The 144,179-nt window shown below is 34.6% G+C and overlaps 5 protein-coding genes and 2 long non-coding RNA genes across 9 annotated transcripts; 3 read left to right on the top strand and 4 right to left on the bottom strand.

Annotated features, from left to right (window-relative positions):
* Positions 1–27,715: 27,715 nt before the first annotated feature.
* LOC111502322 (uncharacterized) lies at positions 27,716–65,893 on the bottom strand. Its single transcript, XM_074178932.1, has 7 exons — positions 63,960–65,893; positions 55,302–55,540; positions 48,410–48,780; positions 39,043–39,389; positions 33,018–33,096; positions 31,833–32,271; positions 27,716–29,992 (listed from the first exon to the last, which is right to left on the bottom strand). The coding sequence occupies exons 1-7, from the start codon at positions 64,239–64,241 to the stop codon at positions 29,257–29,259; spliced, it is 2,493 nt and encodes an 830-aa protein (XP_074035033.1). The 5' UTR covers positions 64,242–65,893; the 3' UTR covers positions 27,716–29,256.
* LOC141483903 (uncharacterized) lies at positions 65,893–66,617 on the top strand. The gene is made up of 2 exons (XR_012466359.1): positions 65,893–66,308; positions 66,402–66,617. It is a non-coding gene; the product is annotated as an uncharacterized lncRNA (long non-coding RNA).
* A 3,962-nt stretch (positions 66,618–70,579) lies between these two features.
* Positions 70,580–97,167, top strand: LOC111516395 (uncharacterized). The gene is made up of 3 exons (XR_012466379.1): positions 70,580–71,090; positions 83,190–83,336; positions 94,596–97,167. It is a non-coding gene; the product is annotated as an uncharacterized lncRNA (long non-coding RNA).
* An 8,834-nt stretch (positions 97,168–106,001) lies between these two features.
* LOC141483883 (uncharacterized) lies at positions 106,002–108,691 on the bottom strand. The gene is made up of 2 exons (XM_074178873.1): positions 108,441–108,691; positions 106,002–108,223 (listed from the first exon to the last, which is right to left on the bottom strand). The coding sequence occupies exon 2, from the start codon at positions 108,214–108,216 to the stop codon at positions 106,060–106,062; it is 2,157 nt and encodes a 718-aa protein (XP_074034974.1). The 5' UTR covers positions 108,217–108,223; positions 108,441–108,691; the 3' UTR covers positions 106,002–106,059.
* A 16,035-nt stretch (positions 108,692–124,726) lies between these two features.
* On the bottom strand, positions 124,727–125,492 carry LOC141483896 (uncharacterized). Its single transcript, XM_074178918.1, has 2 exons — positions 125,374–125,492; positions 124,727–125,067 (listed from the first exon to the last, which is right to left on the bottom strand). The coding sequence occupies exons 1-2, from the start codon at positions 125,468–125,470 to the stop codon at positions 124,727–124,729; spliced, it is 438 nt and encodes a 145-aa protein (XP_074035019.1). The 5' UTR covers positions 125,471–125,492.
* A 127-nt stretch (positions 125,493–125,619) lies between these two features.
* Positions 125,620–126,923, bottom strand: LOC141483894 (myb/SANT-like DNA-binding domain-containing protein 3). The gene is made up of 3 exons (XM_074178904.1): positions 126,318–126,923; positions 125,819–126,242; positions 125,620–125,696 (listed from the first exon to the last, which is right to left on the bottom strand). The coding sequence occupies exons 2-3, from the start codon at positions 126,234–126,236 to the stop codon at positions 125,635–125,637; spliced, it is 480 nt and encodes a 159-aa protein (XP_074035005.1). The 5' UTR covers positions 126,237–126,242; positions 126,318–126,923; the 3' UTR covers positions 125,620–125,634.
* Positions 126,924–135,956: 9,033 nt separating this feature from the next.
* On the top strand, positions 135,957–139,486 carry LOC141483887 (uncharacterized). Of its 3 annotated transcripts, none has more exons than XM_074178895.1 (4): positions 135,957–137,606; positions 137,696–137,923; positions 138,002–138,172; positions 138,223–139,486. In XM_074178895.1, the coding sequence occupies exons 3-4, from the start codon at positions 138,137–138,139 to the stop codon at positions 139,282–139,284; spliced, it is 1,098 nt and encodes a 365-aa protein (XP_074034996.1). In that variant the 5' UTR covers positions 135,957–137,606; positions 137,696–137,923; positions 138,002–138,136; the 3' UTR covers positions 139,285–139,486. The 3 variants fall into 3 exon arrangements, with proteins under 3 accessions (XP_074034996.1, XP_074034994.1, XP_074034989.1); XM_074178893.1 differs by having other exon boundaries at positions 137,693–137,923; XM_074178888.1 differs by having other exon boundaries at positions 135,957–137,923.
* Positions 139,487–144,179: the final 4,693 nt, after the last annotated feature.

The raw sequence follows: 144,179 nt of genomic DNA, 5'->3' as shown, positions 1-144,179 counted from the left end.
TTTCAGAGCTATCATTATACTTTCAATCAGAAATAGGTTAACACTATAGTCAAAACTTATGTGAAAGTATCATCATCCAACTCTGTAGTACTCATCATTATATTCAATGATTGAGAAATTACCAACTTCGAATTTTCAGTCAAAGTAGTACTCATCATATGTATAGATATTCAATGATTGACAAATTACCAACTTCGACTTTTCAGTCAAAGTAGTACTCATCATATGCACAGATATTCAATGATAAACAAAATCCTAACTTCGACTTTTTAGTCAAAGTAGTCATTTATCACATAATCTGTGAATTCTACTACTACCGTTTGTGTGAATAATGTAGCCCTGAAAAGGGCTGTTGTTTTTTTTTGACCAGTAGCTCCACGGTTATTGTGCCACAGGTTGGACATTATTACATATAATACATGTAGATACTCGGGTGAAGTGGCCTCTCGCAAGCTTCACACCAATTCTGTCCCATTTCCATAATTGAGACAGTGTTGTGGGTGTTGACATGGGCATACCACCCTCCATTATTGTTTCTATGCGAATAAAACCGAAAGCAGCACCAACATAGTTTTTTGTTCTCTCCATCTATTGTGCTGATCAATACGTATGCATCCATTGCACAATACAAATCCAAGGGATCTTCCAGTGTCTCACTGACATTGAGCGTTCGCATACCGATCCTCAAAGCACCATCGCCTTCAGTTGTGTCAGCTTCTATCCCTTCATCATCTCCTTCTTCATCCATGACCCTCTCCAACTTCATCACGTCATCATCTTCGTCGCTTTGGTTGGCCTCGTTTTCAACTTCGTCTATCTCATCTTCATCGACTCCAACATCTTCTGCTTCAACTATCACTTCCTCTAGCGGAACATTGACATCCTCATCATCTGATTCGTCTATCCAATTGTTTTCATCAACAGCAGATATTCTATTTAATGTAGCATTTATTTTTGCAGAATTCCTCTTGTTGTTGTTTGCTCACAGTTGTAGAGAGTGAATGAATGAACTTCAGGATCGCAAGTCGACTTATACGATTGAATAGGAAACGGAAGTGGTACGACTCCCACCTATCACTTGACTCGTTTTAAGTGGGAGAGAAGGATATGGCATCTCTAGTCGATGAAAGAGTGGGCTAGTTGACGAAAGAGCGCATGCGCTAGTTTATTTTCTTCTATAAAAGGTGAAGTATCAGTAACATCATTACCTTTCCTATCCACATTCTATTGCTTTCACATATCATTCCTCCAAACCTAAATAATCATTATCATGAGCTCCATGCCACTATTGATTGCTGAAGATGGTTCACCACTTGTTGATATCGATCACACTGATTTTGAAAATATTCCAGTATTACATTTACAGTCTCAAGACTCGACAAGTGATTTTGATATTAGCGACTTCGTTAACTTCGCAGATGTGCCGGAACCAATTCAACAAATTATCGTTGAAACTGCAATCATTTCACAATCATCATCATCCGAACACCCTTCATCTACCCCCCCTCTTGGTGTTGATAAAAAATCCAGAACTATCAAAAGGAAGGTTAATAATGCATCTTCATCGATTGTCACTGAGTTGAAAGGAAAAAAAACAATCGAAAAGTGGTTTGCGGGAGAAAAAGCCCACAACGAAAAGTGACAGATCGAAGAGGAAGACAAAATGTGAACCCAAAGAAATGAAGGGTGATTTGATGACTGAATCGCTATCTTCTTTCACTCCAATACTTCGGTTTGGAGATATGAAAAATAAAGCGAAATGCCGTCTTGTAAAGGCACAAATAACTATTGCTGAACATGAAAAGAGTGAGCAAGCTATTAGTGTCAATAAGGACACTCTTCAAGCATTAGATGCTAAGATTGCATTAGCGAAAATTGAATTAGCTAACATGAGCAAAGAAGCAGATGAACTACGTTCAAAAATCATGATAGATGACAAATTCAATCAACGTTCGAGAATGCAAGCACAGGCAGAGCTTGAGGAGTCGACTCGACTTTATGAGACGGCATAAAAAAGTTGGAGAAAGCGAAAAAAGTTGGAGAAAGCATTTCAAAGTGACGGCGATTAGTTTTGGGAATGGTATTGTGTTCTCAATATTGTGAGTTGAAAAAAATTTTAAGCGGGAATGGAGTATACAATTAATTTGGTTTGGTATACACAGAACATTGCGAATGGTTGGGGCAATGTTTACCGCTGCAATATTTTTTCAATTCACTTACATAAAATTAAAATGAAAACAATAATGAACTTTGACATTACTTTATTCATAAATACATTATTACATACATTTAAAGCATATTTGATTCATCATTCCAAGAATTCTGTTCACTAGGAAGTCCTAACCACTTTACATATACTTTATTTTTCCTTTTCTTCAGCACTTTCTCGATCAGATATACGTCAGGATTTTCGGTTCGCAATAACTCTTCTTCGTAAAAACATCCTCTAATAGGTTGTTCATTCATATCTTCAAGATTATAGGTTGTGGGGAAGGTTTTATTGATTTTAACAATCTTGAAGAGTTCCGTGGTAAAGTTCGCAGTGTAAGACTTTTCAAAAATACTTTTGTATTTGCTTATTCGTACAATATCTTTCAATCGGAATTTGGGTTTACTTTGTTTTCCTCCAACTCCATTGATACCTTTGAATATCAATCTTGTTGATGGATCAACATTAATGGGTGCCATACCTATTGTACGATGAACCTTATTGTTACATCTACTAGTTATAGTTGGAAGAATATTAAGCCATTTGTGGTGACCTCTCATCGAAAATTCCTTGTAGAGCCACCCCTTATTGTACGAATCACTCTTTCTGCTATAGCTGCCTTCTTTGTGTTAAATGTTGAATAATGATTGATATTATATTCTCGCATGAGAGATGAGAAGCTTTTATTGAAACATTCTTTTCCTTGATCGCTTTGTATGTGTTTGGGGGAGTATTTGGCTACTTTCAGTACATATTTCATTGCATTAGTTACTGTACTACCTGTTTTATCTTTAACTGCTACAGTCCACAGATATTTGGAGTAACAATCTATCACTACAAGTATACAGGGTGTCCCTGGACTTCCTCTTTCCCTCTCGGGAATGTATAGATGGGGTCAAAATATCACCAGTACTTCATATAACTTTTTTTCCTAAAAGTCTTCGTAACCAAGTTACGGGCCTCGAAGTTACAAAATGAAAAATGTTTTTCTTTGATAACTTTTCAAGTGAATATTCAAAATCATCCAAATTTTGGTAATTGACTACACAAATGAATTCCGTCGATGAGCTTTCATGCAGGAGTCAGTTGTTTTGCTACAAAGTCAGGAACGGACTACCCCCGATGGTCCACACCCCAAAACTTTGAAATGACAGATATTTTTTAATATTTTTCAACAAAATAAGGTTACTTGGACAATTTTATGAATAAAAGTACTCGTGTGGAAAGTCGATCGGAGCAACGAGTCTTGATAAAAATGTAGTTCTACTCGACGACATCAAACCCGCTCGTCCACCATTATTTGAAATGAATAATTATCAAAGCAGAAATAATAATGATAACGTTAATTCAACAACATTTATAACAGGAATAATACAAAGTATGCTAAAATGGAGTCGTAAACAAAAAGTACAGTACCTATATGGATGTTTAAGTCGCAATTGTGATAGCAGATATTTTTTCAAAAAAAATATCAAGTTCTGTAGATTCGTGGTGTTTTTAAACTAACAAGCTACTCTACTATGAAATATCGAATTCATTCCATATTTTGTATGTACATAATACGTGTGGAATAATCACGTTTCGTGTTGATCAGTTATCTGAATCTCATGAAACTCAACATTCGAATGTTTCAAATTCTTCTTCACAGCTAAACTGTTGAGGAGTTTCACTGATAATTATAATTTTATGGTAGAAATTCTTTAACACGAATCTAAATTTAGCTGAAAAAACGCACATCGGAAAAAATATTTACTATACTAATAAAAAGCAAACGAATGAACTACAAAAACGGCTGCACATGATCAGGTGAAAAATATCCAGGGAATAATTATGTTCCATTTCTTTCACAGATGTTGACAAAAAAACCTTTTAGAAAGTTTTGATAAAAAATGAGAAACTGGAATGCGATTTTGTTTTGTTGAGTGGTGCGTTGTCATATGACTATCATTGTATTGTCAATATTCTATAGGATATTTTGAATTTTTCTGATATGGTCGAACAGTTTACATTCAATGAATATGCAGATATGCATGTATTTTATGGACAAGCATTTTGTAATGCTGCAGAAGCTGGTCGTCTGTATTCCGAGCATTTTCCCAATCGAACGGTACCGTCAAGAGAAACATTCGAGCGTGTCGATCGCAGCTTGAGGGAGACAGGTATGTAATAATTGATAATTAATTTGAGCACGTTGTTTTATTTCGATATTATTGTAGGTACAGTTTTGCCAAAACGAGGTGGTGAGGGCGCTCCTAGGACTGTACGTACCGTTGTATTGGAGGAAAATATTTTGGAAGCCGTCGCTGATAATCCTTCAATGAGCATCAGAAATCTATCAGAAAAGTTCCATACATCCAAGTCCACTATTCATAGAATAATTAGGGAACAACTGCTCCACCCATTTCACATCCAGAAGGTACATGCCATGACACCTCAAGATTTTCCAGCACGACTGGAATATGCCAATTGGTTCATGGATAGGCAAAGAGAGGATATAACTTTTATTAATCGAGTTTTATTCACTGATGAAGCAGGTTTCAGTAGAGATGGAGTTATCAACTCTCATAATCTCCATTTATGGGCCGAAGAAAATCCCCATGGGATAGTGCAAACCAAACACCAACGGAAATTCAACGTGAATGTTTGGGCTGGTATCATAGGAAACCATCTTATAGGACCATTCGTTCTACAGGACCGATTGAATGGAGAACGTTATTTGGAGTTCATGCAGAACGATTTGAATGGACTTTTGGAACATGTTCCATTGCAAACCCGAAGAGATATGTGGTTTATGCATGATGGCGCTCCTCCTCATTTTAGTTTGATTGTGCGTGACCATCTGAACCATGGCCATCGCGGTCTCCGGATTTAAATCCATTGGATTTCTTTCTGAGGGGGCATCTAAAAAGCCTTGTTTACGTTACACCTATTCACACAAGAGATGCATTGTTGAATAGAATAACATTACATTGTGAAGCCATACGAAACGACCCTGGAATGCTATTTCAAGTACAGAGAGGGTGTCTTCGCAGACTAAGGAAATGTATAGAGAGAGAAGGTGGTCATATCGAGCAGTTTCTGTAGCGGATTTTTCATTTCTGTTTGCTCTTGAGGCTCTTGAGTTTCGTTAGTTAAACGTGTTTGCATTATAAAAATTCGTTATGAACATTTTACCTATCATTTCCATTTTCCTTAAAAACTAATATTTTCGAATAATGGTAGACATCTCAGGATAAATGTTGTTGAATTAACGTTATCATTATTATTTCTGCTTTGATAATTATTCATTTCAAATAATGGTGGACGAGCCGGTTTGATGTCGTCGAGTGAAACTACATTTTTATCAAGACTCGTTGCTCCGATCGACTTTCCACACGAGTAATTTTATTCATAAAATTGTCCAAGTAACCTTAATTTGTTGAAAAATATTGAAAAATATCTGTCATTTCAAAGTTTTGGGGTGTGGACCATCGGGGGTAGTCCGTTCCTGACTTTGTAGCAAAACAACTGACTCCTGCATGAAAGCTCATCGAAGGAATTCATTTGTTTAGTCAATTACCAAAATTTGCATGATTTTGAATATTCACTTGAAAAGTTATCAAAGAAAAACATTTTTCATTTTGTAACTTCGAGGGCCCGTTACTTGGTAACGAAGGATTTTAGGAAAAAAAGTTATATGAAGTACTGGTGATATTTTGACCCCATCTACACATTCCCGAGAGGAAAAGAGGAAGTCCAGGGACACCCTGTATATCGGTATCCTTTATTACTTTTTGCATAAGGTTGCAGTTCAGCTAAATCTATTTGCCATAGATCTGCAAAACCTTTGATGGTGGTTATTCTTCTACGAAAATTACGTCTTGCAGGTTTATGTAATTCATTAACAACTTGTCGCTTGACATCATTTATTTCATTAGTCATTCTATTTCAATATGATTAAAGAGAAAAGGTGATAATATTACTGCATTGAATGATGATGTGACAGTGATCATTACATGTGAATATGTTAATATATTATACCTTCTTCACGTAATTCTTCAATTATTGAAATTATTTCATTGTCATGTCCTGTATGACCAGCTGACTTTGAAGCTACCAATAGTCGTAGGCGAGAAACTAACTCTTTCGGTGAATTCCAGTACACATAATTCACAGGTTTAGAATTATGTGTTTTCTCCATTTTGATTCGTTTGAGTGCTCCACCAATTCTACTTCTTATTAGATATTGTGGCGAGTCTAATAGAGGTTTGATTACTTCACGAAATTTTTTAGAATTTGTGTTTTTATAACCATTCTTCAAATTATATTGTTTACATGGAGCATTCGTTATTTTCAATATTTTGGAATATACTTGACGAATTTCTTCATTATCAACATCTTATGGATTCTTCAAAAAGATCATATCATACAAGTCTGGACTACCTGCACATTCATATTTTTTCACTTTATTAGCATTCCAAAATGAAATGTTTCCATCTTTGAATCGTACCTCTAGACTTCCCATTTTTAGCTTTTGTGTAATAGGATCCATACGTACACCAAATGTTCCATCATATGCTGAATTTCTAGATTTTACATTATTCAAATGTTTCACCAAAACATCTTCACGACTTTCATTCATATTAGGTGAAGAGTCAGGATCCGTGGAATCGATATGGGACGATGATGGTGTTTCGAATAGAGTTGTTCTCATATCGTCTTGAAGTGTGCTCGTGTCACTATTCACAGATGATACATTACCAAAAGATTGTTTTTTCCCTATGGGAGTACTCATGGGAATAATTGAAGTAGATTGAACATTTACATTGTTTGACGATAACACTGATGATTTCGAAGTAGCTTTTGATGATAAAACATTCAAAGGTTTCGTTATGGGCTCATACAATTTTCAATATTATCATTCTTGATAGAATTGAATTTTTGTCTGACAGCTTCTGTTGTCTCAACTAGTTGACGTTTCAAATTCATTTCATTGTTTTCATTTTCAGAATCATTTTTTGTATTCATATTGTCTTTTTAAATTATAACTTAATTCGCTGATAAAGTGACCTCTACAATATTCAGTGATCGAATAAATATGAATAACAAGATCATGGGTATATAAAACTATCGAATCCTTTGCGATATCTACCTTCATCTATTTTTCTATCCTTATCAATGACTAGAAATCCATATTGGTCCTCCCAGCATTTAACACACATCAATTGGAATTGTTTGAATGTTACATCGGGTGATACATGATCTGAATAAATGTGATGTAAATTTGTCTCATCTTGTTTGAACATTATGATGAAATTTGTATTGTCACGCACTAACTGTTTAGGCACCTGTGAATATGTCTGTGCGAGATAAAAACAATCAACATCCTTATGACGTCCCATACAGAAATATGATCTAATAATATCCTGCTTTTCACATATCACATCATCGAAAATGAAAACAGAATTAGGCTTAGCATCGGAGGGTTCCACAATTTCTGCATTATTACTGAATGTATAAAAGCCTAATCCATTTATAGGTTCCAACACATTTCGCAAGTACTGATATTTAGGTTGATTGAGTGATGTCGAATAGAGATACACATTTCTAAATCTCAGTCCTTGTGGATGTGTTAATAGCGATATCATTGAATTCGTCTTTCCACAATTTGAAGGTCCTATAATGAGTCCTCGAACTATGATGGAAGTAGTGGACCATGTCTGAATACTCTTTGTCCATTCAATCCACACCCAAATTTCCCATCTAGATTATCTACAGCAAACTTTACTTTCTGTTTTACAATGCGCATCGTGCCGTGGTTGGATACTATATAAATGTTATTAGCTTAATCATTTCAATGTGTACCATCAAACGATACGGACGTATTGAAAGTGATCGTGAAATTAAAATAGGTTGTGGTTTTGTTAATGATTTGATAAACAAACTTCCGTTCGAATTACATCTACCCGGAGGTTATCAATACTGTGGACCGGGTACAAAATTGAAACAACGTTTAGCTCGCAACGATCCTGGAATCAATAAATTATATATTGAATGCAAAAAACACGATATTCAATATTCTAAGCATCCATCCGATCTTGCAGCTAGACATTTAGCCGACAAAGAACTTGAATACAGCGCTTGGGATAGGGTTAAATCGAAAGACGCGAGTATTGGGGAAACAGCAGCTGCATTACTTGTCACCAACATTATGAAAACAAAAAGACATATGGGCATGGGTTGTAGCAGCACCAATAAGAAAAAAAGTAAGAAGAAATAAACGAAGAAAAATAAAATAAAAAAAGTTGCATTTGGTGCTGGGATAGTTCATAAAGTGCGAAATGTATTGAAGAAAGCTGGCGGAAATCAATTTGTGACGAATAATAACAAAAAAGCTATCACTGTAACATTGCAGGCGGCACGTAAATATATTAGTTATAATTGTACCTTTGGCTTTAACATTGCTAATAAAATATAATTGTAACTCAACTTTGAGTTTTTCGGAAAAGTTTTATTTTTAAAAATCAATTTCGGAAGCTCCCAAACTTAATTGGCGCAGTCGTGGTAGGATAGTAGTGGCCCGTAGTGATCTAAAAATCGACACTAATCCATTGCTATATCCTCGAACCGGAAGATTTCGAACAAAATCGTCGAAGTTATTTCCAATTATTTTTAAGAACTGAACAAACATCGAACATTCAAGTGAAAAAATTTGAACATAGTGATAAGAATACTCTGGATTATCAGTGCCAAGCAATTTATTGGATTATCAGTGCCAATCACTTTATTGGATTATCAGTGGACTATCAGTGACAATCAACCTGCTGAAATACCAGGAACACTCAATTAATTTCATCTCCAGTAGCAGTAGTTAAGTGGAAGCGATTCTGGGTCAGTCTCCCACTGACAATTTTTGGGTTACCACTTCAGGACCATTTGGACCAATGAGGATACTACAAAAATTATTGTAAGTGATTGCTCATTTATCCCAATTTAATCCTTAACAGTGATACCCCTTATATTCCCTTTATATGTCTGAAATTGATTATCTCACAAATTTGATTTCGAATATCAATCTTCATAACGAATTATCTGAAAACAATACCCAAGAACAACCCGACGAAATGACCGCTTTTCAAACAAGTTATTTGGATGCCATCCCAAGATTTGAAGGTGAATCAGCAGAGCTAGCAGATTTTATTGAAGCATGTGACCTCATAGTGAACCAGTTTTCCAAAAGAGAGGACCCAGCAGCCTTCATCAATAAGTTTTTGATAACCTGCATAAAAAACAAACGTACAGGGAGAGCAAAAACTATAACCGGAGCAAGGGAAATAACGTCTTGGGCAGACCTTCGCAACTTACTTCAACGAAATTTTGCCGATCAAAGAGAAGAAAATTCACTGCTTCGAGACCTTATGCTTTTGAGACAAGGAAATAGCGAGTCACCACAACAATATGGTTCTCGATGTCAAGATATAAGAAGCCTTCTTCTTTCAAACCTTGCCTGCAACGAACCTGATGCACAAGTTCGAGTTGTCAAAACCAGATTATATGATAGTCTCACATTGAAAGCTTTTCTCACAGGATTGAAGGAACCATTAGGATCAATCATTCGTTCAAGAGGCCCCCAAAATATTGAAACAGCTTTATCTCAAGTTTTAAGGGAAGAAAATATTTCATATGCGCGAAACAAAACCAATACTTTGATACAAGTGCATAACCAAAGGAGAGATACTCACACATTACCGTTCACTAGCTCACAACCAAGAAATCCAGTAATTCGTCCAACTCCAGGATTTTCGCAAAACCGCCAGATTATTGGTCAGAGACCAATTGGATCTTTCATACCACAAAATCAAGTGACATTCCAAAGACCACCCTTCAGGCAACCACCTGCCTGGAATTCATCTACAATGCAGAGTAGCCAACAAAGCAGACCTACCCAGAGGAACGTTTTTCAACCAAATCCATTCCGTCAAGCATCCAGACCAACCCCAATGGATACGTCATCAGGAAATTTTTCAAAAAATACACAGCCTAAACCTAAACCAACATTCGTGTCTGAAGAATTATATTTCTCAGAAGAGACAGACTATGCCAATGAAAATATGGATTATGGATACAATCAGTACCACTCACTCGATCAACAAGAAGAAGAAAACTATCAGTTGTACGAAAATTTCACAGAAACACAGGAACAACTAATTCCTGGACATGAACCGGAAGAATGCCAAAATTTTCGTATTACCCAACAGGACAAATCAATGACTTAGTTGAGATTAACGCTACATCTATTTCCAAACTACCGTACATTATTTTTCCTGAAACTAATTCAAAATTCATGATAGACACTGGTTCAACAAAAACTCTCATTAGTACAAATTCGGCTTACACATATTACCCACAGCATATTCAAGAGGATCATTTCCAGATACAATCAGCTCACAATATTTCCACGCACAACTATAGCATAACTATACCTCTATCAAAAATTTTCAAAAGACCCGATCTTTGCCAAAAGTTCTTCATTTTCGATTTCAATCCTAAATACGATGGACTCATTGGAATCGACTTGCTACGAAACATTGGAGCATCAATTAACTTAGACAGTAACGAGCTGCTAACAAAAGAAACAACCATTCCACTACATTTCGAAGGAGAAGAGAACCAAAGAAAACACAAAAAGTCGAAAACATCAATTTTTCATATGGAACTTTTTCCCCGAACTGAACATATTGTGAAGATACCGGTCAACAAACCACTAAAAGAAGGGATTTTAAGCTACAACAAATTTCAAGATTTGGAAATGCCAGCAGCATACGTTGCAGTTGATGACGGAAAGGCTTTAACAACAATAATAAACCCAACAAATGAGAAATTGATAATAGATCTATTTGAACCAATTAACATCGAGCCTATCGACATTTACGAAGTGACCAATTTTGAAGACTCAAATTTCACAGGAAATGAAGAATCTTATGAAGAACTACGAAATATAAATTTAAAAAATTTACGGCTAGATCACATGAATAAAGAAGAAGAGAGAAGGGAAATTCGAAAACTTTGTTCCGAATTCAAAGATATTTTTCACTGTGAGCAGATCCCTCTAACGTTCAATAATAAAATAAAGCATACCATCAAGCTAACAGAAGACACTCCTATATTCACCAAATCATACAGATATCCTCAAGTTCACCAGCAGGAAGTTCGCAACCAAATAAAATCAATGCTACAGCAAGGAATCATACAGCCGTCTACATCACCTTGGAGTTCACCATTGTGGATCGTACCGAAAAAACCGGACGCGACAGGAAAGAAGAAGTGGAGGCTTGTAATTGACTATAGGAAACTCAATCAAAAGACAGTGGATGATAAATATCCACTACCTAATATCACCGATATCTTGGACAAGCTAGGCCGAAGTCAATATTTTACCACTTTGGATCTCGCCTCAGGGTTCCACCAAGTTCAGATGGATCAACGAGATATCGAAAAAACAGCCTTCACCACGGAGAATGGTCACTACGAGTACAAGAGGATGCCATTTGGGTTCCAAAATGCTCCAGCGACGTTTCAACGCGTCATGGATAACATCCTTAGAGGTATACAAAACGAGAAATGTCTTGTGTATCTAGACGACATCATAATTTTCTCCACATCCTTGCAGGAACATCTGGAATACCTCAGAGAAGTTTTTGAACGACTGAGGACATCCAACTTCAAAATCCAGTTGGACAAAAGTGAATTTCTGCGAAAAGAAGTAGCTTACCTCGGACATATAATAACTCCAGATGGAGTGAAACCAAATCCAGACAAAGTTAGTGCCATTCAAAAATTTCCGATACCAAAAAATCAGAAGGAAATTAAAGCATTCCTTGGACTACTAGGGTATTACAGAAGATTCATAAAGGACTTTGCCAAGCTGACCAAACCCTTGACCAAATGCTTAAAGAAGAATGCCAAAGTCGTGCATTCAGCCGACTTTATAGAAAGTTTTGAAAATTCCAAGAAAATTCTTATTAATGACCCTATACTGAAATATCCAGACTTTAGTAAGCCCTTCATTTTGACCACCGATGCGAGTAATTTCGCACTAGGAGCTATACTATCCCAAGGACAAATCGGAGAGGACAAGCCAATCGCCTATGCGTCAAGAACCTTGAACGACACAGAACAAAAGTACTCGACAACAGAAAAAGAACTCTTGGCGATCGTTTGGGCGACGAAGTATTTTCGCCCGTACCTCTACGGAAGGAAGTTCACTATCTATACGGATCACCGACCACTACAGTGGCTCTTTTCGTTGAAAGAGCCTAACTCAACAGAGGAGATGGATGTCGAGTTTACGACTCCAACTGATCTCCCTGTAAATTTAATCCAGGAGCGAGTCTACATAGGAGATGGATGTCGAGTTTACGACTGCAACTGACCTCCCTGTAAAATTAATCCAGGACCGATTCTACAGTGGAGATGGATGTCGAGTTCACGACTACAACGGATTTCTCTGTGAATCTAGTTCAGGAGCGAGTCCACAGAGGAGATGGATGTCGAGTTCACGACTCCAACTGACCTCCCTGTAAATTGAATCCAGGAGCGAGTCTACAGAGGAGAGGGTTGTCGAGTTTACGACTCCAAGGATCTCTCTGTAAATCTAGTTCAGGAGCGAGTCTACAGAGGAGATGGATGTCGAGTTTACGACTCCAACTGAACTCCCTGTAAATTTAATCCAGGAGCCAGTCTACGGAGGAGATGGATGTCGAGGTTACTACTCCAACGGGCCTTCCTGTAAATTTAGTTCAGGAGCTAGTCTCCAGAGGAGATGGATGTCGAGTTTACGACTTCAACGGACCTCACTATAAATTTAGTTCAGTACAGAGAAGATCGATGTCGAGTTTATGACTCCAATTGACCTCCTAATAAATTCAGTCCAGGAGCAAGAGCTGCGGCGTATGCAGAATCTGTCGCAGGTGGGGGAACTAACCCTCCATAAGCAGGTTAGCAAACATTTGCGCTAGAGTGAGGTCTTACTAAAACCAGAAGCGAAAAAGCCCTGCACGGCTAAATCTAAGGCATCGTCAAAAAACCCTCATATGGGAAGGTTGTCGTGGGTATCAAGGTGGGAATCTTGCAATTTGACCATCCGACTACCTCATTAACAGAGCATATACTTTGTGCCTGCCTCGCTGGGAACCGAATCAGGTCTTTAGAGTTCGGCAGAGCCGTACTCTTACCACTAACCTGAAAGACCACTCACCATACAAAAATCGGCTTCGTTAAGAAGCTGGGTTTGTTTGGCCGAGTGTAAACAGGTGTGAGACACAATAAACCCTTGCGGGTTACGCTGGAGGGTCGAATAGACCCACCCACTTTGGACCTAACCTAACCTAACCTCCGGATGAAACATAAATATGTTTCACCAGCTTCTTACCTGGTGCATGTCAATTGACTTTCATAAGCAAACTTTTGATCAACATTGTTACAATTTTCGTAGGAATAAAATTTTCATGAAAATAAAATATATACAACCCATGTTGTATATATTTTATGATTGTTACGTTGTTCAACGGGGGTGGAAGAGAAATTTGGTTTTGGAATGAAAGTTCAGCCCCCCTTCGGTATATTCCAAAAACGTGTTGGTAACAAAAATTTTCTTTTCGGTCAATGAAAAGTTTACTCAAATGACCACTCGGCTAGCTCAGCAATTTGGGGGTGAGTATGGAGAATAAATCCACCAAAAGGTACTGTTCTTGGTATTTTACAAAAATTTTATTGAATCTTTAACAGGTTTCAAATAACATACAATGACAAATATCAAGAGAGAATATGCAGTGTTTGTATCAACCCAAAGTGGTTTTGAGGGGTATTTTCCTAAGCAGATTAATTTTTATATATATATATATATATATATATATATATATATATAAATATATATATATATATATATAATATATATATATAAATATATATATATATATATATATATATATATATATATATATATATATATATATGTTAACTCGAAGATTCTCACGGATAAAGTATGATGAGCTGTTTTCTCGGGTTTCGCTCCGTGTTCTGTGTATTTTCTCCCCATAAGGATTATTTTCACAACGTTTCGGCAAAGTCTCATTTGCCATCTTCTGGTGATGTCTGTTTTTTTCAACTAGAACTAGTCTATATATATATATATATATATATATATACAGAGTGACCCATTTGAAAGCGGGCCACCTCTCTAAAACTGTTATTTATTATCCGATTCAGAAGTTTTTTTTTTCAATAGATAGAGCGTCAATAGTTCTATTAGAGTGCTGTGAAGTCGAAATATAAATAAAATTTTCAAGGCCTACTTCGAATTTTTTTCAAGGTCAAAAATCCAAAAAACATACTAGCGATTTTTTTATATAAAATTTGACGACGCCACTGGATTTGTGATGCTTTCAAATGGTTGTGACTGAAATTTCAAGATGAAATATGTTTTTTTAACAGAAATATAGCATAAGTAAAATTTTTATCACTTTATCTAAATATTTCGAATTGTCGTCATATTAAATCACAATATTATTAATAATATCGTTTAAAATGCTCTTTCACGTCGTTAGCAGTCGAGCTTGTAAACAGCAGTTATTCAAAATGGTGTCAAATTATGTTTCTTTCAAACAGAACTCCATAAAGTATAGAAGATAGTTATGTCCATCAAAACACTGCAGTTTTTTTGTCATCAGAGAAATGAAATATACATCTTTACATCAAATAGTAATCAATATTCAATAATCAATAATAACCAATACTGATGAAATAAATGAACTACAACAAAAAAATGGATTGAGATGAGAGTGCCCAGACATTAATTTCCGTACTTTGTAACTAATTTCCGATTTAATTCGATACGTTTATTCTACCATTTTCTAATGCTAACTAATCATAAGATTCGATCAAAATTCGATCATTGGTTTGGGGTAACATTTATGCAAGCCTGGTCTTATTCTTTCACGCAGTTCCTCTTTGGTGGTTGTCAGTTATTCCGAATATCTACATATCTTGGTTTCATTCAAACATGTTTGGGATGCCACATTTCGAAAATATTATTTTTATTAGAAGGCTTTGAAAGTTAAGTTGCCGTGGAGATGACAAGTCATTAAAATAAAAGACGAAAAGACACAAATTTGTCAGTATTAATAGTGAAGTTTATAACTCTTCAAGTACCTACACTAATAAAGAAGTATGGCAGATAATTTGACTTTGCAGGAGAAAATTGAAATAGTAAAACTTCGTGGTAACAACGACAGATCCGAAAGGGAAGTATGTAGAATTTTCAATAACATGCATCCGGAGCGTCGAAATATTAGCAGAGCTACAGTTGTAAGAGTAAACAAAATTTTCAATCAGTATGGAGCTGTTAGTAAACATATCCTGAAGAATATTAATACTGTACAAAGGCAGAGACGAAATAATTCTGAACGAATTCGAAATTATTTTAATAATAATCCGAAAACAAGTGTGAGAATTGCAAGTTTGGACATCAACTTACCGCGTGAAACAATAAGGAGAAATCTTAGGAAATATAATAATATGAAGCCCTTTAAACCAAAGTTTCTTCACACCTTAGAAGAAGGCGATAATGAAAAGAGGATGGAGTATAGTTTATGGGCTCAAGGAGAATATCTAAATAACAGGAATTTTCTGAAAAAAATTTTGTTCAGTGACGAGGCAACATTCACAACCAATGGAACAGTTAATTCTCAAAATTCAAGGTACTGGACGGAAGAAAATCCACATTGGATAATAAATTGCAGAAGACAGTACTCCCAAAAAATAAATGTTTGGTGCGGAATATTACATACCAGAATAATTGGCCCCTTTTTTTTTGAAAACAATTTGAATGGTCAAATTTTTTTGAATTTTTTGAAAAACGAGTTTTCCAACGCTATGGATGAACTTCCACTAGCAGAAGAGGCCCATATTCTATTTCAATTAGATGGCTGTTCCATCCACAATAGCAGGATTGTTAGAGATTGGCTGGAAGAAAATTTTCCTAATCGGTGGATAGGGCGAAATAGTTCACTGATTGAGTTTCCCCCCAGATCCCCGGACTTGACTCCACTTGATTTTTTTTTATGGGGCACCGTTAAGGAAAAAGTATACAAAACTCGCCCAACGAGCAAAGAGGAACTGCGTGAAAGAATAAGACAGGCTTGCAGAGATATCACCCCAAATCAATTATTGAATGTTTTGGTTAACATTAGAAAACGATATGATAAATGTATCGAATTGAATGGAGATTTGGTGGAACAGTCCAAAATTTAATGTGTGGGCATTGTCATGTTAATACATTCTTTTGTAGTGGTTCATTTATGGTTTTAATATTGATAATTATATTATGATATAAAGATGTGTATTTCTATTCTTTGACAACAAACTGCAGTGTGCTAATAAAGATAACTATATCGCACATAAAGTTGTTATGTTCTGAAGAAGTATTTCAAACCATATTATTTACAAAATTGTTATTTAATATACAACTATTTGAATTATTTTGACAGTGATTGGTATATTTTACTTATGCCATATTTCTGTTAAAAAACATTATTTTATCTTGAAATTTCAGTCACAACCATTTGAAAGCATCACAAATCCAGTGGCGTCGTCAAATTTCATATAAAAAAATCGCTAGTATGTTTTTTGGATTTTTGACCTTGAAAAAAATTCGAAGTAGGCCTTGAAAATTTTATTTATATTTCGACTTCACAGCACTCTAATAGAACTATTGACGCTCTATCTATTGAAAAAAAAACTTCTGAATCGGATAATAAATAACAGTTTTAGAGAGGTGGCCCGCTTTCAAATGGGTCACTCTGTATATATATATATATATATATATATATATATATATATATATATATATATATATATATATATATATATATATGTCCAACTTAAATGCAATATCCAACAATGGCGGCTGGTGGTCTGAAGCGGCCGTTTCGACAAGCTAGGACAAAACACCAAATCCGACCTTTTGTCGGAATCCCGTACCAGCAAACTCCTTGTACTCGTACTCGGGACTATCGAATCTTTCCCTTACGAAACCCAATATACTTTGGAATGCTACAATTTCTCCAAATTGTTAACAAAAATTAGGAAAGACCTCTTGTTTCTTCCTCGTCTCCCCCAACCCCCCCTCATGACCTATTTCCGCCTTTCGAATTCCTATTTATTGAAATTCCTCACATAACACTCTTTCTTGCCGTTAGACTTCCTATAATTGATCAAGGTGATTGTTTGAATGTTCATAACGGTCTCCATTTACGTAACACAGCTGCAGCTATTTTATAATTCACCTGAATCAAATTTTACCGCCAGGAAGTAAACCTGACTAGTTCAGTAGTCGATCTTTCTCGACCGGCTTGCGAACTACGACGGCAGCAAATGACACCTATGACAAAGTCAACATCTAGGTTTTGTTTACTTTTCCAAATGCGCCAATTGAATATCAAAACAGGAATGCCAAGTAAGTATTGACAAATGTAACATATTGGCCTTCCCTCTACACTCATTATTTTCATCTCCTTATATAAATGAATGGAGATATTTTGACTTTTTTTTTTCCTTTTCTGGAGTACCAAGTTTGTTTATAATGATAAATTCCTATAAAATGTTCCTTATCAAAGGTAGACAACCAACCTTACTTGGCAGTTGTAGTGTGGGCTGCCTATCTGAATTGATATTAGTGTATTCACATAGAATAAAATAGCCTAATGTTACTTGGCGGGAAACCGGCACGTAACATGATGTATCTTTCTATAAGTAAAATAAGTTTTGAAATTCTTTGAATACTTATTGACTTTACTATCTATGAATAAATAAACCCGTTCTCTTTAGAATATCAGTAAAGATAGAACACATCTTTTCTTTTGTATACGTAGATACTTGAGTTTCATCTTCATATACATGTTATATCTTGTTTTTCACAATTCACTTTTTAAAAATTGGTTTATTTCTTTATAAACACTTTATTACAATATTTGAATATAACGTGAAAAACTTGGAACATTAACTTGATATGTAATTGATATGAACTATCATTAATGAACTGTACTAGAGAATGGTTACTTGGTTAATGAACATCTGATAATAAAATTTACACATTCTCTGAAGTGATTAATTTTGATCCGTGATAGGGCATCGGTATTTTTGTATATTTTGCCAGGTTCATACTCTATTTCGTAGTCGTACTCTTCTAATTTGAGTCTCCAGCGTGCCAGCCTACTACCTAGGTCTTTTATTGAAAAAAGCCAAGTGAGAGGTCTATGGTCAGTGATGAGTTTGAACTTTCTTCCGAACAGGTATGGTCGAAAGTGTTTCACAGCCCATACAATCGCTAAAAGTTCTCTGTCAATCGTAGAGTACTTTGATTCAGCGTTGCATAGTGTTCTGGAGGCGTATGCTATGGGAAGGTCTTTTCCTATCGGTCCTTGTGAAAGAACAGCTCCTATTGCAAATGCGCTAGCATCTGTCGTCAAGAGGAAAGGTTCTTCGAAGTTGGGATAAATCAAAATTGGCCTAGAAGTAAGGGGTAATTTTGATTCGTTGAATGATTTCAAACATTCTGAGTCGAATTTAAATGGGGTATCTTTTTGTAATAATTTTGTGAGTGGTTTGAAAATTTTGGCAAAATTTGGTATGAAGCGTCGATAATAACCAGCTAAACCTAAAAAGGATTTGATTTCTTTTGGGTTTTTTGGTTGGGGGAATTCTTGGATGCATTCAACTTTGGAGGGGTTTGGTTTAACGCCGTTTTTCGTGATTACGTGTCCAAGATAAGCGACTTCTTTCCTTAAAAATTCGCATTTGTCAGGCTGAATTTTCAAGTTGGCTTTCCTTAGTCTTTTGAACACTTCCGTCAGTCTTGAAATATGTTCGTGGATCGTTGGTGAGTATATAATGATATCATCCATATATACAAGACAGCGCTCGTTTTGGATGCCAAGGAGGATGTTATCCATCACTCTTTGGAATGTGGATGGTGCGTTCTCAATCCAAAAGGCAGACGGGCAAATTCATAGTGACTGTTCTCAACAGAGAAGGCTGTTTTTGGAACGTCTTTTGGGTCGATTTCGATCTGGTGAAATCCTGACGCAAGATCGAGGGTGGTAAAATACTGACATTTCCCAAACTGATCTAGCAGGTCGGAAATGTTGGGTAACGGATATTTATCGGCTACTGACAGTTCGTTCAGTTTTCGATAGGCAATCACAACACGCCATTTGGGTTTTCCTGAAGCATCTAGCTTTTTCGGTACTACCCAAAGAGGGGATGACCATGGGGATGTCGAATGTTGAATAATACCTTGATTAAGCATTTTGGAAATTTGGGTTTTGACTTCTTCTTTGTGAATATGAGGGTATCTGTAAGATTTTGTAAACACGGGTCTCGCATTGTTAGTTTCGATTGTGTGATTAATTTCATTTGTGAAGGTGAGATTGTCGCCTTCAAGATGAAATATGTCAGAAAATTCAAGGCATAATTCGATTATCATTTGTTCTTCTTCATGGTTTAAATGGTCAAGTCTGAGTTGGTTTTTTATCTCTTGAATTCTGTCAACTTGTTCTAAATCATCGTGAGAGGTGTTAAAGTTCAAAATTGTTTCAAAGTCTGTTATTGGTTCGAAAATAAGGTCTGAAAAATCGATTGTTTTGGGGATTGCGTTGGCATTTATGATGGATGTCAAAAATTCACCATTTTTGTCAATTTTTACTAGGACGTTTGGTATTCTGACTTTCTCTTTTTCTTGCGCTAACAGTATAGCGTCGGTATTTTTAAAGTTACTTTTGAGTTTGAATATTCTTTCTGTTCTGGGTTCAATTGAAATTTGGTTTGGTTTCGAATTTTCAGTTACTTCATTATCTATAACTTTGAACAAAGGAACTGTTTTGAAATTTGTAATTAATTGTTTGTTTTTGAGATCAATAATACAATTATAATGTTCCAGAAAATCGGATCCTAACAAACCATCGAATTCAATATCAAGGTTGTGAACATAGACTTTGTGGGGATCTTTATCTTTGAAATTGATCAGAGTCGATTCAGTGATTAAAACTTTTTGGTCCGTGATTCCCTGGACTATTACATTTTCTGGGAATCGGTGAAGGTATTTTTCACAAGTTTTTGGTTTGAATATCGAAATTCCTGCACCAGTATCTATTAAAATGTTGAAGGTATTTGAAAGGTCTTTGATATAGTATAAGTTTTTTGAATTCATGGAGTGAAGTGAACTTACATGAAGCGTTGTTCCGGGAAGTTCAGATCGGGGTGATAATCTTCTAGGTTCATCGATTGGATTTGGGTTTGAATGTCCGATGTTATGTCTCGGGATTGACTGAAATCTGGAGGGTGATGTTGTGTTGGAAGTGAAAGAAAATCCTGGTATTCTGAGATATTTGGATTGTTTATATATTGGTCGTGTCGGTCATTTTTTTCATATTGATCGTATTGGTTGTATTGATCATATTCTTGCGGGCATTGACCATTATCAGTATAATAGTCATTTTCTTGGCTACTAGCTGTATAGTAGTTCTCATACTTTGTGTTATAATCTTGGAGAGGTTGGGATTCTTCATATTTAACGCAATGTGTTCTTTGTTGATTTGAGTTGGGGTTGCGTTGAATTACTGAGGGACGATTCTGGTTTTGGTTTTGGAAATTTGGTCTAGGTGGGGTATTTTGGAATTGCGGTCTTTGTTGATTGTTTTGAAATTGTGGTCTTTGTTGATTGTTTTGAAATTGTGGTCTTTGTTGATTGGTTTGAAAATTCGTTTGAGGACGGTTTTGTTGGGGAAAATTTGGTTTCGGAAAGTTCGTATTTTGGAAGGAATTTGTGTTATTTGGTGGTGGTTGTTGTCTTTGGCGGCATTCGTTCGACAAATGACCAAAGCGTCCACAAAAGTTACACGTTCTTGAAGACTGAGGTTGTTGGGGTCTTTTGGAAATTTTGTTTTTTGGTTGGTTATGTTTGTCATGCTTTTGGTTTTCGAAATACGAAAGTTGGAGTTCTCTCCTGATTCGCATATGTGCTTCGAGCATGTCTCTGGGGTTTCCAGCGCGTATGATTTGTCCTAGTCTGGGTTCAAGTCCGGTAAGTAGTGTATTCAGTGTCATGGTTTCGATGAGTCTCGGCAGTGAGAGTAGATTTTTCAATGAAAGCGTGCATTTTGGCATTATGTACTTGTAATCTGTTGAAAAATATCAACGCGGTTTCATTTGGTAGCTGTTTTAGTCTTTGCAGGTCTTGGATTAAGGAGGTGAGATCTCGGGTATCACCAAAGTTTAAATTCAGTAGGTGTCTGATCTCTTGATATGTTTCGGGGTTTCGAGAGCTTATCAGTTGGGCAGCTCTTCCGCGAAGTTTGTTTTCAACGTGTATCGTCAAAAGATTTCTTTGATCGCGAGTTGACATTTGGTATGCACAATCGCAAGCATTTGTAAAGGTTGTTAGAAATATTTGGTCTCCTTCAAACTCAGGGACGATCGAAAATATTTCCGACAATTTATATGGTTCAATTTCGGGAATAGGTTCAGGGATTGGTTCAGGGGCATTTTCGTTGTCAGGCATATCGCTCAATTAATCGATTCACTGGACTATAATAAATCAATAATAGCAATACTTAATACCTTTAAGATAATCGAACAGTACGATTATTTTGATGATAATTGATCTGTACAATTATCAACAATTGGTTTTACAATAAGCCAATAATCAATCTGTATGATTATTGCAATGAAATAAAATTCAATACAATAAACGAGATGAATCTTTGTTGACTTACAGTATTTGTTTCATGGGTGATTCGTCTTGTTCTCGAAGTTTTCCACCAGGGGCTTCACTAGGTGTTCCTTCCGTGGTTTTCTTCAAGTGATGACTCCTCGGGTTCTCTTGGTTCTGCTTTTCCTTGAAGGGCTCGGTTCTTTGTTTCCTCGAAGGATTGGAATCCACCGCTGCCAGTTAAAATTTTCTTGTTCTAGCAACGTTTAGGAATCCGCACGACTGCGCCAATTTGTTATATCTTGTTTTTCACAATTCACTTTTTAAAAATTGGTTTATTTCTTTATAAACACTTTATTACAATATTTGAATATAATGTGAAAAACTTGGAACATTAACTGGATAAGTAATTGATATGAACTATCATTAATGAACTGTACTAGAGAATGGTTACTTGGTTAATGAACATCTTTCTGACCTCGCAGGGTCTATTTATATGTTTGGTATGAAAAACAATATTTGAACAGTGTCAGCAATTGCTTTGTCTGGAGCACAAGTGTTCATCTTGCTGATACTGCACAATTAGCACTTTTAGCAGGAAGCTGTTATCGCTTTGTATAGATAGATAGATAGATCTTTATTTAAATAGGATATCCTAATAATATACAAATCAACTAGAATGGTAGAAATGAAAAAAAAAGGTATGTGTTACATCTAGAAATGACTTAAATGTATGACAAACATAAGTTCAATAAAATATTTTTGAAGACATTACTACAAAAACAGCAACATTATACATTCGAAAAATTTCAATGCAACATGTAGAAAGATAAATTACATAATTATTTGAAATATATAACGAACATTAGATGAATGGAATTATACAAATTACAGCTACAGGTAACAAAGACATAATACATATCATATTTGTTCATTTAAAACAAATTTCTTCAGTTCATTTTTGAACATGTTCAGAGATGGGCTATTTTTAATTGCATTAGGTAATTTGTTGAACCGATCAAAACCCTTGAAAAACAATGAGTTCATAGTATTTTTGTTTTTTGTTCTGTTAATATATAAGTTATTATTATTTCGAGTGAAGTGGTGGTGAATATCGTGATGAAATACAATATACTGATTAAAATAAGATGGTCCTAAATTGTTCAATATTTTGTATACGAAGATCATTGTGAAGTATAGCAGTCTTTGGGAAATGGATTGCCAATTTAAAACATTGAGCATAATAGTGATAGGAGTATCTCTACGGCACTTCAAAATGATTCTCATACCACGATTCTGAAGTTTTTGGAGTTGAGACAATTTATTCTGATTGAATAGATATAGGATAGAGGAACAATAGTCGAAGTGTGGCTGAACAATTGACTTGTAAACTGTGATACTTGACTCCGTTGAAAGATTATTGGCAATTCTAGAAAAAAAGAATAATTTCTTTGAAATTTTTTTATGAATATACTCAAAATGTTCATCTAACGATAGAGTGTTATCTATCTGGAATCCCAGATATTTAGTTGAATTCACTATTTCAATTTTGTCATCATCAATGTTGAGATTAATAGTTTTAGAGTCTATTTGGCTGTATTTAAACTTGGTGGTGATTATCATCGCTTTAGTTTTCATCACATTCAGCTTGAGTTTATTAATTTTTAAATACTTGCTGACACTTGCTAGAGTATTATTCATTTTTTGTATAGCCATCGTAAGGTTCACATCGCTACATGCCAATAGAGTATCATCAGCAAAAAAGTTCATAAATTCACAGTCGACAAACAATGGCATGTCGTTTAAATATAGTATGAATAGAAGGGGTCCCAGAACACTACCCTGGGGAACTCCAACGTAATTGTCAATTTCACAAGAGAACATGTCTTTAACTCTTACCCGTTGTTTTCTGTTGGTCAAGTAATTTGATAACCAATTATACACTTTGCCCTCAATTCCATATATATTCAATTTGGCTAGTAGTATAGACCTATCAATGGTCTCAAATGCTCTTTTGAGGTCAAGGAACACGACTACAACAAACTTATTATTATCCAGCTCAGATTTGAATTTGTTTAAAGATAGTTGCACTGATGACTCACACGAATGCAATTTGCGAAAACCCGATTGATTGTTGATTAAAATGTCGTTTTTTTCCACATATTCTATTAGTTGGTTATATACTGCTGTTTCAAGTACCTTCTCAATCGGAGGTAAAGTGTTGATTGGCCTGAATTCTTTACATTTAATAGTTTGAGGAATTTTGGGTATAGGAACAATAGTACTACTTTTCAATCTTTCTGGTATTACGCCAGTTTCAAGAGAGGTGTTGTAATTTAATACGTGTGAGACGCTAATTCGCATATAACATACATTACATCAATACTCGTAACAGAAATAAATTTCACACGTTTTTCGCTACCAGCGGCATTAAAAATAAGTTTTTCAGTGTCAATAAAAAACTGGAATATTCACTTCATGAATCTTCCACAGGTTTTTCAAATACTTGAATCCGTATAATAATTGAAATAATATATATTCCTGCAGAAAAGTTTTCATTAAATTAGTCGGTAACTTTGAGAAAAGTAAGTACATTTTTAATCAGGTAGATGAGCGTGAGGCTTGTAGCAGATTTCAGATGAACGAATATATCTTGTCATCTATAGGTTGAGTAACCAATAATTGAATATAGATTCATACTTGAACTCTTCATCTATCACATTAAGTGAAAAAGTAACTGAAGTATGGGTTTCAGAAACACTATCCCTAGCAGCCTCATGAAAACCAGGCCACCAAACAAGAACTGCGATTCCAACAATTGCATTAACCGGATACCTTGTGAGTGCGGAAAATCCTATATCGGTGAAACCAACGGGCCATTGAATGTTCGCATTGCCGAGCACACGAAACATACACAGCGAGGGGAAACCAGCAAATCAGGAATAGCAGAGCATGTTTGAATCCATCAACATAACATCGAATGGTCCCAAGCTGAGATCATACACGAAGAGGAACATTGGTTTAGGAGGAAATTCAAAGAAGTCGCATACATGTTATCCAACAATGTAATCAGTCAAGCTAGTGTAGAGGTACACAACATATGGAAACCCATAATCAAGCGAAACATGGCCAACTCCCGCCAAACGGTCATTTCCCACTGAACCAGTGAAGCGGAAAAAGGAAAGCAGAGATAAGTGGAAGTACTGAAATGATCTATAAATAGTCAGATCACGGAGGAATCGGTACAGTCATCACCCGAAGACAATTGTGGATACTAACAATCGAAATGTCGTGAATTAACTTGGCCTGGAATCTCTTAACTTTTTAATTTAATTTTATTTATTTTCTGTTCAATTTGCTCAATTTTACTTGTATTTTATTTCACTGTTATTTCACTTCACGTTTTTTGCTTAATATAATTGTTTTTTTAGCTATTCATTTTTATTCTTCTTCTTTAATTTTTAATTCTCCTTTTTTAGTTATTTCAGGGATTTCAAATTATTTTATACAATATCAAACAATGGAAGTCAGAACTAATGGTTCATCACCTGATGAACCATCAGGATGAATAGACCTCTGCATCCTGACTGGCGTCAGGATGCAGTTCCAAACCACGACGGCCTTCAAACCCGAACGAAGATCGTAACACTGATAATGTTGGCCGCGAAAGCCTTAACCAATTTATCAGAATATGTTGAAAAAATATGTGATGAAAATGGTCAATAAACGTGTTGCGCTTTTGTAAACTATATAATGAAAATATCACAATAAAATGCTATTTGAATACATGTTCATAGAATTTTCAGGGCCACCCTTCAATTTAAATTGAATTTGACTCGTATTTCCGAAAGTTTTTTTAATTTGATTGCTCGAATGGAAGCAATACTCATTATTTATTTGGAACAATTTCTGTGACTTTTCATTCACGTTAATATACCTAAAATACCGATGACCGAATCTTTGATAGCACAATATAATATTTCCAGTAATATTTTTCCACGTTGTACAACTACGAAATGTTTGAGAAAAATTATCTTTCATTTCTCGTCCCCCAGTCATGAACTTTCTCGGGTGTCATCAAACAAAAAATACTAAATTCAGACCATTCAAAAGTAGGAGGAAAGTATGAATCGACGTTATTGAAAAAATATCTGGTGATGACTATATTGTTGAAGGATTCTTCTCTCCTACTTACGAAAATTCTTAGAGGTAAATGTAGAATGTCATTCTGAAAATTCTTTAAAACGTAACAATAGCAGAAGTGTATGATGAAGTGTATGTCGAAGAGTTCTCAGTTCCAAAGATACATTTCTGCTGTGTCTTTCATTTTGATGAAAATTCATTCAGAAACTTCTTTCAAAGGATGAAGTCAATATTTACTTTTTATATTAACCAGCGATTCTTTTTTTCCATAGTTCTCAATGGTCGTGCGATGTATTCTTTTTACTCACTGATGAATACCGCGTTACCAAAAAGTTATTTTTCTTCAACTCCTAGGAAAAAACCACTAAATATGGATCGTTAGGACTCTAAAATATTCTATTTTGTGCATCTAGACCTAGATGCATAAAATATCCTGTTGTGATCACCTGCACCTCTTCTCCGTGTAAGATATTTTGTTGAACACATCTACGGCACTCTTGATAAAGATCAAATGAAGAAATCCTATAATTTTTAGCCTCCCATTCAGAGACGTGCTAAGTACACTTAGTTCACAAAATGTATTGGTAGTTCTAAAATATGTTCTTACATTAAACACAATTTCGGTCAAATTATCATTCGATTATGATTTTTTTTTTCAAATATCTCTAGAGCAACACAAAGTCTTCCATCAGTTTTTCAGTGGATGAGTGAAAAATCAGCTTTTTTGACACTTTGTATGGTAGGTATGAGTCGGCATTCTTGCTAATCATATTGTTGGACCATTATTCTTCATTCAAGGTAATCTCAATGGAGACACATACTTAAATCTATTACAAGACTGTGTAGATCCTATGATTACACAAATTTTAGAAAATGATGACGATTTAGCGGAAAATGAAATAACATTCCAGCAGAATGGTGCATCCCCACATTTCGATTTTCGGGTGAGACAGTTTTTGGGTGACCGTTTTCCAATGCGCTGGATTGGCAGAAGGGAGTGGCCAGCTAGATCACCTGATCTCACATCCATAGACTTCCTTCTGTAGGGACACCTGAAGTCAAAAATGCACTCTACTAAGGCTACAAATCTAAAAGAACTGCGACAGAAAATAGATCGGGAACGCCGATTTCTGACTCCGGACATTTTCAATCATGTAAGGAACGCTTTCGAAGATAGTCTGTATTATTGTATGCAACTAGATGAAGGTCATTTTGAACACTTCATCCGTTGATTGTGTTGCCATTGATATTACTTTTGTTGATTTCCTCAATAAAATGACCGACAGCGAATTTTCTGTTTTTTCTTAAATAAAACATTTAATTTGCCAATAACGAATGAACCAATTTCAAAAAAAATTACAGAAGTAGTAGAGGGACAAAAAACTTTCAAATTATGTATCACACGACCCCCCATGTCATCGAAAAAAATAAGGGGGGTAGTTGCTGACCGCAGGGGGGTAAAGTTTCGGGTATGATTTCCATATCAGAATTAGTCCCCCTAGAAATGAAAAGTGACGTGTTCTTTGAAATTTTTGAATACACGTCCGTTTTTGACTTACAGGAGGGGCCAAGTTTTCGTTGGAATGCCCTGTATATGAGTACAATATACTCGTGCATAATAATAATAATAATATTTATTTTGAGTCGCTAAGAAAATTTACATTTTATGGACCAGTCAGTTAATAAAATACAAACCACATACAATAATACAAACTACAATTGAATATAACAATTTCAAGTTACAAGAAAATACATTTATCAGTTGCTATTTTAGTAAAATCGTCAACACTATAAAGACAATGCTCAGTCAGTATGTTTTTCAATTTGTACTTAAATATTTTAAACGATAAGTTGCGAAAATGGATGGGTAGGGCATTGAAAAGGTAAGTGTCCACTTTTTGCGTCTTTTGCAACCTCAATTGTGGTTTTATCAGATTGTTCTGATAAAACCATGGGCGTGAATATCAGAATGAGCTGAATACTCTAATATGTTTCCTGACATATAGTAATTTTTCATATACAATGACGGCATATAAAGTCATGATCTTCAGAGCTGGGAATATTACTTTACAGCTCGAGTCCCAATTTGCTTTGACAATTTTTCGTACAGCAGATTTTTGTAAGATAAATACTTTCATTAAATGTGATTGAGCTGAGTTTCCCCAGGCTAATATACCATAGCGAAGAAGAGAATGAAACAGAGAAAAGTAGGTGGTAAGAGCAGCATCTTGATTGACTACTTCTCGAATTTTTTATTTATATCATCAAAACTCGCTTGTGAAAACATTATTTTATTCATCAATTGAAACATATACTAACAGGTTGGTGAAAAAAATAAAGTAATATACAAAAAACAATATATTCTCAGTGGATGAAAGATATCAACTAACTTTCAGCAGAATATGGAATGAATAAATTGAATGAGTTATTGAAAATAAGAAAGAATGGAAGAATGAATAAGTATATGATGAAATTGGCCTATACTTGATGAAAATCCATAACTAACGTATTCATAAAACATTTTATTGTGTCTTTATAAGTGTAAATACACACTTGAAGAAGCCATTGTATGGCGAAACACAGAAACACGTATTGCGTTTTTGTAAAAACTATTTAGTGAAAATCTCACAATGAAGTGTTTTTTGAATACGTTAAGAAATAATTAAATACCTAAATATATAATCTTGACTATCTGTATAAGCTTCGTAGTCCAAATCCTTAGAAGCAACAGAAATACATCAATGAAGTTAATAATTTGGTAGTAAATAAAATAACATTTACTTGATAATGTATTCATTTTCAATTTTACAGAATTCAACAATCTATTTTCAACAATCTAACATCAGAAAGTCAAGTATGGATATGAATACTTGATTATGACTGAGGTTATATTAAGAAGATATTATTCTTGAATATACATTAGATACATTTTGGCAAAATAGCCAAGGTTTGTTGTTACAATGATCTCGGTTTATCTTTTACTATAAGCTATAATTGAAGGTACACCTTACAAGATGAGATAATATGGACACGTTGTAGAGAAAAGAAGCGCATATATTCGTTGTAAACTTTATGTTCACTTTAAGATACACATTAGGAATAGTTGATCAATAGTAATACATACTTCGATTCAGCCATAGAGACGGAAAACTCTTCCCGCTTAGCAGGAACAGGAAGGATTTTTTTTCTGCAGATATTTTCCCAACAAATCGGAAATATCCTTCGAGAGCACTTTCGTGTGCTTCAGTTCGAATAACTCTCGGAACATTTCCAATCTCACATCGTCATCGGCATCAAAAGTCAAGGCGAATCTAACGGCATTCACCCTGAGCAGATGTAGCCCTGTCTCTAGAGACCACTGATAGATGTCGCTCACATTGTGTGGCTTCATCACGTTACAACTGATCCATTCACAGAGGCAGATGTACAGCTCCGTCAGCAGAAAGCGATCCGACAGTTGGAGAATGTCCAATAGGTCTTCGGCTTTGTGTTCTTCGAATTTTGGGTGTTCAAGCAAGTTTAGGAGTCTTTTGAATGTTTCAGGGTCGACATCGGGGAGTTTCACTTCATCCTCGACGCTTTCTCTGAAGCGCCAACTGAACAGGGTGAGAAAATACTCTGATTTTTTCATTAGGAGTTCATGGCTGGCATGAATCACCGAGCCGTCGTCCAGTCTGAAGGTGACCAATCTCGATTCTTTTGTGTCCTGCATTGCTGAAAACTTGTCATTCAGCATATATGCCTTCTGTATCTTGAGTTTTGGAATACGAATTATCTTCCTGGCTAGGAAGCAAATCGATGAGACAGCTGCCTTCCTATATTCGTTATCTTGCTCTATGAGTTCAAGAATGATGAGTCTTCCACATGTGACCATTAAATGAAAAAGGCCTTCCTCTCTGTAAAATTAGAGTCTGAATTAATTTATTTGGTCGACTATAGTAATCGAAAAAAAAAATCAGAATTCTATCAGTATAGAGATCAAGTAATCCAACAATATTGGAAAATATACAAAAACACATACATTACTACTATCAAGGCGAAAGAAGCATAAAACGCTTAGTTTGAAAATCTGATTCGAAATGTTCTGCTTTCTTGAAAAATGTCATTCTAGTATACTTTCCATAGTTTCTCTGAAATAATTCATGGAAGTTTTCAATATTTCGTTTAGGCTCATGCGCGAAATATTTGTTCAGAATTCGATGTCAGTCAAGATTTTCTCAAATGAATCTTTTCTACAATTGTAATGAAATAGTCATTAAGACTATCAGTAATGAACCGGCTTTACTAAATTCCATACATATTTTCTAATCAAGAATCTAGAAAGACTTCGAAGACTTTTCACAGAACATCATCACATCGTCTTTTTTGTCCAAAAAGCGATGAAACATTTATGTTACTGATATTTCTGCCTGAAACGGAAAACAAACAGTTGTATGAACCGCAGTATAACTGGATATTTATACTTGTGATGCACTGTTTGGAACCTTTGGTGTAGTAATGAATATTACTGGAGTTTTTCCCAACACCTAACCGTTATTTTAACACCTGGACACGTGTTTCGGTCACCAAGTGATCATCTCCAAGAGGAATATCAACTAATCATTCTTAAAATGCTATCCTTATTTATAACATACATAGATACAGCTATCTATCTGTTCTAGATACCTGCGCCTTGAGTGTCTTAAATTAATTTTACAGTGCGTCCTTATGTAATAGTCAAGTAAATCTAATAATTGAAACATTTTAAGCTATATAAATTAATTTCAACCCAGCACAAACGTGATGGGTTGAATTTTCTAGTGCATCGTCTTTTGACTTTTCCTCTGACAGATGAGAGGTTCACAAAAGAAAAACGTACAATAAAGGAAATAGCAGCTAACGGTTTTTCGAGGAGTATTTTAGGTGACATAATGAGGAAGAAAAAGTTTGGTTGAGAATGAACGAAATCTCGACTTTTAGAAAGGACAAAAACCAAGATAAATATATCTCAGTTACATACTACCAATACACGAAGAACTTTGAAAATATTTTCAAGACATCAAAACACAACAACAGGCATCAATAGTATACTATATAGCTTGTTAAAATAATATTTATTTATTAGATTTACCTGACTATTACAAAAGGACACATTGTAAAATTAATTTAAACCAAGTAGATAGGGCCATATTGTGAAATTAACTTTATATATATTATAATATTTCAATCATTAGATTCACTTAACTATTACATAAGGACATATTGTAAAATTACTTGTGATGAACTGTTGGTGTAGTAATGGATATTACTGGAGTTTTTCCCTAACACCAAACCGTTATTTTAACACCTCGACATGTCAGTGTCATTGCTTTTCGAGTTTGAAAGCTGTGGAAAACTTTACGAAGCCTAAAAGGTAGTCATCAAACAGCAAGCCATGATAGTTAAACCTCTGAAGAAGCTAGCCACTCGCGTCAGGGAAACGTCAGGAAGATATTCCAAAAATTCACGGCCTCAGCCGTGAAAATCTTAACCATTTTGTCAAAAACACCTCGACATGTGTTTCGATCACCAAGTGATCATCTTCAAGACGAAGATCAAACTCTTGAAGATGATCACTTGGTGATCGAAACACGTGTCGAGGTGTTAAAATAACGGTTTGGTGTTGGGAAAAAAATTCAGTAATATTTATTGGATGTTTATAGTTATCCCTACAATCATAAAATATTTTTTTCCGGAATGAATGGCAAAAATACTTACTTCACTATATACGGCATGACCAAAGCCACCTGGTTTCTCAAATTTTTGTCTCCCTTAATCAAAGCGTGCTCGAAACTTCCATGGGCTGGCTCTGTATTTATCACGTGAAAGAAACACTGTAGGAGTTTTTCAGCCCAATTTTCATAAAAGTAGGGCAGGCATTTGTTCGTGGTTAGTGCTACATATCTCGATAGTTCATAAATTTGCCCAATTATATTGGCCTGGATCAAAGGAGCAAGGTAGGCGGGACATTTGAGAATTTCGTTCAAAAGATTGACGATCTTCATCTGGTAGCGATGCCCGTATGGAAGATACAGTATACATTGCATCATAACGAGGACCAATTCTTTCGAGCCGAGCTGTGGATTGGCGGGATTGATTCTTTGGTAGGAGTAGATGATTTCTGTTGTAGCTGCGATGAGATTTTCCCTCAGACTTGCTACCCCGTTACAAAAACACTTTGTAATTAAAGTCTTATTTGAAAATAATCAAACTTTCCACAGTTGAAGTCAACTGTGAAAGAAAATCAATGCGGAAATCGAGTTGGAATGAATTTTGTAAAATCTTGACATAATAATGATAATAAACAAAGAAAATGACCTGTTGGAAGTTATGTACACGGTATATTTATAAAACAATATATAAACGGCAAATTCAAACAATTTAAAATGATTTTTTGTTGTGATATAATGATGGCAGAATGTCATGTAAGGTCTCACTTCTTTCAGTTTGAATGTTGTATACATTATTAAGCTGAAACGGTTTAAATATTCCTAATCACGTATGAAAACTTCAGAATTTAATTTTTTTAGACTTCATATTCTTTGAAAACAATCATAATTGCTCACAAGACAAAACACTTTTTATTAGTTCTTAAATCGGAATTTAATTTCCATGTTAGCACTTCATCTCCTCAAAAAGTCAACTTGGTTGGTGCATCTAAAAGAGAACTGCGGTTCTGGTGTTTGAAAAACAGTGTTTGTCTCGGATTTATTTTAGGTCACATCTTCCAGCTATATCATTCAAAATTTTTCCCTTAACTAATAGGTCTATAGGATATTTTTTGGGATATTTTTTGTAGATTGTAGATGAGTCGACTGAAACATTATTATCACCTCTCATTACACACTACTCTTTTGAAATAGTCAAATGATTATTATAAAAATGTTACGTGAATTAACTCACCTACGACACATCCAGGTTCGTGTCCTTCTTCAGGAACCTTGTTAGTCTCGTTATCCTGATTTCTCGCAGATTCATCGAACTAGAAAAACAATAAATGATAATGATGTTGCAAAAATGAATACATAATACTGAAGGATTGAAGAACAATATATAGCGTGTATGGCTGGCAGCGAGTAAACACGTTTTGCGCTCCTAGTTTAAAGTGATCAAAAGTTTTCTTAATTTCAATTGTATCGTCGTGTTCTACTGGCAAACCGATCATTGCAAAAAATAGGGTGATAACACGTGAAATGACTGATGAAGTCAGGAATACTGTTAGTACCAGTATGGATTCAATTCTTTAAGAATATTCAATGAGGCAAATCGTAGAACCGACAGCGTAGCCGAGTCAGTGGCCGAGTCAGAACAAAATGTCAAAGTGATCAATGGGAATTAGTTCAATGATTAAGAATGCAAAAAAAAAAGATTTCTCTACTAAAGTACGAGAACGAACATACCTATTGTAGTAATTAAGCACGATGAAACCGATCTACAAGCTGTGGATTTAAATTTGAGGCTATTCGACATTGAAGAAAAGGCAAATGAAAATCCATCTGAAATGATTGCGAAACTTTTGAATTCAAATCTGGGTATTCGGAATTGTTGGAGCAAATATACAATCATGCTCTAGAATGCAAGTTTGATATGACATATAAGATATAGTGAAAAAGAGATGTTCAAAGGATCTGGAGTTGTCATGAAAGAAGATTCAACTGAAACCAGGATGAAACTCATGAAGGCCGTCATGGAAAAGACTTCACTGAAAGATGTGAAGGGTATCATAAAAGGAATATATTTTTAAAAAATCTTCCAAAGAAACGAATTTCAAAATGAGTAACTGTATACGTGGATGTGTAGATCATGCAAAGAAGTAACTTTTAGATACCAACTGGAAGAAGAATCCCACCTGAAATAGCTACTTTCATATAAACATTGAATTACACGAAAGAAAAATTCTTTCGAAACAAATACCTTTATATGAACACTTAATTATACAGAAGACACTATTCTCTACTCAGTTTGTATTCCAAACATTCTGTGGCGCCAAATTCAGTATGAATCAAAATTTCAAACCCAATTAAAAAAACTGCAAGTCCAAAGAAGTTTCGAAATACGAACTACCTCTATCTATCAATGGTATTGCACCATCTAAATTCGCGACCTAGTCCACAAATGCAACACAATATTTCTAAGAATGTACAATTATTTAAAGTATCAAACTTCTAAAACTAATAGGAAATCGAAAAATATGTTCGAATAAATTTCAGAGTGCCGAAATATTTGTTAGTATCAACAATTGTTAAAGTGTCAAAACTGAGGAAAACAATACAAATCGAAAAATATCTCCAAGTCCTAAGAAATTTCAAAGTGCTGAAATATTTCAAAGTATCCACAAACGTTAAAGTGTCAAAATTCCCGAAAATAATACAAATCGATAAATATTTCCAAGTCCGAAGAAATTTGAAAGTGCCAAAATATTTCAAAGTATCGACAATTGTTAAAGTATCAAAATTCGGGAAAATAATTTTATTTTGATAGGGGCTGGCTTATTCTACCCTTGAAGGCGACAGGGCACCAGCATGGGCCGTCCTAGCTTTATAACAGTGGAAGAGGCAGGGTTCATATGAAAGTTCATAATTAATAGAGCGCCGCGAGGTTTACCTTACCATACAGTGCCTGTTTGTAATGATCCACTCGCGAAACCTAGAAATAGTGAAACACAATGATGTCGAATAACTAGAAATTCAAAGGGTAGATATGTCTACTGAAATCAAAATATATACAAGCCACCAACACTGTTTATTTGCACGATATAGCATATAGTACGACAATCCTGCATACGTAACTATGGTAATATATAAGCAATCAGGAACATTCGGGGTGGAATAAATGGCGATATTAGAATGACAAATGCGACGAAGTTACAGTCAGGAGGAGGTTACCATGGTTTGGCCATATCACTTTTACAGGATCCACATATTTTAAAACAAGCATTAAATTGCGTGGTCAGGGCGAGACTTCAATAGAACAGTGTCCGACAGACCCCCAAAAAAGACCCCAACTCATATATATAGTAAGGATGAGTAAATAAACTATTGATGTAGTTCAAGGAACGAGTCCCTTGTATGACAATTCTTTGAATGTACAATTTGTAAATACGTTAAATGGCGGTTGGCATTCCCTGTGAATCCTATCTCTGCTTCAATGGACGGGCCGAAGTGACTTTACTGGGCCACAAAGTCCATATTTTGTGCCCTGCACTACAACCCATCAAGAAGGGCAGAATTTTCTCTCCTCACGGCTTCAAATAAATCCGCTGAGGTGAATCAAATGGTCAATACAATTATCCAAGCGTGATATGCAAAATGATCCCAGATAAAGTGGACGGGCAGTCCCATTAACCAACAATTGTCGTAACTGAAACTATACGACTCAAATGCCGAAAACTTGCCCAAAATTATACAGGCTAAGTGAAATCCTGGAAACCAATTCCAGAAGGTATAATACAAAATTAACATCAGCACTTTAACACCTGTTGCATACCAACATCCCGTTTTTCCGTCGAGGGAGGCCAAACTTTTTGTTTTCACTCTCGAAGTGTCCCCCTATCAGTCCATTCTAGTTTGGCGTACTTGCCCACCACCTTATTAATTCAACCATGCCCACGCCATCCAACAGTGACTAGATTACTCACCTATGTAGCGAAAATAGTATACTAGCAACGTAGCCCTTTATTCAGGCAGAAACTAAAAGGTGTTCTACACTAGACTAATTTACGGTCATGAAGACCATTGCAGATTGTAAATATGAAATGGGTGATTCTTCTCAATGCGAAAAATAAACGTAACAATTCGTTATGTAATGAAATCAGATGTTATTCACAGTTCTACACTAAATGAATGGTAAAAAATTGCACTAACATGGAACACTGCCATCCTCACATGTAGACATCGATGTTTCGCCGTAAGACAACTTGCCTTAGTACCAATCTGGATAAAATTATTGAAAAAAAACACACAGTTCATTCATTTATCACGATTTTTTATGTCACGGAATGAGTTTGATTCACTTATGTCATCGATGACATTCATTCACCTATGAATGAATTGTGTGTTTTTCTTATAATGTTATCCAGATTGGTACTGAAGAGCCTTAAGGCAAGTGTCTTACGGTGAAACATCGGTGACTACTAGTGAGGATGGAAGTGTTCCATGTAAGTGCATTTTTTACCATTCATTTAGTGTAGAACTCCGGTGAATGATATCTGATTTTATTTCATAACGAATGTTTGGAATACCAAGTGAGTAGAGAAAAGTATCTTCTATATAATTCAGTGTTAATATAAAAATATTTGTTTCGAAATAATTTTTCTTTTATGTAATTCAATGTTTATATGAAAGTAGCTGTTTCAGGGCGGCTTTTTCTTCCAGTTTGTGTTTGAAAGTTACTTCTTTGTATAATCTACACATCCATGTATAGAGTTACTTATTTCAAAATTGATTACTTTCTTCCTTTCTTTGAAAGATTCCCATTGATTTATATGTGTTATGAAAAATAACAAAAGGAGCGCCATCAAATGCAAACATGAATTATTTTCAGGTCATTCAATTTTTGAAGTGATACCTTCTTATGGAAGGGTGAACCGCTTGGAAACGTAAGACGTAACGGCGCCGGTCTGTCTGGTTTCCTTTTCTCTCGCACATACGGCCTTGACAGGCAGGCTCTTTCCCTCTCTCGTTGGACACACACTTCTGTATTTTTTTTGCATGACTCAGTGTTAAGGGAGCGATATACATATGAATACCTGACTGGAAAAACGTTGCATGTAGCGGAAGTTCAATTTTACAGGAGAGAGAAATTATGTTGAAAAAATAATTCAGAAGGGCAGCTGGCAAACTGAACTGAACTACTAAATAAAACTCAGTTGCAAAAGCATACAGAAATAGGTAGGATTACAAAATGGTTAATCTTAGCGACTGGAGAAATGTAGGTACAGTAAAATGAATTAACGGGGTCTCTCAGTAAAAAAATCAAAAATCAAAACTGTGCTATTCTTTGCCAAGCTTTCGCTTCTAATGGGAAGTTTCTCCAGGGCATATAATTTATTGAGTTGTGAATTTTTTCGCCATTGAATATAATTACAAATCATACTTATAGTAAAAATGAGTGAAAAACAATAAATGGAACATATAAATTGATGAATAAAGTTAAACATATATGGGATTATTTTGGGTTTGACAAATATCAATTGGTATGAAGATTTCATAATCTTTGACTCTAAAGAAAGAGTCATTGAATGATACAATTTTCATTATTATTATGTTTCTGATGTATTTCCAGTAAGTTACTGTAGGCGGGTTGGCTATCCTTGTTCATCTTTCACTGCCTGAACCACTGTGCATGCTGTTTTCGGCGAGTGCATTGGCTTGGGATGTGGGGGTTGAGCAAACAGGCCATCGGATGCCTGCTTCCACGCAGCCCCGCTGGATACGGGAATGCCAGAATCACTTGTGGTTCTGTTATTACCTAACTGAATGGCATCCCAACGATGGCTTAATCCTAAGGTGCGTGTATCCGTGCCGAGAAGATGAATGACACTGAGCCTATCAGCTGTCTCTACGGAACCTTCGAGATACCGGGCGCCCTCTCGTCGTAGCATCGCCTTGTTACGGTAATGCGGAGCTCTGCCGTGATTGACCTTCTTTCTCTAGTTACTCGTGAGACTTTTATGGACACAGTAAACTTAAAAATTCTTTCTTACGCTGAGTCTCTAGAGGAGATAGATGTCGAGCTTACGACTCCAACTGACCTCCCTGTGAATTTAGTTCAGGGGCGAGTCTACAGAGGAGATGGATGTCGAGTTTACGACTCCAACTGACCTCCCTGTGAATTTAGTTCAGGAGCGAGACTACAGAGGAGATGGATGTCGAGTTTACGACTCCAATTGACCTCCCTGTAAATTTAGTTTAGGATCCAGAGCTTCTCAACTCTCCAACTCCTGATCCAACAACTGAAGCTCAAAAAAAGTTTGGTGGTGCAGCCAGGAAACGATTGAGTCGTCTCCTCAAGAGTGGAGTACCTTATAAAACCGCCTTGCACCAAATTCTTGAGCGGCGTACGCAGAATCTGTCTCAGGTGGGGAACAAACCCCCCATGATCAGGTTAGCAAAAGTTCTCGCTCAAGTTATAATTCCCCAAAACCAGAGGTGAAAAAGCCCTGCACGGCTGAATCTGAGGCATCGTCAGGTGTAGCTGACGTGCAAAAACCCTCATATGGGAAGGTTGTCGTGGGTATCAAGGTGGGAATATTGCAACTTGACTATCCGACTACCTCATTACTTTGAAGTCAGTTTTCTTATTCATACAATGAGAAGACTTATTAATTTCAACCATTTCAAGAAAAAGGCGATTGGGAATATTTTTTTCTGTATGTAAAACTTTGATATTAGAGTAATTTGGTTTATGTCCTATGTATATAGAATGTTGTGCTAATGCGTATGATGTTGTTCCAATATAATCCAAGTTACAATTGTTATAAATCACATTAGACATTTTTGTAGTATCCGTTTCATCTTTCAATTTGAATTCAAATTCTTTATACTTTCTGTGTTACTGACAGTAGTAAAAATAATTTTGTCAAGTAATTACTCTGGAAAAGAATTTTGTATCAGTATAATTTTCAATAAATGGAATTTTTTTCTTACAGTGAGGGATGAACTAGTTTTTTTGATTCCATTTTTTAGACAGAGAATTAGATTATTTTCATCGATTTTTAATAAAACGAATTATAACTAATATATCTCCCTGAACTTATTGATTCAATATACCAATCTATTATTAATGAATTGTCATCGCTGCGGGTTATTTTTGTATCCAAAAAAGTTATATTATTATTTTCCAGTTCTAAAGTGAATTGTAATTTGGGGTTATAACTGTTTACTTTTTACAGTATTCCTTGTGATTTTATTGATTTGTGAAAACTTACCGTTATTGTGTCACGGCCTAGACGATTGAGTAGTAAAAAAGCATCCATAAGTTTAAACTTCAGCTCATTCGGTATTCCCAGGGCACGATGCAGACTATTCGTCAGTGATGGAATAATATTGCAGTCTAATTGATCTTTCATGAACTCGACATCATAATGGCAATCGGCGAAAGTTCTGACAATGAGGAGAAGGCATTTCATTTCCCTCTTGGAAGTATAGCTAAATGTTTCTATGACTTTGAGCAACACCTTGATGCACTGCCTGTATTGTTCCAAATTATGTTTCAGAGAGCGAGACACAATGGCACAGATACTCTCGATGTAAATTTCACATTCACATGTTAATTCTGTAACAAGAAAATCATTAGAGGAACACCAGTATATTAAGTTGAGGTTCTGCAAAATATTAATTTCAGGAAACCATTGTCGGTACATATAACAAAAGTGGAACTGATCGCTATTTGAACTCAAATGAGAATTATAACCGGGGATCGTTATTTAAGCGATGAATTTAAGAAATGTATTGAGTTTACGTGTGCTTACCTAAAAAAACCGCTCGACCTAATTTGGTGAATTTTTCACTATTGTATTGTGCTGTATATTGGTCACTCAACAGAGTTTTATATTCATTTCAATCAGTTCATGAATAAAAAGGTTATGTCGATTTGAAGAATTAGGAGAACTTCGCGCCTGATAATTGTTGAGAAAGAAACTATGAAAATACTGTTTTTCTACTCCTTTCATGTAACACGAATCATTACGTGTTTGACAGCAGGTAGATAATGGCTTATTTAAAATACACGTGTATTCTAAAAAATTACAAGATATGTAACATTTACTCTGATAAATATGATGTCATGAATACATTCATCCTGTAGAATCGAAATGAAAATCATATTTTCAGTAAATTCATTGTTCAACAGTTTGTGGGTTGGTGTTGGTAATGAATCTAGTTATATCTATGAATCAACAACCACTTGTTTCAATTATTAAGCTGTCATTCAGTATCTCGTAAAAGTTCAAAATGAGTTATAACGATAGCAATATTGCGAGGAATGATTTGCTGCCAGCAAAAGCAAAAGAAAAATACGAATTAATTTCTAAAATTTTATGAGTTGGCGAAATAAGAAAGAGATAACTTCGTTGTCCGAAAACGTTCTTCCCGTTCACTTCGAAGATTTAGCAAAAATTTGAAACAATCGTCATTATGGGCAATTTACTCCATGCTGAGAAGTATCCTTAATAGCAAGAAAAATGTGGACATCAGCGAATATTCCAAATTTCGTGCCTTTCTGAAAAGCAAATCTTATGGTTATAAACCGAAGAAATCGTCGACGTTTACCACTGAACAAATAAATCAATTCATTAAGGATGAAGCTCCAGACAGCAAATATTTGTTAACACAACTCAGCTTTTTCCTTCTATTCATTTTTTATAAACTTTTTGCAACATTTTTTGAAATACTAAGACACAACGTAAAGGTTAAAACTGAATTATTCAATCTCGCCAGCCAACAGCCAATCATATTTCATTTGCCAGACACCTCTAAAGCAAAGCCTACTCCCGTTAATTCCATGAACTATAACAGTCAATCAAAAGGATTTGAAAATATTTTACAGACCAAAAAATACTTGTTCGTACTTGTATTTGATATTATTATATTATTTAAAAATCTTCAAAAAGTGAACTATGCTTCCACTGAATATGCCAAACATAACCATATGTTTGAGCCATATTAACTGAAACCATTATAGTATGCAAAACTAGTTTTTCATAAATCATAGATAGGCAAATGAATGACAACTTTTCGCAGCTAAAAAATATGGGGAAACCTGAAAACTAGAATCCACGCGATCGAAGCCGAGCACAACAGCTGTATACATATACAGGGTGTTCCTTAAACACATGCTAATATTTAAGGAGGTAATTCTTAGACCCATTTAAAGAAAAAAACTTTCTATGGACGTATGTCCTAAACGCCTTAACTTTTGAGATACAGGGTGGCAAAGTTTTCAAAAATAATCAGTTTTTCAATAATAACTGAGATAATTTTGTAGACATCTTTGGCATATTTGGTACATATGTTCCATGCCTCAAGGCGCATTTTCTGATGTACACAAATTTGTATTTTTTCAAACAGTGGCATCCCTACGGGTTTCGCATTGAATATTTTTGGGGAAAAAGTACTACGCCAATGCTTTCTTTTCAAAATAAAATCATTTTTGAAATCCTTATTTATTTTTGAGAAAATTTGATCTCCTGGTATTTCTTTGTCCGACGCATGATTTTCACTCAAAAAAATAAAAATCGACAGAAAGCAAATTAAGAAATTAGATCAATTCTAAAATTAATGAGAATCTGAAAATTGCTTCATAACGCATTACCAATTCCCTAATAATATTTGTAAACATAATCTGCAAAAAAATAAATTTTTCACAAAATCGAGTTTTATTTTATTTTGTGACAGTAAGTCTAAACGATTAGCACAAATTTGTTAATTAGTAATAATACCAAAACTGATTATAGAAATTGTTGAAAGTGGCCACCTGCACTTAGTATGCATGCTTCCGCCCTTCTACGCATGGAATTACGCACCCGTTCAAATATTCCCGGCGTATTCCGTATAGTTTCACACGAGGCAACTATTTGCTCTCTTAAATCTTCTAAAGTATTAACGGGAGTTTTATACACAAGAGTTTTAAGGTGACCCCATAAAAAAAATCTAAACTGTTGAGATCGGGAGATCTTGCTGGCCATTGCTGAGGTCCTCCGCGACCTATCCAACGATTAGGATAAACTGTATTTAAATGGTTTCGGACAATTACACTGAAATAAGCAGGGGCGCCATCGTGCATGTACCATATTCGATTCCTTAACGCAAGTGGCACATCTTCCAATAACCCAGGTAAGTCTTCTTCGAGAAAGTGTAAATAAGAACGACCATCAAGGCGTCCTGGTAGAAAAAATGGGCCTATTAGATGATCACCTATAATTCCTGCCCATACATTAACCGAAAATTGGTGTTGGAAATGGGTTTCGGTTATTGCATGGGGATTTTCTTCAGCCCACACATGATTGTTATGGAAATTTTGAATGGCATTCCGAAAAATTTGTTTTGTCTGTGAACAAAATTTGTGTCTCAAACTGCGGATTTAGTGCAATACTTTGTAGATACCACTGACTGAAGTTCACACGCTGTGGAAAATCTCTGGGGAGTAATGCCTGCACTCTTGAAATATGGTATGGGTATAACAAAAAATCAACCAAAATACGCTAAACAATTTGATGACAAATATCCAGAGTTCTAGCGATCTTCCTCGTACTCGTCTCAGGATGTTCCTCAATTTCTTGCAGCACCGCTTCCTCAATTTCAGGAATTCTTACTACACGAGGTCTACCTTCCAGAGTCCCTTTCTTGAAACTACCAGTTTCCCCAAGTCGACGATGAATATTTGAAAGGGTCCGGCTATCTGGTAAGGCACGATTAGGATATCTTTCCTGATAAATGCGCCTGGCTTCTGTTGCATTACCATCGGCAAGGCCATATACGTAATGCATTTGCGCCATTTCCGCATTCGTATAATTTACCATATTTACTGATATTCAGAAAAACAGCGGACTACCAAAATAACTTCAATAACACTTCAAAATCAATCAAAACGCGCTGTGACAGTTTTTAACACCAACACCTTACTTTAAACCAACATCAATATTAGCTACTGACGTTTGTACAAACAGAGAATTCGTTTTTTATTGCTATGGTGGGTACGCTGTTTTTTCTGCTTTAAATCTTTAAAAGAAATCACATATCAACAAACTCGCGTATTTCCAAGAGGTGCAGTAAATAAATTCTGCTACACGTCATTTATTCCAGGATAACTAAATTTATGTTTTCAAAAATTATTAAGCGGTGCTGCGTTATGACGTAATTTTAATTGAGAACAGTGCATCTGACAACAAACGAATACCTTTTAGATCCTCAATTATTTTTCAACAAATCTGATCTCTTAGTTTGCTTTCAGTCGATGCACGATACCGCATCACATTTTTAAGGAATTTATCCTTAAGTGAAGCGATTTTTAATTTTTTGAGCGAAAACCATGCGTCGGACAAAGAAAACCCAGCAGATCAAATGTGCAGAGAAAATTAAGAAAATTGTACATCAGGAAATGCGCCTTGAGGCATGGAACACATATACCAAATATGCCAAAGATGTCTACAAAATTATCTCAGTTATTATTAAAAAACTGATTATTTTTGAAAACTTTGCCACCCTGTATCTCAAAAGTTAAGGCGTTTAGGACATACGACCATAGGACGTTTTTTCTTAAAATGGGTCTAAGAATTACCTCCTTGAATATTAGCATGTGTTTAAGGAACACCCTGTATACAGGGTACCACGCGATGTCCGTCGGTTAGCCGTATTTTGGGAAATAACAGAATTCATAACCCGAAAATTGGCGAAAATGAGTTTCTCAGTATGCTTCATCGAATGAATATGATAGCTATAGGATAAAGAAAATAACTTTTGTCAGTTTGTTTAAAGGTGATCGACAATGTTTCATGATGAATTTCGTTAGTTCAGACTTCCATTGTCTATTATATAAAATGATTTGAAATCCTAAAAAAACCAATGCAAATGAAGATTTAAAAACAATAATCGAAAATAACGATTCTATCAAGCAAAAAAAACCTGAAATGAAATTATAGTGAAATAAAATAAAAGTAAATAACAGAACAATTGAACAAAAAATAAAAAAATACGAGATTCCAAGCCAAGTTACTTCACGACGTTTCGATTGTTCGTATCCACAATCATCTTCGGATGATGACTGGACATATCCCCCGAGAGATAATTATTTATGGGTCATTCGAGTACTTTCACCTACCTCATCTTTCTTCTTCGGCGATTTCGTGGAAGACTACTGTTTGACTTGAGTTGGCTATTTTTCGCTTGATTCCAGTCGCGTATTTTTAAGTTAGCTTGGCTGAATACTTTGTTGGGCAACATGTATGCGACTTCTTTGACTTTCCTCTCAAACCAGTGTTGCTCCATGTTGCTCCATCTCTTTGGAATATTTTTCATTTGATTGTTCTATTTTTTACTGTTATTTTATTTCAGGGATTTTTTGCTAAATATAACTGTTATTTTTAGCTATTGTTTTTAATTTTTCATTTGTATTGGTTATTTTAGAGATTTCAGATCATTTTATATAATACTAGTACTATGTTGCTGTATCGCTGCTGTTCTAATGTTTTTACAGAATCAGAATCAACGAACTTAGGCGTGCGCAGCGTTATAGAACAGTGCTATCAAAAAATTATTCTACAGCGCCATCTAGTGGCGAGTTATAGAAAAATTGATAGCCTAAAAACATTTTCTATCAAAAATTACTCATACATGTCAAGTTTCATCATAATCGGTTGAGCAATGTAAGCGATGTAAGTTTATCACTTACCAAGCAACCAACCAACAAACATCAATTTTTATATAGTAGATAAGGCAATTACAGTCCGTAGTAATAAAAAAAAATTGTCAGGTTTGATGCAGGTTGCTGGATATTGGTACAGCCGCTTTTGTAACTTTTTGGGAAAATAAGGATTCACAATTAAAGAAACCGATCCATGTTCATACAGCAAAGATATATATGGCAAGAAAGCCATCATATGAGTAAATGATGATTATGGTTTGATAGTACTCACATATAACAGAGATTTATGTGAAATAAAAAAAAGAACTTAAATTTGATCTAAAATTCAGCAACATATTATTTAGAACTGACAATTGACCCTGGCATGTGCTTTCTTCACTGGTTGTTGAGCGGTTACTGAAAGGCGAAAAAAGTCCAAAACCAGATACGGAATTCAAAAAATACACAACTTTCCATTATGACAGCAGTTGGTGCATCGATGTATCTCATGTTGGGAACAAGACCGGACTTGGGATTCTGGAGGAGTTTTGTCACGAACCTTAAAGAACCCAACTAAGGAAAATGTGAGGAGAAATGGGTTTTCGGCAAGTACCTACAATTTATTTGGGAATTTCATATCATCCAGACTCCAACAAAGTTTCTTCAGAGTGTCATAGAGATTCAGATTTTGAAAGCTGTGGTACTCACTACTTGAAAATGGTTTACCAAACCGAAACCGGTAGTAACAGATGAGAAATTGGTAAATATAGATGAAAGTTATTGTCTTAGTCTTATATTCAATGTGAATTTTTACAAAATGAATAAATAGGTCATTAATCGAACAAGGAATATAATGGCATTTTCTCAACAATTTCGGTTATATCTAAATATACAGGGTGTTTCATTTGAATTATGGAAGTTGGTACCAATTTCCGGAATAACCGGAGTTTTTGGAAAAACACCATAATATATATATATATATATATATATATATATATATATATATATATATATATATATATATATATATATATATTCATTCTATGAAAAGAGCATTTATCGATTTTCAATTTCAGGTTATGAATTCTATTATTCCCCAAAATACGGCTAACCGTATATCACCACATGGTATAAAACAAAGTCGCTTTTCGCTGTGTATCCCTATGTATGCTTAGATCTTCAAAAATACGCAACGGCTTTTTAATAGATAGAGTGATTCAATAGGAAGGTTTATAATAACATGCATAATGTAGTAGAGAAACACTGATAATTTCTAATACAATGTGAATAAACACATTTTATTACGCTCTCGTTGGAAAGACAGGCTGAACCCTGCGAGATATATCAAAATAATGTACAAGAGTTTTGAAAAGGTCTAGAAAAAAATCCGCGATGATATATGTCTATCTCTTAGGGATAACCCACAATAACCGTTTTTTTTTCTTTACTTTTTACGAGAAATAATGGCTTATTTACGAAGCGATTTTGAGCAACATAATAATCCTCATCCAATTTAGTACATTAAATATAGTGTCCTTTGATCTATATCAATATGGCCCCTTACAGCATGTGATTTAATTGATATTATAGATTTGAAATGCAAATAGATAGCAGTCGCGGCGGTACCGGTACATATTTACTCAGGTTACGCTACGCCCAACGATTTTTTTTTTTGGAAAAGAAAGTTTTTGGCTTTCTACTACTCCGTCTGATACAAAAAAAATGGATGAGAGAATCTTCCAAAGAAAGGAAGGAAGTAATCAATTTGACTGAAAGAAAGTCCTCCTGAAACAGCTACTTCCATATAAACATTGAATTACACGAAAGAAAAAAAATTCTTTCGAAACAAATACTTCTATATGAACACTGAATTATACAGAAGATACTTTTCTCTATTCAGTTTGTATATCAAACATTTGTTGAGGAATAAGAATCAGATATCATTCACATGAGTTCTACTTTGAATGAATGGTAATAAATTGTACTCACATGGAACACTGTCACCCTAACTGGTAAACACCGATGTTTCGCCTTAAGACACTTGCCCTAAGGCTCTTCGGTACCAAATTGGATAACATTATAGAAAATACACACACTTCATTCATGAATTACGATTTTGAATGTCACGGAATAAGCTTGATCTGCTTATGTCATCGATGACATCGTAATGACATTCATTCACCTATTTGATTTAATCCCAGCCAAGAGGAATCTTATTTGAATTGAAGGGGTTATATTTTTAGGCGTGATTAATTTTTGGGAAATTGATTACTTCCTTCCTTTCTTTGGAAGATTCTCTCATCCATTTTTTTTTGTATCAGATGGAGTAGTAGAAAGCCAAAAACTTTCTTTCCCAAAAATTAATCACTCCTAAAAATATAACCCTTTCAATTCGATTTTATTATTGTATCATCTAATTAATACCGTAGATTGCTGAGGAGAGCGGTGTGATGACTGCCACCTAGAACCTTCCGAATCATTTTTGAATTTTAGTACATCATCTACATTATTATCACTTCTTTTTTCAAAAAAGCCGTTCGAGATAAATTTTCTTAAAATTATTCTCAAACTCAAAAATAGAATTAGGAAGTTGGCAAGATTTTATGTTTTATATTTTACGGGGAATCCCCCGACTGTATTGTATGTTAATGAACGGTTTAATTTAGGTTACCCTGTTTGTTTAGTCAAATTTAGTGATTGGAGTTTGCCCGTCTTCCTGTTGACAGATTGATCTGATATTTGTTACACACATTTAGTTTTAATGACAATACTATTTGATACATTCTGTATCATTGTAAATCCAAGATGACCGCAGCTACAAAATGTCGAATTGAATATTTTTTCACAACTACCTCAATATAGGTATCAAATGACGGGGTTTGACTAGTAAAATAGTAGTACCCTTTGAAAAATATACAAATTCAAGATGGTCGCAGCCATAAAATGGCGAATTACATATTACCTTGTTATACTGAGGACTAAATGAATTAAACAGAATGAGAAGAATTGAGTAACGAAATTGGAAACTGAAAACTTGAAAATAAAATAAGTAATCGCAATAAGTAAATCGTAACATTTCTTTCAGGTTATTTAATGCGCAGACGAATCGAGTGCATTGAAATATGTGAGGTTGTATGTTGATCTGTCGCCTGCTCTGGAAAGGTTTAAGCAAATGCGTTATGAATTATTTGCCCGTCAGTACCTCAAGAACAGAATATCTATTTCATATCCCACAACAGTGTGCAAATGCACAGTCGTTACGTGCATGGCAAGACTGCCCAAAATCATCGTGAAAGTAGGAGTAGACGGCCACAGCGAATGAGCTTTGTGAAACATTGTCTGAAGATTGGATCCACGAAGACAAAGTTGACGCAAGTGGTTTGATAATTCCCTCTCCGTCTGCTTTACGGATACCAGCAATGAAAGAATATGAATGGCTGCAAACCCATGGACAGAGGAGTAGTAACTTCATTTGAATTGTTTTTTACATAGCTACTTGTCGCACCCTCAGAACTGAAGTGTCTCCATTCAAAAAGGTGATCTCTGAGAAATGATTAAAAAAGCTTGAGAAATATATTTTGGAGAATGAAGTCAATTTCATCGGGATATTCACCATGTCGATTTGTAGTGAGAATCCGATGCAGCAATATATATTTTTTAGGCCTATTTTATTCATTGTTTCATTGAAGAAACCAAATAGGGTGAGTTTGAGGAAAACTAGATAGAGAACTTTCCCCTAATTGGATTCATGTAGCCAGCCATTTTCGCATGGACAAAAATTACACTATGTATTATTTTGAACGATAAACGAATGCTATAAATCTTGCTTCACGAATTCCTATAAATATGTACAATAATTGAAAAAAATGTATAGTGTGATATTTTAAATTCATTACTCAAAACTAAAATTTAGCAGCTTTTTGAGATTTTACAGAGAAAAACGTTCATTCATTTACCTCTCAAGTCTGATTTCAACAATTTATTGTTGAAAATATCCAATATCTCCCGAATCGGCAGTTCACGCTCATTTGTAGAGCGAAAAAAGTGTTGAACGATGTTCACTGTATGTTTTGGCGACAGGAGCAGAACTTTTATTAGAAACGTTGAGCAGTTTTCTCCTTCGATATTTTTCATATTGAAAAAAATATCGTAACTGATGTGGAAGCATGAAAAGTATTGCAACGCTTCGATGATTTCCTTCAAAAAATTCTCCTTGGCGCCGGTCTTTTCCCATTCCGCGGTGATCTTCATGAACACGGAGCACAGAACATGCATCGCCTTGAAGGGTCCGAAGAGCTCCGAAAACGTATGGCAGTCCAAAAGATTTCTGAAATTAATAAAATTACTCTTCAGAATGTAGAAATGAAAGCATTCAATAACAGAATTCATAGTGAACATAGGTAGAATAAAAAGATACAGTTTATAATCTTAACTCACCTAGAAAAATCAAACACAAGAGGGAGGAGTATATTTTCTCAGGAGAAATTATTTTTTTTTATTTACTTTATTAAATGTCGCATCAACCTCCAGGGTTATTAGCGACTGAACAATGCGTCAGTTGCAGTGGTATTATATAAAGTTGAACGAGTAGACATTTTCTAAAAACTTTAGAGTATTTTCAATATTACACTTAGGTCCTAATGCGTTGTTAATTGAAGGCGGGATGCCCTGAGTTAGTGTTTCGTTGGAATATAACACACACTTTGTTAAGGTATGGTCTAAATTTACGGGAGAGTCTCACACTTCGCACATATAGGGCAGGTGTCGCCGGCAATGAAGTATCCATGGGTAAGGCGAGTGTGGCCTATTCACAGGCGGGATATTATGATCGGGTTTTCCTACTTGTCGGGAGATGTATCCACTTGTTTTTACTTTGGAAAGTTTACTGCAAGACTCATTCCCTTAAACTTGCCATAATTTAGTGAGGATTTTCTTATAGTACGGTTTCATATCTGTATAGACAACATAGTTTCCTGTACTGTTTAAAGGCCTGATAGTGGCTTCTTTAGCTAATCTCTCAGCCTTTTTGTGAAAAGGAACCCATATAAATTTCATGACTACCCCTTTTTTATAGAGAATATTGATCAGTTCTTTCATATGATGATTGATGGGATGGTTGGAGTATAATGAGTTGATTGCTTCCAGGGCACTTGAAGAATCTGAGTTGTTCTTGTTTTACTTATTTTGTGTTGTTTTCGTCGACCTCCATATGTGGTTGTGTGAGTTGAAATCTCTTAATATTATATGTAGAGTAGGTAGTTGGTTGAAGAGGTTGGACAGTTCTACTACACTTGGATTCTGATTTGGGGAATGTATACATTGCAGACGTGCAGTTTTTGCGGTCCCAGAATTGTGATTGTCACAGCTTCTAAATCAGTGGATAATGGATCTTGAATGATGGAGTAGTAAGCTGAGTGAGGTCAACTGGTAAATGCTTGTACAACTTGAGGTCCAGTGAATTTCGTGTAGACATTTCTAGTTTATTCAGCGGTTGTCACAGTTTATCTGCATTACTAGTGGGATAATTATGATAGTGTGATTGGGTGTGAAAACTAAGGATATGTTTTAAATTAGGATTGGAGGATCCAATTCTTAGGAAAGATAATGGAGAGACCAAGTGGAAGCCCAGGTTGCGCAGCTCCGTATTCTATTGTTTGAAATCCTTGATGAGAATAAAATATTTTTAGGGTCGACTTGTGTTCCTAGCGCTTCTAGATAGTCTTCAAGTTTGATATTATCGAGTGCATTGGAAAAATGTCTTGTTTGATAGATAAACCAGATTGCTCCAACAGGATCAAATCAACAGTAAGATGATGATATAAATTGGAGATTTCAAGACGAACTGTTCTCCTAATGTTTCAAATTTCTTCAATTCCAAAATTGTGAAATTCCTTCCTTTCGAAACTATGTCATTTACCGTTTGCTCGCTAACAAGAGATCATAACAGCTGATAATTATTTTCAGGTATGATAGCAATCTGGTCATTAGACCAGACCGTTAAACATCAGTTTGACGGTTGAAAAAAGTAATTTTCAGCGTATCTGATTTGTTGGAAAGAATATCAAGAAAAACCGTTCAGTTGATTTGGCTGAAACTACTCCAATAGGGGATGGTGGTACAAAATGATCCCCTTAAGAGAAAACAGCTCTATAACCAGTGTTTACAACTTTAAGATAAACTTAAAACATCAAATGAGTAGCTATTTAATCGAACTACAAATTGAGTATGCGTCGAGTCGCTTAAGCTATAAGGAATAATTCTTATTAATATTTTCGTAAAGGTCTACACAAGGATCATTTTGTACACCCCTGTGTCCAAAATGATCCCCAGTGTGCGGGTAAAATGATCCGGGGATCATTCAACCCCCATCATTTAAAGTTCAAGCAAGAAATGAAACATAAGTTAAATAAAAGTAAAATAAATATAAGTTTCGAACAGTTTTATTGTAAAATCAGTTTTAGTATCAAAAACAAATAATATTGTTTAATTTTCGTAAATCTACCTCTATAACATTAACTCCAGTTGTATCGTATTTATATTATTATTTTTACTATAACATAACCATTCTGAAGAACAACTCGATAGAACAAGTATCATTGGCATAACAACCTTAAAAATTATACCTATTCAAATAAAAAAAACTAACAAAAAATAATGTTTTTTAGCAAATAATATCAACTGCCGTTACGGCCTTAATAGTGTTTCCAAAATAGAATTTTAAGCAATCAACGCTCTTATAACTATTAACATCGTCTTTAATATAATCTCAATCAACAATGCTTTATGCTCTCTTATTAACTAGTGTACAGTCTTAATTGGTACAGTCTTGAATTATTTCAAAATATAAAGTATTTTTTTAACAAAGTTCTCTTAGTTACCAGTATAATTTACCGTCTTGATCATTATAATAATAGGACTATAGTCTCAGGTTTTACAGTCTTAATTGTTTCCGAGCTCTAGCAAAGAGATTATCAGCACAAAAATCACAAGTGAATTCGTCAGCATCATCGGGATCAACTCCAGCGCAAGCATCGTGGCACCATCTTGAGCAAACACAGCATTGGATCCATCCTTCACCTCTATTATTATTTGAAAACAGCTCATTACAGAACAAACATTCTGCATCATCTTCATCTTCTGAAGATGATTCATTCATTGCACTCCTCCTTTTTTTAGGTTTTGGCCCCTTAATATTTTTTGTCACATTTTCCTTTCCTTTCAAAGAAACTTTTGCATTTGTTATTTTAGAATTTAATTTAGTTGTTTTCTTGTTGTCGTTGCGTTTGTTTTTCTTGCATATCTTCTCATTTTTTTTATTCATTTCTTCTTCTAAGAAACTTTTATAAGGCGTGCTTGTAAGAATAGCTGTGGAGACCCGAGCTTTGTTGGTTTTTTGACGTACTCCTGTCATTTTTGGTAAAGGTCGAATCTGGCTTGGAGGGACGCTAAAAGACGTGGACGCAATTGGAGATGTCAAAGAGCAGCTATTGTCTCTACAGAAAATGTTACAAGACGATTGGGCGGCTTCTGCAACAGATGGTGTTAGAACATTTTCAAAAGCTGTATGTCTTGGTGGTATAAGCGATCGTGTTGCTTCCATAGATGTTGGAGGTGAAATATTGTCATAGATGGAAGGTATTTTAACCGGTGTGCACGGTAATGAAATGGTACGTAAGCCGAGATCCATAACGGCTGCTGTCAGGTTGCGATCCATACGTTCATCGGTATCAGGTGGAACACTAATGAAAGGTGGTGGTTCAAGAGATTCGCTGTTCTCTGTTTGATCGTACGCTACACAGGACAAAAGAATAGAAGGCGACACAGAGCCTTGGATTGTTATTTCTTCACCTGGTACACTTGTCGATGGATTCGCATGAAGAACGGGAGTCCGGAAGGTTGGACCTGGTAAGTTACTATGAATGCTTTCATCGGTAGCTTGGGTTCTATTAGGTATTGCAGTTGTTGTCGGATGTGGCTCCACGATTTCGCTTCTCAATTCTTGATCAGTAGTGTTGGCAGCAACGAAATCTACATCACTGAAAACGTCTGGATTCAGTGGCCATATTCCACATTTTTCAAATCCTTTTATAATGTTTAAGGGTACTGCAGCTTTTAAATATGCTTCTCCAAAAATTTTACCTATTTGAAATACTGTAACTACACGACCCGCATTATTATTCATCCATTTTTCTAAAGCCTGATTATGGTACACGCTCAGTGGATACATTACGGCAACATCGAGTGGCTGAAGTTTGTGCGTGCAGTGTGGAGGCAAGCACAAAATTGTGACGTTGTTTTCTCTCGCTTTTAATACGACGTCTAAATTTCTGGTGTGTGAAAGATGGCCGTCTAGTATCAGAAGTATGGGGTCTTCTGAAGATGGTTTAGTATGCGATAAAAAATGTTCAAACCATTGTGAAAACACCTCAATATTCATTCAACCGGTTGGATTGCACGCATAAACTGAACCTGGCGGAGTCCCATCCATCAATTCTATTTTCATTCTCAAGCGACGAAAAATTAACATTGGTGGAATGAAGTTTCCTCCTGCTGATCCACAAATTACTGCTGTAGTTGATTCGCCTCTTTCAGCAGACGTTATGCGAGCTACTTGCTTGCGCCCTTTTTTAGCAAAAATTTTGGTATTTTTGGTCGGGACAGTGTTCAAACTGGTCTCATCGACATTAAAAATGCGATGAGGTGGAAAGGGATGCTTCTCATGAACTTTCCGTAAATTGTCATAAAATTTATCAACAATCGGCTTATTAAAAGCTCGCGCTCGTGCCGCTGAAGTTGATTCCGGTGCACGTAGAGTGATATTCGGATGTCTTTGTCGAAACCCCCTTAGCCAATCTTTACCAGCTTTTCGAGATGTAGTAGAAAACGGGTGTTTTATGTTATTTCTTTCAGCTAACTCAAAAGCAAACTTAAGGACATCATCAACTGTAAATCCGTACATAGTCTCTTCATTATCTTGAATATGTTGTACAAGTTCCAACTCTTGTTCATCTGTAAATACTCTTTTTAAGCTCCCTAAAACTTTAGAAGCACCCACAGCGTGAACATTTTTTCCTTTAACTCTCCTTTTAAGTGCCATAAGTGGAACTGAGAATTGTTTGGAGGCGGTTTTATATGGCATGCCCTCTTTTACGGCATTTATGGCGTTAAACATGGCGTTTTCATTCCAGTTTTGGCGTACCGTTTTTCGAATATAATTTCGTGGCATGATTTCTAAAAGCAAATAATTTTGAATTAGTCCGGCTTTTTTTAGCAAGAAAATAAGGGGTCTTAAATACTTATCAGATTATTAAATGCATGGTTTACATTCATATACTAGCTGCCCCCTAGGGAAATTCGTACCACTTCAGAATATAAATTACTACACTGCCCTACACTGATCTATTTTACACTACCGTACGCTCTACCCTATCCTACCCTACATTACTCTACCTTTCACTACCCCTCCCTACACTAACCTACCCTACACACTACCATTATACTACTTTACACTACACTACCCTAACCTCCACTGCAACATATAAATCTACACTACACTACTTACTACCTACATACCTACTTTTTATTCTCACCATTCAAACCTTCCTTGAACTACAACAAACATTTACAAAACCGAAATCGGCCCAGAAAGATATCCGTTATGATTGGTTCCCCTATTTAAAACATGTATACACCCATTTATTGAAAATTCACTGAACACAATTGGCACGGCGTAAAATGATCCTGGGATCATTTTGTCCACCCAATGTAGGGATCATTTTGTCCCAAATGCCCCATTAAAGAAAAATATCAAAACATAACCTATGATTTTTAAATACTGTAATGAAAGGCGGTTAAACCGATAGCTAATTGACAGCAAAACCCGAGACAAACATACCTGTCACGTTATATGTACATAGACTAAAGCTACATAATGTCAAATAACAGCTTACCTTAGATTGAACACAGGAATTTTGAATTATTTGTGATAAAAACTTTTCTACAACGAACAACGCCATGACACTGACACAGATTGTACAGCTAGGCCGTAGGAACCAGAAATTCACAAAAAATATCCTAGATGGCGCTATTAAGTCGGTAAAGGAGTCAGGGATCATTTTACCTCGAGGGATCATTTTGTACCACCTTCCCCTATATTCATAGTTTCTGAAATGAATTTTTCATTGATCAAAGATGGGTAAATATATGAGAATATCTGGAAAAATTCAAAACTAAGTTCATGTGAGCGATGTCGCTGAAAATACATTTGCTGACATACATTTCAATTATGACCAATCACCAACTAACTCGATATTGCTGAATCAGTTTTCATCTGACAATAATATTTTACATCTTATTCTCTGTGTCAAATTTCAGACAAGTGTGAACCAGTGAATTTTGGTAGTCATACAAAATGATGAGGATTAAATTGTTACCAAAAACAGAATTCTATTCCCATTTGATGATAGTTTTTTGAAAATCTAACTCTCTACTCGAATGAATTGAGTTACAGTGAACGTCTATTTGATTCGGGGTAGTCAAATATATCTCTCAATCGTAAACCGGTTTTTTATTTCGATATATTCCCTGATCATAACATTAGTTTCTGATACTACTGGTTAGCCTGAAATGCTAAACATTTTTTTCATTGGACAGGTACACCTGCATGTATTTTTTGTTTGAACAACTCAATGGGAAATTGCATTGCCAATAAATGATAGAATTTGATTATTCTGAATCAATCAGGCCAGAAAACTCAAAAATATATTTCCAAAACAATCAAAGCCTCTTTAAAGGAAATGAAAAATCAAGTTCATAGCTCAAAATGTAGTATCATTCTCTGCTTCTTACCTAATAAGCAGTAAAGTCGGGTCAGGAGCAGTTTCAGAACAATTTTCACTTGGAGCCTTTTCCAAAAACACTAAAGACCGTTTCACAAATTCTGGATATCTAGTGGTGATTATGTAAGCATACTCCCTATTTCTTTTACACATATTTCCAAGAATATAGAATATTCTCTCATTGATTGAAGTTTCTTCGGGATATTGTCTCATCAATCTGTTTAATGATATCATAATGTTGAAATCCACCTAAAACGTAAAAAATCAAATGAACCATTGAGTATGATCAATGAACTCATGTACTATTATATGGAATTCATTCAAAAATATAATCCAGAAATTAACCCAATCGAATATTTTGATAAAGTAAAATCTGAACGAATTCAAGTAGCTCACGAGTTAAGTAATGTATAGAAAAAACTTAATATCATAATAACATTCCATCATAATGGAATGGCAGATACTTGATGAATATTACTATGAAAATTTTCTAATATAACAATTTCCAAACCTGCCCGAAACATGTTTCACTGTTTTGTCAAGCAGGACTGAAAAATTATTTGTTTTGTTTGAAACATAAAACGGCTCTTCAATACGAGTTATTTCCTTCAGGAATATTGAAGAGGTGAAGGGAATAATAAAAAAAATTTGGAAAAATGTGTGACAAATGAAAGCATTGCTACAAAAGAAACCGTTGGATATAAGTTAAATGTATCTCTCTTCTCAAATCATTCATCCATGAAACACAATATCAATACAGGAAAACACCATTATATTTATGAAGAAAAATTTGATAGGGACATGAGGTTCAAAGTCGACTTCTTCACAGTAATTATCAAAACATCAAAAGTAGCATATTGACTTATCATCCTTAAGTGATTCGTGAATATATTTGATTGTGTCTAAGAATGATAATCATTTTTTTTGTTCTCAATGAAACACCATACTCAAATAAAATGATATACAAACAAAACCTACAGCAATCATCGTATGGAAATAAAGCAACATATTTTTTCTAGAAATTTTACGACTTATATATACCACGCTACCAAATCTTGGAATTTCACTAATTCTTAAAAGTCTGCAGACAGGAGCTTCTTCTTCTATAGACAGTCTCGCTTGTTATTTTCTGACAACAAGATTATAAGTGACCAACAGAATTTCATTCTTCCATTTTAGTGTTTTTCCTGTTCCTGTTCCATTTCTCCCAATACATGCCTGTCATTATCATAACTAGTAACTTTAATGTCCTATAAATGTCTGCAATAAGGTATCATATCAGATGTCGTTCCAAAAAACTGTGCCTCTAAAAGTATTGAATGAAGGATGAAAAAATAGCTTTTGTCTGATTTCTACAATGATTTTTTATTTGTTACGACCGGTGTTAGTTTATTGAATCATTTTCAAGTAACTCAATTATTTTTCACAAACACCTTCTTGAATATACAATGAAATAGTAGTTATACGTGCTTTTGGTACCTGAAATAACAAAATGGTACCTGAATTATCCATAATCCCAAAACAATAAAATTATTTAGAAGATTATACTTGTGGATTAGTACTAGTACCAATGGATCCTAACCTACAATCTAAATTAAACTCCTACAGATATCAATTCAGAAAACTTAAACCCGTCCTTAACGAAGAACAACTCCTGAAATTATATTATGCTCAAATTGATTCCAGACTAAGATACGGGGTGCGCTTCTGGGGCCAATCCACCTCATCATCAGATGTTTTTATTGCACAGAAGCGCATTATTGGTACTTTAGTTGGAGTTTCAAAACGTTCATCCTGTAAAGATCACTTCAAGAACCTAAAAATCCATCACTGTTAATTTTTGAATTTTATCATTTTATATCATTTTATCATTTTATCATACGAAGACGGTTGAATGGGAAAAAAGGTAACTGTCATTGGGAACAATACAATGGTTGAAGAAAATTTACGGGGACTCCCTCCCTTCCCTAGTTATACGGGAAAAAACAAAAATGCTGTTTTTGTTTTTTTTTCGAATGGAATTGTTATTTCGGAGAATATCAAAAAATGGAAAGAGAAAATGTTATTGTATTCAAAGTGTACTATGATGATGTAATAATAAATGCTCGATAAAACGTTTCGTGTCAACATGGCCACCATCGACTTCATTTTAAATACGGACTTTTTTTATTACATCCATTGATAAAGCAATACATTTACAATCCAAGGGTATATCACATTCGATATTTTCATAGCGCTTCATTTGAAATAACTGCCATCATCATCACCAACAATTTTAAATTACAGTCCTGTCGTTACTTCTTTTGTAAATTGTATCGATTTCTTCGAAACATCATTCAGTCAACCCAATAAATTCGACAGGTAGGTACCCTAACACAATGAAATTTGTTCTTTTTCGTTTTAGAAATTTTTGTATTACCGTAATCCTTCTTTCAAGGCTTATTTTTTTTTCCAATCCATTATAATTCGTAAAATTTTTATAATTCTCAATTCTGGAAGTAACGAAAATATCAGTTATTGTTCAAAATTCGATTGTTGTACAATTTGGTATGATCAAATAGCATCTCAATTCATTCACCAACTCAAACGGGAATGCTTTGCTTGGTTTCTATGGCAGAAGTTGTTGACATCTGTTGAGAACTGTCACACGTTTATGAACATATCAAAGATTTATTCAAATGATAAAAGAACTGATATGCTATTTAGTTATGCAAAATCAAATCGAAATTCTCTTTTGGCAAGGAATATGTATGTTGAGCTATACCCGAATCGTCTTATTCTGAACATCCAAATGTTCAGACGATTAGAAAGAAATTTGAGGGACTACGGTGCATTTGACAGAGAGAAAACAAGAAAATGTGTGGTTACTGAAAGTGTGAGGAATTGTGGAAACAAACATCCGTGGTCTTTTATTTTACAATACTCATTTGAATAGTGAAATGTATCTTCATTTTCTATTCAATGAATTCGATGGCTACTTAGATGAATTACCACTGATTATCCGCCATGAATATTTTCAACAGAACGGCGCTTCCCTCCATAATGCAGCAATAGTAAGGGAACATTTAGATGCAATATTCCCAAGAAGATGGATCGGAAACAATGTACCAATTGGCCAGCTCGATCCCCAGATCTTACTCCTTTAGATTTTTTGTCCAGGAATACATGAATGATAAAGTTTCAATGTAGATTGCCATATAGCTTTGATTTTCCGTATTGGTTTCATTTTCCCCAAAAGTTCATGACAAAATTAATTATTTTTCTGTTTGATTGTTGTCACTAATGATTGTGGTTATTTCAAATGAAACGCTATAAAAATATTGAATGTGATATACCCTTGGGTTGTGAATTTATCGCTTTATCAATATCTGTAATAAAAAAGACAGCTGCGTATTTAAAAAAACAAGTTGATGGTGGCCATGTTGACAGGAAACGTTTTATTGAATATTTATCATTACATCGTCATAGTACACCTCGAATACAATAACATTCTCCTTTTCCATTATTTCATATTCTCCGAAATAACAATTCCATTCGAGAATAACGAAAAACGGCGTTTTTGGATTTTCTCGTATAACTAGAGAAGGGCAAGAGTCCCCGTAAATTTTCTTTGACCATTATATTGTTCCCGATGACAGTTACCTTTTTTTCCATTTATTCGTGTTTCTATCTGTTACGGTTTAGTTTAAAATATAGCAAACAAAACACTCCAATAAACCATTTTTATATTCCTTTCAGTTGTACAAAAATTCATTATAATCCTACTAGAGCAATGGCTCCCTGGATTTACAATTCATTACCCGACAGAATGAAGAAGTGTGAAATACTCTATTATTTCAAGAATAAATTGAAGGACTTCCTAGTGACAAAATGTTTCAATTCTGTAAAGGAATATTTACAAACTTAACATGTTATCTGCTCATTCCTTTCTTTGTTCTGTTGATGTAATTGTTTAGTTTCAAATTATTTGTGTGTTCAACTTCAACTTGTATTGAAGAATCCAATACAATTTTCAATTGTGAATTGTAAAATAAAATATTATAATAATAATCATTATTATAATTGTCAAAAATTCATAAGGGGAGAGATGCTGGTCTATGAGGGTTTTGAAATTGGAGTTTTTATACAATTTATTCATTTCCAATGTTTTCAGTAAATTCTTCTTCCTTGTCTTATTGCACGTATTCTAGTCTATATACATGATATTTCAAATTCGATCCTCACCATTGGGATCTCGAAAACTATGAGAGATACGAAGACGGTCAAATTGGGGCATTCACGCATTCACCTGACTAACACCTGACTATCAATTCGAAAATAAATTGCCCTTCTACATTGCCACTTTTTCCGTGCTACATAATGATGTTTTCAGATTTGCTATCCGACGTTTCATCTTCCGGCCACAATCATCAACTTCATTTTTTCTTATGGGCGCTACATTGGATTCTTTCTGTTTTGAATAGAACCGGATTTTACCTTTTCAATGATGTATCATAAGTTATCATTCTTTTTTGAAAAATTGGAAGATATTGAAAAAATAATTCTTATCATAATAGGCTTTGACTTTGATATTTCTAAATTTGACTTTCAATTTGTTACACTAAATTTTTGGCGAAAAATGACTTTCACGAATGAAGAAAAAAGAAATATGCAACAAATTCATTACAGATATGATAGAAACAGTGTTAGAACATCTGAAATGTATTTGAACTTGTATTTCGAAAGACGACAACCACATTGAACTATGTTGAAGTTATTGAATCAGAATATCACCGAGTTTGGTTCATTTGAAAAGCCAAGGAAAAAATATGGATACAGAATGGACCAGGAAACTAAAGAAATTTGATAAATGAGGTATGTATGAGGAAAGTTAGACATTGTGTCCTTTTCAATAAAAATTAATAATTCGCAGAAAGCCATGAACCCGGGAAAATCTACACGTAAAATTTCCTCCGAAATGAATATTTGTCATACAAGTGCATGGAGACATCTAAAAAAAGCGGTTTGAAATGTTACAAAATACACATGTTTCAAAAGTTGCATTCAGGTAATCCCGAAAGGCGATTTAAATTTTGTAATTGGCTAATAAGACCTGATTTTCCCATTTTCCTGGAAAATGTAATTTGCACATATGAAAGCACTTTTACGAATTGTAGGATATTCAACCGAAATAACGAACACATTTGGAGCATAAACAGCCCCAGGCAGTTCCGAGAAATTCGACCTCAAGTGCGATTTAGTAATAACGTGTGGGCAGGAATTTACAAAGATAGAATTTTGGGTCCTCATTTATTTGACGGAATTCTGGAAGGAGAAACCTATCACCAGTTTTTATTGTCGATTTTCGAAGAATATTTGGATGATCTACCTTGGGCTAACTATAACAACATCTGGTTTCAACATGATGGTGCTCAGCCGCACACTACCAGACGAGTATCTAATTACCTGACTGAAATGTTTGGTGATAAATGGATAAGGAATAATGGGCCGGTGAGGCGACCAGCAAGATCTCCAGACTTTAGTGTTATGGATACATTCTCATGGGGTACACTGAGAAGTAAAGTTTATGGTCAGAGGGAATATCAAAATATTGAGGACCTTCAACATAGCATTGTTAGGGAGTTCGGGAGATTGAGGAGGAGGGAAATTAATCGTATAGTGAATAATATTCGAAAAAGAGCACAGTTGTTTTATCATGGACAAGGCCAGCATTTGGAGCATTTGCTGTGATTTACTTTTGTCTTTACATTTTATTTAATTATTGTTATTTGTTCAAAGTTCTATTTTCATTGAAAAGGACACAATGTCTAATTTACCTCATACCCCCTTCATTTATTAAATTTTGATTGTTGATTCTGTCTCCGTATTTTTTCATTGGCTTTTCAAACGAACCAAACTCGGTGAGATTTTGATCCAATAACTTGAACATAGTTCGATGTGGTTGTCGTCTTTCAGGATACAAGTTTAAATACATTTCCGATGTCATAATACTGTTTCTATCGTATTTGTAATAAATATGTATTATATCTCTTTTTTCTTCATTCGTGAAAGTTATTTTTCGCTAAAAATGTAATGACTTATATTCTTGTACAATAACAAAATGCCATTGAGTGTAACAAATTGAAAGTCAAATTTAGAAACATCAAAGTCAAAGCCTATTATGATAAGAATTACTTTTTTCAATATCTCCAATTTTTCGGAAAAGAATGATAAATCTGGATCTATTCAAAACAGAAAGAATTTAATGTAGCGCCCATAAAAAAAAATAAAGTTGATGATGGTGGCCGGAAGACGAAACGTCAGATAGCATACATTAAAACACCATTATATAGCAGAAAAAAAGTGGCAATGTGGAAGTGCAATTCATTTTCGAATCCTTCGAGAAATAAAGTCAGAAAACATAAAAACCCCTTTCCGAAATTTCTGTTTATTTTTTCGGATAATCCCGGATATACTCGAAATTTCAGAACTTTCTCAACGACATATTGTTAGTCAGGTAAATGTGCAACTTTCTCCCAATTCCACCATCTTCATATCTCTCATAGTTTTCGAGATCCCAATGGTGGGGATCGAATTTGAAACATCCCTTTATGTCCGATTTGTCCACTCATCCCTTTTGGATTTGCATTGAATAACATGTTCCTTTGATTATTTCAACTAGTGAATGACGTGTGCGATGTTCAATTTTGAAAAATAGTTTTTTATGTTAGCATATATTAGCTTATATTAGCATATTTCTCAGCTTATTCATGACTTCGATATAGTTTATTTCTGATCAGTTTCTGTTTTCATCGGATATCAGATCCTCAAATAAGTCTGGAATATGGTTATTTAGCGCTTTTTGCTTTGTAATCTTCATTTCTTCTTGAAAAGCTGTCTCTGATAACGTAATCATAAATGCTCTATGTTTAATTGATCTGAATACCAATAATTTGTTCTATATAAATATGTTGAAGTGAAATTTATTATTATTTCTTGAGATAGTGAGATCAAGGACCGTGAATTTCATCTTATCGTGAAGAGTGTTGAGAAAATTCAGGAATATATATATATATATATATATATATATATATATATATATATATATATATATATATATATATATATATATATATATATAAAAATAGATTAGTACTTTTTGATCATTTTCATATTGATTTCAATTCAAGAGCCACCGGTATACAGCTGTTTCACCCTATTGGGCATCGTCAGTACCGGGCAGGCGGTCCTCGATTGAAGACAAAATGAGAAAAACCAAGAAAGTACTTGATAAAAATAGCTGCGTAAACGCAAGCGAAACATAAGTGGAACCACCTATTGGTGTGACACCCAAGTCAACTTGCCAAGTCATTATGTCAGTGTTGGTGGTTTGACCAATCAACCGACAACTGCGGTGGCAGAAATTTGGGAAGCTAACCTGAAATGTCATCGGAAAACGAATCCACATGTTTCTAGAAATGATATGAAATCGAGAAAGGTTAATGCAGTCAAGCTGCTGGAAAATAATTCCATGAAAATTGGAGTTCATGCAGTTCATGCAGTTCGACTGCATTAACCTTTCTCGATTTATATATATATATATATATATATATATATATATATATATATATATATATATATATATATATTTGCCTAATAGCATTTACTCATCACATTCTTGGAATATACCAAATATTCCTACAGTATTCATAAAATATATTTGAAGAATATTCTATGGTGATACCTTTTTTTATAATCCTCCAATTAACTTAGAATATCCCGAATATTGTATGAATATTCCTCGAGTTCTATTCCTGGAATATTCTCAATAGAATATACCTTATATATTCTGAGAATATTTCCCCAGGAATATTCTTAGCATGTATCAAAGGTTCGCCAGGAGCACTTCCACATATTAATAGCATAATACAATAGCCTTAAATGTATATTCATGAAATATTCCTGGAATATATATTGTTATGTGGGTAAACCAGAATGAAATGTGTTTTTATGATAGGGCATTATTCAGGATACTTGGATTAATTGGTAATAGTGACAATAATTCTGCGGAATTCATATTGTTATTGATAATTTTATATATAAAAATTAGTGCAAAGATTTTTCGCCTAGAGTCTAAGGAGGGTATATCAAATTAAGTTCTCAATTGTGATGTTCTAATGCTGTTGTAATCGGGTTTACAACGATATTTCTTATAATATAGGTACCTTAGAAATTTGTTCTGTATTTTTTGGTATTTTCCATTCCAAATTACAGAACCGTAACCGAATTGCTACAAAATGAATAGGTCATCAATCGAACAAATCTGAAAGTATTATCCTTGCATGATGAATTATTCAATAAATTAACTAGTTATTACCTCAACTTGTGTCGGCTAAAATAACTACAGCAACTCGGAAATTTTATACCATAATTCTAATACTTGATGGAAGTTCATGAAGATAGTTTAATTCTGAGATTTTCACTCATTAGCTGTTATTTGAATAAAGTACACATTTTTCTAAAATCTAATTCTAAAATCAGTTCCGCCCTTGACAGATGATGTGTGAAACAGTTTCCTAAATATGTAATATTTTTTATTCACTTCATCTATTTGTTAGCAGATTCAGCCGATTTTTATCTTGGAATTTGTTACATAGTTCAAAAAAAGGTAAATAAAACGGGTACTTACTGAACTTCTGGTACTTCTTAGCCTACGAGTATTATCATAATCCATGACACAATTTTCTATGATTCTCAACGAAACGTAGATTATATTCTTCTCAATCGTTTCTAATGCCTTCAGTACGTATTCCAAGTAATCCATCTCTACAAACTTCGAAATTTCGTATGTGTTGCACATTATTCGGCTTTGAATAGAGGTTAATAATTTGAAAAGGCTTGTATCATCATGCTTCATTTTCAGTTCTCGAAGAAGTGTGAAAAAACTCCTCGTTTCATTTTCGTCTGCCATTTTATCCTCAAAATACTATTTCACTGTCGTTAGCTTTGATTTCAACTTTGAATTTGAAATTTTCAAATTTGGTGAAGACACTGATCACTTTTATCCAGCAATAACTTTGGAAATGAATAGTAGATGCTGCCTCTTAAATACATTCCGAAGTATTGAGAAGGAGAAATCTTATGTGCTTCACTGTATTTAGACAATGTTTCAGCGTGTCATGTAAAATTGACTAGTATTAGTGCGGAACCGACTCGTATTCGACGTGATATCTTTAAAATTTTATATCTTATCGTTTACACTCACAAAGAAATGATGAGAAATCTATATTATCTGTTATTTGCAAAAATTATATGTTTATGAATGACAAAATACTGTTTTCGTCTCAAAAAATACCCACTATATTCAGTCAAATATCTTCAAATGAAACATCTACCTCCCGACAAAAAAATATGACGCGCTACACAAAATTCAAATTCATTCAATGTGAAATATGAAATTATGTAATACTGAGGCATAGAAGATGAGACTGAAAAAGTCTCATAATTTGTGAAATGAGTTTTTTTTCATCGACTAGTAGGACATATGGTATGGTATGGTATGGTATGGTATGTTAATAGCAGCTTCAGAAAAGTTAATGCAAACAGATTATAAGCCACTATTTTATTTCGAATACTCAATTTAAAAATGTAAATGTAAGAAGAAGAGCACTGCCATTATTAAACTGCTATGAAAAAACTTGAAAATATAAACAATTAGGATGAGATATTTAATTAGCTCGGACTTTCATTGACTAATATGATATAAATTGATTTGAAATCCCTGAAAGAATCTATAAAAAATTGAAAAGATTAGCTGAAAAATAACAATTATATCAAGCAAAAAAAACTGAAATTACAATGAAATATCACCCGAAGACGATTCTTGAAGCTAACAATCGGAACGTCGTGAAGTAACTTGCCTTGGAACTTTTCAATTTTTAATTTTCAATTCGTGTTAATATTTAAATTTTTCGGTTCATGCTTGTATTTTATTTCAATGTAGTTTCAGTTTTTTTGACCTAATATAATTATTTTTCATCTAATATTTTTAATTTTTTACAAATTTTCTCAGGGATTTCAAATTAATTTATATCATATTAGACAATGGAGGTCCGAACTAATGAAATTCACCACGAAACGCCAACCACCTTCAAACATAGGATGAATTAATTGTTTCTTTAATTGAAATCTTTCACCACATACTATTCAAATATGCTATTCTTAAACACCATTAGAACCGGAACTAGTATACGACTGAATTATTAGAATAAAACAATTTCACTTCAATACACAGAACGAAATGTTGAACTACGTTACTGCGTTGTAGATTTGGTGAAAATTTTGGAAAACAATTAGCGACTAATTAATATGATAAGTACTGATTTTTTGGCCAGATACTGAACTTTTGCTGCCTGCTCCAATACAATGCTATCAATTCATTATCGACCTTCTTTGGGTATTTTTACCTTTCATAATCTGAAACATGAAAATTGTAATAGAGAACTTAATACATTTGTAAAAAAGGTGAACATTTTAGTTCACCGTGATAAGTAACTGCGTGAATTGAAAATATTTTTCTACTTCCTCCTTTTCAAACTATTCATTATGCGTTTGACATCAGGTGATAATAGGTTTGTTCTAGCAGCGATTTCAAACGATACGGAATCGTACGAAGCATGCGCATACGAATATAGGCGTTCTAGCAAAGCAAATCCAGGATTCGAACTAATAGTCGCATGTTCTAGCGAAGACGAAATCCAGTTTGCAAACCGTATGAGAACTGTCGAAGTAGTCCAGAGGAATTCGTAAGGATTTTCAGTTTGTGACATGCGCAAATATTCGGAGTGATCGAGTGATCCGATATCACGTTTGTTATGATTTTGGAATATGGATTTGTTGGTTATGTTATGTACTAAAGAAATGAGAAACCAAAATAGAAATATTTAGTGGCCTGATAATTGGTTTAAAAATCTTGTTTTTTATAGAACGGCAATCCTCAAAACTGTCAATTTTTTCATATTTGCGTTTGGAAATTCAGGTGAGTAAAATGATTTTATGTTTTTGAATCAAAATCAAGCAAGCATTTGGTGATTTTCAACTATGCATCAACTATTCAACTCCATTATTACAGGTAGGATTAGCCGAAATGTCATCAGAGTCATCAAGCTCTGAATCAAATTGGGGAAATAATTCTGAATTATCCAATGATGAGGAACTTGTCGAAATGCTGTTTCATCACCATGAGGAAGAGGATGAAGATAATCACATCAATAGAGATGCTGCAGACCACAGAAATTTTGTAGCTTGACAAGTTTTAAGATAGCAATAAAATTGTAATATTTCTGTTTGTTGATGTTCATTTCATTGTTTGGCATAAGTTAAATAAACATCCATTCAGGTAATAATAAGAATGATTTTTAAAACAGTATAAAAATATAATTTGCTCAAGGGTGGGTACTTTACGACCGGATTAAGAGTCAATTAAAGTAATCGGTGCTGAGAATGACACCACATCCTGTCATTTGCTAGAGAGACAGCACAGCCCCAGCACTGATTATTTTAACGGGCTGTTAATCAGGTCGTAAAGTACTCGTCCTAACACATAAACTAATAACTTCTTTCTATATAAAATCACATAACAGGAACCCTATGTATGACATAAGATATCAAACTAAATTCCTCATACTAACATTGAATTCAGAATATTTATCAACATCTGAATTCTTATTTTTGCTCATTTGTCTGAGCAAATTATTTCTTGTTTCTAATAATTCATTTCTCTTCTTTCTTATTTATAACTTTTCTTTTTCCAATTTTAACATTTCTTCTATTTTGAATTTTTCCATTTTGACCAAGCCGATGACTATTCAATATGTTCATTTTTATCGGTTTTCACCTTCACTTTTCGCTGCACAAAATATAAATTTCAAATTTCCAACTAATAAGTCAGTTTAAATGACAATTGCCATTTATCAACAGAAATAAGCGTTCTAGCAGGACATGAATCCCAAACTATTTTCAACCAGTCTCACGGCATACATGCGCAGTTGGCCAGTCCATAACACCAGCTTCAAACCATCCGAAATTTCTTGCTAGAACAAACCTATTGGCTCATTTAGAATACACGTGTATTCTAAATTAATTAATGGCGTCCACTTCCGTAAAAAAAAACAAAAATGATGAGATATGTAACATTTACTCTGAAAAATATGATCTCTGAATTCATTCAATTGTTCAAAAGCCAAAATCAGTGAATTTTCTCTCCAAATTCTCTGTAAAATCGAAGTGAAAATCATATTTTCAGTGAACTTATTGTTCAACAGTTTGTGGGTTGGTAATGAATCTAGTCGTTTAATCCGTGTATCAAGAACCATTTGTTTTAATTATGAGCTGTCATTGAGTAAAATTCAAATTGAGTGATAACGATCAAGAAATTTGTGCTACCTCACCAGATATTACCTCACCAGATATTGCATCAAATAATTTGCTGCCAACAAAATCAAGACAAAAGTACAACTATAATTTCGAAAATTTTGTGAGTTTTTCCTTCTATTGGAAACAGTAGCGAATATGGTAACCTATAGGATTTTTATGAAATTTCGACAGACGGTTACCAAAAACGATAAAAGTCGTGAAATTTTTCTGCGGAGATTCATGAAAGATAGTTTTTTTTAAATGCTCAACGGTGGTTGGTGGAAATACACAAACACAAGCAATTTATTTGCACTATTTCACTGCTTTTAGACCTGCAACATACCGGTATACATAAAATAGTAATTTAGAGCCATTCAAAAAGTGATTTGCTGACAAATATACAAAGAATAATTAAAATGATCGTTTATTTCAATAATTTAAAATTCATCAATCTTACATCTACAGAAGGGTCAAATGTCAAACATGGAAATATGAGAACTTGAAAAGATTACCATGCGGCGTTGTCAATTTTTCCAAAATTTTTTCATTCTGAGTAGATATTATTTTTTTTTGCGAATAGTTTCTAGAAATATCTGCGCCCCTAGAAATTGCGAAACGTCGACCGAGCGTGCGCATTCCTATTATTAGTTTGCTATTTTTCTCAACTTTATGTAAAAACTTTTATAGACTGCCAAAATAAATAACTCGATCACAATTTAATATTGAAAAAGTAGTGAAGACAGTTGCTCGATTCGCTTGCGTAATCGTTAAGGTAAGTTCGACAACCAATTTTCATCATCATTCTCATTGTCATACGAATTCTTGAGAAAAAATTGGCGGCCCTGAAAAGGGTTATTTTTGTAATATAGAAAAATTATAAGTCGGTTTCTAAGACTGAATATTCCTCTTCATCAGACACACGAACGTCATTCGACACTTCAGAGAAATTTTTGGCGTTGTAAAGTTTTCCTGTCAATCAGAAAAATTCCTCTGTTCTGTTGAAGTTGAGTTGGGCACATCTTTTATAAAACATATAGCGAGCAAGATCTCCAGCAAGGTACACTTTTTTACGTCCATTCGAAATTGTGATCGCCTTTGCGTGCCTCCAAGATGATTCAATGGCATTGGTGTGTAAACCCATTTCAGGGTCCTTGGAAGTTATTGAATGGTTCACTTTCAAGTGGTTGTAGCCTTCACGAGAAAAGTAATCATATGCTTTCCAGCAATCCGAATGGATTATTGATCCTTTCTCAATCCAGTTCTCTAATGCCGGTAAAAGGCTATCTGTATCTCGCCTTTCGACTGCAACTATGAACACTCTTTCCGTTCCATATTCAAAACCGACAAAAATACATTGTTTTGTAAAAAACACATCAAAAACCACCACCCTTCAAATCCACAGCAGCAGATTTCAAAATTTTCAATTGCTCTATTATTGATGTCAAATTTGCATTCGACACCTAAAAATTGACAAATCCCAATATTTGGAGAATTGTTGATTTGAATTTGGAAAATAATGGTCCATGTCGAAATTCTCTTGCATTTGAACAATTTCGTTTTGTCTGCACCATATTGGTGCACACCCATCTTCCACCGTCTAACTTAACCGAACCTGACCTGACTCAATCTAATCTAATCTGACCTGACCTGTCCTGCTCTAACCTGACCTAACCTAACCTAACCTGACCAGACCTAACCTAACTTGACCTGACTTAACCCCACCTAACCTAACCTAATCTGATCAAACCAAATCTGACATGACCTAACCTGACCTTACCAGACTTGAGCTAACATTACCCAACCTGACCTGACCTACCATAACCAAACCTGGCCTAACCTAATCTGACCTAACCTAACCTAATCTGACGTAACCTACCTTAACCTAACGTGACCTAACCTGATCTAAACTGACCTGACCTGATTTAACCTGACCTAACCCAACCCAACTTGACCTATCTAACCGGACCTAACCTGACCTGACGTAACCTGTCCTAACCTAATCCGACCTGACCTAATCTACGTTGGATGGTGTGGGTGTTCTATAGATATGTCATTGGTAACACTAATTGTAGTAGACCTTCAGATTGTAGAGTTTCAGAGTTGAGATCAGCTGGGTAACCACTATCAAGTCTTTTTTCGACAATGACACTCTCTGAAGTTTTTTCATCATATAATTCAGCATACTCGTGTTCAATATCAGCAGATGTGGAAAGTTGAGGTTCTTGATTTAAAATATTTCTTAACATCTCTGTTGCAAAAAACTTGTCAACAAATAAAATGAATTTGTCATGAAATAAATATATTCTTAATGAAATAAAAAAATGTTTTACTATGATTGTGAAGTAAGCGTACATCTGAGAATATTTTGGATACATATATAACATAAATTGTAACAAAAATTTTTTTTTGAAAAAATTACACTAGTCGTTTTCAAGATTCCTGAATGTGATAATTTTTTCTTTAATTTTTCTTGTGAAAATTTACATATTAATTTTTTTTCTCGTTCGATTGATGACTTATTTATTTTGTAGAAATTCATGTTGAATATAGAATAAAGAAAATACTTTTGTCTAGTTTCTACTGTGTTTATTTATTCGTTACGACCGGTTTTGGCTTATAAGGTCATTTTCAAGTCAAGTCAACTTGAAAATTGCCTTATAAGCCGAAACCGGTCATAACGAATAAATAAACACAGTAGAAACTAGACAAAAGTATTTTCTTTATTCTATATTCAATTTTTTTATTTGTCTGAGATCTACTGATTTTTGTATCATTGTTTTATTTATTAAGTGAGGATATCTTCTTGATTGACAAGAAAAAAATGTATGAATAGCATTCGAATATGAACTAAAATGAATTTTAATAACTTACTTTGCATAATTATATTTACCTATTTTCGCACGAGTCGCATCGGCTTCAGAAACGATGACTCCCACTAGAATTTCTCTTTCTGAATCAAATAATGTGATTTTCCTTGTCGCCATCATTAAGACCCAAATGTCATATTTCAAAAACAATTCCAAAAATTGCGATGAAATATTCTCAATGCCCATTTTGACCCACCCCTTCAGATGGATCATTGTGAGCTTGCCTTGAGCGAAAGTAAGGACGTCGTGAATGACGCTTAGTGGAACCAAGGAGTACACTGAACTCTATGGTGGAACGCACGGTAAGTAAATACTGTTCTATGCTACAAATGCATTGATTGCAGATTGCAGGACATTTTAGTTTTCTATTTTCCGTGAAAGAGAATTATGACTTCCCAAACTATAAATTTCATATTCAAGATTCATGTTCTTTAAATTTCTTTATAAGTGTAAATAGAATATATGGAATGGGATCACTGCTTCTTCTGGAAGATCACAAGTTCTTTGGTGAAACTACAGCAATGGAATTTTACCCAGAGGTAAGATAGGTTATCTTTTTTATTAACTTGAGATTGTATTTGATTTGAATACGGAAGCGTTATTATTTTTGGTTTCAACTATGCATTTTTCAAAAAAGTAATACAAAACTTTCTTGAAATGATTCAGGAATAACACATTGTCAATATTATCAAAACCATGTTTCTGTACCAAGAGGAAAATAGTTGAAGTGTATTGTATTAATTTCTCATCTGCTTTGAAAAATGCAGACTATTTGAAAAAATGTGCTGTTGAAAATCAAAAATGATCTGGTTATATTTTATCCATTCTATTGACCACTTTGTTTTCAAGAGAAAAATCTGTTTTTTTACATAATATGAAACTGGTTTTTTAAAAGATTCAATTTATCTTTTAAGTTCAGTAGCTTTTAAGTTGTAAGTCATCTAATACAAATACATTGTTCAAAAATTATAAAATTAGTTACATAGATAGATGATTTATCGGTGTTTTATACATTCATCAGTATTTACACTAGTCAATATGTACATATAATTAAAATTAGTATATGTCAGGCATCTATTGATATTTACATAAACAATAGATGCTTACAATTCATAGAACAAGTTTTTTTCCTTTTTTATAAAAAATATTTATATCTTATATGAAATTGGGTATTTTCAAACAATGACAAATGCCTATATGGTTAAGGAACTTATATCACAGTGCAGGAATTCTTCGGTGCTGGTCCATTTTGACATCTTTTTAAGCAGCAGTAGTTTGTATCTCTATATAGGAAGCAGATAGGAATCTAATTTTCTATAATATTACCTTATTGCTCGAGCTCGACAAAATAAAAATATTGGCGGTCACACAGGGTGTTCGATTTTTTCTGGGCGGATCCCAACTGTGTCTTTTTAAATGGCAACCTATATTTTTTATCGCTTTTTCGGTTTCTTCATAGAAAATAAAATAAACTTTATGTATATCTGCACTTCGAAAATATTGACGGTTTTCGAGATATCTAGCATGACAGGTTTTTTTTTCCAATATTCGTCACTCAGAATATTTGAAATTATAAAGTGGTGCCAAGTCCAGTTGAAATTTTTTTTTGCTCGAATATTCTACATTGGTAACTCTCTCAAACGATATATCTGAAATCGACCTGTGATATACAGGGTATGAAAAACCGCTTGCCAAATATTGTAAATGAAAATTTGCAAAATCTTCCTTAGATTAAATGGAACACCCACTTAATTTCATTGAGTATTCCCTATGGCTAAGTTCAATAGTTTTTCTTAAATGAGCATTTCTTTCGAAAAATGGTCATTTTTTCAAAGCGAAATCCATTTGACGACTGATAAAAATATACAAAAGATATCTTGTTTCAATTTTGTACATTAGAAGGTGTCCAAACAAATATTTTTTAACGAAATAAATGTATGTACCTATCACTTTTTGCTAAATGGAAAATTATTTTTTCATTGGATGCAGAATTTCACTCATAAATCGTGCAATATCAAACCAAACAAGTTAAAAGAAAGAAACATTATAAATAACTATTTTTTTCATGTTATTATATTCATTCAGAGCTTGAGTTCTAGATATTCAAATTTGTCAACTGGCAAATTACAAAACTACAAAAGGGAGAGTTTAATTAAGGTTGATAATGAAACTTTTATAAAATATGTTCAACATGTCTTCCATTTTCTTGAATGCAGAGCTGAAGTCTATGTTTGACAGACTGTTCTACCCTGCGCAAGACAGCTGGTGTAATGCTGCGAAAAGCATTCGTTATTCTAAGTCGCATATTTTCGGGAGAAGTTGGTGGCTCAACGTAAACCATATTTTTTATGTATCCCCATAAGAAAAAATCTAGTTTCGTCAAATCTGGTGATCTAGCGGGCCACCGTACAGGCCCATTCCGTCCTATCCATTTATTGGGAAATACTTCATTTAGATGATCTCTCACTTCTGCCGAATAGTGAGCAGGTGCACCATCATGCTGTAACCACATTCTGTTGCGGAGGTCAAGAGGAATATCATCTAACAAACCTGGTAAATCATTTTGTAAGAAATTGAGATACATTGCACCATTCATATGTCCCTCAAAAAAGTATGGACCAATTACATATTCTCCAATGATGCTTCCCCAGACATTTATCGACCACCTATGTTGATAATCCACCTGTCTCAATAAGTGAGGATTTTCTGTCGCATAATAATGGTAATTATGTCGATTTACAAATCCATTTTTATGGAATGTCGATTCATCCGACCATAAAATATTATTGAAAAAATATTCGTTTCGACGAATTTTGTTCATGGCCCAATTGCAAAATCTCACTCTTTTCTCGAAATCAGCATACAGTAGTTCTTGATGTAACTGAACGTGGTATGGATGCAAGCGATGTTTCTTCAATACTCGTTGCACTGATCTCTCACTTATATCCACTATTTCCCCAATTTGTCGTTGACTCCTACTAGGATCTTCTTCAACAGCAAGAAGAACTTGCAATTCATTATCTTCATTAGTAGCTGGCTTGATGCGCTCATGTTTGGAATAATTAATAGATCCAGTTTCAACGAATCGTCCCAAGACCTTTCGGAAAGATCTTTCATCTGGATGCCTTCTATCTGGATACCGTTGAGAATAAATTCTACTTGCCAATAAACAATTTCTGTCTGATTCACCTAATATGAAAATCATATCAATCAAATCACTTTTTGATAACAACATTCTGATGAAATTATACCGACAGTTCAACTTAACGATTGACTAAAAATTTTAATATTCATTTGCAGCCAAATATTTTGTTCTGTCATTTGCCAGACTACTTGATTTCCAATAAATATTTCATTCGCTGAAAGGTTGTTTTAGACCGAAAGAATATGGCACAAATTCCGAGATTTTTGAAATTATTGTAACTATTCAAGAACGTCCATTTTGTGGTGTAATTCGCAACTTGTTTATCTAGCAACAGGTAATTTTAGGAATGGGCGATATTTTAAGGAAAGGGTATTTTTTGTATATTCTTATCAGTCGTCAAATGGATTTCGCTTTGAAAAAATGACCATTTTTCGAAAGAAATGCTCATTTAAGAAAAACTATTGAACTTAGCCATAGGGAATACTTAATGAAATTTGTAGAGGTTTCGTTGGCGCTTCTTATGGATCAATAATATACAGGGTGTTCCATTTAATATAAGGAAGATTTTGCAAATTTTCATTTACAATATTTGGCAAGCGGTTTTTCATACCCTGTATATCACAGGTCGATTTCAGATATATCGTTTGAGAGAGTTACCAATGTAGAATATTCGAGCAAAAAAAAATTTCAACTGGACTTGGCACCACTTTATAATTTCAAATATTCTGAGTGACGAATATTGGAAAAAAAAAACCTGTCATGCTAGATATCTCGAAAACCGTCTATATTTTCGAAGTGCAGATATACATAAAGTTTATTTTATTTTCTATGAAGAAACCGAAAAAGCGATAAAAAATATAGGTTGCCATTTAAAAAGACACAGTTGGGATCCGCCCAGAAAAAATCGAACACCCTGTGTGACCGCCAATATTTTTATTTTGTCGAGCTCGAGCAATAAGGTAATATTATAGAAAATTAGATTCCTATCTGCTTCCTATATAGAGATATGGAACACCGCGCCACTGTTGCAGGACCCTGTATATATTAAATTTTCCATGATATATAGAGAAGGAAATGTTAGTATTTTTAATATAATAAATGAATTTCAACATTCATCTCTGTAGCCGATATTGTCTAATATTCTAATTGCTTTCCTTTGGTGTCGGAATATTCTATCACAATCGGTTGCATGTCCCCAGGCGACAATACCATAAGAAATGATAGATTCATACAATGAAAAATATGCCCTTCGAAGAGTTGCTTTTGAAACTTGTCTGGAGAGGTTTCTTAGTAAAAATAGATTTCTCATTAGCTTTTTTGATAGTTCATTTATATGATGATCCCTTTTTAACTCACTGTCAAAATGAATTCCCAAAAATTTCACACTACTTTGCCAATTTGAGTAACTTTCCATATTTCTTAGGGTGAATACCATGTTTTGGGTTTTGTTTTTATTCAGATATAATTCGTTTGCATTGAACCACCTTTCAGTTTGTGACTGTGCTCCAGAGGATAATATAAGTACCTCATCTAGAATTTTAGCATTTGTTTGGATTGTAGTATCGGCTGCATATAAAATATATGATAACGGATCCTCCCAATATGGTAGGTCATTAATGAAAATTATAAATAGTAGAGGTCCCAAAATAGATCCTTGCGGTACACCAGTTGTAATTTTTTTTCTTGTTGATAGAGGATTGCCCACTTTCACAGTTTGAAATCGATTTTTTAAGTATGAGTTGTTCAACTTTATAGTGTTGTCAGAAAAATTATATAGTTTTAATTTATTCAAGAGAATTTCATGTGATACACAATCAAATGCTTTGCTTAGATCACAAAAAGTTTTTCTGAATATTCTAGTTTTTCAAAAGTTGTTGTTATTTTGTTGTTAAGATCTAGTATCGCCATTTCAGTGTTTCTACCTTTTCGGAACCCATACTGGCAGTCTGTGAATATGCCATAATTCTCAAAATGATGTACAATTTGTAGAGATATACATTTTTCAAATATTTTTGATATTATTGGTAGCAGAGATATTGGTCTGTAGTTTGTAGGATCATTTGGATTTCCACTTTTGAAGATAGGTATTACTAATGCTTCTTTCAAGACGGAGGGGAAAATGCACTCTTTTGTACACAGCAGTTCAGCAGTTTAGTTAGAGGGATTAGAATTAAATTTGATATGCATTTGATCACATCAACATTCAGTCCATATATATCTCTGCTGGGTTTATTTTTTAATGACTTTATCACATTTCTAACTTCATTGTAGGTAAATTCTGTTAGAGTAAAATTTTCAAAATTCAAATTGTTTAGTTTTTTGAGAGGGTCCAAGTTTGAACTATCTGTTTTTTGGATTAGGTTTTTTGCATTATTTACAAAGTAGACATTGAAGGTGTTTGGTGAGACTGGTGGGTCTTTACTTCGTTGTTCTCTGCTTTTGTTTTCCTTTTTGATATTCCACATGCATTTATTTTGATTTTTCGATTTTTTTTATACGATTATCATTACATTCCCTTCTAGCACATGCAATAGTTTTTTTGTATATTTTTTTCAAACTGTTTAGTTGTTGTTTGAGATTATCAGAAGGATGCTCTGTATACAGGGTCCTGCAACAGTGGCGCGGTGTTCCATATCTCTATATAGGAAGCAGATAGGAATCTAATTTTCTATAATATTACCTTATTGCTCGAGCTCGACAAAATAAAAATATTGGCGGTCACACAGGGTGTTCGATTTTTTCTGGGCGGATCCCAACTGTGTCTTTTTAAATGGCAACCTATATTTTTTATTGCTTTTTCGGTTTCTTCATAGAAAATAAAATAAACTTTATGTATATCTGCACTTCGAAAATACTGACGGTTTTCGAGATATCTAGCATGACAGGTTTTTTTTCCAATATTCGTCACTCAGAATATTTGAAATTATAAAGTGGTGCCAAGTCCAGTTGAAATTTTTTTTTGCTCGAATATTCTACATTGGTAACTCTCTCAAACGATATATCTGAAATCGACAGCTTTATTTAGAAAGTGCTCCGAGAAACAGCAGATATCGAAATTTTTGTCAATCAGGAATGATTCAAGTTCATTTGATTTTTTTTCGGATTGATTGAATATTCAGTTGCAGGCATTGTATGTTGTGATTAATTTTTTCTTTCACTGATGATTTATTTGTTGAGATTTTTGATAAGATAATAATAACAATAGTTTGAGGAAGAAGTAAAAAGACCCAGAAAACTAAAGTAAAAACTAATCGTCAACAAGAATTGTCTTTTGTCGTTAATTGTAAGGTAACTAGTTTGAAACCTGAATAAAAAAACAAAGCATTGGTGAACAAAAGGAATCACCTTTACTTATTCAGGTTTGTCTTTCAAGAAAAATTCAATCTAGAAATGCATTTGTGTTTCACTTCTAACACCACTGATTATATACATGCGGGTCGAAACAGCAATGTCTGAGGTTAGATCTTAAATGCTTTGTTTTTGTACTCTGGTTTCAACCAGTTGCCTCCAAGTGAAAGAGGAAGAATTTTGTTCTGCAGTTGAATGTTGAAGCTCGGTTTTGCAACATGAGTGCCTTGGGTGACCTCTTTTATCTTCTATATTTGTGGATTCAGTCTTCTTTCTATCCGACAGATGGCGGAATAGCAAAATGTTGAATTCATTTGCCTATATACAATTGATAAGAAAACTATTTTCACTAATTATAAATAGTTTTCAGCCAAACCCAGCAGAATTTTTTTCCAATAAATGAATGAATAATTGAAATTAATTAAACACTAAATATGAACTGAAGTTTACCACAATATTTTAGTGAAAGTCACAACTAATCACTTGAGCAGTTTCTGAAATAAGAGTGCACAAACAAAAAGGACACCTCACTTTGGTTATGTGAAGTGGTGACTGGTCAAAATTTCTGAAAGTTTGGTATGTGTTCTACTCGACCTAGTAACCAAAAGTATCAATGGCCCCAACAAATCCCATGGCTAATTTTCTATATACGGAGTGTCGAATTTGAAAATTGCCCAGTTTTTCGGATTCATTTTTTTATTTAAAAATTGGATTGGATTTATTTATTTATTTATTTACGGCAATGCGTATTTTTTACAAGATAATTAACAAGTTCACACATATGTGTTCAACAGTAATATAAGCTAGGTTTAAGGAAAAAATATGTAAAATAAAATAAAAAAATCGTAAAAATAATGAACTACAATCTTTTCACAGTCTTTTTAAATGTTTTCAAAGAAAAATTAAAAAATTCTAAATCTACATTGTATGTATTTGCAATTCTCAAAGTTCTACCTAAATATTCATTCCGGCCATAGTTGGTGCGACAAAAGGGTACTTTGAAGATATCCAAATTTCTTGTTCTCCTTGGATTCACATTTAAAGTTATAAGTTCGACAAGTTCTAGGGAATTGATGCTACCATTGATTATTTTATGAATTAGTGTAAGGTCTGCTTCTAATCTTCTTTGAGCCAGAGTATTCAAGTTAAGAATGTCCAATATAATTTTATAGTCATATTCACCAATATGATATCCCAGTTTATATGCAGAGTACCTTAAAAACTTATTTTGAAAACTTTCAAGCATATCAATATCCACATGATATGAAGGGCACCAAATTGTGGAATTGTATTCAATTATTGATCTAACAATTGAACAATAAATCATTTGCAGATCTAAGAATGAAACCTAACAATTTTAACGCTTTAGAAGTAATATTCGCAATATGGGGTTTAAATGACATTTTTGGGTCGAGAGTGATTCCTAAATCTGATTGTGTTTGTTGTTTTCAGTTCTGATTAATTGATAAAGAATAACATCTTTCAAGTCATTGACAAATAAGTTGAAAAGCAATGGCCCTAAATGAGAACCCTATGGTACACCCGATGAAACTGTGATTGAGGAAGATAGTGAGTTACCATATTTTACAAATTGTACTCTGCAGACTAGATAATTTTCAATCCATTTCAGAATGTTTTCTTGAATACCCAAAGCGTTATTTTATGCAACAACAAATTGTGATTTACTCGGTCAAATGCCTTTGAAAAATCTGTGTAAATAGAATCCACCTGGTGTCTATTTTCGAAGGCATTTATTATACAGTGTTGATAAATTAGCAGATTTGTACTGGTAGATCTACCACTACTGAATCCCATGTGAATTGGTTTGACCAGGTTAAAAATACATTTTTTGATTAGGAATAGCGGAATTCCATCAGGAACTGTAGACAATTTCCCAGGTAATGACATGACTAGATCGATTATCAACCGTCTTACTAAATTTATATTCTGGAATTTGGTTAACTGTTTCATCACTGTAGACTGATGAGAAATATCCTGCAAAAATATTCACAATATCATCACTATTTTCACTGACAGAGTCATCATAATACATTTTAGATGGTAAGGAGTGCGATTTTTATTATTATTAGTATAATTCCAGAAGTTTCTAGGCTTATTGTTGATGTTATTCTCTATTTTATTTATGTATGCTTGATGGCAAGTGTTTCTCAAAGTTTTGCACTTATCTCTCAAATAACAAAATTCTTCATATTTATAAAAATTTCCATTTTTGTATTCTCTGTGAACCGATTTCTTCTTGAAAGCTTCATATTTTTTTAGTGGAACAAAGTACTCCAGAGCTGTATAGAGATTTCTGTTGCATACAGGCATTTACTACATTACTACATGAATTCTTAATAAATTAGTGGCTATATATGATTAAAAATATTTATATTTACAAGGTGTGGCTCTAATCTCCAAAATATTTTGGGTGGTTTATTTATAAATTGATGGATGTAGCCGTTACTACGTGGTAGGAAATTATAATGAAGAAAAGAGAAATGAAACATTCAATGTTTTTTACCACTTTCATTTGACTCTAAAGTTACTGCAGTTTCGTCCTATAAGGATATAATAAGAATGTATAACAAAATAATTATAAACATAGTTACTTACTTACATAACAATGATATAGAAGAGGAAAAAATAATACATCATATAGTTACTAATCACTCTTAATATTCTTAACATTATTTTGGTCAATTTAACAATTTCATTGCACTACCATACATTGAATTTTAGATTTTTTAAATTAGCACTGAGCAATAAGCATCTGTGATTTAATTTCTTTCTTAAATTGATGAATATTATGATTTAAAAGGGGTAAAATTTCATTCAGATAAGAAGGGGCTATATAAGAAAAACGTCCTTGAAATTTGGAAGTACGGTGCCTAGGTATGTTGAATGAGTTAATTCTCAAATTGACCATATGTATGTCAGAATGCGTGTTTAATAACCTATATAAATAACTAGGCGATTTAGTTTGATGCAACTTAAACAAAAATATTTTTATCAAATATTGGACTTTGTACCTCGCATTCAGCTCCTTCATTTTTACAAAAATAGAATGACATGTTCACTATATGGTATACAGCATACGAATCGCATGCAAGCATTTTGTGTACGTTGTAACTTCTGTTTGTTATACACTGAACAACAATATTTGATATGGGGGTAAATAAGACTTTTAATTAACCTGAGTTTCATTTCTTCTGATAACCGATACTTGAATTTATATAGCGATTTGAATTTGAAGAATGATACTTTGAAAATGTTTGTCACATGTTCATGGAAAGATAAAGTATGGTTGCGACAAGATTTTTAGCACTGTCTACCCAGTCAATGTCTGCGTTATCGAGAGTGAGCCTAAAGTTACACTGAGTTTCTACTATTTGTCTTTGAGACCCTATGCATAAGGCCAAAGTTTTATTTGGATTGATTTTCAGTCCATGATTCTCCGAGTTTAGGAATGTTTTGTGCAAATCTGTGTTTATATTGTCATCAGAAAATAAACAATCGGATGTCGACCTCTAACTTTAAATCAGCTGAAGGATATTTTATTTCATGTTCCGTGAGCAGACCGGTTAATGTGTGCTGTTCTCATCATCCTTCCCCACTCGGTGCGTTCGTTGTTTATTTGACACTACGAGACGTGAATCCCAAGACATGCCATCTGGCGGGTCTAGTAGTCCTTTTGACATTAGGTAGACTTTCTTGGCATTGCAGTTTTCGTCATATAAAAACATCCATATACCTATATGTATATATTAAAAATTTATTATTTCCAGTTCAAATCTTTACTTGCCCGAAAATAATGAAACTCAAGTTACTTTGTCTGACGTCACCGTTTCGACGTGAAAAACAGACTCGGAATATATGCCAGTCAGAATGCGCTATAGTTTGTTTTTTAATAAGTTTTTTCTGTGACAAGAAATTACTTTTTTCACTGGTCCCGAGAAAAAAGTGAGTACTTTTTTCACGGGACCATATATATATATATATATATATATTTTATTTATATATATTTTTGAGTAGGTATTTCAGTCACATCTCTCTGGGCTATAGAAACACTATTTTCTGCTATTCAAGCTTTCGGAAATGTATTTTTTTCTTCATTACATTATATAGTAATAAAATATCAAAAAAGACTCACCAAAGTTAGTTTAAAATATAAATAGACATCTAAATCCAAATATAGGAAAGCCGAAAAGTCAAATGCAAATTTGACGTTGAAATTTTGTCACAGCACCAGAGAAAATGTGATTTTTAGATATTTGCAAATACAGTGAGATTTTGATGAAGTAAATGATACATAATTTTTTATTTTGAAATTATTTGTTTAATTTTATTGATCAAAAGTTGAAATATAATTGTAAATTTGACTTAAATTCAGCCATATTAACAAACTGATGTCTCATAATTTATGTGATATGTTTGACGTCTACAAATTTCAAAAACGAGTCTGATATTTAAGGATGAATGTTATATATTTATATCAACTCAGGCCTAGAAATGCTGTTTTTTTGTCATTTCATAACAGAATGATCTTATTGATGATCACATCAATCGAATGTATCAGTCATATTTATTTTGATCAATATATTTCAAATCAGACAGCTTTATAAACAGTTTTGGTAAGATCTTTGATAAATGTCTAAATACTCTATTACTAGAATTTTTCGATAAAAAAAAAATAAAAAAGAAAACCAGTATGGTTATTGTGCTGGTATACCTACTACTGATGCTATGTACAATGTTATCAGAAGTATAAAACAGGGACTTGATGAAAACAAAAAATGTATTAAAATGTTTCTAGACTTGGCATTTGACACTGTTGATCATGAAATACTTCTTAACTACTGTAACGTTTTAGTGTGTGTGGGGCAGTGTTGGATGTCTTTCGCAATTATTTCACTGATCGGGAACAATGTGTTAAAATTTATGATACATTAAGTGAAACTATTACCATAAGAATAGGGGTTCCCCAAGGAACCGTTCTTGATCCAATACTTTTTTAAGCCTACATAAATAAATTCTCTACTCTGTTTAAAAGAGCAAGCAAGAATTATATCATACGCTGATGATACGGTTGTTATTTGCAACGAAAATACATGGTCTGAAACCAAAATTTCTGTCCAATCAAGCATGAAAAAGACTCATAAATGGTTGAGTATCTATCATCTTCCATTAAAAGCTAGTAAAACCCACTATCTTGTTTTCTCTATAACATCAGCAAACATATCTAATTTCTCTAATATTAAAGTTCTAGGTATGAGGGAGGAAATCAAAGAAATAAACGAGGTCTCAAGTATTTGGGCATAATTATTGACAATAATTTAAAATGGAACAATCATGTTGACTATCTGACAAAAAATGTGAGGAAGCTTATATATAAATTTTACCAGCTACGAAAGTTTCTATCGAAAAACATACTCATTTAATCTAGCCGAATTGCTTTTTCGGTATGGTGTTCTGGTGTGTGGAGCAATGTATAAGAGTTCCTTGCAAAAACTGAACGTAATACAGAACTATATTCTGAAAATAATCTTGAAAAAAAAAGATCATATCACACTAATCTTGTATATCCAGAAGATTTTAGTAATATTTGAACATTATATTTTCATATTGTATGTATGTATGCATTCAAACATAAAATATTTCATGATTATGTTCCCACAGTTTATATTACTAGAAGTACAACAACGAATTGCTACCCACTCCAAAATTTAATAAAAATATTTGTCATCACTTTTCAACTTACACACTACCTAAAATTTGTAATATTCTACCCCTAAGAATAAAACTTATTAAAAATTATAAAACCTTCTCTATAGAATCAAAACAATTCATCTTCAAAAATTACTTTGAATTTATCAAAATATTAGAACACCAACAGATACACTGCCTCTAAATTGTTTCCTAACTCTCTATTCACAACTGTAATTTTATATTAATTAGTATTACTTTGTAGCATAACACAAGTGTTAAGTCACTTAGATGCTGTTTTATATACAATCTTTACCTTATGTACTGCAATTACTGTCTTTATATCTGTTTCTTCTTTAGTGTTTTATTCTTATTTTCTGTATTTTTGTGTATCAATTAAATAATTGAAAAAAAAATTATGTCCAATATTGTTTTTCAGGTAACCGGCTTCCCAAATTTGAAGAGCTGTGTACTGTTTACATTCTGATGGGGATGACTGGATTGATTCAAAGCGCAGTTAGTTGTAATTGGAAAGCTGTCCATTAGACCATCAGCGGAATCGTTGCATATTCTTCAATTGCAGAAGGTAATTAGTTAATAATTTGTTAGTTATGTAAGCTATTTTCCTAGAAAATTGAATTCAAAACTGTACGTTTTTCTGAGGTGGGAGTTGAGTTATGAATATGAAGAGGAAAATTTAACAAAAGTGTTTTTCCACCTCGACAAGTGTTTCGATTACCAAGTGATCATCTTCAAGAGGAAGATTAAACTGGTTTAATATTTCTCTTAAAGATGGTCACTTGGTGATCACTAATAATTTGTATCCCTAAACAATGTTTTGTTTTGCGTAAATTTTTAATCTTAAATTCTAAGCTTAAACATGTTTTAAGATTATTCACTTCTTCAACATTATTTGAAAAAATTGAAAAATCATCTACATAAAGAACTATGATTACTAAAGAACATCTAAACCTTTTGATATGTACACAAGGTATATATTGAGATCTTTTATAACCTAAACTCAACAAGAAATCGTTTATTCTGGTATTCCATGCTCGAGAGCTTTGTTTCGAGCTATATACTGCCTTTTTAAGTTTACATGGTTTTGATGACATATAAAACCATCTGGCTCCCTCATGTATACTGGCTTATCTAGAAAACCATTTAAAAAAAGTTGTACACACATCCAAATGTGTAATGTCTAAACCAGGTTCAACTGATAAAGCAATAAGCATTCGTAATGTACTGTGCTTAACAACTGGAGAAAATGTTTCAACAAAATATATCCTTTCTTTTTGTAGAAAACCTCTAGTTACTAATCCAGTCCTATAACTAATATTACCTTCATTATCAAATTAAGTTTTAAAAATCCACTTGTTATCTACGATGACTACATCTTGTGGCGGCCCTACTAATTCCCATGCTTAATTTCTTTGAAATGAATGGATTTCCTTGTTCATTGCTTGCTTCCATTTTGTAGCATCTGGCCTCGAAAATGTCTCTTCAACACTAATCGAAGCTTTGTTCACATCTATATTATCACGAGATTGACTCTTTTAAAGCCGGGAGTGGTTCGACAATTACTTCTGGAATATAGTCACTTTCATCAGCATTTTGTATCTCCTCTTGGTTGATAGAAGACTCCTCCCACTGAATCCATTGATACTTCGTTCTCTTCTCACTACACGACTTTCATTACTTACATTATATTACTACATTACATTTCATTTTAACATATCCATTAATTTTGTTTTAATGGCGTCTGCGGTTATAGAAATTCCAGAATGTTCTATCGCCATTGTCAAGGAGTCAAATTTCTCCGGTAACCCTGATAATAGCAATGATCCTATCCATTCCTCGTCAATTTCAAAACTAGTCCCTCTTAATTTCTGAGCCGTTTCTACCAATTGGTTTACATAGGAAGACATCGACTCACAGTTTTCTAGCCTCAAGGAGATTAGAGATCACAAAAGAGAAGTTTTTCTAGTAAAACCGGAAGCATCGAACAGCGATTTAAGTTTTTCCCACAATTCCTTTGCAGTAGTTGTGACCCTGATGAGCACATAAAGTGCAGAGTCAATTGTTAAAATTAACTTGGCACTGCCTTGGCAATTTTTTCATCGTCAACTTCTTCCGTCAGACATTCTTTCAGATTTTTTATCACTAGAAAATTTTCCACTGGAAAAGTTCAGTCAAAATAATTTTCACGATCTAGGAGCTTGGAAATACTCGCGACATAATTATTTACAGTCGACATTTTGCACTTTCAATTGAGACAAATATTGAACTTGTCAATTTTTCGCGGGTCTGGGCCCATAACCTGTTAATAATACTCTCCCCTTCTAGTTTCAGCAACGACGGACTTTATTCAACTGAAACAATACCATTGTTTATAGTCTATTTCAAAAGAGTGTAGAGTAATAAATCATGAAGTGTCATAAAATTTGCCTGAATTTCGTTGTCGTCCATGGGCGTAGGCTAATCTTAGGATTATTAAACTTAATAATTAAAGTAAATTAAAAATTACAGACATAGATAATAATAAAAGGCCATTTTTGGGAAGTAATTTGGTCTAAAACTAAGTACCTACATGTATTTAGGTAAGTAAAATTTCTTAAAAAAAGATTAAGATTAATTTTAGTGGTTCTTGTAAACTTATTTAATATGCAATTTGGGTTCATATACTTGAGCATGATTTCTCAAAAAAGGGTTAACACTTAGTTCCGAGGTGCCATGTCATTATAATAATCCCTTTTTGACCCTGCCCACCAATCATGCAATACCTATTAAACCCAGGTAATTAAGAAAAAGGGTTTAAATATATTGTAATGGTGTCTTAAACATTCGAGTTATAATAGTAATTGTTACTACACCAATTAAACGTACAGTGATATTGTGATATAGAAATAGTGAAAAAGTTATAAAATGGGGACATTTACTCCAAAGAAAAGAAGTGTAAAAAATTCTCCGCTATCTGTTTGCGAAAAAGTTATAATTTTAAATGTATATGATTGCATAAAACACGATCACCCTAGTTTGTCTGTGCAAGAAAGTGTTGAGCGATGTGCCCGAATGACTGGAATTGGACAGTCCACGATTTTTAAATTATTGCGAGAAAGAAAGATATCAGGCCAGGTAAGTCCATGCAAGAGAAAATCAGAAAGACCAATAAAAATCTTAGATGAAGACACCAAATGTGACATTCGAAGAAAAGTTCATTCGTTTTATTTTAAAAAGGAAATACCCACTCTTGAAAAAATTTTATCGAGATAAGCCAAGATAACGATATTCCTTTGATATCCAGAAAACTTTTATGGAAAACTTTAAAAAGTATGAATTTTGCCTGGGGAAAGCACAATCGAAAGGCACTATTACTGGAAAGTGATGAAATTGTTTGCTGGAGACGAAAATATTTGACAACTATAAAGCAGTACCGCAGAGAGCAAAAGAAAATTTTTTATCTTGATGAGACGTGGATAAACGAAGGTTATATAGTCAAAAAAATGTGGCAAGATAAAAATATAACAAGTTCTCGCCAAGCTTTCATAGAAGGCCTTTCGACGGGTATTAAAGTGCCTTCGGGAAAAGGGAAGAGGCTTATAATTGCTCACATTGGAAGCGAAGACGGATTTTTAAAAGAAGGTTTGTTAAGCTTTGAGTCGTGCCGGACGGGAGATTATCATGAGGACATGAATTCGGATGTCTTCGAAGACTACTTCGGGGAAATGTTAAAATTTCTTTCAGCTGATTCGGTCGTGGTTATGGATAATGCAAGCTACCATTCAAGGCGCTTAGAGAAGGTACTAACTTCAGCTTGGAGAAAGCAAGAAATTATTAACTGGCTGTCAAATAAAGGTATTCAGTTTGAGACGAATTCAGTAAAGAAGGAACTACTAGCCATAGTAAAACAACATAAATCTCGCTTCATGAAATATGCCGTAGAAGATGTAGCAGAAAAGTATAAAGTAACTGACTGTGCTGCGCCTACCGCCATATCATTGCGAATTAAATCCTATAGAACTTATATGGGCACAAGTTAAAGGATATGTTGCAAGGCACAATACCACATTTAAAATGAAAGATGTCAAGGTATTGTTTGATCAAGCCATTATGGAAATCACATCAGAAAACTGGCAAAAAGCAATCCAGCATGTTTTAAAAGAGGAAGATAAAATGTGGGAACTGGACAACTTGGTCGATCAGGTGGTTGACCCTATAATTATAACACCAGGGGATGATGACAGTTCTTCGGATGAAGACTATACTGATGTAGAATAATTTAATTGAATTGTAAATATACTGTAGCGGGATAAGCAATCTGGACAGAGACCAGTGTATCAGTGACAGTGACACTTTTGCTTAGGTTAGGGTTTAGAATTAAGGGTAGTCTGAATAATTATTTTCTCGGAAGGTTCTCGAAAATTGTACCTAGTAATCTCTAGAACATTCAATTAGGGTATAAATAGAGTGTTGTTAAACGTTAAGGGAAGTTCACAGTTTTAGTATTGTTCAAGTGTCAAATTGTAATAACGTATCCAGTAAAGTTCTTGTCGTTTTTGTGAATAAATTGATTTAAAGTCCCCACAAGTGTTTCAATACGTAAAGTTCGTTCGTGTGTGTTTGTGAGTATTTCCCGATTTCGGTTCGTATATATTTTATTGTTACATTTTATATTTTTTTAATAACACTGTTCTGCTGTATTAAATTTTTATTTCCTTTAATATAATTTTTATGAATGCATATTCTTTTGGCAATTATCCCGCTAGCGCGCCTCTGGCTCAGTATTTATCCGTCGATAACAATGGAGAAATACCTTAAAACAGGGTGATACCTACCTGCTCTTTATGAAACGACATAATTTTGCAATGCGGACTAGGGAAGTGACAGAATTTATTGACGGATCACCCTGTAGCGCTTTTGAATACTTAATGAGATTTTATTACTCTACACTCTTTTGAAATAGACTATAACAGAAAATAAGTAAGACGAAGAAAACTATCTTTATATAAATTAACACACTTTTATTAGCTCTATGTATGTATGTATGTTTGTTTGTAACTCTCCTTTCTTGATCTATTTGCGGGCAGATGGCGCTGTACGTAACCTCCTTAATATAATTCGAACTCATTTTACATGTATTTCTTCATTTGAAAAAAATATTTTTTTCATTTGTAACCCTTCTTTGCGCGCCTGCCGCCTTGGGCTTGGTAGCTGATTTTCAGGCTTCTTCTCCGGAATCGGAAAATATCCAATAGTCATTTTTCTAAACAATATACGGCTGATTGATCCCAAAGTTCAGATAAAATAAATACCGTTTAAAAAAGATTATAAAACGCGATTTTATAGCATACGAAACTGAAAAAGAAATTGCAAATCTTTTAAATTTACTAGGATTACTTTTAACTTGATATGGTCGAGAAAGAAAAGTTTTCCAATCTGATCTGAAATCACCAGCAAAACTGCAAAATTCAACCCTTTTGCTAATATGAGTTCATATTCAATTCTCTAGGAGAAAAATTTACCACTGTTTTTTCCACTAGTGATTGATTATTTCGCATATCGTCAAATAGCTTTTGGAATTTTTTTATATGCATTTTGTTTCTGGTGTTGTAGGTATGAATAAATATAAGATTTGTGAATGCAATCAAGAGGTAAATATTATAATCGGACTGAAGGAGATGTTGAATCACATTGTTATAAACTACAAAAAACTGTCTTTTAAAAAGAATACTCGTCTTATTGTCACAATAGCCTTCTTAACGACTTTCAATTAATTTTTTTAGAAAACAGGAGAAGGTGTGCTTTAATAACCTTTCTGCATAAACTACTGCACAGCAAGTAGACTGCAGTTTGCTCCCATCAGAACTAAACTTTATGGTACCAAAAGCTCATTCACGGCCGAATCTCACATTTTACTGCTCTGCAGCACAAATAAACATAATATGTGTGAAAACTACAAATAGTAGGGGAGCCCACGATGCAAAATGGGGATTTACTCGAGCGTCATTGAGACATATTAGGTTGCAAAGCTTAGATAAGAAGAAAGAAATGTTATATAATATATACCTTTACATCGGTGGGGGAAGCGGCTATAGATTTTTAAATATGTAAAAAAATACTGTTGCATGGACATAATCGAGCGCGTCAGATATTGATAGCATCAAAGTCCTACGTATTTTCAATAATGTTCGTATGTTAATCTGATCGTTTGCATGATGCGGGTGGTTGTACGTAAGAGTTAAAAGTGAAAAGAAAAAAAATTAATCTGGCGCGTCAGATTTTCCAAGGGGGTGTTGAGTGCAACAAAAAAAAGCTCTCATTCAATAATCTGACGATTTCGATCTGACGCAAACTCGCGGCCATTATTATAATGTGCAAAAAAATTCGCCATTTTGAAATACTCAAGCGCGTCAGATTAACATATATATCGTTCATCTTTATGTTCTAGACGTGCTGCCTCATAATCTGACGATTATCTAGAGGGATTCGCCTAATCTGACAAAAAAAATTTTTTTTTGATTTTTTTTTAAAATCATTGAACTTAATTGAAAAGCTCAGGAAACAGCATGCAAATAAATAAGTGTATGTTTTTTAAGTAGAATACTTGTATTTATAAGAAAATAATTTTTTTTAAATTCTCAAAAAAAAAGGAATTTTTTTTATAATCAATTGATCAGCTGTGGTGGCGTCATGGTAACACAATTCAGAGTGGGGACGGAGTGATAGAGTAATAGATAGAGAAAAAGTGAAAGAGGAATAGAAACTCGGAGAGGGAAATATAGGTATCATACAGCTGCGGCTTGCGGAAATCTTCAGATTATAGAAACTCGGAGAGGGAAATGAAGGTATCATACGGCTGCATGCATTAAACTTTATAGACGAATTTTTGTTATTTCGGCTTGCGGAAATCGTCAGATTATATATTTTTCGTTATCCTTGAATTATTTTCTTCAAAATGAAAAAAAAAATTAGCTACGCTCGAGAATGTTGAAATGACGTTATTTTTTTTTACAATTTTGCTGCCCTCCCTTTCTTTACGTCACTCTCAAACTGTCAGATTACTGGAATATAAACTTTTTAGCATGTAATTAACTCACCCTACCTTAATCTGACGCTCTCAAGAATTTTTGATAATCAATTTTTTTTGCTAATGTGATCCTTTATCCATCACGGCGGCCTATATGGGACTCATATTTGGTGGAAGTACCTAACCGGGTACAAGGTATCTCCATGTATATTAATCTGCCGTGCTTTAGTAAATCCCCGCTTGGGCTCCCTTATGAAAATCAATATGTAGCTTTTGCGATATTAATACTTGCTCGGCGATTCATATAAAAAAGTTGCAATGGATATTTGAAAGTGATATCAAATCTATTTTTTCTTTTGTGTTGTAAGAGAGACAATTACTATTATCATTTTTACCGAGTATCGCCATGAATAGTTATACTATCAGTTTTCTATTCAAAGTTATATATCATTGTTATGATATTAATCACATATATCAAGTCAAGACTGAACATAAATTGTTAATTTATTATTTTATCTACTACTTATCAGTACTGAAGTATTTAATTATGTCCTATGATTAGGTGTTACCTGTGTTGGAAAATAAATTGAAAATTTTTGAATTGAATTCCTTAACTAGTTGTGAGGTCGAATTTTGTTCTCTTCTATCACGACTCCGAATGTGAAAGTTAATGTTCATATAGGTAGGTCGGTAGCCGCAGGCTGAACGATCAATTTTCACTTGCTATCGTCCAACCCGTGTTAGGAATCACACGTTAAAAGGTAAGACCTCTTTAGTAAAAGAGAAATGAAAATTTCTCTTTTCATTATGATCTCCTACCACATAGTAATGGCTACATCCATCAATTTACCTCGTTAGTCCTTAGCTCGCACAAGTTTCGACTTCGATGGTTATAGTTCGTAGGGGCGCGGCAGCTGGTTAACGGAAAAACATTTTAAACATTCAATCATCAATCAATCTTTATTGTCTAAGAGGAAAGACTCTTGTTGACAAAGCATGGTTTACATGTACAATACAATAGTATACAGGCTGATTCACGGTGGATGGCACATTAGACGTTTCTGGTGAACCAGACAACGGATCACTTTGAAAATTCAATGGAGGGCATATTCGGACATTCTCTAGCCAACTAAAATATTTTCGACAATGCGGTGTTGCCGCTTCTATTAGAAAGCAGTAGCAACTTTGATTTTTCAAATGGAACACTCTGTATATAATATTATTTTTGGAATCTCCAACAATTGCCCGACAACTTTTCTTGATATTTTCCTATACCTATCTGTTACCGTTTTCGAAATAAAAATTAATTTCAATTTTTTTCTTCGAAAATCATGACTTCTAAAAATGCCGATATCTTTTAGTTAAGAAGTACTATGATATCGAAATTTGGTTTGGAGTTAGGTGATACTTGGACACTTCCCACACGTCAGCCTAATCTCCGTTACTTCAATACAGGGTGGTAAAAAAATACAGTTTTTTCGTTTGCTTGAAAAAGTTGCTGAAATTTGATTATTTTAAATGGAACACCCTGTATATTATTGAAAATTCGGAAAGCTGCTGAAATTTGCTTTCTTTCTATGTATATTATACCTATACCTAACTAGTCAAGTTTCGGACTTATGAACATTTATTTGTGAAAATGTCCCTTCAGAATGGTATTTCCATTCGGTATTTGGTAAGCAGGCCATGATTACTATTTGACAGTAGCGTTGTGACATTCTCCTAATAATATCGACATTTTCGTCACTTCAGAAGTTGCAAATACCTTCAAAACGATGGAACAAAACTATTCAAACGAAGTTCTTATGAATTTGTTTATTATTTTTGGACAGTGTGACAAAATTATCAGCAGAACATGTAGAAAGTTCAATGAAATGTATCCGAATCTACCGCCAATTGAAATTGTTCTGAATTCAGAGAAAATTTCAATGCATTTGGATCAACTTTAAAAGCACCAAGAAACTTGCCTCGACCCGTAACTTTCGAAGACAACCAGATTAATGTCTTAGCATATTTTCACGCATTTCCCGAGTCATCGATAAGAAGTGCTGAAGAAGATTTGGGTATAAAATTTTCATCGGTTCAAAGAATCTTGCGGAGACATAAAATGCATGATTATAAATTCACCAAAATTCAAGTAATGAAGCCTCCAGATCCTCAACAGAGAGTAGAATTTTGTGAAATGTTGTTGACACGCATTCAAGAAGATCCACTTTTTTTAAATAAAATTATTTGGACTGATGAATCGAAATTTTCGAGAGAAGGGATTTTCAATAGAAAAAATCGTCATTATTGGTCCAGTGAAAATCCTCACGTCACAAAAGAAGCCGGATTTCAAGAAAAATTTAGTTTTAATGTCTTCTGCATGTTGATGGACAACAAATTGAGGTACGTGATATACGAGGAGTCATTAACATCCAGAAGCTACCTGAATATTTTGGAGAATACTGTAGACAGTTTCGTGGATAATCTGCCACTCGAAGATTATCGAAACTGTTGGTACCAACTAGACGGAGCTCCTGCACATTGCACAAGAGAAGTGAGCGCAGAACTGGATAGACTATTTGACGATCGGTGGATGAGGCGCTTGGGACCATGGAATTGGCCAGCGAGATCACCCGATCTTAATCCATTAGATTTTTATTTGTGGGGAATGTTTAAAGAAAAAGTTTACAAAATACCCGTGCGTTCGAGAGATGAATTGTCAGAAAGGATTGCCCAAACATTTGAAGATTTGGATCCCAATGAAATCAGATCTGCCACCACGAAAGCAGTCAACACCCGCATTTTAAAGTGCTTGGAAGTGAACGGCCAACGATTCGAACATATTTTGAAATATTCCACATGATTGTTTTACTTTTTTATAATTATTCATATCAATATTTCCAATTTCAAGTTTCTTGGTGCTTTTTAAAGTTTATCCAAACATATTGAAATTGTTCTGAATTCGTATAAATTTCTTGAGGTTCATTGGCGGTACATTCGGATACATTTCATTGAACTTTCTACATGTTCTGCTGATAATTTTGTCACACTGTCCAAAAATAATAAACAAATTCATAAGAACTTCGTTTGAATAGTTTTGTTCCATCGTTTTGAAGGTATTTGCAACTTCTGAAGTGACGAAAATGTCGATATTATTAGGAGAATGTCACAACGCTACTGTCAAATAGTAATCATGGCCTGCTTACCAAATACCGAATGGAAATACCATTCTGAAGGGACATTTTCACAAATAAATGTTCATAAGTCCGAAACTTGACTAGTTAGGTATAGGTATAATATACATAGAAAGAAAGCAAATTTCAGCAGCTTTCCGAATTTTCAATAATATACAGGGTGTTCCATTTAAAATAATCAAATTTCAGCAACTTTTTCAAGCAAACGAAAAAACTGTATTTTTTTACCACCCTGTATTGAAGTAACGGAGATTAGGCTGACGTGTGGGAAGTGTCCAAGTATCACCTAACTCCAAACCAAATTTCGATATCATAGTACTTCTTAACTAAAAGATATCGGCATTTTTAGAAGTCATGATTTTCGAAGAAAAAAATTGAAATTAATTTTTATTTCGAAAACGGTAACAGATAGGTATAGGGAAATATCAAGAAAAGTTGTCGGGCAATTGTTGGAGATTCCAAAAATAATATTATATACAGAGTGTTCCATTTGAAAAATCAAAGTTGCTACTGCTTTCTAATAGAAGCGGCAACACCGCATTGTCGAAAATATTTTAGTTGGCTAGAGAATGTCCGAATATGCCCTCCATTAAATTTTCAAAGTGATCCGTTGTCTGGTTCACCAGAAACGTCTAATGTGCCATCCACCGTGAATCAGCCTGTATTATGTCTATTAATTTGTCAGTGATTTATATAAAATGGTTAAAATTTGCATATATAAACAATAGATATTACATATATCTTTGGTCTAGTTGTAAAAAGAAAAAAACATAAAAATAAAAATATATAAGTAAAAATATATAAAATTATTCATTTTGTCTTTCGATGAAATCACACATAAATATAGGATACAGATAATTTAATCTTATAGATAAAATGCAAAAAGCTACAGTTAGCCCAAGATACTGTCACTATAATACTCCTGCAGGCTGTGGTATCCTTTAGTTAAAAATATGCTTTTGACGGTTTTCCGAAAGATTCTCGGGTATGATATATTTTTTACTTGGCTCGGCAGATGATTGAAGAGTTTTTTACTCTCAAATATGAGAGAGTGTTTGGTTAATGTCGTTTTTGGTAGCGGCAGGGGTAAGTTGTCTTTTTGACGAGTATTATATGGTCTTACAATTGTCATATTGGATTTTTTCTTATGCATCACACACACTGTCTCAAGGATAAAAATACTGTATAGGGTCAGAATTCCATGTTTTATAAAAAGTGGTTTACAGTGATCCCTGGACTTAGCTTTTGATAAATATATGAGAGCTCTTTTTTCTAAGACAAATACTGAGCTCATTAGCTGATAACAGCAAAAACCCCAGAACGAAATGCCATACATTAAGTGTGATTCAATGAGAGAAAAGTAAGCCATTCTGCCTGCCTTTGTTCCGAGTTCCGTAGTGATAACTCTGATTGCATTAATTATTTAGGAAAAATTTTCAATGAGAAGTGCTTCGATAAATTATAGTGTACCTTTTTTGTCTGTACTATGAAGTCACCAGTAACATTTTTATCAAAATTTAGTATTTTCCCTCATAAAGGTTTTATCTGCAATTTTTATTTTAGGGTAGGGGGGAATGAAAACCCAAAAGTGTTTATAGACCTCATTTTCAGTGTAATAACTTGAATTGTTTTTTTTCAGGAATTCTGCACAAGAAATAGTAGATTTTGGGCTTACAATATGGAATGAAACATCAACATGGAAATACACTTCTGAATGCAGTAGGTGGTAGTATATCAAGGATGCAGATGAGTAACTTGGAATGTAATTTCTATTTTCATTGATGTAAATATTTTATCTTGATTCGAGTGCGACATATTTTCTCAAGTAAATGATTGAAATAAAAGTATACATGTATTAGTTTGAAAGTCAGTATATCCTACGAAGAAGGATATTGGTCAAGTATTGGATCAGGAATCGATTTAAAATATTCCTCTGAGGACCAATATTGTCACAGCTAATACATGCCTCCCCTCTATTGTGGGAGTCGATAGAGGGATTCTTGTGTGTGCAATTCGATTCTGTACGAAGGAAATTCCAATATTCTTATGTGTTTCCATAAGTTTTTAAAGCCAGAAGTTCCACTTACATCACTTTCAAAATGTCTTTGGATATATCGTTGGCTTGGTATTACAAGGTTGCATGTGCCGCATATACCATTTCGAGATAAACGTAATTACCGTTTTCTACAGTTGTAAAAACGAAGGGGTATTGACTTCACGGTTTGTTTTTTCTCATAAAATAAAGAAAAATGAAACTTGTTAGCATATTAATGAAAAAATTGGATTCCATCAAAAATTGATAAAATATTGCATATTAAAAAAACTACATGCAACTTTGTGAATTTTTTGGTTAGCACTTCGTGTTGTACTTGCAACTTTGTTTTGTTGAAATAAAATAAAAATAATGTGAAAGCTTGTAAGAAACACTATATTCATACTGAAAAATCACAAAACGATGTTTTATTATTCAAATCTAACATAAATGTATTATTCGTGTAAAGTAAATTAATTGAAAACGTTCAGTTGAAGTCTGAGATCAGTCAGGTTGTTTTTCTGTTGTGGATAGTGCTCGCAGTGTTGTTTGACTTTTGTGGTAAAACTGCATCATAATACTCTTTGTTCACTGTTGGCATCCATCGATACGTTGACATAATTGAATGAACTTTATTTGCTGGTAATTTGTGTACTAATTTGGTGGATTTTCGCAATGGTAGAGTTGCTAGGATACTGTCCTTTCTTGTTTGAATGCAATTTTTCAAACTTACCTTTTCAAATTCGGTAGGGTTATGAGAGGTTTTATATTGCACTTCGAATACTGAATGAGTGAGTCTGAGTTGTGACACTTTTGTATATGGAATTTGGTTGTAATTAACTGAGATGAAAATTCTTGAAAATTTTGGAATCTCTTAAAGACATTTGAATAATTTTGTATGGTGTACGACGGTTTACTTGACGTAGAAGACGCATCAAAGATATTGGCGAAAAATATTCGGGTCTGGCAAGGACTCTTTCTATGCAGCTATGTACAGCATCTATTTCCTGTACGCAGAAATGCCCAGGAGTTGAAAACTTCATCGTAATTGTTTTCAGATTGACGTGATGTTGAAGAAAATCAGTCATGGCGAAAGACATTATGGAATTTCTGTTTTGTGGAACACAGCTATCACTCCAGAAAATTAATGTCTCCATTTCTGGATTGTCTTCAATGACTTTTTCCAATATTTCATACACTGCACTAGCAATGTCATTTCCGGCCCTACCAGATGATGTTTCTGGCCAAACTGCACAGCATACTTTTTTTGTAGTTGACAAATGGGCTGTCATATTGTAAACCGTAAACTTACTTTTATAAAAAAAAAAGAATTCATTTCCGCCTTAGGTCAGCTGAGGACGTTTTCTAAATCAAAACAAGAGTACTGGTATGTTTCCTTCTGTATCGTTCTTTCGTTCCTTCCTCATTGCTTCTTTTTCTTTCAAATGATTGTCGTATGTGATTTCTTTTTTTTTATAAACAAATTTCTTCGCAAAGGTCACACCTATCTTTTTTAGGAATGTGAAAATAAAATTTGAAATTTGTACAAAATATGGCCCTGTATGCGGATTCCTTGATTGGACTTTGATTTTTTTCTTGGATCCAGTTCTTATAGAGCCTCTTTTTTTCTTTTATTAGAAAATAAACCTGTTTAGACATCTCACAAAAAATGTCGAATAGGGATACGTACCTGTACTCATAGTCACATCATCGTTTATTTGAGCATTATAGAACAAGAGCCAGTGACCAAATTTCAGTTGTTATTTCAAAAGTCATGAAAATTTACTGACTCAATAAGTATACTGAACGTATAAAAAACTCGTCAGAACATTTTCGTCCCTCCTAATTGTTGACAGAACGCTATAAATATTTATAAAAAATAGGTTGAGTTTTGTTATTTCATTAGTCTTCAAATTTTAACACAATGCAGAAAATATGTATAGAATATATATTATTGCATGCCAGAAATAAATTTCATCACTTACTACCTGCCAGAGGGAAAAACGTTTTCGTGCGAGTGCGAGTGAGACAGCTTCATTCATATCTATGAGTTGAAAAGAGGACGCAAATGAACAGTAAAATATATACAAGTATAAATATAAAAAATTCTGTGAATAATTTATTTTTTACATCAGAAAAAGTTATTTTTGTACAATATGACTTATTATCATTTTTCATTCATCTTTGTTCTTCATCATCATTGGTATTTTCAATGAACATTGATTCATTCGTATCCTCGTTTACATCGATATGGGGCTCCCATATGTTTTCATCTGTAAATATATGCAATAATTATTAGTATTTCATTACGAATAGGAAAAAATGTATTAGCAAAAATAATTACCATCAATATCAACATCATTTGCTTCGATTATAATGTTATCGTTTGTGATGGCATCAGATACTGTTGGTGGTAATTGATCTCCCTCAAACCATTTAAAATCATATTGACCATCGATTGAAGATGTGCATTGTTCCATATGCTGGCAATGTATTTTGTTCTTAATACGTGCTGGTAAAGTTCAGCCTTGCAGGGTGGCAAATTTTTATATCAATAGAGAACATATAGGTTGTGACTCGTTGCATAGTTCTGGTCTGATTGCATTTAATAATCTGCCAAGTCATATAAAAAGCTGTGATTCATTAAATTCATTCAAAAGAAAATGTAGTGAATATATTTCAAGTAATTGTCATCAATAATTCGTCGTGTTTTTTAGTTTCGTGTTTTTAAAATGTGACTTGTCTCTAATTTTATATATATATATATATATATATATATATATATATATATATATATATATATATATATAATTGATAGTGTAACGACCGTATGTATGTATAGAATAAATATTTACTCTTTTTAGCTGCCCGAGCTTTCGCTAATGTTTATTAGCTTTATCGAGGGCTGTAATATAAAAAGGACATAATAAATATATATATATATATATATACAGTAAAGTCCGGATATAGTGAACTTGATAAATGCATCAAAAAGGGTTCACTATATCCGAAGTTCATTATAAAAGAAAAATTTAGTCATATTGATTACACCTTTTTTTTATTGATACTCTTCAGATGTTTTTTTTTATTTTAAAGTATATGGACAAACAAGCGTTTTTCATAATTTGTCAACTAGTTAGTATAATCAGATATTTTACTTTGCACAAGTCTGTTACTAAAACTAATGTTGCTTATATATTCTTCAAGGGTACAAAAACCATTCCAAACGTTTTCTGGAACTTCACGTGATTGCAAAAAATTGCGAATCTCCGTTATTTTTTGTGTCATGTCCTTTACTGATGGAACATTCATAATAACATCTGCCTCAGGTTGCTTCTCCTCATTTTCCTCATCATCACTTATGACTCCCACAGCTGCTTCTGAAAAAGAGTTTGAAAGTTTAAATCTAATCTTAGACTGCACTTGTTGTATGTTACCTTTTGAAAGTGACTGAATAATTTGCTCTTCTGTTAGGCATTCGGTTGACACAACATGATCATCTATTGATACATATTCTTCAAAATCAAAATTTTCCAACCTTTTTTTAATTTCTGTTTCAACTGATTTTTGAATATCAGTAGTTTCTTGAGTCTTTGTATGCTTCTTCAACCACTCATTTAAAGGCATCTCATCATCTGAATCGAATTCATCCTCTGCTTCAAAGAATCCCGCATGCTTAAAGCAATTCGCAATTGTTTCTTTAGTAACCTGCTGCCAAGCACGATGAATAAAGTTTATAGCATCTAAAAGGCTCACTGAAAACTCCTGTTTACTATCAGTTGCTTCTAACATCTTTAGTAGCATTATTTTTCTATATCGACTCTTGAGAGAATGTATTACTCCTTGATCCATGGGCTGCAGCTTTGAGCTGGTATTAGGAGGCATAAAAACCAATTTTATTTTCTTAAGTGGGACTTCAGGATGTGCTGGACAATTATCTACTAAAAGCAAAATTTTCCTGTTTTTTCTCTGTAGTTCTGTATCCCATTGTAGCAGCTCTTCAGTAAACAATTCAGACGTCATCCAGGCTTTACTGTTTGATCTGTATTTAACTGGTAATGTTCTGTTTTTAAAACATCTAGGATTGGCAGATTTGCCAATAATAAACAGTTTTCTTTTTTCTGTCCCTGACATGTTTGCAGCAACCAAAACTGTAATTCTAACCTTGGACATTTTTCCGCCAACACAGCTTTCACCAATAAATTTTAATGTTTTGTCAGGGGTCAGTCTATAAAAAAGTCCAGTCTCGTCGGCATTGAAAATGTCATTACTGTCATATTTTTTACGAAGATCGGGCCATATGGTCGTGAACCAGTTACTGACTACATTCATATCAACTGATCCAGACTCACCAACAATTTTGCCCCCAGTTATACAATTTCTTTTCTTGAAGCGCTCAATCCAACTTCTGGAACATGTGAAGTTTTTTCCCTCGATTTTACTTCCCATTTCACTTGCCTTCTCCTGAAGAATCGGACCACTTATTGGTACATTTTCTTGTCTTTTTTGGGTAAACCATTGTAAAAGGCCCTTATCAACATCTACATGATCCGATTTTCGTAGCCTTTTACACTTACTATTAACCTTGCCATATGAAGATAAAATATTATCTTTATTTTTCCAAATTATGCAAACTGTTGATTTCGGCAAACTCATTTCACGACAAATATCACTCTGTTTACAGCCATTTTCCAATTTCTGAATAATATCATACTTTTCTTTAAGCGTTATAGCCTTACGCTTTTTTTGATTGTCCATTTTGAACGCACAACACAATACAAACGTACAAATTATACAACAGTTCACAGTAAATTAGAACGGCAACTGAAAGAAGAGCAACAACTACGTCTTTGTTAAATCTAATATCCGGGGAATCCCACAAGAATTCCCCGAAAAGTTCATTATAAACGGGTAATTTGGTTCACTTTATCCGGAAATTCCTTATAACCGGGTTTACTATAAGCAATAAAAAAATTCATTGTTCTTATGGAATTTCTTTTAGGTATTTAAATTTGAGTTTACTATAAACGAGTGTTCACTTTAAAAGGGTTTGTTATATCCGGACTTTACTGTATATATATATATATATATATATATATATATATATATATATATATATATATATATATATATATATATATATATATATATATATATATATATATATATATATATATATATATATATATATATATAAAACATAATAACGGATAAAACAGAATACCTGTGCTATGTGAGAATATTCAATTTGGAAATTTCAATTTTGAAAGAAGTCTTCAACATCACAATGACAACTTTTTGACATTGAATAATGTGAAATACTTTTTCAAATTTTTATTATCGTTCATTATGGGGATTTATACTGTGTTAATATTACAGGATGTATTCAGATTTATATTTTTTGTTAGTAAAAATAAATAAATTTTGCTGAGGTTGTCGATGTCTGTCTTTTTGTTGATATTGTTTTCTTTAATTTTGATCTCAGCCATTTCCAGAAATTGCCTTTTATTTGAATCTGGTTCGAAATGGAGAATTTTGGTGTTAGTATAATTGGCTGAATGATCATTATCTAGAACATGTTGTGTGAGTGCACAAGAATTTCGTTTTAAATTTTAAATGATAAGATATATATAGGTCAAACAAAAAACAATTTAAAAACCCGCATAGCTCTTCATAAAAGTAATTGTAAAAATTTAAAACGAAATTCTTGTGCACTCATACAACACGTTCTAGATAATGATCATTCAGCCAATTATACTAACAACAAAATTCTCCATTTCGAACCAGATTCAAATAAAAGGCAATTTCTGGAAATGGCTGAGATCAAAATTAAAGAAAACAATATCAACAAAAAGACAGACATCGACAACCTCAGCAAAATTTATTCATTTTTACTAACAAAAAATATAAATCTGAATACATCCTGTATATATATATATGTTTCCTGTACTGATGTTCATCCAAATGTTTTGATTTCGATTTCGTGTATGATGCATGTTGCCAAGCATAATTACTAAAATATCTGTATCATAACATTGAATGAGAATATTTGCTTCATCTTATATTTGACAGATGTGGTAAAAAATTTTGGTGTCGGCTTCTTCTTGATTTCCGCAGTATAATTCAGGATGAATAGTTGAGATAACTTTATCATCAACATTTTCATAACGATGACATTCATGATAATTCAGATAAATAATTTTATTATTTATAAATGGAGCCATTTCATTTGTTGCCCAGAGTTTGATGAAAAAATTCACTATTGCTTCTTTAAAGTTACTGTTCTTCAATTTCTTTGCAAAATCAACTGGTCTTTCTTGATCGGGTCCTACTATTGTATAATCTCGGGCATTATTTCTTCTTAATTGTCTTTCGTAATTTTTCATTGATGGTTCGAAATATTCATAAAAAATTATATCAATTCTTGTACCTCCAAATCGTGTGGCCATGCTCAAAAATCTTTTTGATATTCTATCAAAAGTTTTCGGTGGATCCTTCATTGTGCGCAATAGAAAGAATCCATCAATAAGCATACATTCACAGACCTTGGCGTATCGTGACTGATACCTTTTTCTAAAAATTTCAAATGTGATAATTTTTCTGTCTTGCAAATTGCTCCATCGATGTGGCACATTGAAAAAGGTACTGGTGTCAGAGGATATGAAAGTACTTCAGTAATATCCACTTGATATTTAATCGATATCGCTAAAAGCCTTCCAAACAAGTCTCGTTGCAAACGAACTTCTTGAATTTGTTGTCCAATTTTTATTTTCTTCTTTAATTCAGTAGAGAAATCGAAAAACAAATGAAAACTGAACTGCGCTCCAAAAATATTCCTAACGGACTGACGCATTTCTGTATAGTTTCAAACACCCTGAACTGCTAGAACATCCCTACTACTTGGTCACATCTGTCCAATTACCTTCGAAATGTTTGAAAAATACATAAAGAGCTACGTCACACGAGCAGGTAAAAAATGGACCATCTGCGGGTTCTAAACTCCGAAAGTATACTAAAAATAGTACAATTGAAGAAGTCTTACAACTTTTACAGTGACCTTCAGTGTTACTTACAGCAAAAGGATCTTCTAATGTTTTAATGTATTAAGAAATACCTGAGAAGCAATTTTTCCTCCGAAGAGCAAAGTTTGCCCACCTGAGACTTAGAGAATACCTCTGTCACAAGGACAGATAATTTTGCCGCAATATACATTTTCTATGAGTTTAATTGTTCAACTCTAACAAGGAATTGTTCATTTCATATAATTTACAACATATCTTCAATGAAGCCCAATATGCGCTCTCTTTTCAACTCATAGATATGAATGAAGCTGTCTCGCTCGCACTCGCACGGGAACGTTTTTCCCTCTGGCAGATAGTAAGTGATGAAATTTATTTCTGGCATGCAATAATATATATTCTATACATATTTTCTGCATTGTGTTAAAATTTGAAGACTAATGACTCAACCTATTTTTTATAAATATTTATAGCGTTCTGTCAACAATTAGGAGGGAAGAAAATGTTCTGGCGAATTTTTCATACGTTCAGTATACTTATTGAGTCAGTAAATTTTCATGACTTTTGAAATAACAACTGAAATTTGGTCACTGGCTCTTGTTCTATAATGCTCAAATAATCTGCATAAATAATCTGCATAAATTTCATGACTGATACTTTAACTAAAATAATTCTTATTTTCTACCCTCTTTAAAATTATAGGATAATTTACCCGGCCATTGGGGGCTGCCAAAAGTAATTTCTATTATCGAGCAGGTATTAAACATTGTGACTCAATGTAAATTTTCATGACTTTTGAAATAACAACTGAAATTTGATCACTGGCTTTTCGTTTTATATTTGCTATGAAATATAACACTCGATCTTATGAAATGGAATGTGTTGGTCATAACGAAATACAATTTCTTGAATATCTAAAAATCGCAAGATACATGATTCTCTTTCAGAAAAACAGATGTGAAATGTAATTTTTGTTATGAAATATAAGACTCGATCTTATATAACGGGGTATGTTGGTCATACTGAAATATACTTTTTTGAATGTGTCTAAAAAATCGCAAGATACATGTTTTTCTTTGGAGAAATCATATGTGAGATTTATTGCTATTATTTTATATTTGTTGTGAAATATAACATTCGATCTTATAAAATGGGAAATATGGGTCATACTGAAATACAGTTTCTTGAATGTGTATAAAAATCGTAAGATACATGATTCTCTTTCAGAAGAATAGATGCGAAATGAACTGCTGTTATTTAATATTTGTTATGAAATATAACACTCGATCTTATAATGGAAAATGTGGGTCATACTGAAATATAGTTTTTTGAATGTGTCTAAAAAATCGCAAGATACATGTTTTTCTTTGGAGAAATCATATGTGAGATTTATTGCTATTATTTTATATTTGTTGTGAAATATAACATTCGATCTTATAAAATGGGAAATATGGGTCATACTGAAATACAGTTTCTTGAATGTGTATAAAAATCGTAAGATACATGATTCTCTTTCAGAAGAATAGATGCGAAATGAACTGCTGTTATTTAATATTTGTTATGAAATATAACACTCGATCTTATAATGGAATACGTTGGTCATACTGAAATACAATTTCTTAAAAGTATCTTGAAATCGCCTGATGCATGATCCTCTTTCATCCTTTATTGCTGTTATTTTATATTTGTTATGAAATATAACACTCGATCTTATAAAATGGAAAATGTGGGTCATACTGAAATATAGTTTTTTGAGTGTGTCTAGAAATCCTAAGATACATGATTCTATTTCAGGAAAACAGATTTATATTTATGTTATTTTATATTTGTTATGACATACAAAACTTGATCTTGTAAAATGGAATATGTTGGTCATACTTGAATACAATTTCTTGAATGTGTCTAAAATCTCAAGATACATGATTCTCTTTCAGAAGAATAGATGTGAAATGTATTTCTGTTATTTTATATCTGTTATGAAATATAACACTCGATCTTATGAAATGAAATACGTTGGTCATACTGAAATACAATTTCTTTGAAGTATCTAAAAATCGCATGATACATGATTCTCTTTCATAAAAACAGAGGTGACATGTATTGCTTTTATCATATATTTGTTATGGAATATAACACTCGATCCTATCAAATGAAAGTTGTTGGTCATAATGAAATACAATTTCTTGAATGTGTCTAAAAAATCGCAAAATACATGATTTTCTTTCAGGAAAACATGTAAAATGTATTTCTGTTATTTTATATTTGTTATGAAAGATAACATCCGATCTTATATAATGGATTGCGTTGGTCATACTGAAATACAATATCAAGTATCTGAAAATCGCATGATACATGATTCTCTTTCAGGAAAACAGATGTGAAATGTATTTCTCTAATTTTATATTTGCTATGAAATATAACACTCGATTCTATGAAATGGAATGTGTAGGTCATAACGAAATACAATTTCGTGAATGTTTAAAAATCGCAAGATACGTGATCTCTTTCAGTAAAACAGTTGTGAAATGTATTGCTGTTATTTTATATTTCTTATCAAATATAACACTTGATTTAGTAAAATGGAATATGTTGGTCATACTTGAATACGATTTCTTGAATGTGCCCAAAAATCGCAAGATACATGATTCTCTTTCAGAAGAATTGATGTGAAATGTATTGCTGTTATTTTATATCTGTTATGAAATATAACACTTGATCTTATGAAATGAAATACATTGTTCATACTGAAATACAATTTCTTTAAAGTATCTAAAAATCGCATGATACATGATTCTCTTTCATAAAAACAGATTTGAAATGTATTGCTTTTATTATATATTTGTTATGAAATATAACACTCGATCCTATGAAATGGAATGTGTAGGTCATAACGAAATACAATTTCGTGAATGTTTAAAAATCGCAAGATACGTGATCTCTTTCAGTAAAACAGTTGTGAAATGTATTGCTGTTATTTTATATTTCTTATGAAATGGAAATATGTTGGTCATACTGAAATACAATTTCTTGAATTTGCCTAAAAATCGCAAGATATATCATTCTCTTTCAGAACAGATGTGAAATGTATTGCTGTTATTTTATATTTGTTATGAAAGATAACACTCGATCTTATATAATGGAATTCGTTGGTCATACTGAAATAACATTTCTTTAAAGTATCTAAAAATCGCATGATACATAATTCTCTTTCAGAAAAACAAATGTGAAATGTATTGCTTTTATTATATATTGGTTATGAAATATAACACTCGATCTTATAGAATGGAGTATGTTGGTCAAAATGAGTGTGTCTAAAAAATCGCAAGATACATGATATTCTTTCAGGAAAACATATGTGAAATGTATTATTGTTATTTTATATTTGTTAGGAAATATAACACTCGATCTTATATAATGGATTGCGTTGGTCATACTAAAATACAATATCTTTCAAGTATCTGAAAATCACATGATACATGATTCTCTTTCAGGAAAACAGATGTGAAATGTATTTCTGTAATTTTATATTTTCTATGAAATATAACACTCGATCCTATTGAATGGAATGTGATGGTCATAACGAAATACAATTTCTTGAATGTGCAAAAAAATCGCAAGATAGGGTTAGTTGGGGTAATGGTAAACGATTTTTACAAATTATAATAAAAAGTCTTTTAAAATCTGAAGTTCAATATTTACCACATAATATTTCTGGGTGGAGGCATCTTGGAGGGTTGTGGTTATGTTCTTGAAATGGCAGTAATAAGGTTGGATAATTCATCGAAATATGAGATGTTTACAATTGCCCAAGAATAAGAATAATTATTGGAAATTTTGGGGCAATCGTAAACATCGTGTTCGTGTCTATATCAGCCCTGTGTAACTTTATATGGGGTAAATGTGAACAGAGAACCAAATCGTTGAGATTTCGTTTCTCGACTGATGATATTTCGAGTAATGTTTACAATTGCCCCAAGGATATTTGAGAAAAATATGTAGTAAAAAATAAATATATTCTCCTCATAAAAGTACAAATGTTCAAATAGGTAATTTTAATATGGTTTTTCGAAAATGTCTACTTTTCCAGAAAATGAATAAATCATTTTGCGTCCCACAAACTTGGTACTGGGTGTAGGAAGAATAGCAACCACCTCATCAAGTGTGATGTAAGATACGTTCATCTCGTTGATGTAGAAGTCAGAACAGGTTTTGTCGACTGACTTGAGCCCTACAATAGCAATTTCACCATCATCCTCATCTTTCTTCTGAACTAGGCAAACATATTTATATTCAATGGAGCTCTTGTGTATCCCAGTAAATTTGGCTAGAATAAAAGTGTCTTCCTGTACATCGTCCCACTTCACCTCTCTATAAACCACAGATTTCAATTCTTTCGAAGATTTTTTATTGATCAACGTGATCAATGGTAAATCTTCGTCGTCAGTCTCATTTTCTTCAAATAAATGTACGTCTTCCTCACTTTCAGTATCAGATGGTGTAAATTTTAATGTTCTATTCCCCTTTTTTTTGATACCTTTGCTCTGTTTCATTTTTCGAGGCTTCTTGGTCATATTTCCTTTATCCTTCTTCTTCTCTTCAGCTTCTTCAAGTTTCTTTAAAACTTCAGAAGTTGTCAAGACTTCTCCGTAAGTGGACTGTCTCAAACGTGGGACGACTTTTCTTGGAAGAGCATTGGCAGCAACATCTAATGTAGTAGGATTTTTACATGCTTCCTGTAACTTTTGACTGAATATGTGAAGAATGCGATTCGGAGAATAGTGTTGGGGCTGTTGTAAATTCCAAGTTTTTTTCTCTGGAGTCATTACCGGTGGAGTCTTCTTTGCGTATGGTGCAGGAATAGGACCGTTCTGTTCTATAACAGATGTTCCCGGAATAGGCTCAATATGTTCATCAGAAGTTTGTAACCCCAAAGATACAGATTTAATGCTCTGCTTGTATTTTTTCAATTTAATAGGATCAAAGAACTCTTCAGGAAACATTGCAGAGTTTATAGGAAATATACCAGTAGTTTCAAACCCTGATATAATGTTTGCTGCTGTCATACCATCTCTCCAAACTTCGGCTAGTAGCTCCACAAATTTTTGTTTACTAAGCCTACCTGACGATTTGCCCATTTCGGACTTGCCATGGGCTACTAATATTTTGTCCCATTTAATTTTCACGGGGCCGAAAACACACTTGTCCAGAGGCTGTATCCTATCAGTCAAGTGACTGGGAAATCGGAAGAGTGATATGTTGTTTTGAATAGCTGCATGTACAATGCGAACGCTTACATGACTGCAGTGGCCATCGAACAGTAGAATAGCTGCTTGATTAAGTTGGTTATGCCTAAGCCTGCGAACTTTCACATCGGGAATAAATGATGTCACAAACCAATGATAAAAGTGAGGCTCCTCCATCCATCCGTTTTTTGATGCTCCATATAACGTTCCTGGAAATGCTTTTTCAGATGTCCAACGTGCCTGGACCGCCCCTCCTTTGAACACAATAAATGGGGGAAGATAAGTTCCGTCTGCAGCAATGCAGGCCAATACAGTTGTCGACTCTCTTCCTGAACCACCCGAAACTCGACTCAGAGCTTTTCCTTTCTCGCCAATCGCTCTTACTCTGGAGGGATCACTACTAAATCCAGACTCGTCAGCATTGAAAACGAAATACGATTTATTTGGTTGGTCGACTGATGTTTCACTCATCAGATCATTAATCTTTTGATAAAAGTCGTAGACCACAAACGGATCTCTGGCGTCTTTTCGAATCTTTTGAAGATGCTCAGGCTTCTTGAATGACAAGTTTGGATGCCTCCTCATGAATCCCAAATACCAATCGTGTGAAGGTACGTTATTTTTGAAAGGAGTTTTCAAATTCATCAATGTAACATATTCGCCGACAAAACTACATAACTCCTTCTCGTCAGCAGGCCAGCCCATTCGAGCACGAGCAATAAGACAATTTGCTAACGAATTCTCTACATCTGCAGGTAAAGCAGGCCGGCGCCCTGCTTTCAAAACAGTCATGGGATTTTTTCTACCTCTTATTCTATGGTAAATGACGGCAAGGGGTACATTGTAGGCCTGCTGTGCTTGCCTGAAAGTTTTATTTTTGTTCTTAACATCATTCACGGCATTAACGAGATCTACATCAGAATATCTTTGATCATTTTTCTTTTTTCGTTCGTAGTTTCTCACCATCGTATTTCTGAAAGGAAAAGAAATTGTGTTTACAATTTCCCCAAAAAATTTGAAGTGTTCACAATTCCCCCAAAATCCGTTTACTATTACCCCAACTTTATTCAACTTGGGGCAATTGTAAACACACGTGCACTGGTCACTCCGTGATATATAACCTCAAAATAAGGCAACGTGCCATTAGTTTAATTATAATCATTACGAATACATAATATAACACAACTTACCTGTATTAATTTCAATTTTTTTTTTGACACAAAGCGATCAGTTCGAATCTGCTCAACAACTTTTTTATGCTGCAAAAAAGAAAATATTTTTTTCAGCTCGACCGGTAGCACTAACAATCGGTGTAAACAGACGAATACGGATGAAAGTTGCAGTGTCTCCGTCGCGGCTTGGCAACATTCGTAGGCGCCAAATTCAAATGTTATTAAACGTGTTTGCAATTGCCCCTGTTTACGTTTACCCCAACTAACCCTACATTATTCTCTTTCAGAACAGATGTGAAATGTATTGCTGTTATTTTATATTTGTTATGAAAGATAACACCCGATCTTATATAATGGATTGCGTTGGTCATACTGAAATACAGTATATTTCAAGTAACTAAAAATCGCATGATACATGATTCTCTTTCAGGAAAACAGATGTGAAATATATTTCTGTAATTTTATATTTGCTATGAAATATAACAGTCGATCCTATTGAATGGAATGTGATGGTCATAACGAAATACAATTTCTTGAATGTGCCCAAAACTCGCAAGATATATTATTCTCTTTCAGAACAGATGTGAAATGTATTGGTGTTATTTTATATTTGTTATGAAAGATAACACTCGATCTTATAGAATGGAGTATGTTGGTCATACTGAAATACACTTTTTTGAGTGTGCCTAAAAAATCGCAAGATACATGATTTTCTTTCAGGAAAACATATGTGAAATGTATTATTGTTATTTTATATTTTGTAGGAAATATAATACTCGATCTTATATAATGGATTGCGTTGGTCATACTGAAATACAATATCTTTCAAATATCTGAAAATCGCATGATACATGATTCTCTTTCAGGAAAACAGATGTGAAATGTATTTCTGTAATTTTATATTTTCTATGAAATATAACACTCCATCCTATTGAATGGAATATGATGGTCATAACAAAATACAATTTCTTGAATGTGCCCAAAACTCGCAAGATACATTATTCTCTTTCAGAACAGATGTGAAATGTATTGCTGTTATTTTATATTTGTTATGAAAGATAACACCCGATCTTATATAATGGATTGCGTTGGTCATACTGAAATACAGTATATTTCAAGTATCTGAAAATCGCATCATACATGATTCTCTTTCAGGAAAACAGATTTGAAATCTATTTCTCTAATTTTATATTTGCTATGAACAGAACAGATGTGAATACCTTTTTGGGGAGCATGCAACTCATCCCTCCTCTCTTCTGTATTAATATTACAGAAGAGGGCACTAAGATGTCTCTGTAAAGTTACACCCAGAGAATCGTGCAGGAATTTGTTCACTGCCAATAAAATGTTAACAGTCATCGCACTTTTTATCTTAGAGACAGTTTGCCTTATTTATAAACATAAATCGAAGTTCAAGTTTGCTTCTACTCCTTATGCTACTCGCAATAGCAATTATACCTTTAGACTTCCCATCCCAACTTCGAATTTAATCAAGGATTCCATATACTACAATGGTGGTAAATTGTTCAATCATTTACCATTAGAAATGAGATCTGCAAATTTAAGCAACGTTCATTTCAAAAAGGCGGTGAAGAACCTCCTTGTGGATAGACCCTATTATAGTTTGGAAGAGTATTTTAGCGAATCCTTCTAATGATATATTACTAATATTTTTACTACTATTGTACCATCACTTTATACATGGTGGTATTTTACCTATACATTTTTAGAATTAAATTTACATTTATACATTTATGGAACTTTTTTATATTTACATTTATACTTTTTTAGTACTTTTTTTATATCAACATTGTATTTCTTGGACTTTGTCAATAAGATACAAACCTTCGGACAATAAAGTATATTTTGATTTGATTTGATTTGAATGATTTGCTGTTATTTTATATTTGTTATGAAATATAACACTAGATCTTATAGAATGGAGTATGTTGGTCATACTGAAAGTCACTTTTTTGAGTGTTTCTAAAAAATCGCAAGATACATTTTCTTTCAGAAAAACAGATGTGAAATGTATTGCTGTTATTTTATGTTTGTTATGAAATATAACACTCGATCTCATACAATGGATTACGTTGGCCGTACTGAAATACGATATATTTCAAGTATCTGAAAATTGCATTATACATGATTCTCTTTCTGGAAAACAAATGTGAAATGTATTGCTGTTATTATATATTTGTTATGAAATATAACACTCGATCCTATGAAATGAAATGTGTTGGTCATAACGAAATACAATGTGTTGAATGTGTCTAAAAATCGCAAGATACATGATTTTCTTTGGAGAAAACCTATGTGAGATGTATTTGTTATTTGTGGTGTTATTTTATATTTATTGTGAAATATAACACTCGATCTCATAAAATGGAAAATGTGGGTCATACTGAAATACAATTTCTTGAATGTGACTAAAAATCGCAAGATACATGATTCTCTTCCAGAAAAACAGATGTGGAATGTATTTCACTTGTGGAGTCACCTTCTTGCACAACCGGTGTTACTTGATTCATGATGAGGGAACAAGTGGTCAGTTACTTAAGTGTGAAGCTGAAAACCTTCAAGTATTCAACATTGACATTGAATGACATTACAAGTCCTTGGGATATTTGTGTCATATGACCTCGATGACCTCATATGACCACATATATGAACACGTTAGGTCTCATGACCTTGTATTATGATCATGTCATATAATCTCAGGCATGAAATTTCGAACCTCCAATCATTCGACTTTAACATTGAATGACATCACAAATCGTTAAGATATTTATATCTTATATGACCTTGAGTTATGAACATGATGTTGCGTGTCTCGTGACCTTGTGTTATGTGTTATGACTTATTTATTTTTCGAATATAAATATACATATAAATAGAAAATTTTATATATTACATAACTTTATTTTGTGTTTTTTTTAATATTGATACTTTCATTATTTATTTTTTCAAATATGAATAATCAATTATACACTTTTAAATATGACTAGAAAGTGACATTCACACATAACTTTATTAGCAATTTACAAAAGATTTATTAGGGGAGGTTTCCCGAACTTAAAGCGTATTTTTTTCATGTAATAATAATAATAACTTTATTCAGAATAAAAGAAGAATGAATTAAGAGCCTACATGATTGCTCTGAATAAGAATACAATAATATCGATATAAGAATAATATATATAAAGATGAAATTTTCATGTAACTTCTTGCTGAAGTTTTCCAATTCCCGAATTTTAGTAGAAAGTTTATTCATGTGAGCAGATCTCTTTCGTTGAGCTGCAGCCATTTGTTCACACTCCACTTTAAGGAGAGAGACTTGCTCTTTTAGTTCAACAAGTTTTTCCCTCTTCGCTATATATTCCGTATCAATTTCATTGTAAACGTGATATATCTCTAAAAATTTGTCTGTCCTGGATCTCATAAATGGAACTCCATCGTATGATTTCACGGGGTCAAGCGGTAGGAGCAGTGTAGACTCTGGACTAACATCCTCGTATTCAGGATTGATCACTTTAACCTGTGGAATTAATGGAGGTGATGAACTAACATCTTGTGTCGTGTTTGAGTAATGATAATTACTCACTTTTTCACTTTCATTGACTTGTTTTCATCCCGTTTTTCATATTTCATCTTGTGCCTCCTTCTAGATGGAGACTTCGAGCTAGACTTTTTAGACTTCTTCGCCTTCTTCATTATCTTTTCTTCACTCTCCCTTTTTTTCTTTCATGTCTCTCAATGTCATCATCCGAACTGTTCTGATTGATTCAACTATGTGGAGATACCATATTCTTCGAATACGTTTCCTTCATCTCTAATATATTAGTCACAACAGATTGTAATGAGTTCGGAAGTGGCTCATCGAGATTCGGGGTGTAAGTCGCCATCACATTATCAGAGTTGGAGGGGTTGTCATTCAACACCACGTAGTTTGGATTGAAACCATTTAAAAATGATTTAATACTTGCCATCTGCTTAATGAAAGTCATCGCCGGTTGTGGTGCGTCTCTTGAATGATCACGTTCTGGTTGACAACTACATCCCAACTACACCCATTTGTGATCGATTCACAGAGCTTGATGGTTTTAATAACGCCTCTTTCAACAAAGACATGGTTCTGAAATCATAAAAAAATAGATAATATAATATGATTAAATATAATTAGCTAACAAAAAGTTTTTGTCTTTTTCAACATCTTGATACAAAAAAGTGGGAATCTTTTAGAAAAAGCAATTTCAAAAGAAGTAACTCTATACAAAGAAGTAACTTTTAATCACAATGTACCCTTTCTGAAACAACTACTTGAAAAAAAACATTGAATTGCATGAAAGAAAAATTACATTCAAAACAATTATTTTTATATGAACACTGAATCATACAAAAAAAATAGTTTGTAAGAAGTCAAACACCGTTCTTTACCAAAATTAATCTCATCGTAACATATAACCTTTTCAATTTGATATGAATAATATAGTAGAGTGTACTTACACCGAGATTAATTTCAGCTGCTAAGATTTGACGGCGTTGATGGCGTTATTGAACTGAAAGGAAGAAATCGATTTCAAAAAAGAATTCCATATAATATCGTCATATCTCGAGGTACTTTTAGAAACCTTCAAACTCGTTCAGACTTTTTATAGTTAGATTGCGTTTACATTAAAACACAGTTTCGCAAACGACTACTTTTTTAAAAAACAATGATAAAAAAATGTTTGTAGAAAGTCAAAAAACAACACTCCTAAAAATATAACCCTTTCCATTCAAAATGAATAATATAGTAGACTGTACTTACATCGAGATGACGTCAACTGCTAAGAATCGTTGATGAATATCGGGTTGCTTGAGTCAACTGTATCACTTGACTTGACTGTATGACTGCCAGTTAGTTTGATGGGTAAGATATACTACAACAGAATGATGTGTTGTCCCTTCTGATGAGCGTCTGTTCTAGTGTTTGGAAAGTTCAGCCCTTTCTTGTAGGGGTTAAATTCGAGGTATATGATTTGTCCCAACGATACAAAATTAAAAATGGTAGAAAAGGGTAGTAAGAGCTTATTGTCGGTAAAAACTAATTTGAGATTTTACATTTGTCCAGAATGCAGGGTCATATAATCACAAAGTTGTTAGAATTTCATCATTTATCACCCTTTATAAACAATTTTCACTTCAAAGTCACTACAAGTGGTTGAATGTTCTTCCTAAAATTATCAATCAATATAACAACAAAGTTCATCGCACCATTGGCATGAAGCCTGCAGAGGTAAAATCATCCACAAAATTGTCCATTTATACAAAATCTGAGAAGCAGTATAGCAAACGTGAAAAAAGTTAATTCAAAATTGGAGATATGGCGCGAATTAGTAAATATAACAACGTATTCGCCGTAGGTTATACCGCAAACTTCACCACTGAACTTTTGAAAGTTATGAAAATTAATAGTACAGACCCTGTAACTTATGAGCTCGAAGATGTGAATGGACATCCAATCAAAGGTTGCTTTTATAAAATGGAGTTGAATAAAGCGAAAGATCCCAATACATATTTGGTTGAGCGAGATTTGAAAAAGAAGTGGTTGGGATTTTCTGGAGACCATAACTCTTGGATTGATTAACGTTCAATAATGTAATTGCAGCATTATTGTTCTTAGTGAAAAATAAAGATATTATAATGAAATTGGATTTTTCTTATTGTATTTAGAATGAATTTGGGGTTCTATATCGTAAAAAAACTAGTAATATTCAAACTGATTTTATTCATTACATATATATCTATTAACGGAATTATTCAATTATTATCGTTCGTTGTGATGGGTGTCACCATAACCAATGGAATGTATGATCGAATAACGTTACCATAGATTTCTAGTCGCCTCATCTGATCTTCACTCTCCAAACACCAACAATCCCGGAAGTGAAAGTTCTCATCGGGATGAAAATCACCAATATATTCACATAATATCCATCCACTTCTACACATACTACATGAATTGTTCCAACAATCTACTTTGTAGTTATCACAACGCATACAACGTTGATTTAGTAACTCGCAATTTGCTTTACAATTTACACAAATATTTCTACAAATTCCCATATTGTTACACACGATTTTGGTAAAACATCTCTAGCACTGATGATGGACGCATACTTCAGGAGTTGAATTATTTGTCTTATTCGGAATTGTGATTCGACTCTGAACTGGAACTGGATTTTCTAACACACATCTACGATACAAACCGGTACATGGATTATTATACGGTTTTGAATTCCATTCTTTCGGAAAAGGCATATTAGTATTCACTATTATATGCTGCAATATTCAACTGACAAATTCAACTGCGCTCTCATGAACCTATTTTCCCTATCATAAACTCATAGAAGGAGTAGAGTGGTGGGGCTACCTCCTCCATAATCGAACAAATCATGAAAATCTTCTGCTGATTCTGAACTTCACTTATTATCCACCTGTACTATCAGTAGCTTCAAGATTTTCACTCAGAAATAAAGAAAAATGAATTCTGCAAAAATTAATGAAGTTTTGGCAAGGTTGACACTCGAAGACGAAAATAATTGGTTTTCGAATGAAAATGCCGAACTTCCCAACATCATTATCGTAGGAGACGATATCATCGAAGGAGAAAACGATATAATCGATGTAGTAGTTAACATCATTGTAGAAGAAGACGGTGAAGCCATAGCTGTTGCTGATAATCTGCAGGATATTGATGGTGTAATGGATCCGGAACTTCAAGATGAAGGTATTGATGATGATCCAGTGACAGACAATGGCAACATTGTCGGTGGTCGAACATTAATGATACGGATGAAAATCTTTTAGACCTGTACTGTGTGACGGACTCTCATGTGCGTATACGAACCATTAATGATAGCATCCACATGTTATGTTAGTGTTGTTTCAGATTTTATTCCCATCGAAATAGGAATAATGGGGGTGAGTATGAACATATGGACCTCTATTATAGTATATCGATGATGGAACTGACGCAAACGTGGTGCGAATCTTGTGACCGACCTCTGACAAACTTTCGCGGATTAGATGCACGCATTATTTGTAACTATGTCCCTCCACAATGAATTGTTATAATAAATATCAATATATTCATTATTGTCGTTGTTATTTTAATAATGAACCTTTTGATGGAGAAGAAAACCCCTTCTCAACGAAATATCATTGACACAATAAACATGATGAACTAAAGTGTATTGTTAGACATCCAAGGTTTTATTAGTAAGTTGATTTCGAATATATCTTCCAATGATTGGTGGGGAAGAGATAGCATAGAGTAAATCGCTATGTTGATGCGAATCTCAAACATTTTTATTACCATCTTTCATGTTTCACATTGAAATTTGTACTGAACTTACCTAATTTTTCAATTTGATCATCTATAAGTGATAGATATAAGTAATCAGTTTTTAATAAAATAATGTCTTAGGTTGAACACCGCTCCAAACCACGCAGTATTCCGTGTGCACCAACCAAATTATGTACTCCGAGTAAACTAACATAACCTAACCATTCTGATCATCATCGATAATGACTATTTCAGGATCCGGAAAATCAGCTATATCACAATGATTTCTGGGGGGTCGGCTAATTTATTTTGTTCAATTTCTTCATCCAAATACGGTTCCATACGGTCAGCGCTGGGTGATTCTCGAAAGATCGGAAAAATGCATTCATTACACCAAAGTCAGCATTTGGATCACCAAATAGACAATATTCGTCAGCGTCGAATCAATAAAATCCACGGTCCCCGTCCAAACCAATTGTGGTATCTGAATACCCATTAAAAAGTTGTTGTCCACACCCGTTGAATTGATAATTTCAACTTGATTGTCTCCATAGGCTGAATCTTCCGAAGGAACGAAATGAGGCTCACTTGTGGAATCAGCTTCTTGCACAACCGGTGTTACTTGATTCATGATGAGGAAACAAGTGGTCAGTTACTTGCAGTGTGAAGCTGAAAACCTCCAATCATTCGACATTGACATTGAATGACATCACAAGTCCTTGGGATATTTGTGTCATATGACCTCGATATATGAACACGTAAGGTCTCATGACCTTGATGAAAACTTATATTTATTTTTACATAAATGGAAATACATAGGTCCCAAAGTTGGGAATAGAACTTAACTAAAAACTTAAACTAACCTTGAATGTTCGCTGGCACTTTCAGTTAGGCAATGTCCCTTAATCGCGCTTCATATCACTAACTAGGTATCAGTTTTTATATTTCCATTAGGTTAAGTCACCGGCATCCGCAACTCCAAGTAAGTTTTAATTCCTCGGGGATTTTTAACGATGATTTTGGGACTTCAACTAATCCAATTGAATACATAAATTTGACAAAAATCTTATGTGGCTTTGGTAACTCGTCGAACTTTTCAATATGCTCGGCTGCTCTCAGGAACACAACATTTTACCTTCAGAGTTGGCAACCGACTGTCGTCTCTGCACTTTTTCGGGCCCTTCACCCCGCACCTTTCACTCCAGTGGTCGTACCGTTCACCATGGGCGTACCCAGGGCGGTTACAAATGGCATCACAAGTCGTTGAGATATTTATATCTCATACGACCTTCAGTTATGAACATGATCTTGTGTGTCTCATGACCTTGTGTTATCAAATGTCATATACCCTCTGACATGGAGTTTTGACTCTGACGATTGACTTTGTCTTCGACACATAACTTTTGAATGTAATGAATGTTAATCTCATTCTCATCTTTGAAAAATATCCATTGATTTGACTTCATCTGAATCGTCAATCTCAATATAGGATTTGAAATTTTTTTGAACTGTGCCATTGACGGCATTTAATAATCAATGCTTCAATTATCTTATTTTTCAGAGATTGAAAATTAATACCTAATTGTTACTTTCACTATTTTTTTAACTAATCAGATTTGCACTTTTAGTTATGACTAAAAAATAACATACATAACTCTATTTTGTTTTTTGAAATAAAAAATGATTACTTGTTACTTTTCTCATTTATTTTTCAAATATAAATATACATTTTTACATATAAATAGAAAATGTTATACATTACATAATTTTATTTTTTTTTCTATTAATGACTAATTGATACTTTCATTATTTATTTTTTCAAATACGAATAATCAATTATACACTTTTAAATATGACTAGAAAGTGACATTCACACATAACTTTATGAGCAACTTCCAAAAAATATTTATAAAAGATTTATTAGGGGAGGTTTTCCGAACTTGAAGCGTATATTTTTTCATGTAAAAATAATAATAACTTCATTCAGAATAGAAGAATAATGAATTAGACTAAGAGCCTAAATGATTGCTCTGAATAAGAATAAAATAATACATATATAAGAACAATATAAAAAATATTATGATACACGAATAATAGAATGCAAATGTAAAGGAAAAGAACAAAATATTACAAGAGATGTAAGATGACATTTTCATGTATCTCCGTGCTTAAGTTTTCTAATTCCCGAATTTTAGGAGATTTTTTTTTATGTAAGCAGATCTCTCTCGTAGAGCTGCAGCCATTTGTTCATACTCCACTTTAAGGAGAGAGACTTGCTTTTTCAGTTCAACAAGTTTTTCCCTCTTCGCTATATATTTCGTTTCAATTCCATCGTAAACGTGATATATCTCTAAAAATGTGTCTCTCCTGGATCTCATAAATGATTTTACGGGGTCAAGCGGTAGGGGCGGTGTAGACCCTGGACTAATATCCTCGTATTCAGGATTGATCACTGCAACCTGTGGAATAAATGGAGGAGATGAACTAACATCTTGTCGTGTTTGAGTAATGATAATTACCTGTTGGACTGATGTAGAAGGTTCTGCTGTGACTTCCATCTCTTTCACTTTTATTGACTTCCCTTATTTATGATTCATCTTGTGCCTCCTTTTAGATGGCGACTTTAAGCTAGATTTTTTAGACTTCTTCGCGTTCTTCATTATCTTTTCTTCACTCTCTATTTTTTTCTTTTACGTCTCTCAATGTTATCATCCGTACTGTTAAGTATGTGGAGATTCCATATTCTTCGAATACGTTTCCTCCATCTCTAATATATTAGTCACAACAGATGGTGATAAGTTCGGAAGTGGCTCATCGAGATTCGGGGTGTAAGTCGCCAACACATTATCAGAGTTGGAGGGGTTGTCACTCAAGTCCACGTGGTTTGGATTGAAACCATTTAAAAATGATTTAGCACTTGTCACCTGCTGAATGGCATAAACATTGATAGAGCAATGATTCATAATCTCAAATTTAGGAATGTTATAACTTTAGTGGAAAATCCATACCTGCTACATTCAATACGGTAGAAAAGTGAGGATATGATGAAATTTTACACACTCTCACACTGGCAGGATACAACGCTGAATTTACAGCCCATGCAAAACAAAACTAAAGCAAATAAAAGTTTCTTTACATAAAGCTTTTGTGAAGATGTCTGTCACATTTTGGTTGGTTGAAACATATTCGATTTGTATTTGTTTTTGAGCAACTAGATATTTTAAATAATGACTTTTGATGTCAATGTGTTTAGCCTTCTTAGAATTTTCGTAACTTTTTGACATGAAAATAGAGCTTTTGTTATCGCAATAAAGTAGAGCAGAATTATACATTTTAAAATCATTTAGAATTCCTTTTAAATTTATAAGGTCTTGGGATCCGGCAGCCGCTGCCACATATTCGGCCTCTGTAGTGGATAAAGCAACACACGTTTGTTTTTGTGAGAACCATAAAACAGGATTGGTTCCGTGTAGAATTATGCATCCGCTTACGCTTTTACGATCCTTTTTGTCTGTTGCCTAGTTAGCATCTGAGTATCCATTCAGTCTTAGATCTGTGTTTATGTCCTTTTTGTATATCAATCCATTTTCCTCTGTTTTTTTCAAATATCTTATTATCCTTTTTCCTGCACTCCATGTCTCTTTAGTTGGTTAATCTAAAAACCTACTTAGGTATGAGACAGCAAATGTAATATCCGGTATAGTTGTTGTCGATAAATACATTACCCCTCCTATCAATTGTCTGTATGGAACATCTATTATTTGACTGTCTTCGTTATACTGAAAACCTATTTCCATTGGTGTACTTTTATCATTACACTCTTCCATATTAAAATTCTCTATTAATTTCTCTATGAAATGTGATTGTTTTATTAAAATTTCCTTATCCGTTCTTGTTATACACATACCCAAGAAGTTTTTAATGTTCCCTAAATCTTTTGCTTGAAAGGAATCTTGTAATAGTTTTCCTGCCTTTTCCATATTGTTTTTCTGTCCATCTACTAACATGTCATGTATATTAAGATACAAATTTCGTCTCCACAATATAAGCAGCAGTCATATTTAGAACGAATAAAATTGTTTTTCAGTGCAAACTCGTTAAAAGTATCATTCCAAACTTTTGTTGATTCCTTCAATCCATATAACGCTCTATTTAATTTTAACCCATTAAATCCCACGGCCTTTTTTATTTTAAATCAAATTTCTGAACTGTGGATGAGTTTGAAAACTTTATTATAAACAAAATGATATAAGACAGTAATGTTATAATGTTAACAGAAAGTGAGCTATATATATGTACTTGAATGAGTACACTGGGAACTATGGCAACATAAACGATAAATTATTCAGAATGATAAATTTGGAAGCAATCACGCTCAATACATAAGGTAACTCCACATTTTGCGCAAAACCATCTAGCTCTCATGTGGCACTGCTTACATCTCAGTTGTTTATCCAATTTATTTGGAAAATGGCCACCTTCTTGGAGTCTTATGCAATCGGGTACTGATCCTGAGGGTCTAGTTCTTGAGAACTCTCCTTTTAGAAACATAACCAGGTAGTGCCGTGCTATATCTCTTTGAAAAGCCAACAGATCCATTTTTTCATGTCAAGCTAGTTGATGAAGCCTCCAAGCGTTAACAACTGACACATTGATCATGTGTGTGAACAGTACCAAGCATCATTTCTTTCCTCGAATGTTGATTCGATAGTTATTTACAGCTTGGTCCTGCAGATCAACATCACCCATACCATGGTTGTAATTTTGAAAGACTTTGGGCTGTGGAACTTGAACTTTTGATTTTGCTGCTGTCGACCACCGTCTGACTTGTCCGAGCGGTTCCACAGAATCATGATTTGTGGCCATGGTTACTACATTATTATCTTTCCAACGTACGAGAAGTAATAGAGAGTCGCTATCGTAGACGTATTCAAATTCGCCTCGGTCCCTTTTTTGAAATAATTTTACTGCTGAAAGCGGATATTTCTTTGTTCTGTTTTCTCTGACTGTGCCTGTAGCTCTTTGGCCGCTGTCTTTCAAGGTTTTCAATGAAGCGTGGCTGGTAAAATAGTTGTCGAAGTAAACAATATGATCAGATGGAACTGCCACAATTTCCAACAAATCCAAAACCACTTTGGAACCTAAAGGGAGGTTTTCATCGCTTGTCTGATTTTTGAAATTTGAGAAATCATCAATAATAACTTGAAAATATTTATGACCATCATGAGTAGCTACAGTTACCGGGCCTGCAATATCGCTATGAATCAACTCACCTATATGTGCAGTTTTTGTATTACATTTATTAAAACTTTTTCTTGTACTTTTACCTTCTATACAATTTTTACATACATTATTACTAAATGGCAACCCTAGCTGTTTTAGACTGTACCTATTTAAATGATCCAATCGTCTATGCCACAAATCATTATGAATTTCTGATACAAAGTTTTTATTCGTAACCATACTTATATTAGCTTGATCATTTATAGTTTTAAAACCTATAAATAGGTGAAATAAATTGTTAAGTGCATTACAATAAAATGTTGAGTGATTCTTAATTATTTTAGCACTTGTTTTTACTGATTTATCATTTTCAAATATTATTTTAAAATCCTTTCTTAATAATTTAGAGACAGAGATTAAGTTATGAGACATACCTGTTACTATAAGTACTTCTAATATTATTTGTTTGCCTTGGCAAATACCGTTCAAAATACCTTTCTTTTTTGCATCCAGAATTTCATTGTCTTTAGCTGTTCCTATCTTAATTTCTGTATCCAAGCTTACTACATTTGACATGTACTGTTCTAGTTCACCTACTACCATATGCTATGTACAACCAGAATCTAAAATAAAATTATGAAAACTTTTAATTGGTGTAATACTATTTAATGCTATAAAGGATGTCTCTTCTGTATTGTTCGCCTGTATTTGGTGCACACTTCCCTCTGTATGGTTGACCTCTACTACGTCCTCGATAGTTGCCTCTACTAGCTTGCCTCTACTTCTAGCTCTGCAGTCAGCTTCAAATTCTTCATTTAATGATAACAGCAAGTGGCAAACTTTGTCTGTTTCTTCTACTTTGGATCCAACGCTTTCTAATTCTCTGATTAAGCTGTCAAACTTTTGAAAGTGATCTTCTAACATCTCATGTTTTTTATGCTTTAGGGTTAGCAGCCTTTTCTTTAAAGTTAATTTCGTGAATACACTTTTTCTCTGAAAAACGTCTTCAAGAGATTTCATCATCTGTTTGGCTGTTTTTGAGTCTTTTATTGTATCTATGTGTTTGTCGCTGATACATTGTACAATTATGGATTTGGCTTTCGAGTCTCTGATTTCAAAGTCTGGTTTGTCTTTGTCTTCAAAATTTATTAATTATTTTTCTAAAGTGTCCTCTGTTTTTTTTTCTAAAATTGCCCTCACCCTAAATTTCCAATTATCGAAATTGTCTGGGTTCAATTGTGGTATTACTAATGGCTGGCTCATGTTTCTTTTTCTTGTACCTTATTATGAAAAATCTTGTTTTTCTTATTTTCATTGGTATGGATCTGGGCTGGAACAAACTACAACTTCTTCTTTTTTATATTACACATAATTGACAGGTTGTGTCTAATAAACCGTCAGATGGTAAAACAACATAAAATCGTAACAAAACTGACGATAAGTAAGCTAGGACCAATAAACGAAGAGTGTATTAGAAAAGTTGTTTGTTTGCCAATCACAAGTGATGAAAAAGGGTATGTTTTTAAAACTTTATGAACCGTGTAGTAAATTTATTCACTGAATAATCAGCTGGCAACTTTTTTTAAAAACTATTTTTCAAATACACTTATTCTTTTAGTTAGGTTAGGTTTTTCCAATAGATGTTTTACAAATCAAGGTGAAATAACTCAAATGCTACATTGTATCCCTTACAATTAATAACCATTGCTTTTCTTAAAGTGTCATCTGTTATATTGATGTAACATTTGTGATCATCTTCAAATTTTTTAAATTTAAATACTCCAACTACCTTAGATTCAATAGGATACGTATACAAATTCTGAAGTTGACTAGAAAAGTATCCAACTAATTTTTTTGTTTCAGTCTGATAATCAACCACTTTCAACAAACGTCTATCTTCTACAAATACGTAACAGTCATTTTTATTAAATGTATTATATTTTATTTTAAAGAAAGCTGTTTGGATGTAACTGAACGATTCATTCAAAATAAATGATTTGTGTTTTACATCTTTATAAACAACATTTTTATTTTCTGACAAACGTTTTCAAATTTGAACTAGAGGCTGATTGGGTTTTCTCAAAAACCTTTTAAATTTTCCCAAGTAACTTTCAAATGGGAAGCAACTAATTTCATTCAGGCCCAGTTGTACAATCGTGGTTCAAAGGAAGTTCAAGTCTAAACCAAGTTTATATAATTTTATTTGTTGTACAATTGCAGTTCAAGTTTGAACCTAGTTCCGGATTACCAAAATATGTAGGTTCACTTGAGCTATCATATTTCTAGGCTTAAACTTGGTTCTAGCATTTTATAACCTCACAATTTTCATTGAATAAAATATTTTGTGCACTGTACTGAAAATACTATTGATTAATGGCAGGAATTGATCATTTTCTTAACTTGGAAGAGTTAACAGATGACGAGGATTTTGTGGATGTGGTGGAAATGTTAGGAAATGTGAGAAGGAAACATCCTCACTTCCAGGAGAGAAAAAACTACTTTGATATTCTAACTGATGATGAATTTATTCAAAGGTTTAGGTTATCGAAACAAGTATCAAGATTCGTGATTGAAAGAATTCGAGAACAAATTATGTCACCAACTGATAGGTATAGTTAACTTTTTTTTACTATTATTGGTTTGTTATTTCATACCAATACACATATTTAAGCTTAGCAATATATATTGAAATTTTCTTTTTTCTTTTTCAGAAACCATGCTGTAACACCAGAGCAAATGGTATTAGTTACACTGAGATATTTTGCTACAGGTAACTTCTTGCAAACAGTTGGGGACTTTATTGGTTTGGATAAAGGAACTGCAAGTAGAATAGTTTCGAAAGTTTCCAGATCTATTGCACATATGTATGGAGAATATATAAAAATGCCAGTTACTGAGGCAGAATGTAGAAATATTTCCCAAAAATTCTACAATATAGCCAAATTTCCTAAATGTATTGGTGCAGTAGATTGCACTCACATAAAAATATTATCTCCAGGTGGTGATAACGCGGAAGTCTATAGAAATAGAAAAGAATTTTTTTCTTTCAATGTCCAGGCAATATGTGATGCAGACTGCAAGTTCCAAGATGTAATATGTCGTTGGCCTGGTTCCAGTCATGACTCTCATATATTTGCCAGCTCAAATATTAGGGCAAAGTTTGAAAACAATGAGTTTCATGATTATGTTCTGGTTGGAGATAGTGGGTATGGAATAAAACAGTATATGATAACACCTCTTGGAAATCCACAAATCAGAGCCGAACAACTTTTCAATGAATCTCAAATCAGAACCAGAAATTGCATAGAAAGGAAATTTGGGCAGTGGAAAAGGAGGTTTCCGATACTAGCTTTTGGTATACGATTGTCATTGAGAAAGGTTGAAGCAGTTGTTATTGCTACAGCAGTTTTGGAAAACATTTGCAAGCTTTTTGATGAACCTGTACCACCTATTAATGAGGAAGAAGAAGCTGCCATAGATTTTGTCAATGATGTGGATAACCATATCAATATCCATGATATGAATAATCTTAACAATGTAGTGAGGCATCAATTGATTAATGAGTATTTCAGTAATTTGTAAAATAAATCCAAATATAAGGCCTATATCGTTTTCTATTTCCTCCTTCTTAGTACATTGTTAAGCAACAAATAAAACACTGGATAGGATTAATTCACAAACATTTATTTTACCATTTTTCCAAATAAATACAAAGAATGAACATAGAAAACTATCCTGTTACTTTGAAAAATTATAATTTTTTAGGCATCTCATAATTTTGCCACTTTTTCAAAAGAAGAAAATGTTTTTCTAATAACAAAATCTCCTTTTTTAAATTGTTTTGCTCCCTAATACCCTCCAGAGTTACCTCCAGTTCTTTTCTGGAGTTGTCAATCCTGGCTTCTGTCTCCTTTCTCATCATTTCAATTTCAGCTTCTGATTTATCTTTCATTATTTTCAATTTCAAATTGTGTTCTTTCTCCATCTGAGAAATTTTGATTTGCTCTAAACTGGATTTGGCTTCTGCCCAGTGACTTACTTTACTACAAAGTGTTTCATACTCATTCCTTTTTCGCTTATTCCCAGACTCGCCTGAAAGTAAAATTGAAACGTTATTTTTCGGTCAGTAGGTTTTATTTTACTAAATATTATCTAACCAAAATGTTAAAGTAGTCGACAAAAATTGATTATTGCAAGAATCGAATAATCATTTTCCATTCGAATTATCCCGTCACTAAATTCTATATGTACCATTGTACAAAACATTGATGGTAGTTCAAAACAATACCATCGAGATATACCAACAACATGGAACATTTGGATGGCAAAAAAACATCGACATCGTACTTGAAACATCGGCTATTGATGCTCATCTCAAAAAAGTACATGTTTACCTACCTGAAATAAGAACCTTAGATTTTGGGGTCCTTAAGTTGTCGGGAGTAGATTTGGACCAGTCCATTTTAGCCTTTGTTTCTTCTTTCATCTGATCCATTCTCTTTGATTCATGTTGTGTATTCTCCAATTGTCCTTGAAAAAAAGTAATTTTCTGGTAAACGATATTTCTAAATGTGGCATTAAGTATACCTTATTCATTTCATTAAAATAATTGTGTAGTATCTTACCTTGAATGGCATATTCTTCCTCCGTAAAATCATCTCACCTCACCTCAGGTATTCCAAAAGAGATATCATTATCCTCACATTCAATTGTTATAAATTCTAAAAACAAAGGAAATCAAAGTTATCCTAGCGACATATTGCTATTTCAGTAAGAAAGTCTTGAATGAAATTTGAATGAATGAATAAAACACAATTCTCTGTTAAAGATGGTAATAACTAACCTGTTCCTGAAATAGATGCATCACCTCCAAACTCAGATTGCAGTCCTTCAACTCTACTGCCCAAAATATCCCTTACAAGTATGTCAACATCATTGATTTCAATTGGTTTATTCGGTGGGCCTCCTCCAGTAGACATTACATGACATTTTGCATCTGCTATTTTTCTTTTACTCCTTTTTTTAATGTTTTCATATTTTTTCCTTAATGTGTTCCAATCTCTGAAGACCTCACCACTGTGACTGTTGAACTGTACTTCAATTTTTTCCCAACATTCACGCTTTTGTTTATTATTGTTACTGTCTGTTTTTTTATTTTCAATAATTCCCTTATATTTTGTAACAATACTAAGCAAAACTGCTTCTTCTTTTGAATTGAAGTTTGTTGCTCTTTGGTGTTTGCTTTCTGAAGATGTTTCCATTGTCTACTATAAAAATTCATATAAGTAAGAATATGACCCAAGAAAATATAAAATATTTTTCATCTGACACTGATTGCTTACCTCGGAAGTCAGGAGTCTAACAATATTGTAAAATTTCTGATAAGAAATTCTTCCAAATAGTTTATCACCGTTCACTCCACAGAATAATGAAAAACTTGTTATTTGCTATTAGTATTAGTCAAAAATTACACAACTGTTTTGTGTCAAAAACGTGGTTATGAGAAAATTTCAACGCATGAATTGAAAATACGCATGCGCCAATAACACCAACCTATGGTTTTATTCCGTGAACTTGGTTTCGAAGAACTTAGCTCAAATATTGTATGAACAACAAAATACGTTTTTGAGCCGAGTTCATTTTTGAACCTGGTTCATGTGAACCTCGGCTTAAACCACGATTGTACAACTGGGCCTCAATAGCTTATTTATATATGTATGTATGTATGTGTATATGCGTGTATGTATGTGTATATATGTATGTAGATGTGTGTGCGTATGTATGCGTGTATATGTATGTATATACAGGGTGTTCATTTGAAAACTTCCCACCACGGATTTATCGAAAACTACTGATTGAAAGAAAAAACGCCGAGACACGTCAGAAGATACATCAAAGGGGACAACTTTTTAACCAATAACTACTTCACCCCCTTTCACCCTCTGCACCCCAGGATCATTTCCATGAAAATTTTAAATGACAAGGGGTATCGAGTGATAGCTTGTTTGAAAAGTCTTCCGAAGTCCTTCATTATGACGTTTATTTTTTTCAAATCGGTCGATTCGTTTTCCAGAAAATTAGAAAAATATTATTGATCCTAATTTGGGAATTTTCGAAACAATACATACAAAAATATTACATTTTATTTCAATAATTGTTCAAAATGTTGCCCGTTGGTGGCCAAACAATGATATAGGCGATGTTCAAATTCCTGACGGACATTTTCAAATACATGTTGTTGGATATCATGGCAGCTGTCGATAATGCGTTGACGAAGTTCATTCAAATTTGCAGGTTGGGGAGTGAACACAATGGACTTCAAATGGCCCCATAGAAAAAAGTCTAATGGCGTCAAATCCGGGGACCTAGCAGGCCATTCTATACGCCCTCTTCGCCCTATCCATTTATCGGGAAACTCGTTGTCTAGCCATTGTCGAACCGGAAGAACATAGTGAGGAGGAGCACCGTCTTGCTGGAAATATAACTGAGCCTCATCAAGTGTAGGGTTTCCATCCTCTTCGATTTGGTTTTCAATGGTTTCAGTGATAAGCGGATTGATAGTAGTTTCCAACATATCCAAATAAATGTCTCCATTTAAATTTCTATCAATGAACAATGGCCCAAGCACTTTGTTTCCTAAAATGCCTGCCCATACATTAATTTTTTGAGGGTACTGGGTGTGCCCTTCCACAAAAGCATGCGGATTTTCATTGCTCCAATACCTACTGTTATGCTTATTAACAAATCCATTTAGATAAAATGTGCATTCATCAGTGAAGCAGACATTCTTCACACGAATGGTATTATCATTAATCGCTGCAGTCATCATTTCACAAAACTCCACTCGCCTATCAAAATCATCTTCGGTTAACTCTTGCAATATTTTCATTTTGAATGGATGAAATTTATGGAGTTTAGTAACTGTGTGTACAGAGCCTAATGAAATATGAGTCGCAGCAGCAATTTTGCGTAACGAAGTATTAGGATTTATTCCAAAATGACCTAAAACTTCAATTTGAGCGGCTTCATCCAAAACTCTTCTATTATCACGTTTTTTATTTGCAACCGATCCAGTTTGAGTAAATTTAGTAACTAGGTCCAAAACATACCTATGCGAAGTTAACTTATCTGGATGTCTGGCATTAAACGTGACGGCAGTTTGCCGAGCACATTGATTTTGGGCACCATAAATCAGAATAATTTCCACTCTTTCGGCTAGTGTGTAAACCATTTTCGAAATAGATTCTGAATCAATGATTTACATTTCACGACCTGAAAACTGTGACAGAGGTAACTGACAGGAAATTCAATTCCTTCTTTCACCTAGCAACTGAGAATAACTACACATGTAAACAATAAAAACAGTTCGCCTAGGATATCTGTGTTGATGAAAAAATCGCGGAAAAAATTGGTATTGGTATTTGGTTATTGCCACGTCTAATCATTCGAACTGCTGTTTATGTTGGTAGTTTTCGTTTTGAATTATAAACGAATTGTGGATTTGGCAAACCTTAAATGTAATTGAAATGAAAAGTGATATTTTCGTGTGTTTTTGTTTTCTATCGGAACAAATAAAAATTAATGCAGATTTTTCTAATTTTCTGGAAAACGAATCGACCGATTTGAAAAAAATAAACGTCAAAATGAAGGACTTCGGAAGACTTTTCAAACAAGCTATCACTCGATACCCCTTGTCATTTAAAATTTTCAAGGAAATGATCCTGGGGTGCAGAGGGTGAAAGGGGGTGAAGTAGTTATTGGTTAAAAAGTTGTCCCCTTTGATGTATCTTCTGACGTGTCTCGGCGTTTTTTCTTTCAATCAGTAGTTTTCGATAAATCCGTGGTGGGAAGTTTTCAAATGAACACCCTGTATGTGTGTATATCCATTATTCATTAGATATAAGATTTCTGCAGAGATTGAAATGCATGTATGTATACTCAAGTTTATCTATATTATTATAATATGAATTAATCAGGTATAATTTTAATTGATGTATATTTATTTTACACTTAGTTTTATATTTTATCTTTCGTGACTGTCTCTTTTGTAATTCCACAAACAAGTATGTTTGATATTTCTGTGGATATTATTATGTTTATTCATTTTTATACACAACTCTTATATTATTGTATGGATTTTATTTTATCACGAATAAACGTCATTATTATTATTATTATTATTATCCGTAGTGTGCGCTGGTCAGGCCCTATCCCCCGAAGCCCCGATACATTCGGGAGGGCGCGCCAGCATAATCAACCAATGACCACTCCCCACACCGTGGGGTAAGTGATCATTGGGTCCGAGAATCATGTGCCCTGAGCAAACGCAGTGAGCCAAGAATGACAGCCTTCTGCATCTGTGCGGCTAAGATTTCTGCCTTAGTGCGGCAAGCCGGTATGATTTTGAGATTCGAGAGTAGAGAAGACATCATTCCACCAAGGACTCCAATAATCAGAACAACCATCTTGACAGAGTGATCTGGATAGAGTCTGCGGAGTTCGAAGAGAAAATCTCGATATTTTATCCGTTTTTCCTCCTCTTTTCTGACGATATTCGTCTCGCCAGGAGCTGAAAACTCCACGACAAATATCGTTTTGGTCTGGTGGTCGAGAAGGACTACATCAGGCTTATTAGCTTGTATGAGCCTGAGGGTGGGGAACGAATAGTTCCAATAAATTCGGCACTTCTCGTTCCCCACAACGGATTCAATATCCCCGGAGCGTAGGGCAACACCGGTGTCTCGTCAATACCGTAAGAGTGCCTTAGATGGTAATATGGCACTCTTAGGGCCGCGTTATGTCGATGGATATAGGCCGAGACTGCATATGCTGGACATGCTGATAGCAAGTGCATTAGGGTCTCGGGCGCCTCGCGGCAGGCCCTGCACCTTGTGTCAGGAACCTCTATACCCATCACGCGACTGCGGTAGACTAAGGTGTTGAAGACACCATCCTGGCAAGCCATGATGAACCCCTCAGTTTCCTTCTTCAGCCCACTCGACCTGAGAAAAGCGAACGTCAGGCGCTTTGATAAGCCAAGGTCTTCAATGTTATTGAAGAAGACCCCATGCATCGGCTTATCCCTGTGTCTCCGCAGAAGTAAGGTGATCTCTGCGGCTTTTATCTGAGCTTTTTGCTGAACGGGTTCCAACTCGGAGTTGTAGTCACCTCGTTCAGAGTCGAAAACTATACCGAGTTCATCAGCTGCTCGAGCAGCTGCCCTAAGGAGAAATGCTCCAATTCCTGCTCTCTCATGGTCACGGACCATGCAGAGAAGGGGATCCGAACTCCTGACGACTTTACAGGCTGTATCCAGTACCATTCTGTCATGTAGACACTCCAAACTCAAAAATCCACGACCTCCCTGTTGTCGGGGGAAGTACAACCGTGGAACGGACGATTTGGGATGCAAACTCCTATAGAGATGCATCATTTTTCGGGTCCTTACGTCGATTTGATACAGCTCCTCCCGAGTCCACTTCACTACTCCAAAGGAGTAGAGTAAGATTGGAACGGCAAGCATATTTGTTGCAGCTACTTTGTTCTTCCCCGACAGTTCCGATGACCAGATCTGTCGAAGTTTGTGCTGATACTTGCCGCGGAGAGAGTTTTTCACTGCAGTTACCTCTTGTGAGTGGCGTTGTTCCACCCTGAGGTAAGTATACGTCTCTCCGGCATCCAGATGGTGTAGGATGCTTCCATCTACGAGCTGCACATCCTCTCCGTAGTCCCCGCATCGTCCTCTTTTGAGATGAACCATTGCACATTTGTCTATCCCGAATTTCATACCGATAGCATGCGTGTACTCTTCCACCACCCTCAAGGACTGATAGAGATCCTTCTCTCCAGAGGCATAAAGTTTAAGATCATCCATATAAAACAGATGGGTGACCTTGTGCCTCCGGTTTCCGGGGGTGCCACAGTTATATCCTCGAGTCTTTCTGAGCGCAACGGATAATGGCAATAGTGAGATGCAGAATAGAAGGGGGCTGAGGGAATCACCCTGAAATACACCCCTTCTGAAAGTGACCCACCCTGTTTGAACTCTTGCTTGACCAGATGTTATGGTGAAGCGAGTTCGCCAAAGTGGTGTCAGTTGTTCAATGCATCTCACTATGTTGTCGGGTACCGCAAGGCATCTGAGCAAATGCAAGATGAGCTCATGCGAAATTGTATCAAATGCCTTACGGTAATCGATCCAGGCCATAGAGAGGTTACGCTTATATTGTATCGAGTCCTGCGTTACACATCTATCGATGAGCAGGTTCTCTTTACATCCAGCGACTCCTCTCTTCGACCCTCTCTGCTCATATATCCGTTCGAACACTCGGTCAACTGCGGTGAGTATTCGTGTGTATAAGATGCTTGTAAACAACTTATAACACGAATTCAAGCATGTTATCGGTCTGTAATTCTTAGGAATCGACAAATCTCCGCTTTTGGGGATAAGAACGGTCCGCCCCTCGACAAACCAATCCGGAATCGGCTGCTCTCCATCGAGCCATGAGTTGAAAACTCTGGCCAGATGGTGGTGGGTACTTGGTAGTTTTTTCCACCAATAAGTGTTCAGCCCATCTGGGCCTGGAGCAGCAAAGTTCTTGGAACCAACGAGGGCCCTTCGAACGTCATCCGGGGTTATCGGGTTGCGCAGTTCATTGGGCTCAGGCTGTCGAAGCTCTCTGTTGAAAGCTTCGAACTGCGCTAGGGCTGGAGTGTCTAAGTTGAGTGGCTGCGGGTGTTCATAGATATCCTTCCAGAAGGATTCCACCTGATCAGCGGTCGGCGGATTATCCACAACACGTGGAGGCTCTTGGAATAAGAATATTTTATTATTATTATTATTATTATTATTTTTTTTCACCGTAGTGTGCGCTGGTCAGGCCCTATCCCCCGAAGCCCCGATACATTCGGGAGGGCGCGCCAGCATAATCAACCAATGACCACTCCCCACACCGTGGGGTAAGTGATCATTGGGTCCGAGAATCATGTGCCCTGAGCAAACGCAGTGAGCCAAGAATGACAGCCTTCTGCATCTGTGCGGCTAAGATTTCTGCCTTAATGCGGCAAGCCGGTATGATTTTGAGATTCGAGAGTAGAGAAGACATCATTCCACCAAGGACTCCAACAATCAGAACGACCATCTTGACAGAGTGATCTGGATAGAGTCTGCGGAGTTCGAAGAGAAAAATCTCGATATTTTATCCGTTTTTCCTCCTCTTTTCTGACGATATTCGTCTCGCCAGGAGCTGAAAACTCCACGACAAATATCGTCTTGATCTGGTGGTCGAGAAGAACTACATCAGGCTTATTAGCTTGTATGAGCCTGAGGGTGGGGAACGAATAGTTCCAATAAATTCGGCACTTCTCGTTCCCTACAACGGATTCAATATCCCCCGGAGCGTAGGGCAACACCGGTGTCTCGTCAATACCGTAGGAGTGCCGTAGATGATAATATAGCACCCTTAGGGCCGCGTTATGTCTATGGATATAGGCCGAGACCGCATATGCTGGACATGCTGATAGCAAGTGCATTAGGGTCTCGGGCGCCTCGCGGCAGGCCCTGCACCTTGTGTCAGGAACCTCTATACCCATCACGCGACTGCGGTAGACTAAGGTGTTAAAGACACCATCCTGGCAAGCCATGATGAACCCCTCAGTTTCCGACTTCAGCCCACTCGACCTGAGAAAAGCGAACGTCAGGCGCTTTGATAAGCCAAGGTCTTCAATATTATTGAAGAAGACCCCATGCATTGGCTTATCCCTGTGTCTCCGCAGAAGTAAGGTGATCTCTGCGGCTTTTATCTGAGCTTTTTGCTGAACGGGTTCCAACTCGGTGACAGAGTTGTAGTCACCTCGTTCAGAGTCGAAAACTATACCGAGTTCATCAGCTGCTCGAGCAGCTGCCCTAAAGAGAAATGCTCCAATTCCTGCTCTCTCATGGTCACGGACCATGCAGAGAAGGGGATCCGAACTCCTGACGACTTTACAGGCTGTATCCAGTACCATTCTGTCATGTAGACACTCCAAACTCAAAAGTCCACGACCTCCCTGTTGTCGGGGGAAGTACAACCGTGGAACGGACGATTTGGGATGCAAACTCCTATAGAGATGCATCATTTTTCGGGTCCTTACGTCGAGTTGATACAGCTCCTCCCGAGTCCACTTCACTACTCCAAACGAGTAGAGTAAGATTGGAACGGCAAGCATATTTGTTGCAGCAACTTTGTTCTTCCCCGACAGCTCCGATGACCAGATCTGTCGAAGTTTGTGCTGATACTTGCCGCGGAGAGAGTTTTTCACTGCGGTTACCTCTTGTGAGTGGCGTTGTTCCACCCCGAGGTAAGTATACGTCTCTCCGGCATCCAGATGGTGTAGGATGCTTCCATCTACGAGCTGCATATCCTCTCCGTAGTCCCCGCATCGTCCTCTTTTGAGATGAACCATTGCACATTTGTCTATCCCGAATTTCATACCGATAGCATGCGTGTACTCTTCCACCACCCTCAAGGACTGATAGAGATCCTTCTCTCCAGAGGCATAAAGTTTAAGATCATCCATATAAAACAGATGGGTGACCTTGTGCCTCCGGTTTCCGGGGGTGCCACAGTTATATCCTCGAGTCTTTCTGAGCGCAACGGATAATGGCAATAGTGAGATGCAGAATAGAAGGGGGCTGAGGGAATCACCCTGAAATACACCCCTTCTGAAAGTGACCCACCCTGTTTGAACTATTGCTTGACCAGATGTTATGGTGAAGTGAGTTCGCCAAAGTGGTGTCAGTTGTTCAATGCATCTCACTATGTTGTCGGGTACCGCAAGGCATCTGAGCAAATGCAAGATGAGCTCATGCGAAATTGTATCAAATGCCTTACGGTAATCGATCCAGGCCATAGAGAGGTTACGCTTATATTGTATCGAGTCCTGCGTTACACATCTATCGATGAGCAGGTTCTCTTTACATCCAGCGACTCCTCTCTTCGACCCTCTCTGCTCATATATCCGTTCGAACACTCGGTCAACTGCGGTGAGTATTCGTGTGTATAAGATGCTTGTAAACAACTTATAACACGAATTCAAGCATGTTATCGGTCTGTAATTCTTAGGAATCGACAAATCTCCGCTTTTGGGGATGAGAACGGTCCGCCCCTCGACAAACCAATCCGGAATCGGCTGCTCTCCGTCCAGCCATAAGTTGAAAACTCTGGCCAGATGGCGGTGGGTACTTGGTAGTTTTTTCCACCAATAAGTGTTCAGCCCATCTGGGCCTGGAGCAGCAAAGTTCTTGGAACCAACAAGGGCTCTTCGAACGTCATCCGGGGTTATCGGGTTGCGCAGTTCATTGAGCTCAGGCTGTCGAAGCTCTCTGTTGAAAGCTTCGAACTGCGCTAGGGCTGGAGTGTCTAAGTTGAGTGGCTGCGGGTGTTCATAGATATCCTTCCAGAAGGATTCCACCTGATCAGCAGTCGGCGGATTATCCACAACACGTGGAGGCTCTTGGAATAAGCGAGAAGGTTTCTCGCGGAACCTAAGATTTTCCGCGATACTTCTCGCTCGCCTCACTAGTGACTTCTTAGCAGCCACTAGCATTCGTATCCTATCAAGGCAATGCTGTTTGGTGGTCAACAGCACGCCTTGGCTTAGAGTGTGATGGATACGTCGTAAATTGGCGGCTATTCGCCGCACTGCGGGCGTGAAAGGCCTATTGGCCGCCCTGTAGTCCATCACACATTGGATACGAGACGCGTGTTGTCTCGCCGACGTGATCTTAGCCTCCATCTTGTGTACACGCCGTTCAATCTTCCGAACCGCAAGGCCGGGATTTCGTCCTTCCGATTCGGAAAGCGATTGGACGACGTTATACACGGCGGTGTTGATTTGCCAGATGTCAGCCTCTTCTGTTAGAACACTATGAACCTCCGCATCCAAACAAGCCAGTTCTTGTGGCTTCAGGGGCCTAATTCTGTGGAGCGCCCTGCGTGTTCTGATTGTCGTCTCCATTGGTGGTACGGTGCGAGTCTCCTCTCCAGCCGTGCCAACGGGTGGTAGAACTGCCACTTCTACCACTTCGTTAGCAGACTGGGGAGGAGCTATATAGCCCTGCCGCCGAAGATAGGATACGTAATCCCTAAGATTTTGGGCGGAAAAGGCGGCATGCTCCGGATGTGTTTCACACCACAGAGCATGCAATCTCGCCATGTACCCTCTTCGCGCGGGCTCACTACTCTCGTAGCAATGCATAAGGCTATCTCTCAGCTCATGCGTCCACTCAAAGCGTCCGTTGTCGTTGCCAGGGTTGTCGTCGGTAGGCAAATCATCGTTATGGGCCCCACCACCTTGCCTCTGACCCCTCCGAGCGGGTCGATTGTGGGGGCCTCTTCCTCGATTGTTGGGAACCAAGTGTTGAGTCCACCGGGTGGTTAGCCCTGTGGACCCACGGCCGGCACCGGAGGGAGAATAGAGTTCTCCTTCCCGGGTGCGCCTGGGCTGCCGGTCCGGTTTTGCACCAGTTGCTCGGGTAAGTGGTGTCGCAACTCACCAAAGGCCAAGGGTGTTAGTGGCCATCCCTGCTTATTTACTATTATTATTATTATTATTATTATTATTATTATTCATCTAAAAGAAAGATGTACGTACTTTCAATAATTGTTTTCTTGTCATCGTTTTTGTTTCCGAGGCATATAAAAATAGATCAGGTAAGTATATAATATAACGAAAAGATATTTCACCTCGTGATCCTAATTGATCCGTTTGAACCTGAGCATCAATGTAAATAAAATCCTTGCTAGTACCGGCAATGGCATCATCATCTGGAAGGTTTAAACAACAAAATTGATATTGTAAATTTCATATGTTAAAAAGTGGAATAAGATTTTTTCATCATTTGAATCTATAAACTTCACTGAACCAACCTTTCTGAGAACCATTTTGAGGCAGACGCAATGAAGGAACAGCATAGCTATGACAACCATCCACTGAGCAATACGTCGACATTTTCACAAAATAAATATTTCGAACTCCGAACGAACACAACACAATCACAATACCAAAGTTTACCCATTCTGTAGTCTTTGACAATACCAAACAATACGGACAACCTTTATATCTCGTGTGCCGACGAGAACTGGTAACTTCAAGCGACACACTGTACTACCTCGGCTGGTAATTACCCGCTGTCGCTAGCGGGCGGCGATATTTCTCAGATGTCGAAAAATGAGCGAGTGACACGTCTTATAGTATTCTGTAGTCTTTGGCCACACGACATCAAAGGTGAGTTGGTATTTATCAACGAGACAACTCATACATTCAGAGAATGAGCTTGATTATTCTGTCCAGACATATCGTCCTGGACATCACTTCCAGTGAACCGTTACCATCTAATATGAATTGTTTCATTTTAGGCCTCCTTTTATCTGGATACCATTTCCTCATGTTAGTATTTCTGTAAGACTAGACATCCTTGAATGAATGCTTAGTACAGTAGTAGCAGTAGTTAGTAGTTACCTGCTGTTGAGCCGATCACAATTGTTGTACCGACAGAACACTGCAGACCTAAGTTCGGAATTCTAAGACCATTCTTGTTCTTCAAGCCACCTCGAGGGAGACGCACACAGATAAGCTTAGTTATTAAGATAAGGACAAATAACTTATCAGTGACTAGGTTTTTGATGCTTGATTTATTATCTCAACAAAGATTTATATTCCTCAAACCTGCCCAAAAGGGGAAAACATATTAGTGTAGGGTATATGCTTTTATGCATATGTAGATGAATGTATTCCCTCAACCTACTGCTAGCTGGCGATATAGCTATATCTAAGGTAAAGTATAACTTCAAAACAGCAACGTCTCAAGTATTGAAGAGACATCCTCCTTTCTTCTTTGGAGAACCTGGGTTCATTACAGCCTCCTTAGAATTGAAACATTTGTGCTATAGGTGTAATATAATTTATATCTTATTCGAGGAAATTTGTCCGACAGTTGGCGCTGCAGTATCTGTCAAATCTGTCAGTAGAATGGGGAAAACAATAATAAAAGCCATTTGATTCAATGTTAATTCAATTATTTCTATTTTGAATGTTTAGTGGTGAAGTTTATTAGTGAAAGATGGTGCGTGTTGTGATCACTTTAGGGGATATTTTCGAATATATTGGAAATAGAAATAGGCCGATGGTGGAAGGCGAACAAGTATTCAAAGCAGGACATGTTATTTTGTGTCAAGTTGAGAGTAGATAATCTCGAAGTATTTGGACTAGTTCTACAAACTTCAGCTTTACCATCCAAGCCTCATGAAGTCAATTTATACTTGAGTAATCCTGTAAACAATTGGACATGTGTTTGTTCTTGTAAAGCTGGACAATCTGGCTTTTGTAAGCACGTAGCTGCAGTCACAAACCACCTACTATATAGACTCCCCACGGCAATGGTATCAATCCAGACACCTGTCAAAAAATTCTAATATGGTGGATTGTTGGCACACATTAGTATTGTTTACATTGATTTATATAGACATCTGTTTAGAACACACACTTTTCGCTACATTTTGGGGCAGTTTATGATTTTCTTTTGACCCATTATTTATTATTTAATATAACACTCATTGTATCGGCTGGTTTGGCTAAACTTGACAAACAAGGTAAGTATAAAAATGAATTTCTTAACCACAAATAAGCAAAAAAGCCAAAACATAAGTCTAAATAAATTTTTTTATTTATATTTAAGCAGCTACGAAAAATGCCATTAACTTGTATTGTTGTGAGCTGTGGTAGCAGGGCAGATAGGGATAAGGTATCTTTTTTTCTGTTCCCAAAGTCACAAATTTTCCGCATGTAGTCCATTTAAATGTATTGTCTGCCAAAAGAAGAGAACAGTGGATAAGATCTATAAGAAGAGATGATCTTACTGAATCAAAATTAAAATATGAAAGAGTGTGCAGCAGGCATTTTGTACAGGGTAAAAGTCTTTCATATTAAATTTTTATTTTGGCAACAAGTATATGTATGTTAAACTATGTGAATCATATTTTTGTAGGAAAGCCTGCAGACTTACAAGATATTAATAATCCTGACTGGATACCAAATCAAAATATGGGCTATTCCACTAAATCTGCACTTAAGAGACAACTAGATGTAGACAGAATGGAGAGATTGCAGAATAGAAAAAAAAATGAGACAATTCGAAGAAGTTGATGATAACCCTGAGGTAACAATAATAACAAAGATTATCATTTTTAGTTATATATTTTATTTTAGACAAATGTTGATTCTGGAAGTGTAGAGGAAATCAACCCAGAAGAGCAAGACGGCACAGCTACACAGACCGATTTAACTGTGGATCACTTAAACAAACAATGTGAAGCAGTAGATTTCTTAAAATCCAAAATTAATATTTTGTCATGTAGGTTAAATAAGACTATTATGACTTACGAATCATTTCATAATGATGATCAGAAGTGTCTGTATTATACTGGTTTAAATTTTTCATTATTGAACATAGTTTTTCAAAGGATGAAGCCTTTTATTGCTGTGTCTTCTGTAAGTGCATTAGATCCATTTCAGCAATTTTTAGTAACTATGATTAAATTAAGACTTAATGCACATTTTAAAGATTTGGCATATCGATTTGGAATATCACAGTCAACATGTTCTACTTATTTTAACTCTATTATATCTCTAATGTATCAAAGATTTAAAAATCTTATTATATGGCCAGATAAAGAGAAAAATTTGAAAAATATTCCATCATGTTTTAAAGAAGTATTTCATGATAAAACTACTATTATTATCGATTGCTTTGAAGTATTTATTGAAAAAGCATCAAGTTACGTAACACAACAAAAAAGTTGGTCAAATTACAAACATCACAATACTGTTAAGTTTTTAATTGGCATTACTCCTCAAGGCACCATTTCTTATATAAGTAAAGCTTGGGGAGGAAGAACATCGGATAAAAAAAAGGTGGAATTATCTGGTTTTCTTGATAAAATACAAAGCCAAGACATTGTTTTAGCCGATAGGGTTTTTTTAATTAATGATTCATTGGCTACGCTGGGGGATAAACTTGTAATTCCTGCTTTTACTAAAGGCAAGAAACAACTTCTTCCCTTTGAACTAGAGGAAACAAGAAAAATTGCTCATGTGAGAATTCATATTGAAAGAATTATCGGCGTTATCAAAAATAAATTTACCATTTTCCAAGGACCCCTTCCAATTACCATGTTAACACATGTAACCGATGATGTTAATATTATCGACAAAATTGTTGTTGTCGTTTGCAATTTGATAAATTTTTCTTATCCAATAATACCTTTATGATATTTCTATTTTTTCATGGATGGGTTTATCCAAGTCCTGGTAACTTATTTCTAGATAAGCGAAGAGAACCTTTAATCCTCTCAGTAAACTTATCAAGACTTGGATTCAACTGGTCTAAATGGCTGAAATAATATATATTTATTTATTATATGTTAACCTAAATTATAGATATACCTATTTTTCAATAAAAGAGTTTATAATGGGTGATTTTTTATTCAACACATTAAAAAAAAAACTTAAAATTCTTTAAAAAACCTATACACACATGAATATTTTTGTCAAAAAATATAAACACTAATTATTAAACTAAAAAATTTACTAAAATGGTTAAATATTACTTCTAAACTATTACAAAAAATTATTCAAAAAAAAACAAGATAATCAGTATGAATGGAATATTTTTGTATAACATCTAGAACAAATCCATGTTGTTTTTGGAACTTCACTTGAATTGACGCAATCAATATGGAAAAAAGTAATTAGACAACCTTCATTGTCACACTAAACCATGGGCCTGCCATCATCAATGGTTTTACAAAAATACCACTTCGTAATGTTACCCCCTGGAACTTTTGAGGTATAATATCTACCCAATAGTTCCGGCATGATTACTTGTTTGTGAAAGTCTAATGCTTTCTTTAAATTATTTTCCCAAAATTCAAAATCGGGAAAAACCTTTTCTACATAAATAAAATTTGGACACCAAACAACAAAGTCACAATACAATATATTAGAAATAAATATTTGTGCTTGGACCTGAAAATAATATTTATGATTTTTCCTTAATTGAATTTTATTTTTCTCTTTCACCTCTAAACAAGAGTTTTTAGATCTTGCAAACGTTTCCACATTGCCAGCTTCTCGAAGTGTAAAAGGACACTTCACTTCTAAGCAACCTTCTCTGCAAAAATCGCAATATACAAACCCATCTGGTGAGGCACCTAATTGAGGCCACGTAACGCTTATGACCAATCCCACTTTATTTACTAAAAAATTTTCATTTTTTCTATCATGGATTCATGATATTTATTAATTGCTGTTTCCTCATGCTCTATTATCCATTTCATTTGTTTAGTGCATATTTTTTGAGGGTAACATATCAACTTAATTAGTGACAAGGGCGTCGCCAGCCGATGGCGCAGGGAGGGGCAAGTTGACTTTACATACTACAATTCATACTTTTCTCATTCTCTATGAATGAGAATTGTAGGTATTCTGTGACAGTACAGAGTCCAATGTGTAAAGCTACACGAGCACGAGCTCTTGACTATGCAATAAAAAACATGTAAATAAGTTATAATAACATTTATTAGAAAAATAGAATAAAAAGGAGTTTGAATTTGAATAAGTGTACAGCGTACAGCGTATTTTTTTTTTAATTATCAATCAGATTTTAATATTATAATGGTCGTTGTTTGTTTATATTAGGTTAATTAAAATATAATTTTCGGGGATTCATTGTAAACTTCTCGACCACTTTATTATTAAAATCTTGTAAGTTTCCATGTATAAGTTTTCGGTGCACACTCATCATGGCCAAACCATTGAGGCAATTTTCACTCATAGTGCTTCTTAGCCAGGTTTTTAGTCTCCTAAGGCTGCTAAACGATCGCTCTACCGTACACGTCGTGCATGGAAGAGCGATCAAAATTTTCAACGCTTTTTCCGTGTCGGGAAAGAAGGTTTTTGCTTCTTTTAGGATATCAACAACGGTTTGATCTGTTGAGTTTGGTTTATTATGCCAGAATTGCTGCCAAAGCTCGACTTCAATTTTTATGTTTGGTAAATTATAAAACTGAGCGATAGTTTCACAAGTTTCTGTGAGATTTTCGACTGACATCGTTTGCATTTGTGCGGGGTGTAATTTAGATAAAGCAAATGATGGAGTATTTTCTTCAGCAAAGCGTGTTTCAAGCGATGTAATAACGGAGTCCAAGTATGGTATTATTAATGATCTTTTCCAGAATTCTGAAGGGCTTTCTGCTGGGTGATTGCTTCGATGACGTTGTTTCCCAACAATGCGCGGCATTGAAGTGATATCCTCCTCCAGGCCGACTTTCTCCACAACAACAGTAGCATCCTTTATAATTTCATCTGTGACTCTTTCGGGATTATCACGGTGGCTCTTAAGCAATTGCAAAATGCGTTTGACGTGTTGCGAGGCCTTAACCACATCCAAAGCTATGGATTGGAGTGCGTTGACAACAGGTTCTAACAAAGCAGAGTATTTAGCTATCAAAGTAATACAAAGTATAAACGAAATTTTGAAAGCAGCCGCATGGAGTTGAAAGGCATTTTTTCGAGTAGCGCTGTTTCCTTCACGCGATAAGTTTTCTAAGGCTTCCAATATAACAGGAAAATTCTCCTTAAATACTCTGATAGTTTTATGTTTCTCACTCCATCTTGTTTCGCAGAGCCTGGCAATATTAGGTACCAATTTTCTTCTCAAAACAGATTTCCGAAAAAAATTAATAATATCTTTAGTGGTTCCCATGGTGTATCGAATTTCAGGAAGAATATTGAGATCATTTATTACCAGATTCAGTTTATGGGACGAGCAATGAAAGAACAGTGCTTTGGTATATTTTTTGCGAAGGATCGCTTGTACTCCACCGTCTTTTCCGGACATCGTCGAACAACCGTCAAATCCAAAACCAACGCATTTATCAGCAGGATTAAGGTCTTCTTTAGTCAGAAACTCATCGATGCAATATGCAATAGATTTCGCATCCAGACCTATCAGCTCAACAAATCCGACGAACATTTCTTGGACCTCATTGGCTTCCTCGTCAAAATATCGCAGCCCAATCGATAATTGTTCAGTACCGGAAATATCAGCTGTTTCCTCTGCTAACACACTATAAGCTTCTGCTTCTTTAACTTTTTTCACAATGTCTGCCTTAATAACATCTCAACAAATTGCGATAATTTCATTTTGAATATGAATCGATCGATAGCTTGCATTTTTTTCCCATGCTCAATGTGTTTCTTCAAAACTAAATCTCCCGCGTCAATTCGTAGCCTGTATAAGTCCTCGAGAATACCTTCGCCATAATGTTTTCCTCTCAGAGCTAAGTCGTGCGACCCGCAAAACGTAATGCAGGAAATTATAGATGTTATAATTTTTTGGTTTTCTTCAATAATGCCTCGGGAGCATTTGTTGAGTTGTAAATCTACAGGCACACTTCCAAGAAATGATTTAGCGGCTTCCAGTGCCATCTTATGGAAGTGGGTTTCCATGTGCTTTTTGCAATGCTCGTGAATATCTTTGAACTTACAAAACGGCCTTACGATAAATGACCCTAATACGCCTCTAAAAGAATTTGGATTTGGCGGGAACAATGTACAATATTTACAAAAGGCTCCTTTTTGGTGCCTGGAATAGGCCAACCATCGAGAGTACGTTTCCAACCATGAATAATTGAATTTCCTCTTCAAATGTTTAGCGTCTTCCGCAAAGTCATACGTCGCAGACGGAGACCAAGTGTTTTCAAGCAATTCTTTCTTCATTTCAGTCGATAACATTGATGCTTGTCCAATAAATTTACCGATGTCATTTTCGTTGCAGTCATTTATCAAAGAGTCGGGAACTAAGTTCGGTTCTTTAGATGTGCTATGTCTCGCCAGGTCACCCACGGAATCATCGCTGTCACTGCTTGCTCCTTCAGGTTTCTTTCTTTTTAAAACTGCCAAATAAAATATTTGAAATAGCAACAACTTCTTCTGGTCCGCAATTCACATTGAAAGCATAAATCCCCTTCAAGACGACGGCAGGCTCGAGCCCGCGCAAGGACTAGCGTCAACGATAACGATATTTTTTATATCAACAGTCCTAGCTATTTCGAGCGGTTTAACCGCCGCGGCTATGCTCGCGCGGTCTCGGGCATCCTCGCTCGAGCACTCTAGAGCGGGCGTGACGACACGCACGCGCCGGAGTCTCAAGCATACGCGAGCCGACTGTGCCGAATCGGCACTGCCGATATTCATTCATACAATTTTCTACTTTAAGCTATGTTAATACGGTCCTATTTTCGATTGAACCATCGCAATTTTCCTTTTGGTTTAAACTGACGACCCTTAAGAATCGGATATCGTGCCTAGAAACGGATCTTTGCGATTTTAAAAACCGATGCAAAATCAGCATTTATAATCAAATCAATTGACGTTATTTTACGGACGGAAAATACGAAAACTAAACGCAAGTGATACTCACCAAAAAACTTTCTGATGTCCATATTGATTACGTGGTCACAGGTCACAGCAACTATTTAGATGTGATAATAGCGCACAAAACAAACGTAAAAGCGGGCAGTGGCAGGCAACGCTAACGCACGAATAAATGACAGACAGACGATAAAACAAAAGGCGGCTGTGCGGGGGGCGCGGGCGCCACGCGGTTACATGTTGCTTTGCTTCCCCACTCCCTCTCTCCCGCTTCAACGATAGAGTAGAGCAGAGCGCGGCGTAGTACGGAATATTAAGAGTGGAATTGGTGAATTCATTCGAGTTTCGACGCACGGGAATGATTGTTCAAGGCTTGAACTTCAAGCAAATCAACTCAAATACTTAGGACTTTGGTTGCATTATATTTGGCAACTTTTTTAGAATCTCTAGGGGGGGGCAGCTGCCCCTCCTTGGCGACGCCCTTGATCACAGATCTGATGAATCCACATATCACATAGATCGCATTGTACCCATTCTACAGAATACTCCAAATCTCCTAGACCACAATAAAGACATTTATATGACGCATCATTTAAAAATGATTTTTCCGGAATACAGAAGTCGCACACGAAAGATCCGCTATACGTTATATTTCCGAAGGAAGGATCACATTTGATGTGTATCCAACGATTGCAACTATCACAAGCTACCCATTCCTCTGAAGTGTCAAG

Source organism: Leptinotarsa decemlineata, unplaced genomic scaffold (assembly GCF_025532065.1).
Source record: "Leptinotarsa decemlineata unplaced genomic scaffold, Ldec_3_MD MMD2_P_RNA_scaffold_14, whole genome shotgun sequence".
Lineage (NCBI taxonomy): Eukaryota > Metazoa > Arthropoda > Insecta > Coleoptera > Chrysomelidae > Leptinotarsa > Leptinotarsa decemlineata.
This window is presented reverse-complemented; position numbering and strand designations above follow the sequence as displayed.

Bases quoted from the DNA above. Each gene is read 5' to 3' on its own strand.
- LOC141483894 (XM_074178904.1), bottom strand. From the start codon at position 126,236: ATGGAAACATCTTCAGAAAGCAAACACCAAAGAGCAACAAACTTCAAT. The intron at 125,697-125,818 runs GTTAGTTATTAC...CTTTGTTTTTAG, and splicing joins TGCATCTATTTCAGGAACAG to AATTTATAACAATTGAATGT.
- LOC141483883 (XM_074178873.1), bottom strand. From the start codon at position 108,216: ATGGTGAGAAACTACGAACGAAAAAAGAAAAATGATCAAAGATATTCT.
- LOC111502322 (XM_074178932.1), bottom strand. From the start codon at position 64,241: ATGGCAGACGAAAATGAAACGAGGAGTTTTTTCACACTTCTTCGAGAA. The intron at 33,097-39,042 runs GTAAGTTTTCAC...TTGTTTTTCTAG, and splicing joins TAGGCCGTGACACAATAACG to TTCGATGAATCTGCGAGAAA. The intron at 32,272-33,017 runs GTGAGTTAATTC...GTAACGGGGTAG, and splicing joins CGAACCTGGATGTGTCGTAG to CAAGTCTGAGGGAAAATCTC.
- LOC141483896 (XM_074178918.1), bottom strand. From the start codon at position 125,470: ATGGATCAGATGAAAGAAGAAACAAAGGCTAAAATGGACTGGTCCAAA. The intron at 125,068-125,373 runs GTAGGTAAACAT...TTTTACTTTCAG, and splicing joins ATCTAAGGTTCTTATTTCAG to GCGAGTCTGGGAATAAGCGA.
- LOC141483887 (XM_074178895.1), top strand. From the start codon at position 138,137: ATGAGACAATTCGAAGAAGTTGATGATAACCCTGAG. The intron at 138,173-138,222 runs GTAACAATAATA...ATTTTATTTTAG, and splicing joins AAGTTGATGATAACCCTGAG to ACAAATGTTGATTCTGGAAG.